The sequence below is a fragment of the Trachypithecus francoisi genome, unplaced genomic scaffold, assembly GCF_009764315.1.
Source record: "Trachypithecus francoisi isolate TF-2019V2 unplaced genomic scaffold, Tfra_2.0 Lachesis_group8, whole genome shotgun sequence".
Taxonomy (NCBI): domain Eukaryota; kingdom Metazoa; phylum Chordata; class Mammalia; order Primates; family Cercopithecidae; genus Trachypithecus; species Trachypithecus francoisi.
In genome coordinates, this window is record NW_022681473.1 from 15,828,687 (window position 1) to 15,967,549 (window position 138,863).

At 49.4% G+C, this 138,863-nt stretch overlaps 5 protein-coding genes and 1 non-coding gene across 17 annotated transcripts; 5 read left to right on the forward strand and 1 right to left on the reverse strand.

Moving 5' to 3' along the window:
• Nucleotides 1-2,091: 2,091 nt before the first annotated feature.
• PRG2 (proteoglycan 2, pro eosinophil major basic protein) lies at nt 2,092-6,631 on the forward strand. Of its 7 annotated transcripts, none has more exons than XM_033203803.1 (7): nt 2,092-3,343; nt 3,731-3,833; nt 3,977-4,046; nt 4,638-4,945; nt 5,287-5,418; nt 6,131-6,242; nt 6,463-6,631. In XM_033203803.1, exons 3-7 carry the CDS (start codon nt 3,989-3,991, stop codon nt 6,519-6,521), a joined length of 669 nt encoding a protein of 222 aa, XP_033059694.1. In that variant the 5' UTR covers nt 2,092-3,343; nt 3,731-3,833; nt 3,977-3,988; the 3' UTR covers nt 6,522-6,631. The 7 variants fall into 7 exon arrangements, with proteins under 7 accessions (XP_033059694.1, XP_033059692.1, XP_033059693.1 ...); XM_033203801.1 differs by having other exon boundaries at nt 3,731-3,791; XM_033203802.1 differs by having other exon boundaries at nt 2,092-3,339; nt 3,731-3,835.
• A 6,552-nt stretch (nt 6,632-13,183) lies between these two features.
• Nucleotides 13,184-17,498, forward strand: PRG3 (proteoglycan 3, pro eosinophil major basic protein 2). Its single transcript, XM_033204640.1, has 6 exons — nt 13,184-13,220; nt 13,553-13,686; nt 14,474-14,787; nt 15,441-15,572; nt 16,416-16,527; nt 17,359-17,498. The coding sequence occupies exons 2-6, from the start codon at nt 13,626-13,628 to the stop codon at nt 17,415-17,417; spliced, it is 678 nt and encodes a 225-aa protein (XP_033060531.1). The 5' UTR covers nt 13,184-13,220; nt 13,553-13,625; the 3' UTR covers nt 17,418-17,498.
• Nucleotides 17,499-22,326: 4,828 nt separating this feature from the next.
• Nucleotides 22,327-55,919, reverse strand: P2RX3 (purinergic receptor P2X 3). Its single transcript, XM_033207523.1, has 12 exons — nt 55,801-55,919; nt 47,810-47,945; nt 47,303-47,374; nt 47,005-47,068; nt 46,220-46,313; nt 45,782-45,859; nt 44,544-44,685; nt 43,526-43,662; nt 26,274-26,367; nt 25,939-26,004; nt 24,940-25,017; nt 22,327-24,497 (listed from the first exon to the last, which is right to left on the reverse strand). Exons 1-12 carry the CDS (start codon nt 55,917-55,919, stop codon nt 24,384-24,386), a joined length of 1,194 nt encoding a protein of 397 aa, XP_033063414.1. The 3' UTR covers nt 22,327-24,383.
• A 2,280-nt stretch (nt 55,920-58,199) lies between these two features.
• Nucleotides 58,200-68,092, forward strand: SSRP1 (structure specific recognition protein 1). Of its 3 annotated transcripts, XM_033207521.1 has the most exons (18): nt 58,200-58,350; nt 58,836-59,008; nt 59,417-59,602; nt 60,535-60,640; nt 60,935-61,125; nt 61,230-61,460; nt 61,595-61,698; nt 61,801-61,929; nt 62,192-62,413; nt 63,147-63,219; nt 63,333-63,341; nt 63,645-63,783; nt 63,937-63,982; nt 65,630-65,759; nt 66,188-66,358; nt 66,559-66,647; nt 67,190-67,376; nt 67,602-68,092. In XM_033207521.1, the coding sequence occupies exons 2-18, from the start codon at nt 58,955-58,957 to the stop codon at nt 67,671-67,673; spliced, it is 2,139 nt and encodes a 712-aa protein (XP_033063412.1). In that variant the 5' UTR covers nt 58,200-58,350; nt 58,836-58,954; the 3' UTR covers nt 67,674-68,092. The 3 variants fall into 3 exon arrangements, with proteins under 3 accessions (XP_033063412.1, XP_033063413.1, XP_033063411.1); XM_033207522.1 differs by lacking the exon at nt 63,333-63,341; XM_033207520.1 differs by lacking the exon at nt 63,333-63,341 and having other exon boundaries at nt 60,535-61,125.
• On the forward strand, nt 65,094-65,196 carry LOC117081893. The gene has a single exon (XR_004436364.1). It is a non-coding gene; the product is annotated as a small nucleolar RNA U13 (small nucleolar RNA).
• A 945-nt stretch (nt 68,093-69,037) lies between the features above and the next one.
• Nucleotides 69,038-94,366, forward strand: TNKS1BP1 (tankyrase 1 binding protein 1). Of its 4 annotated transcripts, XM_033207527.1 has the most exons (13): nt 69,038-69,220; nt 72,127-72,285; nt 73,375-74,008; nt 75,893-75,962; nt 80,163-80,543; nt 81,123-81,524; nt 83,504-85,662; nt 91,180-91,546; nt 91,784-91,934; nt 92,065-92,201; nt 92,966-93,123; nt 93,406-93,478; nt 93,924-94,366. In XM_033207527.1, the coding sequence occupies exons 2-12, from the start codon at nt 72,192-72,194 to the stop codon at nt 93,464-93,466; spliced, it is 4,614 nt and encodes a 1,537-aa protein (XP_033063418.1). In that variant the 5' UTR covers nt 69,038-69,220; nt 72,127-72,191; the 3' UTR covers nt 93,467-93,478; nt 93,924-94,366. The 4 variants fall into 4 exon arrangements, with proteins under 4 accessions (XP_033063418.1, XP_033063415.1, XP_033063417.1 ...); XM_033207524.1 differs by having other exon boundaries at nt 80,163-81,524; XM_033207525.1 differs by lacking the exon at nt 69,038-69,220 and adding an exon at nt 71,701-71,834 and having other exon boundaries at nt 80,163-81,524.
• Nucleotides 94,367-138,863: the final 44,497 nt, after the last annotated feature.

The following is a 138,863-nucleotide window of genomic DNA, read 5'->3' on the forward strand; positions in this document are numbered from 1 at the left end:
ATGAGAGGCCTACCCCCCGCCAAGATCCATAAGAAATGGAATCCCAGAAACCACAGGAAGGGGTGAGGTGGTTGGGCATCTCACAGCATGCATGCTACATGTGAATTATCTCATTCATTTCTCACCCTACCCCATGAGGTAGGTATTGTCATCTCTATTTCATAAATGATGATAATGAAGTACAGAAAGTTTAACGGACTTGTCCAGGGACACGACACACAGCTATTAAGTGCTAGACCCAGTCACTTTGAGTCTGACTTGGACTGTCTAACTCCAGAACCCACCCTCTCAGACACTGCTGTATACTTCCAGTGAATGTTGATGACATGAAATTTTCAGGGTTGCTAAGCTGTGGATTTCAGATCCTGGATTGTGTGACCTAAAAGAGAGACTTCCCTAGGGGTGAGTGTCCCTGAGCAGTCAACTGGCTTCCAAGAATGGGCTCCCTCTCATCACCTTCTGACGGTAATCCTCTGTCCAACTGCCAAAGAGGCCCTGCGGGGAGGGCTTGCAGATGGGAGTGGGCAGAACCCAGCTCGAAGCTCCTGACGAGGCTCTTGTTGAGTCTGTCCTTTTCTGCTTCTGTCTTTTAAATCAATGGAGACAGTGGACGGTTATCTCCATCCTCGGCTCAAGATGAAATGCATCCTTCCTTGTTTTTCTTATTCCTTCCCAATGTGTATACTGTTAACTTTAGTTATGAAGGCAATAACAGTGTCCTGTGCCTATGCCAAGGTTGTCCAACCTCCACACCTTTGCTCAAGCTGTTCCTTCTACTTGAAATGCCTGTTTCCTTTCCTTTTAGTTGCACCTTTCCATCCAGGTAGGAATCAGTTCCTTGGTTCATGGAGCCTTTTCTGCTCTCTTTTACTATGGACGGACTTCCTTCTGAATTAGCAGAGGGTGTTTCCTAGCTTGGTCTTAACCCTTTTCCTTTTGTTTGACCTCGATTTACTCATCTTACACGTTAGGTTGTAAGCAAATTGAATACAGGATCTATGCTTCACTCTGTTTTTATCTCCACCTGGACAGTATCATTTTTGACACATAAGCAGACACACGGGAAGGGAGAGAAGTTTGGTGCCAGAAAGAACTGGATTTGAATTCTAACCCTGTTATTTACCTGACCACGTTACTTAACCATTAATTACTTCAACGTATGTTTATTGAGTACCTACTTTGTGCCCGGCACTATACTAAGCACCAAGGATACAATGGTGAGTAAAGAGATACAGCCTTCACCATCATGAAGGAAGACAGATGTTAATCCATTAACCAAGTAATCTCACAAGAAAAGTAAAATGACTGTGATAAGGACAAGCCCTTGGAGTTACAAGAGGGTGTATACAGGGCATTGATCCAATAAGGGCAGTGTTGCGGGTGGGGGTGGCGGTCAGGAGCCACACAGAGCCTGGGTTTCTCACTTGGAAAATGGGGTATCAACCACCTACCTCACTAGGTTTTTAAAAAGAGGTTAGGCCGGGCGCGGTGGCTCAAGCCTGTAATCCCAGCACTTTGGGAGGCCGAGACGGGCGGATCACGAGGTCAGGAGATCGAGACCATCCTGGCTAATACGGCGAAACCCCGTCTCTACTAAAAAATACAAAAAACTAGCCGGGCGACGAGGCGGGCGCCTGTAGTCCCAGCTACTCGGGAGGCTGAGGCAGGAGAATGGCGTGAACCCGGGAGGCGGAGCTTGCAGTGAGCTGAGAGCCGGCCACTGCACTCCAGCCTGGGCGGCAGAGCAAGACTCCGTCTCAAAAAAAAAAAATAAATAAATAAATAAATAAAAAGAGGTTAAATGAGGTGATACTTGCCATGAATGGCATTTTATTGATTGATTGATGGATTGATTGAAATGGAGTCTCACTCTGTTGCCCAAGCTGGAGTGCAGTGGTGCAATCTCAGCTCACTGCAACCTCCACCTCCTGGGTTCAATTGATTCTCCTGCCTCAGTCTCCCAAGTAGCTGGGATTACAGGCAGGCACCACCATACCAGACTAATTTTTGTATTTTTAGTAGAGACGAGGCTTCGCAATGTTGCCCAGGCTGGTCTCAAACTCCTGACCTCAAATGATGCGCCCACTTCGGCCTCCTAAACTGCTGGGATCACGGGCATGAGCCACTGCATCCAGCCACTTGCCATGCATGGCATTTTAAAATGTTCAATAAATGTTACCATAATGAAGGCTGGTAGGTTGGCCAACTCGGTGGTGTGATTCAGAAAGAAAGCAGTTAGACGTATGTGAACATTTCCTGTACTTGAAGATCCTCAGGACAGTCACTCCTAGACCCATCTTCCATCACGATCAGCTGGGAAACTTTAAGCAAAAATGCAGACATCTGACCTTCACTCTAGACCTGTTAGCCAATCAGAAGTTTCTGGTCAGGGCATCTGCATATTTTTAAAAATACTTACTAAGGCAGCCTCAAAATTACAGCTTCAGCACACATTTGCCATAATCACTGAAGAAATGCAAAGTTATAAAAAGAAGATAAACAACAATCTGCCTCCCACTTTCTTCCCTCTCCTCCCCTGCTTCTGGAGGCAACAAGGTCAACTATTTGGTGTGATTCCTCTTAGCATTCCCTCCATCAATGGTCACATAAGGACGCTCACAGATAAGCACCTATGCGGGTTTGTTTTCCTTGTAAAACTATTCACATACTAAATACTTTCCTCAGTATCTTGCCTTTTTTCACTTCATAATGTCGCGCACACATCTCTTCAGGTTTATAGATACAGGTCCAGCTCTTCTTTTCATAGCCATATAACTTTCTGTAGAAGAGAGAGAACACATTTTATTCAGTGTCCGATTGATGGATCTCAAGATTGCTTTCATTTCTACAAATAGACAAGCAATAACAACTCTTTAAAAGTTTTCTTACTTATAGGTGCTTTTATGTCTAAAGGATGGTCTCCAAAGAGTGAAACTGATCAAATGTGCATTTTTTATTCTAATAGATATGGACAGATTTGCTCTCAAAATGTTTGTGGTAATTCAAAACACCAGTAAAGCAGGGGAGACGTGTATTTTGGAAAAGCACCCAAGGCGATTCTGAAGTGTAGCCCAGGATAAGAACCATTGCCCAGGGCTGTTCCAGATGGTCCCTGGGTTCCTGAAGGAGGTACCAGGAGAGAAATCTTCACTGAATGAGTGGACTCCCCAGGGAAGTGATGAAATGGTCCTTATCAGCCTTGCTATCTCCCTCTGACAGAGGCAAACTCTCTCCCCCGGGGGAAGTCCCTCCAAGGCCTCTATATAAGATGTCTTTGTGAGAGGGAGCCGAGAAGGACCTGGGCTTTGGGAAGATCTAAAGACCCAGGAAGGTCTCTAGGTGGGTGAGTGCTTTCTCTGCTGTGGTGGAGCTGGTGACAGTTTATTCTCCCGGGAGGTCCCTGGCTGTGGATGACGGTTTCTGGAGGGCTGGTAGGGGTCTACCAGTGGCTTTCAGGTTACGAGGTGTTGGCAGGGGCAGCCTTCATCCTCTGCCTTGCACATTCCTTCTGTGGGATGTGAAAGCGCTCCTTGGCTGGGGAAGACGGTGGAGACGTGAAGGACAGCATGGGTGGCTTCTTGAGCTTTGAGGAGGGGACATACCTTCTAAGTCCTGTGTGTTCCTAGGAAAGCCAATAATCATTGCTTCTCCCTCCTCTTTTGTGTCATAGACTCTGAGGGACCCGTTAAGTACAAACAAACAAGTGTAATAGTTTCTTCTTTACTTCCAGGCCTGAAGGAAAGCCAGCCTCAGCCACCCCTCAGGGTTTGCTGCGTTCTGTTTAGAAAGAGGTCCTTGTGTCCTGGATCCTGAAGCATCAGCAGCTGAGCTTGGCGTGAGCTTTTCTGGCCATCCCAATTTCTTTTCAGGCCTTCTTTTTCTCCACCTGACTCCCACCGTCCCCTAATGGTGTGATTGTGATGTGTGTGCGTGTGTGTCTGTGTGTGTCAATGACAAACTATGTTCTCCGTTGCAGGAGAAAGCCAAGATGAAACTCCCCCTACTTCTGGCTCTTCTATTTGGGGCAGTTTCTGCTCTTCATCTGAGTAAGTGTTGTTTGCCTTCAGTCTTTCTTTCTCCATTTTTTTCCTTTCTATAGTAAATGGGGTCAGAGTTACACACCCACCCCCTTCTTTGATTGTCTTCTATTTCTGAATTTCTGTGTGCTTAAAGGGATGGGGACCCTATGGCCAGGAGTTGAAAGAATTTCTCAGGGCATCTGTTATGTCTGTGGTCTTGGTTTTACTGTGACATTCCCAATTTTGTCCTTTCTCCATGATGCTTACTTTGAGCTTACTGGGTACACAGCACTTTCCATGCCTTCTCTCCTTTAACTCTCTTAGCATCTCCATGAAGTAGGTGGTATTGTATACCCATTTCACAGATGAAGAAATAAAGCTAGTGGATGATGGAACCAGTACCCAAGCCCATGACGGCCCAACTCTAAGTCCATGCTCTTAACCACCCTGACCTTGTCGGGCATGTTGGGTTCCCCTCATGGAGACTGGGTTCCAGGTTCCTCTTCCCAGGCAGGGTTGAGCACTCTGATGCCCAGGGCAAGGTGGGAGCTGTCCGTGGCTCTGGGGAGGAACAAGGGGAGATGTGAAGGAAGGACACCTGGCCATCCTCCCTGCCAGGGCCTGAGACTTCCACCTTTGAGAGCACTTTGGGTGCTAAGACCCTGCCTGAGGATGAGGAGATGCCAGAACAGGAGGTGGAGGAGATCCTTTCCAGGGAGCTGGAGGAAGAGGAGGAGGGAGGCTCTGGAAGTGAAGATATCTCCAAGGAAGATGGGGCTGTTGAGTCTATCTCAGTCCCAGATACGGCAGACAAAAACCTTACGTGTCCTGAGGAAGAGGATACAATAAAAGTGGTGGGCATCCCTGGGTGCCAGACCTGCCGCTACCTCCTAGTGAGAAGTCCTCGCACGTTTAACCAAGCTTGGGTGAGTGACCTGTGGCTGAGGCTGAGGCGGGAGCATGGGAGGGATGTGGGACATGTCTCCAGCATTGCTATCACTGGCTCTTTTCCCCATTGAGGGCCCTGGGCTCAGTAGATGTCCCAGAGGCCCTGTCTCAGTAGATGTGAGGGCTCAGTAGAACCTGAGCCTCACAGAGGTGTTGGGGTAAGCGGGGAAGTCCACCTAGACACAGAGGTTGCATTCTGGTCTCCAACCTTTAAAAGGTTGTGGCAGGGGAGTGAGGACATGAATTGTGGGAACTCAAGACCCACATGAGTTCATGTAGGAGGGATGCTCCATTCTTTGTCTTTTCTCCTGCCCTACAGTTTACTTGCCAGAGGTGCTACAGGGGCAACCTGGCTTCCATCCACAACTTCAATACTAATTCTCGAATCCAGTGGTCAGTCAGCGCGCTCAACCAGGGTCAAGTCTGGATTGGAGGCAGGATCACAGGCTCGGTAAGAGAGGTGTGAACACTAAATGGCGTGCACCTGCTGATCTCAGCCAGTACTCAACTTGCGGCAGGTTTGTCTGTTTTTCTCCTCTATAATCTCCAGACGAACCAGGGATAGATAGACACCCACAGACAACACCGAGGGGGCTGTCTGGGCATTCAGGGAAGAGCTAAGAATTTAGAATCAGGAGGTTTGGGTACAAGTTCCTTTCCATCTCTTACTATCTACGTAACTTAAATTATCAGGGCATGGTGGTGCATGCCTGTAATCCTAGGTATTCGGGAGGCTGAGGCAGGAGAATCACTGGAACCTGGGAGGCGGAGGTTGCGGTGAGCCAAGATCGAGCCATTGCACTCCAGCCTGGGCAACAAGAGCGAAACTCCACCTCAAAAAATAAATAAATAAAAATAAATAAATAAAAATAAATAAAAACAAGACCATGAGTTTGTTTCCTCATCTCTAGGATGAGTTGGCAACCCCTGCTCTACCTTTTGTTAGGGCTGCAAGGATAAGCCTGTCACTGGGATGCATAGAATCTGATGGTGATGATTGCCGTGGATCAGCATTTCAGATGACTAGGACAGTTCCCATGATTGTCCAGCAGGGAAAGGCCCATTGCCCGGTGGGCAGCAGGAAGAGCTGGCAGATACAGGGCCAGGTCTGCCTCTCTGCCTTCCCTCTGCCCCATCCGTTCTTCCCCTCTTGCTTTCTCCAGGGTCGCTGCAGACGCTTTCAGTGGGTTGACGGCAGCCGCTGGAACTTTGCGTACTGGGCTGCTCACCAGCCCTGGTCCCGCGGTGGTCACTGTGTGTCCCTGTGTACCCGAGGTGAGGTGGGGCTGGGGATGAACGATGGAAAAGTCTGGGAGGTGAGAAGTGCCCCAAGGAGGAGATGCTACAAAGAGCCTGACCCTCTGAGGGAGAGGTTTCCTGGGTCTTTTGTATACTTGGACTCCACAGTGGTGTGTGGGTGGGAGAAGAGGCCCTCCTGTGGGTTGAATTGGGGTGGACAAGAGGCTGAAAGTCCCTTTCTGTTCTGCCTTCACAGGAGGCCACTGGCGTCGAGCCCACTGCCTCAGAAAACTTCCTTTCGTCTGTTCCTACTGAGCTGGTCCCAGCCAGCAGTTCAGAGCTATCCTCCCCTGGGCAGCTGCCTCCCCTCCTCTGCTTGCCGTTTCTCCCTCCACCTCCCTGCAATAAAATGAGTTTTACTGAAACATTTCTTTTCTCATCTGATCGCTGATCCACTCTACTTAGCCCTCATTGAAACTTCTTCCTTATCATCTCTCCCCACACCACACCTTTCACAGAAGGGTCAGAAGCTAACACTCCTTGAGGAGGAGGATGGAGGGTGGAGTTGGGTCTATGGAGCCTTTTGGAGATGGAGGAATGGGCTCAGCTAGCTCTCTTCATAGAACATCTCATTACTGGGCACCTAAATAGGTGCTGCTAGGGCCTTTCAAGGTTGTAGGTAGACTCCCAATGGCCCACTTTGCATTTCTCTCTCTCTCTCTCTCCAACCCCAGAACTGTGGTTGGTTTGATATGTAAGGAAATTAACATGTCCCTGAGAACAGTCCACAACTCTCAGGAATGAATGTATAAGTGCCCCAGTCCCCGACCCCTCAAGTGGAATAAACCTAACATGTATTGGGCACCGTTTCCCAGTGGCCTGCTGTGGGAGTTGGCCTTATTTCATGCATTTTATGGGTTGCCTTCCCTTCCTCAGCTGCATTCTCTGCTCCTTCCTACTCTCTGCAACTCCCAGTTAAACACTTGTACGCAACTCCCTGTCTCAGGGTCTCCTTCTGGGGAAACCTGATATAAGACAGCTTGCCATGTGTCAGACTCTGAATGAGGCCTGGGAATACAAGACGTAGTTCCCTGGCACTTGGGATATATGGTTGTTTGTAACATAGGCACAAAAACATCTACTAGTTGTTACCGCTTATTGAGTGCCCACAACATACCCCCTGCTGTGGCAGGCATCCTGCCTAGACGACCTCATGTGATCAATAATTATTAACCCTATTTTACAGAACCAGGCTCAGAGGAGTTAGAACCTGTCAAAAGACTTGCCCGAGACTGAACCTCTAAATGCAACCCATACTGAAATTCAACTCTGCTCCAAAGCATGTTCCTTTAACCCTTGTGCTTTTACAGCTGGTTACTCCCGTTAGGATCACACGGGGATGAAGCACAGCGGGAGGAAAGATAGACTGTCTCACTCTTGGGTTCATCTTGGGACACAGGACTCTAGCCCAGCTGGAGGTGAGACAGCTTTAATCAGAGGGGAGGGAGGAAGGCATTCTCAACCCCTTCTCTACTGCAGAGGTCAGCAGAAGAAAATAATTCAAAGTTCTAAAGCCATTTTTTTCTCCAGCTTGCCTCCAGTTCACAGATCTTCATATGGGATTGGAGGCTCAGAGAGGGGTGAAACAAGAACTCTATTTTTTTTGGAGTGTGGCACAGAGAAGGGATGCTACTTGTCTAAGGTCACACAGTAAGTTGAGAAAGAAATCAAACTCAGGTCCATTTCAACTATTGCTCTACGAGAATCTGTTGATTTCAAAGATGGTGGACTATGGGTTCAGCCCTGTGGTGAGTGCTGTGAGGATGCAGCCGAGGTGGAACTTTCACTCCTTGCCCTATTGGACTTTATATTCTGGTATGGGAAGGCATTGCTTCCCTTATTTCAATATTAACAACAAAGGGTAATAATATTTCCCAGTTATTAAGCATTGACTAGGTATCAGGTTCTGTGCTAAATGGTAGGTGAACTTTGGTTCCTCATAAATCTCTGCTGCTGTGAGTGTGTGCTTTGACAGAAGTTTGACTTCCAGTCCACAGAGATCTTCTTTGGGGGAGTAATATCAAGAAGGGGCATGAAGGAGGCTGCAGGGCTCCTAGTCACCTTGTGTATCTCGACCTAGGCATGTTCACATTGGTGCGTTCACCACAAAGACTCCCCCAGCAATCCACTCTACAGTGCGCTTTATAAGAGCACATTGTACATTCATTAAAAAATTTTTCTTGGCCAGGCGCGGTGGCTGATGCCTGCAATGTCAGCACTTTGGGAGGCCGAGACGAGCAGATCACCTGAGGTCAGGAGTTTGAGACCTGCCTGACCAACATGGAGAAACCGCGTCTCTACTAAAAATACAAAAAAATTAGCCGGGCGTGGTGGCGCATGCCTGTAATCCTAGCTACTTGGGAGGCTGAGGCAGGAGAATCACTTGATCGCTTGAACTTGGGAGGCGAAGGTTGCAGTGAGCCGAGATCGTGCCATTGCACTCTAGCCTGGGCAATAAGAGCAAAACTCCATCTCAAAAGAAATAAATAGATTTTTTTTTCTTAAAAAGTAAAAATCATGAAATAAAGGGACTGGACTAATATTCCAAAATATGGGCTTGTGTGTGCGTTTTCCTCTCCTGTAAGATACTAACTAAACTCTGTGAAACAGTTTATCAATGATTCTTTATCATTGACTCCATGGAGTTCCTTACACAGTGCAGAGCACAGAGTAGGGGTTCAATCAACAGTACACTCATTGCTTTTTCATAGACAAGGGGCACCCTTACTCAACCCATGTGCCAGACATATTTCTGAGAGCTTTGCTTAAGCTGATCTCACAGGAGGCAAATCTTGTCATTAGCCTTAGTTTACAGATGAGAAAGCTGAGGCAGAGAGGGGCTGACCCTGGAACTTGTGATTTCATTATACATCATCCTACACTGCCTCTCAAGATGGCAAGGCCTACCCTCTGCATAATGAGGGGATGCACTGAATCTTGGAACAAGAGGCAGAGTTTGAAACCCCTATGAACATAAATGCAAACATTAAGCCAGAGGCTTGGGGTTCCATGGATGCTGAAAACAATGTTGGCATCATTGGCTAGATCATCTGGGAGTAACACATCTGGGTGTGTCAAAAAAAGCAAAGATTTGGCCGGGCGCGGTGGCTCAAGCCTGTAATCCCAGCACTTTGGGAGGCCGAGACGGGCGGATCACGAGGTCAGGAGATCGAGACCATCCTGGCGAACACTGTGAAACCCCGTCTCTACTAAAAAAAAATACAAAAAACTAGCCGGGCGAGGTGGCGGGCGCCTGTAGTCCCAGCTACTCGGGAGGCTGAGGCAGGAGAATGGCGTGAACCCGGGAGGCGGAGCTTGCAGTGAGCTGAGATCCGGCCACTGCACTCCAGCCCCGGCGACAGAGCAAGACTCCGTCTCAAAAAAAAAAAAAAAAAAAAAAGCAAAGATTTGGGAGTCAGACAGGCTAGGATCTGACGGATCATTTGTTACGAGTTGTGCAAACTTGGATAAGTCATTTGACTTCTCTGAGTTTTTGTAGTACATATATAGACTAGAGATGGCAATGCCCAATTTGTAGGATGACTTTTAAGGATTAAGCGGTTGTTAAGTAACAGATGTAAAAACCTTAATGAAGCATAGTGTCTGGTCCATGGAAGACCCTCAAAAAAGTTTTTTCTTGTTTTAAATCAGACAGAAAAGGTCACTGAGGTCATTGGAATATCTTTGCCAAGGGTTTATATACAATGAAAACAGGGTTGACATGAAAGAGGGAATGGTCTGTTCAGGAGGGAGGTTGATGAGAGGAAGCTAGAGAAACATAGCTATTGGTGGATAAGGAGCTGGGAGCCTATGGTTCAAGCCTGTCTCTACTTGCTGTGTGACCTTGGGCAACTTGTTTAAAGTCTCTGAGATGCCATTTCTCCATCTGTAAAATGAAACGAGGCCGGGTGTGGTGGCTCCTGCTTGTAATCCCAGCACTTTAGGAGGCCAAGGCGGGTAGATCACCTAAGGTCAGGAGTTCAAGACCAGCCTGGCCAACATAGTGAAACTCCATCTCTACAAAAACCAAAAAAATTTTCCAGGCATGATGGCAGGTGCCTGTGGTCCCAGCTACTCGGGAGGCTGAGGTGGGAGAATCGCTTGAACCTGGGAGGTGGATGTTGTAGTGAGCCGAGATCATGCCATTGCACTCCAGCCTAGGTGACAGAAAGACTGTCTCAGAAAAAAAAAAAAAAAGAAAAGAAAAGAAAAATGAAAAAAGAAGAAAGAAAAGAAAAGAAAAAAGAAACAATGAGTGAGTGTGAGGCTTATGGTGGCATTGGTTCCTGAGAGCAGCCAACCTTATTAGTGATCCCAATTACCAAGTGAAATGGTACCCCTGGCCTGGGTCAATGGATGAGGAAGAATAATGGCAAATGGGGGTCTATGCCTCTACCCTCCACCACTAGGGAGGTCTCAAGCTCCAAATTCACCAACCAGGTTTTTAGGTCCTGGACCTGGCCCGTCCTCCTACAGTCAAGTAGATAAGTGGAGGGTTTGGTCCGTTGGGCTAAGGAGATAGTGATCAAGGCCGTTACTCTGCAATCAGACTCAGAAGTGGCCTCTCAGTTACTTCTCCATTTGTGGGTCCCTTGGGAGAGCAGAAGAGGGGAGGGAATTTAGGTCTTCTCACCCTCTGGGCTGCCTGTCCCTGCTCCCTGAGCCCTGGAGGGCTGGGGTGAAATATGGGGAATAAACCTGTACCTTTTTTTTTTTTTTGAGACAGAGTCTCACTCTGTCACCCAGGCTGGAGTGCAGTGGTATGATCTCGGCTCACAGCAACTTCTGCCTCCTGGGTTCAAGTGATTCTTCCACGTCAGTCTCCTGAGTAACTGGGATTATAGGCACCCCCCACCATGCCCGGCTACTTTTTGTATTTTTTGTGGAGATGGGGTTTCACCATGTTGAGCAGGCTGGTCTCAAACACCTGACCTCAGGTGATCCATCTGCCCAGGCCTCCCAATGTGCTGGAATTACAGGCATGAGCCACCATGCTCGGTCCTGCAAATCTGCACTTTCTAATTGACAAGGGTCACCCTCCACTCATGTGCCAGGCATACTCATGTTCTGAGAAGCATACCACAAGGATGCCTCTGAGTTCACCCTGACAAGTCCACTAGCTCTTGGCAGAGATATCTGGCAAATTCAAGGTTTGAGACATGCTAGCCTCTCTTTAACATGCAGCAAATTTGGTTAGAGCTTGGTCAGTTAAAATTTTGATGTTTTGTTTTGCATTAATTTCAATTTTTAAGAAATATTTCATTAAAATGTTATTTATCTTGAATAGTGAATTTCTTACCGTCCCCTTAATTTCTTAGTGTCCCTGAGTTGAGAGCCTCCCCTGCCTGATTCTAGTCCAGACCTTGGGGTGACACAAGGCTGGTGGGAGATGGGAGGTGAGGAGGGGAGGGTTGGGTGGAGAGGATGATCTACAGAATGCTGGAGAGACTCCGCGTGGAGCTTTTCATGCTGCCTGCTTGCCAGCCCTGAAGCTACGCCTTGAGGTTGGACAAGGTGGCATATTCTAGATCAGAGATCCTCAACTGGGGCCATTTTTCTCCCCAGAGGACATTTGGAAACATGTGGAGACATTTTTGATCATCTGCGGAGGTGGGGAGAGGTGCTACTGACATCTGGTGGGTAGAGACCAGCGGGGCCATTAAACTTTCTACAACGCTCAGGAGAGTCCCCCACAACAAAGAGTTATTTGATCTCACATATTAATAGCACAAAGGTTGAGGAACCTTGATCTAGATCCACAGCACAGAAGAAAGGATGTAGATTTTTCACACATTAAAGATGAGAAAGCTCACGCTTGTAATCCCAGCGACTCAGGAGGCTGAGGCAGGAGGATTACTTGAGCCCAGGAATTCAGGGTTACAGTGAGCTATCATTGCAGCACTTCACTCCAGCCTGGGTGACAGAGCAAGATTTTGTCTCTCAAAAAAAAAAAAAAGAGGTGGACAGGCGCAGTGGCTCATGCCTGTAATCCTAAGCACTTTGGGAGACCAAAGTGGGTGGATCACGAGGTCAGGAGCTCGAGACCAGCCTGGCCAACATAGTGAAACCCCGTCTCTACTAAAAATAAAAAAAATTAGCCAGGTGTGGTGGGGGGGCCTGTAATCCCAGCTACTCGGGAGGCTGAGGCAGGAGAATCGCTTGAACCCGGGAGGCAGAGGTTGCAGTGAGCCAAGATCATGCCATTGCACTCCAGCCTGGGTGACAGAGCAAGACTCCATCTCAAAAAAAAAAAAAAGATGAGAAAGAGAGAAGAGTGAGAAAGAGGAAGGGAGAGAAAAGAGAGAGAGAGAGGAAAGGAAGAGAGAGAAGGTTTTGGAGTCAAAAAGACTTAGAAATTCCAGTTCTTCCACTTCCCATGGAACCTTGGCAAGTTGCCTTCTCTCTTCTCTCATCTCACATTTTGCCTCTGTGAAGTAGGGGCGGTCATACATGCCTAGTGGCGACGAGGTGGAGATGAGGGTGAGGGGTATGTTGCACACAACACCCCTAGGATGGGTGAGAGCTTGGGAGCACTGAGCCTCCCCTTCCCCTCTTACTGCCTCCACTCATTGTCTCTCACAAGCTCCCTGGGATCTCCACGAACAGGAAGCTACTCCTGGAGTTAAGGTGTGGTGTTCAGACTGGGGAACTTTAGGGGGCATAAATAATAATTATGCCTGGACAATGGACATAACATCCAGGGCCTCCTGAAGCAAACCAGGGCACCCATACATGGCAGTAGGCCCCAGGAGGCAGGTCCCTGCAGTCCCAGCAGAGAACAGGGCACAGGGTTGAGATAACTGAGCAAACTTCGTTATCAGCTTCTTAGTCCCCAACCCTGGCCTAGAGCAATCATTCTGGCCTCTTCCCACTTCCCCAAAAACCCAGTATAAAGGCTGCTTCTGGGTCCTGAAGGCAGAGGCACTGAGAGTGGAGGTCTCAGACTCTTGGAAGGTGAGTTCTCTTCTGGCTGCCCAGGCAGGACCAATGTAGGCCCTGGGAAGAAGCAGCACCTCATAGGGCAAGCACGTAGGAGGCCTGTCCTTAGGAACATCATGGCTAAGCAGACCTGTCTCCGCAGGGGCAGGAGTCTGGGCTGAAGGCGATACTGGAGAGCAGCAACGGAGACTGGAAGATAGATGAACTTTTATACCTGAGTTATCCCTCCCACTATTCCTTTTCTAGACTCTCCAGCTCAGCGTCTGTTCATGGCAAGAAGAGAAAGCAATCTAGTGTTCTCTTTAATCAAACAATTAAACAAACATTCCCTCTATGCTATGTGCCAGGGGCTACACTAGATACACAAAGACAGCCCGCAGAAGGAAGGTGGAGTAGTGTCCTCACTAAAAGACAGTAGATATGCAACGCCTCCTGCTCCTGCCAGTTCTTCTGCTGGGAACAGTTTCTGCTCTTCATCTGGGTAAGTCTCTCCCTTCCCTCCTCATCCATCTTTCTCTTTTTTCCTTTTTCCTACACTCCCCTCCCCCAGCTTTTATTTGCACTCATGAGGTCAGGACCACAGCCTTCCCTCTTTAGCCAATACAGCTCATCTCCGGTAAGATATCACCTGGACTCAGAACTGTAATCTGGAACTTTCTTTTTTGTTTTTTGTTTTGAGAAGGAGTCTCGCTCTGTTGCCCAGGCTGGAGTGCAATGGTGCGATCTCGGCTCACTGCAACCTCCGCCTCCCGGGTTCAAGCAATTCTTCTGCCTCAGCCTCCAGAGTAACTGGGACTACAGGCACATGCCACGACGCCCGGCTAATTTTTGTAATTTTAGTAGAGACGGGGTTTCACCATATTTGCCAGGCTGGTCTTGAACTCCTAACCTCATTATTCGCCCACCTTGGCCTCCCAAAGTGTTGGGATTACAGGCTTGAGCCACCGCGCCCGGCCAACTGTAACCCGCACTTTCAAAAGGAAAAACCACCCACCTGTTAAGATGAAGGGCTGGTGACTGCTCCGGGCTTCTCACACGTGCTTTCTCCCACCTTCAAAACACACACTCATGGTGTCGGCTAGGAGTCAAGTTCTTGTCCATTTGTGAGTGTGACCCGAGAGATTTCTCCTTACCTAACACCAAGGAAATCCTCCAGTCTTGGCTTCAGGTGGAGTTCCTAGGAAAGCTCAGGTGAGGTTGCTGGAGCTGTCCACGGTGCTGGAACAAGGAAGCTCTTGACCTGATGGCAGGTTACCTCTTTTTCCCAGAGAATGATGTCCCCCATCTGGAGAGCCTAGAGACAGAGGAAGACCTAGGCCAGGATCTGGTTAGTTCAAGGGAGCAGGAGAGAGACTTGGCTTTGACCAAAGAGGTGACTCAGGCAAAGGGAGAGGAGGTCAAGGCTTCTGCCTGCCAAGACGCCTCTGAGGATGAGGAAGCCATGGAGTCGGACCCAGCTGCCTTAGACAAGGACTTTCAGTGCCCCAGGGAAGAAGACACAGTTGAAGTGCAGGGAAGTCCAAGGTGCAAGGTCTGCCACTACCGATTGGTGCGGACTCCTACAACGTTTGCAAACGCTCAGGTAAGTAGTAGGGAGGCTACTGCGGAGGACCTGGGGGAGAAGAGAGTACATTCAGTCTTCTGTTCCCTATTCATTTGGGCTAGTGCATCAGAGTCACCTGGAGGTATCGTTAAAACAGATTTATGGGCCTCACTCGCACAACTTCTGATTTAGGAGGGCTGGGGTGGAGCCTGAGAATTTGCATTTACAACAAATCCCCAGGTGATGATGATATTGTTGGTCTTGGGGAGAACCACTGATTTAAACAAAAGGCTTCAGTGTTAGAAACACCTGCGTTAAATTCTGGTTCTGCCTTTTATTGGCTGTGTTACCTGGGCAAGTCGCTTTTCCTTTCAGAGCTTTAGCACCTTCATTTGTAAAACGAAGATAAAACTTCTTAGAGTTGTGGTGAGCATTATATGAGATAATACATGAAAAGTGTTTGGCATAGTCACTGGGTCATAATAAACTCTCAATAAAAGGTGGTTATAATTATTATGAGTATTATTACTTCCTGCAGGATTGTCCTGATAGCTAATTAAAGAGCAAAAGATAGGATTAAGGGAGGCGAGTAGGTTTATTTTTAACCTGAAAAGGGATGCTGGGCTCTTGCCTGGAGACTCAGAAACTTGAAATAAATAAGAGGAAATTCTCTACTTTGTTTCTGTCTGCAGAACATCTGCAGCAAATGCTACGGAGGCAACCTTCTTTCCATCCACAACTTCAACTTCAACTATCGCATTCAGCACTATGCTAGCACAACCAACCAGGCCCAGGTCTGGATTGGAGGCATCCTCAGGGGCTGGGTAAGTCAGGGGCCAACTCTCGGGTGCAGTAAGTTCTTTCTGATTGTGTTAAAGTAGCACCTGATGGTACCAAGCTTCAGGCCAGCAGCTAAAATGTCCTTAATGTGGCAGGCAATGATGTTCTGGAGCTGGCTTGTACTGGCTCAGGAGAACTGATGATGCACATCTCTTTCCAACTCCATGCTCAGTGACTACATGCTTGCAGCTTGACATCAGCCATGGTGGGAGTATTTACACACAGGAAATTGGCAATTGCTACACATCAGGGCTCCTTTCTACTCCCTATCCTTCCACCCACCCCAAGAGCTGGTATAAACATTTACCAGCATACCACTGGAGTCACGAGACAGAGTCCAGGCCCACCCAGCTTAGTCACTTAGAAAGCTAGCTAAATAGGTTCCTTGGAGACTTGTTTTTTTTTTTTTTTTAATCCCTGAAATGAGGACCTTCTTCTCTCAGGGTGGTTCTGGAATTGTGGGTGAATAAGTGGCATTATATTTGGTATTCAAAGTATGGTCCATAGATCAGCAGTACCACCATAACCTGGGAGCTTGTTAGAACTGTAGAATCTTGGACCCCACTGCAGACCTCTCGAATCAGAACCTACGTTTTGACAAGATCCCCGGGAGATAATGTACACACCGTAAAGTTTGAGAAACCTGCTCTGTGTGATGGCTGAGAGAGATGGTTGCTCTTCTTGTCACTGCCTGGAAACTCTTAGGAGTGGGTCTCTAGGGTGTCTGGCTCCTGGCCGGGTAGGCAGTGAGAGAAGTCAACAGGGGGTGTTCTGTGAGGTCCTGGATCTGAACCTCTGCCCTCTGACCTAGCCTGTCACTTCTCTAGTTCCTGTGGAAGCGGTTTTGCTGGACTGATGGGAGCCACTGGAATTTTGCGTACTGGTCCCCAGGGCAACCTGGGAATGGGCGTGGGTGCTGTGTGGCTCTATGCACCAAAGGTGAGGTGGAAGGGCACTAGGGCAGGGAGAAGGGGTAGTAAAGTGGATTCTTAATACTACCCCTTTGAGCTGCCTGAACACACTTCCCCAAACTCAGACCCTTGTGCTGACTCAAGAATCAAAGTCCTGTGTGTGAGGAGGGCTGAGACATAGGGAATCCTCAAAGCAAAACCAGGTGATAGGAGTTCCGGAGAGGGGGTAGGGGGTGGGCTGGATGGTGTGTGTGTGGGAAAATTCTTTGCCTCCTTCGATATGAGGGCAATAGATTCCAACAACAGATGTGACCAATGAGAGTAGCGGAAGTGGATATAAGGTGTGGATGAGAGAAAAGGAAGGATGGGGGAATTAGGGATGGCTGAGAGACAAGATGCCCGCCTCCAACAGCAGATGTGGGCAGCAGCATGGGTGCCAGATGTGAGGGACTTTAGTATAGTGGCTAAGACCATATGTGCTGGAGAAAGACCGCTGCAGTTCACATCCCAGCGCTGCCACTTGCCGACTGAGATATAGGCACGTTGTTTATCTCCACTAAGCCCCCGTTTCCTCATCTGTAAAATGGGGATAATGGGGATAAACAGCACCCACCTCTTGGAGTCATGGTAAGGATTAAATGCAATAGCCCACCTAAGTCCATCTAATGCATTTAGCACACAGCCTAGCTCGCAGTAAGAGTTCAGCAAATGTGAGCCAGTAGGGATGTGGGGCAAGCACACAGCTGGCGGATGACGATGGCCATTGATGGGGACATAGGGGGTCCCTGAGGAGGGAAGGAGATGAAGCCCAGGCCAGACCACGCGGGGCAGTGGACTTCACTGTGCTCTCTGCTGCTAGGAGGTTATTGGCGACGAGCTCAATGCAAGAAGCAACTGCCCTTCCTTTGCTCCTTCTAAGTCAGCGGCACGGAGATCCTGCCAGCAGCCTCCTCCCGCCCCTCAACCACTCCTGCCCATAAATCCAGACTTCTCACAGCATTTCCTGACTCTCGTTTCTTTATTGCCCACTTTGGGGGATTACCCCAGTTCGGGAAAATCCTGGAAGCGTTCACTCTTTCGGGAAAGTGACCGATGGCCTAGTAAGGTTCGGGCTGGCGGCTGCGCTGGGAGGCGGAGCGGGACCTGGGGTGGCGCAGTCCTGAAGGCCTCCTTGGGCGTGGGGTAGGGATGGGGGGATTGGGGCGGGGGTGTGGGTGATGGGAGTAGAGGTGGTGGAGATGGGAGTAGGGGTGGGAGTGGGGAGGTGGGGCGATGGGGTAGGGGTGGAGGTGGGAGGTGGGAGGATGGAGTAGGGATGGGTGTGGTGGAGGTGAGGGGTTGGGAGTAAGTGTGGGGGTGGGAGGTGGGGGATGGGAGTAGGGATGGGTGTGGTGGAGGTGAGGGGTTGGGAGTAAGTGTGGGGGTGGGAGGTGGGGGGATGGGAGTAGGGATGGGTGTGGTGGAGGTGAGGGTTGGGAGTAAGTGTGGGGGTGGGAGTGGGGGGATGGGAGTAGGGATGGGTGTGGTGGAGGTGAGGGGTTGGAAGTAAGTGTGGGGGTGGGAGGTGGGGGGATGGGAGTAGGGATGGGTGTGGTAGAGGTGGGGGATGGGAGTAGGGGTAGGGATTGGGGGTGTAGGGGGTGGGAGTAGAGGTAGTGGAGATGGTGGTGGAAATGGGAGTGGGGAGGTGGGGGGATGGAAGTAGGAGGGTGGGAGGTGGGGAATTGGGAGTAGGGGTAGAGGTGGGAGGTGGGGGGATGGAAGTAGGGGTGGGGGTGGGAGGTGGGGGATGGGAGTAGGGATGGGTGTGGTGGAGGTGAGGGGCTGGGAGTATGGGTAAGGATTGGGGGGGTGGGGGGTGGGAGCTCAGTTGGTATGGGGTGCTTTTCTGGTCCTCTTGCTTTGTTTGGATTCAGTATGGGGTGCAGGTTGGGGTGGCTTTCCAAAATAAAGGCCATGGAGCTGATTCAAGAGTTGGTGTGGAACACTGAGGTCCCACCTAGGGAACACCATGAGGAGGTGGGGAGAAAGCAGTCTTGTCTTGGGGCAGACTGCTCCTCAGGCCCTATGCCTTTCTGGCTTCTGATAATGGCCCCCAATTCCATTCCCAGTCACCTCTGTGAGTGCCCAGCCTCCTCTGAGGCGCGTTCCCCATCCATTGCCAGGAGGGTGATGGTCCTCCCCTTCCTTCCTCCTGGCCTACCTCTGCAGAGGGGCCACATCCTTAGGAGGGAGCGGCTTCTCAGCAGGGCCCTGGGCGCAAAGCCAGGGTGTCTGGTAGTTCCCATTCCCAGTTCTGCAGCCCCAGGCCTCTGTGTCTCCATCACCCACTTTCTCAGACCCTGGGGACAGTGAGAGAGATTATTGTTGTTGCTCTTAACTTTGTCACGGATGAGGTACTGGGCTCCAGGAAGGATGTAGAGTTGCTGAAGCAGGAAGCTCACATCTGAGACTGGGTATCAAGAGGGTAGAGAGCCCTGGATTGTGGGGGGTGGAGGCAGAGGGGAGAGAGAGACTTCTTGGGAGTGTATTTCTACATGGAGCTCAGGGAGAATACAGAAGTATTTCTGTGTGTGCACAGGTACATGTGTGCGTATATGGTGTGTACATGAGTCCGTGTTTGTGTACGTGTATACCTGTATATGTGTGAATTTATATATGTAAACGTGCACAAATCTGTCAGTATGAATTTGCATGTTGAGTGTGCATGTATTTATATATCTCTGTGTATTTATGGATATGTCTGTGTGTGTACACCTGTGAATGCATAGTCTGCAAAGCTTTGCAGCCTTATGTTCCTGAATCTCTCTGTGTATGCATATGTGTCTTCCTGTCTTTGACTGGTGTGTATGTGGGTGGGTATATGTCTCAGTGTGTGTCTGAGCATACCTGCATACAGGACTGTGTTTGTGTGTATGTGTATACCTGTACCAGCATCTGATGGGATGTGGTTTCAGGAGCGAAAAGAAGTTTTCCTGGATGTGCTGTGTTTCTAAGGGTGCTAAAGTTGAGGGGACAGGATCAGAGAGGCCTGGGGAAACTGGGTGATGGAGAGAGCACAGAGATGAGGCCCTTAAACATAGGCAGGCCTCTGGCAACAGGAGAATGGGTGCTGGCATTGCCAGGGACTTTACCCATGCCGGGCCCCAGGGACTGTCTCTACATGAAAAGGCCTGTCCTCAGTAGAGGGGTCTGTCCAACTTCCATGGATGGAAATTGGGTCAGGCAGCTCCTAATCACAGCATATCAGGTGGTCCTTCTCCCCAAGGGCATGGAAGGGGAGCTACCTGGGAGTAGGGCCCCATACAAGTCTGCGCACTACACACTACAATAGTCCATTCTTTTTTTTTTTTTTTTAACTTTATTTGAGGTTCATGGGTACTTGTGCAGGTTTGTTACATAGGTAAACTCGTTACGGTGGTTTGTTTGCTGTTCAGATTATTTCATCACCCAGGTACTAAGCCTACCACCCAATTTTTTTTTTGAGATGGAGTCTTGTTCTGTTGCCCAGGCTGGAGTGCAGTGGCGCGATCTCGGCTTGCTGCAAGCTCCGCCTCCTGGGTTCACGCCATTCTCCTGCCTCAGCCTTCCGAGTAGCTGGGACTACAGGCGCCCGCCACCACCCAGGCTAATTTTTTGTATTTTTAGTAGAGACGGGGTTTTACCGTGTTAGCCAGGATGGTCTCTATCTCCTGACCTCGTGATTCACCTGCCTCGGCCTCCCAAAGTGCTGAGATTACAGGTGTGAGCCACTGCGCCCGGCCATACCCAATATTTTTCTACCCACCCTCAAGGAGACCCTAGTGTCTGTTGTTCATGAGTTCTCATCCTTCAGCTCCTACTTATAAGTGAAAACATGAGGTATTTGGTTTTCTGTTCCTGCTTTAGTTTGTTACGGATAATGGTCTTTAGCGCCACCCATGTTCCCAAAAAAGACATGATCTTGTTCTTTTTATGACTGCATCAATTCCATGGTGTATATGTACCACACTGTCTTTTTCCAGTTTGTCATTGATGGGCATTTAGGCTGATTCCATGTCTTTGCTATTGTGAATAATGCTGCAGTAAACATTCTCATGCCTGTGTCTTCATGGTACAATGATTTATGTTCCTCCGGGGATATACCCAGTAACGGGATTGCTGGGTCCAGTGGTAGTTCTGCTCTTAGCTCTTTGAGGAATCGCCATGCTGCTTTCCACAATGGCTGAACTAATTTACACCCCTACCAAGGGAGTACGTGTTCCCCTTTCTCCACAACCTCACCAGCATCTGTTATTTTTTGACTTTTTAGTAATAGCCATTCTGACTGGTGAGATGGTATCTCATTGTAGTTTTGATTTGCATTTCTCTAATGATCAGTGATACTGAGCTTTTTTTTATATGAATAAACCCATTCTTTTATTTTTTTTTCCTATTGGAGAGTCATGCTTTAAAATAAGCCCGTTTTTGATGCTGTGCTTCTAGAACAGTGTCGTCTGTCTGTGGGAGTGGGAAGGACAGGCGACAAAGGAAGTTCTGTGCATGTGGTCTGGAGACCGGTATTTCAGCTGAATGCCAAGCCCCTTATATCAACCTCTACTTATCTCCCTGATGGAGAATGGACTTTAGCCAAATCCAGCCAAATTGCAGCCCAACATCTTGCCAGTCAAAACCAGGGGGAGAGGTGGGGGGGGAAGAAGAGGGGCTAAGACCCCTCCAGACTGAAGCTTAGTTGAGGCAGGGCCAGGGTAGATAAGATGCCCCTCAAATCTCCAGCATGATCTAGCATTAGGCCTCAACGTCAACTCTTATACTTTCATTCCTTTGGCTGATTAAGGCCTTCCAGTCTTGAATAACCCCTGATTAAAAAGGAAATACTCTTGAGAGAAGAAATTCCCCAGAATGTTATCTATTAATACCCCTGGAAGGCTGATTGGCAGCTTGCTGAGAACAAGATTTTGTGAGAAGGAACACAGAAGGAAAGGATGTGTGGAACTATCAGTGGAAATGGTGGGAGTGGGGTGGGAGGGGGAGAAGAGAAGCTATTAAAATGGAGATAACGAAGCAGAGACAGGGCTGTGCTCACTATTTTCTCTTCCTACAAACACAAGAGGACTAGGACTTTCCCAGTATCCTTGCAGTAAAGCTGGGCTCTGCAGCACGCTGCTGAATCCTGCCAATGGAAAGTGCCTGGAGATGAAGTAAGCCCACTCCAGGCCTGGTCTTCGGATTACCCGCTGTGATCCTCCAGTTTTCACTTTCCCTGCGACAGTGACCTGGGAGTCCATGTGTCTCAGATGGCACAGCTACCAGATGGAGGGGGCTGTCTGACCTACTTTGCTGTATTAAACCTTGTGATTTTACTTGTTACTGCAGCAAAATCTGTATTACATGAGCGAGCACACATAGGAAAAAAAAAAAAGGTACTAACAAGTTTCTGGATTTTCCCCAGATAGAGCATAGAAGTCAGGATCTCAGACTCCAGAGTCATAAAGTTCTAGGTTCAAATCCCAGTTCTTCTATTTCAGTTTCTTTATTTTAGTATGTGTCAGTTTCCTCTTCTGTAAAGTGGGGGTTGACTTAGACAATCCCTGTCACTCATTTGGTCCATTGCCTGCCAATGGTAAGTAATCAATGTTGGCTTTTATGCTGAATGATTAAAGAGGCAATTTAGTGTTAGGAATGGGCATGGGTTCCAGATCTTATTTCCATGTACTTTAAATTTCTTTTTCTATCAAATAGGATTAATAACAAACCATAGCAGACTCACCAGGGTTGGTGTGAGGATCCATGTGATTATGTTGGTGATTGTGTTGAGTAAACCATAATGCAACAGAGACAAGGTAGCTGTTTTTATCACGACTGATATTAACCCTACATCTAGCACACAGAAGCGGTAACTTAGTCCAGATATGGGGAGGACAACCTCAGGCTCACACACACTTGCTGGCCGGCTCCAGAGGGGCTGAGGCACCTGCAGGAGGACCACCTCCATCTGGGTAAAGGGGAAGGGCTGGGGGGAGGGTCCCTTCAGGACACCACTGTCTCCATCTTCCCATTAGAGAGCATCCCTATGACCCCAGCCTTCCAAGAACTGGATTCCCCAGGAATGACTGGGGACTCCCAGGTGGAGAATGTAGTGCTGGCTTCACTGATGTCTCTGCTGGAGAAGCATAGTCTGGTCAGGTCTCCAGGCACTGCCCAATTCCCAAGGCTGACCCTGGGGAGATATGCCCCACCATCCTGGGCATGAGGCTGTGGGTTAGGGCAGAGTGAGGGAAGGCGTGCTGAGCCTTATGTGGAGATGGTCTTACCCCTTCTCCCCCTGGGGTGGGGGGTCATTGGGCAAGGCCTTTGCAAGTACCCACCATTTGAGCCTCCTGAACTACTCCTGAAGCTGTCCCCTTCCCCACTTCCTGTGCCTTGTGTTGAGGGGCCGCCCTCCATCTACAGCTGAGCTGGTGCTGCTAAGACCTCATGATCATGCCTACTCTGACCGCCAGATGCAGATTTATCGTGAAGTTATCAAAACATTCTTTAGGCTCATTCACTAGCATGAGCCCCTTCTAACACCTAATTTTGTATTCTTTCTAAAGAGATGCCCCCAAATTGTATATGCTTAGGATTCACAAAACCTAGGTCTGCCCCAGAGCCCTGCCCTGGGGCAATCTCTGGGCCTCTCACTGTAAGAGAGGCCAGAAAAGGGGATAGAGGATGTCAATGGACCCAGCTTCCTGTTCTTGCCTCCTTCCCTGAAGGGCAGAACACGTGGGTTCCTTTTTGACCATGAACTGTGGCACTGAACCAGTCATTTTCCCTTTCTGGCCTCAGTTTCCTCATCTGTAAGCAAGAGGGTTAGATAAGATGGTTTCTAAGGCCCCCTTAGCTTCTAACCTTAGAAAATGGGGCACCTTATTAAGACCCTATGGGGACAGGCCTGGCCGACCCAGCTGAGCAGCTCACAAGGCACCAGGCCTCATTGGAGCCTTTTCACCAATGTTGTAAATGAGGACAGCTGAACTCCTGGAACAGGGTCCCAGCCTATGACAGGACCCCGGGTCTGGGAATCAAATGCCCAGGGCTCGGGGCCAGATGTGTGTGGGTGTGGGGTCCCAGAGAAGAACAAGAATGACCCCTTCCCTGGTTTGGGGAGAGCTGTGGGGTGTGATGAGGAAAAATTCACCGACAGCCATGCCTTCGGTTTCTTTCTAAATTTGGGACACACCCAAGTCAGAGACGGGGTCCCTCACCACTGTCTAACCAGTCTCCCTAAAATGCAGCCTTTGTTGCTGGGAAAGGCACGGGGCTCACTCTTTACTAACCGAATCATGGTCAGGGCAGAGGTGGCTGAAGCAGCAGGGCTGAGGCCCTCGGGAGTTTATTCTTCCCTCATGGGGTGTGGGTGATGGAGTTAGTCAGACGGAGGTTCACATCCCAGCTCTCTCACATCCTGACTGTCTGGCCTGGGGCAAATGACTCAGTCTCTCTGAGCCCTGGTTTATCTTCAAAACAAGGGAAACTAATATGTACCTCATAGGATTAGTCTAAGGATTAAATGAGATAACGTGTGTGAAAGTGCCTGGCACCTGGTAGGCCCTTGTGGCCATCTGTTCTACATTATCATCTCTACGCTTTGGGAAAGGGATGGCTCAGGTGCTCCTGCCCCAGGGGTCCTAGGAAGCAGATGGGGTCAGGCAAGGAGTGAAGGTGAGACTGGGGTCTCAGCAGGGGGCACTGCCTGTCCACTGGAGCAGTGGGAGGCCCAGACACCTGAGTCCCAGCTGTGCTCATGGAGTGAGCAGCAGAAATGAGAGCCCCTCTTCCCTCCCATGCCCCCTTGCTCAGGCAGGGTCCCCTGTGGGGAGGCCTGGAGCCTTTGTGAGTGTGGGTCCCTGGAAAGAGGCCCTAGTGGCCTATGGAGAAGGCCCCCGAATCGGTGGACTGCTTCTCCGCCGTGGTCTGGTCGCTGGGGTACACTGGGTTGGTCAAGGCAGCGATTTTCAGCGTAGTCTCATTCACCTGCAGGCAGAAGAGCTGGTGTTGCTGAGTTCTGACTATGGGCAATGTCCTCCTATGTGACCCCATTTGCCAGACTCAGCAGTGGGTGCCCATGACCCGGTCATGAGGGGAGCCAGGATGTCTGTGTGATCCCAAGGCCCCTCCTATGTACCCCAAGGGCAAACAGAGCCCCCATTCATCCCATGGCCTCCCCTAGTCCTGCCCCAGAAATGGAGAGGGGAGGTGACGGGGTGGGCATCTTGACAGAGATGACCCACAGAACCCCCAAGATTCTCTGCAGAGCCAAGTCTTGGCCAAGTCTTCCCTTGTCTGGACCCCAAATATTCATTGAGGCCTGGTGAACTCCCCTTCAGAAAGCCTCAGAAGGGGAGCCACTGAGAGTCTGCCCCGGCTGCCCTGCCCGCTCTCCCTTTCATCCAAGGGTGTCCCTCCCCCAACTCACCTCCTCAAACTTCTTGGCCTTGTATTGATCGGCCCCCTTGAGGAAGTTGAGCAGGATGATGTCACAGAGGACAGTCCCCTGGAGGAGGAGAGGCAGGGCGGGCTCTAAGGGGTGCCCTGGGGTGGGTGGGATCAGGGTGGCAGGAAGTGCTGGGCTCGGGCAGCACCCCCAAGCTGCCTAAACAGTGAGCAGGACATTTCCCCCTTGCAACACACTTTTGGGATAGTGCTATGGTTTGAATGTCCATCCAAACTCATGCTGAAACTTAATCCCCAATGTGGCAGTATTGACAGGTGGGGCCTTTAAGAGGCGATTGGACCCTGCGGGCTCTGCCCTCATGGATGGATTAATCCGTTCATGGATTCATGGATTCGTGGATTAATGGGCTATCATGGGAGGGGAGCTGGTGGCTTCATAAGAAGAGGCAGAGACATCCGAGCTAGCACATTAGCAGACTGCAGGCCAGGGTGGGGACCAGTCCTCCAGGGAGGCCTGACTGATGTTCCCTCTTAAAAAAATGCCCAGGGACTTTGCAGGATGTTTCAGGTATGCCTTCCCAGCTCCTAGGGGTGACCCAGACCACAGCTGCATAGAGAGAGGACTGCGTGGGGTGGAAGGGTGGAAGTCCCTGAAGGCAGGCTATGTGCCCACCCTGCCACGTGGGCTCTGTCCTCATTAAGGCATCTCAGGTCTGCAGAAACCCAGAGCCTCCTCCCCCAGCTACACGGTGAGAAACAGGAACTCTGTAACAGGTGGAGCCTCCTGAAAATGGGAAGGCTGCTTCCGGAGGTAATGAGCTCTCCATGACTGGAGACGTTCCAGCCAGTGCCGACGCAGCAGGGTGGTGGCCAAGGAGACTGAAGCACCTGGCAAGTGCGGGGGGCGGGGACTTTACGTTCCAGGCAGAGGCAGAGCTGCCCCCGTCACTCCCCTGCCTGCTGGTGCCAGTCTGGGCCCCACTCTGGCTGGCCCGTCAGAGCCTGGAGGGGCTGAACTCACCACTCCCACAGAAGTAAAGGCCGCCACAGAGCTGATGATGGTGGGGATGATGTTGAACTTGCCAGCCTGTGTGCACAAAGACCAAGGCAAGTGGGCAGAGGGCCCACGGGATGCGGGTGAGGCCTGAGGCTGCTAGTGGAGCCAGAAGGGTGCTTCATGGATCAGTAGGTCCCTCCCCTTCACGGCACAGGTGAATCGATGGGAGAGTGACCTGCTGAGGATGTCAAAGCTGGCCAGCAGCAGATCCCTGCCCCCCAGAGGAGCTTCTTCAGAACCCGAGAGGTGGTCCGGGCTGCCTCCCCTGTCCACCCCATCTGCCTGGCCCATGGACTCACATTCCCGTACACCAGCACGTCGAAGCGGATGCCAAAAGCCTTCAGGAGGGTGCGGTACTCACTGCCGTTCTCCATTTTGTAGTACTTGGCAAACCTGGAGGTCAGAGGCAGAGATGGGTCCCTCTGTGGGCTCCTTTCTCTCCCGCCTGAATCTTCTGGGTCCTCCAGAGCCCTGTGTCTTCGCTCACTGAGCAACCCTTACCGACGGTTTCTGAGACACCTGCCACGCCCCTCCCTGTGTGGTTAGCTGATCCCTCACACAAGCATCATCTTGGGGGCTTCTTATAAAAGCAGATTCCTGAGCTCCACCCGGAACCCACAGAATCAGCATCTCTGTGGGTGCAGCCCAGGAACTTGCCTTTTATTTATTTTTATATTTTTGAGACAGAATCTCACTCTGTCGCCCAGGCTGCAGTGCAGCGGTGTGATCTCGGCTCACTGAAACCTCTGCCTTCTGGGTTTAAGCGATTCTCCTGCCTCAGCTTCCCAAGTAGCTAGGATTACAGGCATGCGCCACCATCCCTGGCTAATTATTGTATTTTTAGTAGAGATGGGGTTTCACCGTGTTGGCCAGTCTGGTCTTGAACTCCTGACCTCAAATGATCCACCTGCCTTGGCCTGTGCTGGGATTACAGGCGTGAGCCATCATGCCCGGCCAGAACTTGCCTTTTAAATAATTTCCATCAGTGATTCTGATGTGTTAGAAAGTTTGAGCCACTGCTGGACTCCAAGCTTCTTCAGTTCCATTTGTCTGGGTCTCCCAGAGCCCAGCTCACTCTGCTTATTTGGGCTCAAAGCCTGGCTCTGCCGCTTACTGACTGTGCAGCATTGGGCCAGTTACTTAACATCTCTGAGACTCAATTTCCTCATTTGCAGGTGGGAATAATACACAAAAGTCCTGCTTCATAAGGCTGCCATGAGAACTGAGTGAAACCACACACGTCAGGGGTGTAGACAGTGCGTGGAACACAGTAAGTACTCAGGAAACACTCGCTGATGTTGGCCATTGTTATTGTTAACATTTATAGAGCAGTTTTAAAAAGCGCTTTCAGACTTCTTGTCTCATTTCACCCTTGCAACAAACCTTTGGGATAGTGCTATGGTTTGAATGTCCTCATCCAAAACTCACGTTGAAACTTAATCTCCAATGTGGCAGTATTGACAGGTGGGGGCTTTAAGAGGCGATTGGACCCTGCGGGCTCTGCCCTCGTGGATGGATTAATCCATTCATGGATTAATGGATTAATGCACTATCACGGGAGGGGAACTGGTGGGTGTGTAAGAAGAGGAAGAGATATCTGAGCTATCACATTAGTACACTCAGCCCTGCTCCACGTGACACCCTGCGCCCGAGACTGCAGTCCCCACCAGTAGGAAGACTCACCAGATGCGGCTGGCTCCACAGCTTTGGACTTCTCAGCCTCTATACATGAAGAAATAAATTCCTTTTCTTTATAAATTACCCAGATTCAGGTATTTTGTTAGAAGCAATGGAAAGCGGATGATTATAGATAGGCATGTGATGCTCTGTTTTTCAAACAAGGCTCTGAGGGGTCTGGGGTCACCCAGAGCTGGTGCTGAGTTCACCAGCTGGTGAGCTCAGCACTAGATTTGCCCAAGTCCAGGACTTTGACCCCTGCACCTTCTCTGCCTTGGCTTCTGGGTGCCATGAACTGTGCTGGGGACTTCGGAAAATGATCCCATTTCATTCTCACCACAAACAGGGGTTAGTGTTCAACACAGAGGTGAGTGTTCAGACCCCCATTTTGCAGATGCCTATGGTAGGGAGGAGATCTGCCTGTAGTTTCACAGTTAGTGAAGTGTTGGATTTGGGATTCAAATCGCATCAGTCTTTTGACTTCTAAAGCCAGTGCACTTTCTGCTGTGTGGCTCTGCCCGTCATGGGCCAAACTCTAACATTAGGAAAGTGTCATCTCTTTGGGCTACTGTCCCCCATTTGTAAAATGGGTTTCCGATGCCAGTAACCTTGGAAAGTGGTGAGGATTAAGTGACATCAAGGGAACGAAAGGGCCCAGAAGCTCCTTAGCCTTGTAGGGTCGACATTGTTCTCTCTCAGTGTCTCCAGTCCCCACAGATTCCCAGGCCTCTCCCACCAGGGGTCTGAGAAACTGATTCCCTGAAAGTGTTCAGTGATTGATGTGATGCTCCTGACAGGGGTATTTGCATTTGAACCTGTACAGCAGAGACAAGGAAATGCTCAATCCAAGTGAATCAATCATGGAGGGATTACAGGCATGGGAGGAAGATAACTTGTGATGGGGAAGGAAAACGTCTGCCGCTATCTGCTCTGGCTGCCATCTGGCAGTGGGGCACTCTGGAATCAGGCAGAAATGAATCTAAATTCTGGCTCTGCCACTTGTTAATGTGGCTTCTGGGGTTCCTTTAGCCTTCAGGGTGTCTGTTTCCATGTCTATAAGCACAGGTGTGCTCATGCCCCACTAGAAGGTCTGTTGGTGAGACAGGGTAAACGTGGACATCATTGAGATTCTTGTGTTAGAGACTCTGTCTGCTCCTCCACACCCATTCTCTGTCCCTTCTGTGCCCAGTTCTGGGCCCTGAGAGCCTGGTCTGCAAAGACTGCTTTGGCCTCCATTTCCAGGTGGGTTCAGCCAATGGAAGGCACTGACAGGAGATCAGAGGGCAGGGAAAAAGAAAGACCAGGGCACTGAGGTGGCTGGGCAGCCTCGGCATTTTTTCAGGTCCTGGGAATTGCTCCTCTCCTTACTCCCGCCAGCCTAGGTGGTAGCAGCTTGGCCTCATTGCCAGCACAGAGGCCCTTCACTGGCCTGGTTAGTTCCCTTCCCTTTACCTCGAATGCACCTTTGTGTATAGTCTCTTTATTCAATCACCCCTGTGGGACCACCCACTGTTTCCTCTCAGGACACCTACCCTGACCACTCCCACTTTACAGAGGAGCAAGTTCAGTCCTAGAGAGCTTTATCTGGGTCAGGAGGGAGCACAGGAGAATGGGTGACACATTTTCTCTCTGCCTGTGCGTGGGCATGAGCAGAGCTGGTGTGCCTGAGTGATGTACCTGTTGCTCGAGTAAGGCTGAGAACGACTCAGTGAAAAAATGGTTTCCAGGGGAGCCTGACCTGGGAAGGTGTTTTCTTTTGGGCTGTGCAGCTGAGGGAGAGGCAGGGGAGGCAAGAGGATCCCAAGAAAGAGTAAGACCCAGAGTAAGAATGAGAGTGACCCTGAGAAGGCAGCAGAAAGAAGTGCAACCACTTAGCTGGAAGAGGGCTTGGAGGTCAGGGAAAGAGGGGAGGGGCTAAACCAGCTTTAAAATGATGCTAAGTTCAAGTCTAGGTGGTGGAGGAAGACAGCGTCACAACCAAGGCAAAACAGAATGAATTCAAGGTGCAGCAAAAGGAGAATAATAGGATGGACACAAGAGAGGACGTCGTTTCTATAAAGACGACAGGGTCTAGGAACATAAATTCTTCAGGGAGGACTCTCAGGATATTTTAAAGAAGTTTGCAAAAGAAGTATCTGGAGTGGGCAGAAGTATCTGGAGTGGGCAGAGGCTCCAGGAAGTCCTTACTGTGGCTTTCAGATTGTCCTGAAGTTAAGTACAGACCGTCACTGTCTCCATGCCCACTGTTTATAGAGCACCAGCAATATAGGTGGTTCCTTAATATAAGCATCTCCACTAATCTCATGAAGACTACACTGTTGTTGACCCATTGTACAGATGAGGAGACAGGTGAGAAGGTAACTTGCCAGAGCTGGGATTCTAATCCATACTGATGCCTCCAAAGTTCATGCTCATGCCCCTTGAACCGTCCTGCCTCTGAGCTCTTGGAGGCTGTTAAGGATAACGCAGCCCTTGTGCGAGATCTCAAAGCCTTCTAAATACTGTGTTCTGTCTCACATCACTGGAGAATTCAAGGCCCTTGTCTCAGAGATTTGGCTTCTCATGCCCATGGGTAGTGGGCAGGGGCGAGAGGCTGGGTCACAGATGTTTGGCTAGGGCAGAGGCTGGGCCTGTGATCCTGAAATCTTCACTGCTGGCCGAAAGCTGCAACCATGAAAACGGCTCTGACAGTGACATCGACTTGGAGAACAAAAAGTCGTATCCTGGGCACTGCCGTTCAAAGTGAGGGCTGGCTAAATTTATCCTGGGAAGGAATGTGAAGGGAACAGGGAGAAAAATCAAAGCGGACTTGGTTTTTCTCCAGCACCTGCCTTCCAAGAGGCAATAAGCATGGTAAGATCATTATCTCACCAACCACCCACCCTCTGAGGAGGGTTGGCAGGGACTGGTTCTCTTCCCGGGTGGAGGGAGGAGGAACAGAGCTCAGGGAGTGTGGGCCCAGGCTGCAGACAGGAGGGGTAACCCAGGAGTCCCAGCTTCTGCACTCTTCTGTGGCTGATGGGGATCACAGAATCTGCCCACCCCTGTGGCAGAGATGGCTCATTGGTCACCAGGGTCTGGTTATCTCCTCTCTTTGCGGATGATCAGACCACATTTCCCAGTCCCCTGCATTTAGCTGCGGCCCCATCACTAGTTTTTGCCAGTGAAATGTGAATGGCAGTGAGGTCTGTTCCCTCTGGACTGAGGTGGTTTAGAGCAGTGTACCTTCTACGTCTTCCCTTTCCTCACCTGACGGCCAGTTGCTCAGGAGTCAGGAGAGGACTCTGAGACTCTAGAGAGGCTGAGTCAAGATGGCAGGAGCCTAGAGCCCTGAATGACTATGTGGAGCTCCCCACCCCCACTGGCCCTCAGTGCACTGTGCCATAGGCAAGAAATCGACCTTCACATTAAGTCACTGAAATGAGGGGTTTGTTTGTTATAACAACTAGCAATACTAACCCTGACTGTTACAAACTCCCAGAATTTCATGGGCGAGAGATGTAATTTGCCAAGGGACAAAGAAAGAGCTGAAGTTGGAGAGTTACTCAGGATTAGACAGAGGGCACAGTCCCTTGATGCTACATCCCAGGAGTAAACCCTCTAAGGAGGCCCTAGGGGATCTGGGCGTGGTGCTATGGCTGTTGTGAATTAGCTTCTTGATCTTGGGAAAATCACTCGACTTCTCTGAGTTTTTTACTTCAACTGAAAAATGGGAGGAAAAAGAGCTCTGAGGAGGATGAGTTGAGAGAGTGTCCATATATAGCCAGTGCTTAAAACACATCCCTTTCTTATCCTAGCATAAAGATAAAATGAAACAATATCTACACTGACTTTGATCATTACACTCTCCTGGCTCCTGTAGATAATGATATTAGTAATGACAGCCAGCATCTACTGAGTGCTCCTCTGTGACCAGACACTGTGCTACGTGCTTTATGCTTATTAGCTCATTTAATGCTCACAACCACCCCACTGCATTTAAGTACTGTTGCTATACCCATGTCACAGCTGAGGAATCAGATCAGAGAGGTGAAGCAACTTGTCTAAGGTCACAAAACCAACAGTGAGTGAAGCCGGGATTCGAACCCAAGCAGTCCAGTTGTCGGACCCACACTCTTAGCCAGCATTCTACACTGTTCTTTTGTTGCCTGGTTTCTGTTAGGTCATAACTAATTTTGTTCTCCAGCTGGGGCATCTTTTTGCATTTGCTAGGTGGGTCTCCATACCCAGAATCCCTGGCTGGGAGCAGAACAGGAAGCCTGGGGGGCCATGCGGTGTCAGGACAGAAGGACCCTGCAGCCTCCTCATCTAAAAAGGGGAATGGCTCAGCTACATACACCATGCCCAAGGCTTATTTCCCCCAAGTCCTCTGGTTCTTACCAGATCACTTTTTTTTTTCTTGGTTAGGATTGGGGTTGGTGAGAATGACAGCACTATTTGATACCTTGGCCCCTCCCAACCTGGCCCAGTCCACCTGTATTATCTGCAGGCTCTTCTTCCTGCCACACACTCAAGTTCCAGCCACACCAGACTACCTGCCTTCCTGCATTTCCTGAACACATCCCACAGACACAGACATCCAGGCTTTTCCCCATGCTGTTCCTCTTGCCTCCCTTTTTCACCGTGCAGACTCCAATTCATCCATTAGGGCCCAGCTCAGATGGCCTCTCGTTCTTTTAGCATTCAACAAATATTTGGAGCACACCTACTCTGTGCCAGATACTGTTTCAGGTACTGCTGATACCTTGCCAAGCTCTGCTGTCACGAGAGGGAGAGAAATACTAATTAACCACACAAGCCCATAAGTAGCTAAAATCAGATATAAGGAAGGGCTGGGAAGGAGAGGAGTGCCATTCTATGAGCATGGTTAGATGTCTGACCTAGGCTGGGGGTTAGGCAAGGCTTCATGTGAAAAGGACCCTGAAACCAGAAATATCATTTAATCCAGCAATCCCATTACTGGGCATATAACCAAAGGAATATAAATCATTCTATTATAAAGATACAAGCATGCATGTTTATTGCAGAACTGTTCACAATAGCAAAGACATGGAATCAACCCAAATGCCCATCAATGATAGACTGGATAAAGAAAATGTGGTACGTATACACCATGGAATACTATGCAGCCATGAGAAGGAATGAGATCATGACCTTTGCAGGGACATGGATGAAGCTGGAAGCCATCATCCTCAGCAAACTAACACAAGAACAGAAAACCAAATACCGCATGTTCTCATTCATAAGTGGGAGCTGAACAATGAGAACACATGGACACAGGGAGGGGAACATCACACACTGGGGCCTGTTGGGAGTGTGAGGGGAGGGAGAGCATCAGGATAAATAGCTAATGCACGCGGGACTTAATACCTAGGTGATGGGTTGATAGATGCAACAAGCCACCATGGCACACGTTTACCTATGTAACAAACCTGCACATCCTGCACATGTATCTCAGAGCTTAAAATTAAAAAAAAAAAAAAGAAAGTGACCCTCAAGTTGGGGCTTGAAGGATGGAGAGTTAAAAGGGCAAGAAGGCCAGAAGTGGGGGCCGCTTTCCTGGCTGAGGGAACTGCAGGCCCTCTCATGGGAAAGAACGTGGTGTTTCTGAAGCAGCTGGAAGAGGGTTGGTGGGCTGGTGGGTAGAGGCAGATGGAAGTGGCAGTGGCTGGGTCCACACGCCCCAGTTGGCAGCCAATTGTGTGCATCTCTTCCCAATTCCACGTTTAGTGACTTCACCCTGGTAGCTTGAAATTGACCATCCTGGAGTATTTACCTCACAGAAATCCAGCAAATGCTACAAACCAGGGCTATGAGCTGAGACTGGGACATCCCCCGGGGCTGCCTTTTCTGTCTCTATTAGGATTCAGGCCTCTACTACAGTATCTGCCACACCAGACTATAGCCAATAATTTGGACTATGGACTGTGGACTATTAGCCATATCTCACTGTTTCTTTCTTTTTTTTTTTTTTTGAGACAGAGTCTCGCTCTGTCGCCAGGCTGGAGGGTGCAGTGGCACGATCTCAGCTCACTGCAACCGCTACCTGCCAGGCTCAAGTGATTCTCCTGCCTCAGCCTCCTGAGTCACTGAGATTGCAAGTGTGCACCACCATGCCCAGCTAATTTTTTGTATATATATATATATATATATATTTTTTTTTTTTTTTTTTTTAGCAGAGACAGGGTTTCACCATGTTGGCCAGGATGGTCTCCATCTCCTGACCTCGTGATCCGCTCACCTTGGCCTCCCAAAGTGCTGGGATTACAGGCATGAGCCACCGCGCCTGACCTCATATCTCACTGTCTCTGTTTGCCCAAAGGCCTAATGCCCACAGTAGGGGGGTTGAGTAAATTCTTGCTAGAAGAATAAATGAACTTCTGGGATTCTTGACATCTCAAAGACTGAGTTTACCTGGGTTGTCCTCAGGGCTCCCTCCTCCTGTCGCTGATTTCCCCAAATGCTCCTAATTCTGCAGGTGGAGCTAGTATAAGGTGGTAACAACAGGCTATTTCTCTCCCCAGCAGAACACGGTTAGATTTGGCAGCGAGCTAGGTGGGAAAGTGGGTGCCACTGGTGGGAGCCAGCCTCTCGATAGGGACAATGGGGGAAACAGTAGGAAAATATATGCAGGACAGTTACTCCTGCTAGGCACTAGGCTAGAGGCTTCTACACCTGTTGTTTCATTCAGGACTCACAGCAACTGAACGAGGTAGCTGGCGGCTTAGGGACTTTGAAACGAGATAGTCCTGGGCCTGAATCCTGGCTATGCCACCTAGTTTATACGACCTTGGGTGAATTACCTCTCTGAGTCTGTTTTTCCATCTGTAAAATGGAGATGAGAGCAGTAGCTGTAGGGTTGCCTAGAGGATAAAATGACTCTGGAATGTGAAGGTTGAGCACAGTACCCAGCACACAGCTTTCTATTAATATTGTGTACTGGTCATCAGGCAACATTCCTGATTTTACAGGCTGGGGAAAGGCACAGACATGCTCCATTGGCTACTCTGCCCGCAAAGGGCACAGCTAGGATCTGAAATCTGGCTGCTTGACTCCAAAACCCTTGCCTACCCCTACGGCCCCCCTAAGAGAGGAGCCAAAAGGAGTTCATTGCAGCCTCAGTGGGCAAGGAGCTTGTTAAGCTGGTGTCTGTGAAAACACTCAGCTGTGGAGAAAGCACAGCACGGCTGTGACTGTGATGATACCATAGGCATCAGAGGAAAGAACAGAGCCCGAACAGCTTCCAACGTCGAGCTGGAAAAGGGGAAAGCAGCCCCAGAGGCACAGGCAGGGCTGGAGTTGTCAGGGTCGGCGGCTCCTCTGACAGGCGCGGCTGGAAGGGCCGCTGGAGCCCAGACACTTGAAGGGAAGCGGGAATGGTTGCCTGGTGGGCCGAAAACTCTGCACTTGCCCCAGGAGCCAGTCTCTGGTCTGGGGAGCCCTGCAGGTGGACCTCTGCAGCGCACATTCCCTGGCTTCCTCCCCGCTGGTTTCTGGGGAATTTGGTCAATGGGCAGCACTGGCAGGGGACCCAAGGGTGGGAAGAAGGGGATGCGGTATGTATCCTCTTGCCGCTTCCCTGCTCTGCCTTGATTTTGCCTGTGGCTGTGTCACTTTGACCGTTGCTCCTGTCAGGTACCCCAGCTCAAAACCAGGCTCCCATTCCCCCCCGCGCGGGGGCGGCAGGTCTACAGTGGTGACGGCTTCCCTGAGTGCCTCGACTCCCATGCTGGTCCCTGTTGCGTAAATTCCTTCACAAACCCCAGCTGAATGTGCTTTCCCTCCGGGGCCTTCACTGAGACACCCCTAGCTGTGACCAGACAGGACACCTCTCACGCAGGACTCAGTCGAATGATTTTGAGGCCTAATAGTGCTGGGATGTTGTGCGTGCATGTGTGTGTGTGTGTGCTCCCTTGTGGCATTACCAGCAATAGATAAAGAATGAGTAAGTACAAACGTCAATTACCATAATAAATCATTTGTCAGATGCGCTTCTGCAGGGCAGGGCTGGAGCTCCATTCCAACGTGATTGTGATAGGTCTATAAATAATAGTGCATGCTTCAGCAGCCCAAATTTCCACAGCCCTTCCTCACACACCCACACACGTTTGATTCAGACTTTTAGAGCTTGAAGGAGCCTAAAAGATCATCATCTTTAACCAGCCCATTTTATAGAGGCGGAAACTGAGGCCCACAGAGGCGATGAGATGTGGTTTACATCACATCCAGGATTTACAGCAAGGCCTGAACTGTAGCCCACAGCCTGGGCCCTATGCTTTACCTCTGCTTCATCTTGACTATCCTCAGCTTGCCCCAGCACAAAATATTTTTTTTTTTTGTATAAGCATTTTTGTTATTTGGATTCAAGTTTATCATCACTATATTAAAACTTGCTTGATTCTAGGAACTGGTCTGGTTCATCTCTGCGTTCACCACAAAGCCCAGCATGTGATATAATCTGGAAGTTGAAAGAGACCTTCAAAGTTCTCCCTGCATTATCTACAAAGGGTTTCCCTGCCGATGCCTGAATACATTCAGTGCAAGGAAACTTACTACCTGTAGAAGCAGCCCAAATTTAGCTTTGGATAGCTCTAACTGTTAGAAGTACTTCCCCATGCTGAGCTGACATTTGCAGTCGTCAGCAGTCAATAAACGTTTGCTGAATGGAGAAGGGTTTTTTTATCACGATGTACAAATCCCTTGGAAGCTCTCAGACATCTGTTTAGAAATGATCCATCCTCTCATGGAGTGGTGGAAATTCCTTCTTAAAACAGGGACACGTAACTGTCACAGCAGCAGGAAAAACAGCAACAAACTTGCGGGAGCCGGGTTTGACTTGCAAGGGAAAACTTGGGCCTGGGATTTGGGTTTCTAAGTGAAAGTGGTGGTGTTCTCAGCAAAGCTTTGCCTGGTGGGAAGTAATTTTGCCAGCTGAAATACACTTTTACAGTTGATTTCATACTGATAGGAAAATATCTCCTGGCAGACTCTTTGCTTCAGGGTGGGGCAACATCCTTAGAACAGGCTGGAACTCTTTGCCTTAGAGAAGGGCCCAAAGCCATACTTATTTATTCATATTCCAGGCACTAAATCAACCTCAAAGGCAGACATTAAAAAAAATGCTTCTTGTTGATCTTTTAAAAATGCATTACTATTAATTTATCTTTAATTAATAAGGTAGGGAAAGATCAATGGGCCCGGAGCCAGAAGATGTACCTGAGAGCCAGGTTACTCGCTGTCTGTCCCTGAGAGGGATCTTTTTGGCCTCAGTTTCCTCATCTGTAGAATGGGAGTTACCATACTGGTCCTACTTGTGGTTGCAAGCACAGGCTCTGGAGCCAGGCTGCTAGGGTTTGAATTCTGGCACCAGCAGTAGGAGCTGTGTGGCCTTGGGCAGGTAGATGAAACCCCTGAGCTCAGGTATCCAGTTCTAAAATGTCCTCTTGAGCTGTTACATCTTTTTTTATTTCTGACAGAGTCTCACTCTGTCACCCAGGCTGGAGTGCAGTGGTGACATCTCAGCACACTGCAACCTCTGTCTCTGGGTTCAAGAGATTCTCCTGCCTCAGCCTCCTGAGTAGCTGGGATTACAGGTGCGTGCCACTACGCCTGGTTAAATTTTTTTTTTTAGTAGAGACGGGGTTTCACTATGTTGGCCAGCATGGCCTCAAACTCCTGAACTCGTGATCCGTCCACCTTGGCCTCCCAAAGTGCTCAGATTATTACAGGTGTGAGCCACCACTCCTGGCTTCAAAATGTTCCCTCTTCAGGGTCAACAAGATAATCCACACAGAGCATCTGCTAATTCTCTAGCTCACTGGTAAGTGTTCAATGAGTGTTAGCTAGTATTTTCTATGAATAATACTGGTTGCTGTGAGAATAGGGTAGGCATGAACATGATAAAGGGCTGTTTAAATCCAGGATCACTCTAATTGCATCACTTCCACTGAAACCTAAAAAAGATGAAGAAGAAAATGGATTATGGAGAATTCAAGCAAGTACACTTCCCATGGAAGAGGGCCTTCAAGTGTTTCTGTGGAAATGATGGTGCCGGCTGCTTTTAACACATAGTCTATGGCTTTTGGAAAGAGAAAAATCCAGATTGTAGAGAGAATGATCAAAGCCAAGGGTGCACTTCGATTCTGTCTCTGTCAATTGGCCTAAGATCTTGCTGATCCACACGTTTTTGCCTGGAAGCAGGACAGGCGCCAAATCTCCGAGCTTCATGAAAGCTGCTGTGGGTACATTTCCAACATGAAACCATCACTAGAAACACCTACCGCACCAGGAACATCTAGCAGCTGAACAAGTGTTTTTTTGTCCCAGACACCAAGAGAGGAAATCCAAAACTGCGTTGCCTTTTAGTAGCAAAGCTGTCTTACGAGCTCTCAGAGGAGAAACAAGAAATCAGGCATTTTGAAATGCACTGTTTCGATTCTCTCCCGTCAGTCACACCAGCCATCACCACCGGGTATATCTCTTACGGCGATTTTATTTTCCTTTTTTGCAAGCCATGTGATGGCGCAAGGTATGCTGGAAGCAATGGATATAGATCAAATCCCTGGGTTTGAGGTCTGATGTGCCTCTTAATTAGGCTGTATAATCTCAGGCAAGTTTCAAAATCTTTCTGAGCCTACCTTAGGGGGTGGGGAAAGATGGTGAGCTGTGAATTCTGTCAAAAATAGGTGTGAAAGGGCTTTGCAAACTTAACTCTAGGGCTCTTAATCTGAGGTGCAGGGATAGGCTTTCATTTATTATTTATTTTTTAGAATTTTAAATCTTATTTTTATAGAGAAGGAGTCTTGCTATTGCTGCCGAGGCTGGTCTCTAACTCCTGGCTTCAAGGGATCCTCCCGCCTCAGCCTCCCAAAGTGCTGGGATTACAGGCGGGAGCCTCCACACCTGGCTACGGGATAGGCTTTTAGAGAGCCTCAAAGTCTTGGAATTTTATGCTGTATAAATATCAACGCACAGAATAAGAACTGGAAGGAAACTCATTAAACTGTCCCAGATGTTAACTCCCTGCAAAGGGTGCAGGCCTAGGGAATGAAGGGGACTTCCCATGTCATTACTCTGTATATAACAGTATTGCTTGGATTTATTTCTCCGAGAATGTATTTATATCTTATTTGTAGAAATGAAATAACTTGACTAGGCGTGGTAGCTCACGCCTATAATCCCAGCACTTTGGGAGGCCAAGGTGGGTGGATCACTTGAGGTCAGGAGACCAGCCTGGCCAACATGGTGAAATCCCGTGTCTACTAAAAACACAAAAAATAGCTGGGCGTGGTGGTGGGCGCCTGTAATCCCAGCTACTGGGGAGGCTGAGGCAGGGGAATTGCATCAACCTGGGAGGTGGAGGCTGCAGTGAGCAGAGACTGCGTTACTGCACACACTAGCCTGGGCAAGAGAACAAGACTCTGTCTCAAAAAAAAAAAAAAAAAAAAGAAAGAAGAAATAAAATATGCTTTAAGAAGATAACTTGCCTGTGAATTTTCTCATGTCTATGAATACGTGCATCTTCCTTTGATGCATTTTCCCCACTTTCCTCGGGGACATAAAGAGACCTCTGAAAGTTAAGGAAGGGCTGTGATTTCACAGATGAAAGTCGTTAGGACTTGTCCTGGACATCTCTGCAGTTGCCCCTCTGGTCCACGCTCCTCCCTTCCTCACCCTGCCCTGGACTGCCTCAGTGTGCCGCTTTGCCTCAGCTCTGGCTTCCGGTGAGGCTCTCCCGAGTCACAGCCACATGTCAGGCTGTCCTCTGCTCACAGCTCTGTCCGTCTCCATGTTCCTGTCACTGCTTCCTCTCCTCGCCTCTTCAGACCTGGGTGGTAACTGGTGTCCTGTTTCTGGCCCTGGTACTGCACTATCCTGTGTGGTTTCCGTACACCCTGCCCACACCTTTGAAGAAGTCCCTTTATTAAACTCTCCTCAGATTACCCAGTTAGAATGTGCCATCTGTTTCCTGCGGGGACCCTGACGGATACAGTATTTTTAATCTGTCATTGCACCATCAATGCCTATACACTCACGCACACACACACACAGACACACTCACTCTCAGCCTCACACATTCACCCACTAACAAATACACCCACTCTCACGAACTCACATGTGCACACACACACACACACACACCATCACCTGCTCCCAGGACTTTGGGAAACATAGTACCCTGGTTAAAGTCCTGTTCCTGTGGATCGAGGGTCTACCCGGGCCTCAGAAATCTCGCCAACAGAGAAGACAGCCTCCTGAAGAGCTGCAGGGCTCTGCTGAGAGCGCCTTTCACTTGTGCACCACTGAACTGGCGACTTTCAACAGTTCTTATTTTTAGAAATTGCTGCACTTTGTCTGCTAGAAATCCAGATGACCCCACTGACTGCAATCTCAATATGCTTGGAAAGAGGCTTCATAAAAATACTAAGTTAAAGCAGCCCACAGAGTCTTTAGCCACGCAGAACAGACCAAGGAGTAAAAATAAAATCTCTTCACTAAATTTCAGGTAGGGGAAGAACAGAATCTTTAGGTGATCACAGAAATAAAGATGAATTTGCATGGACAGCACCAGGTACACTGGGGAGGAGTTGAAGGGAGAACATTTTGGCTCAATTTGAGGTCACCTTTCCAATGACTGGAGCAGGCCACTTTGCTTGCCACGGATATCAGATATCCCCCAATGTCAGGGTGATTACATGGGCCCTCTATAAACTCTTTTAAATCACAGGGGTCAAATTTGGAGTTGAGATCCAATGACCTCTGAGGCTACTCTAAGATGCCCCCTTTGGAACTTCTGCTTTCTCATCTGTAAAGTGACCCGTCTTACTTTGGGGGACTGCAAGGCAACTTCAACATCTATAAATTCTCAATATCTCGGATTCTGCAGGCAAAGAGCTACACAAAGTAGGGGCGGGGGGAGTGACATTTGGAAGAGAGTTGCGAATGTAATTAGTGATGGAAATATGAATCTCTAGCTGCCTCTGGATGTCTTAGTTAGCAGATTCAAACAAGGCCGAATCTTGGCTGAATAATTCCATTCCCTCCAGAGCAAACGGCAACAGTAGGGGTGTTGAAAAATCTGCCTCTGTTGGAGGGAGTGGCAAATGAATTTGTTTGGGAGACAAAAGGCCAGGCTAAGAATTGCACCGCCAGCATCTGCTAGTCTTTAAATCTCCCTGGAACTTGGATGCTTTGTTTTTAAGCAGGGATGAAAGTGTCGACCACATGGACATGCTTTTTTCCTGAGGATTAACAAGTACAAATGTCCCTAGTCTTCCTGGCTGGGGTGGAGATCATCCAAAGAAATATGTTTTGAATCCAGGCTCCCCCTCTTGCTTGCTTTGTGACTTTGAGAACCTTATCTAACAGTGAGGCTCCATCTTCTCCTCTGTAAAGTTGCAGGGGATATTGTAGCACCTACTTTGTAGGGCGGGCAAGGAACGCTGAGCTGAAGCACACAAAGCATTTTGCATACAGGGTGACTAGTATGGTTTCTACCGATAAGTAGCTTGGTGAGATTCTAAAAAACAGTGCAAATTTTACCATATCATAGAAAGTGCACTGTGAGCCACACTGAACCTGGCTTTGTGACCCTTTCTCTCCTATTCGAGGATTCAGAAAGACGGCTTTGCAGCCTCCCACACGTGCACGGGCTCTTAGCTTAGCCTTGGGTGCCAGTAGTTTGAGGGTCACATGAGGGTGGTGGGTGGGCACCCAGGTGAAGGGACTGGAGGGGCTTGGGCAGAGCCCTCTGCTTGCCACGGATATCAGATATCCCCCAATGTCAGGGCAACTACTTTGGCCCTCTGGAAACTTTTAAATCAAAAGGGTCAAACTAAGCAGCTTTGCCTCCTTCTCTGGCCTGAAGGGCTTTGTTGGAGGAGTCAGTTATCTGAGATCCTAAGAGGGGGTGGTTTCTCTTAGGCCTCTGGGTATTACGTAGGCAGGGTCTTTGGAGATACTCTGTCCTGCCTCCCCAAATACCCTCCAAGCTTATTTAGGGCCAGGTCTATCTCACATCCTTCTGTGCTCAGGTGGGGAGGGAGGGAAGGCAGCTGCAGTGCAATAAATTGGAGATAAAGCACTCCAGACCAATTTTTCTTTAGATGAGAGATGCTGTTCTAAAACTGTATATCAGTAGTTGGGGGTCTTTATAATATCCACATTCTTCATAAGCTTTCCTGCCAAATGAGTTATTTGGAGGATTAAAGAATTCCCAATGGCCAAAGGGAAGTTATGTAGATGAAAGCTTGCATTTTAGACCATGAGAATTTTATTAATATGTTACTATTTTAAGCCACCATACAAATATCCTTTGTATTGATCTCAGTGTGATATACCAACTGAATAAATATGCCAATTTCTGCCAGTGAGCCGAACAGTATTTTTAACCTACTTTAAAATATGTGTTGTTTCCTATGGTTTTTTTAAAGTTTGGAGTTGATTATGAAAGTACTTTCAATTTTTAAAGATTCTTCTTTCCAGAGAATATACATGTATATTTTAAACTATTAAATATAAAGCTTAATGGGGTGGGCAATTATTTTTTAAGTTATAAATTAACATTTTAAAAAGGTGAAATGATTATTTTTGGCTTATATATGCTATTGTATCAGAGAATACCACCTCAACAAAGGAAATTTGAGTAACAATTATTTGAATATATTCAAATGCATATTCTTACGTTCAAATGTAACTGAAATATATTCTTATGTATTTTTGCCCCTGGTCACAGCCTATTTAGTCTATTTAAGCTGTTTAGTGTATAATGTTGTATACTTAAACAGGGCCCGGCCAGAAACTTCAGGATCTTCAAAAATTGGGGGGAATCTACAATGTATACATATATCAAAACATCACATTGTATCCCATATATATACACAATTGTTATTTATCAATTAAAAAGAAAATAAAACTTTTAATAAGTAGTGTTGACCTTGTAGTCTACACTTTGAGAACTGCTAACCTAAGATAACTGAGTGCAGCCCTTAGCATGTTGTAGACAATTGGTACATGTTTAATGGATTAATCGATAAATGAATGATTCAGAAAAAAAGTAAGAGAGAAACAAAACAGAAAGCTGAAGCTTTTCACACATTGGTTAATTGAATCCTGAAGATCACAGCGGTACTATCACCATTTCAGAGATGGGGAAATTAGGATGGGAAAAGGCCAATGGCTTGTTCAAGCGCTTTCAGTTGCTTCCAGTTTATTCTCTGATTCCTCTCTCCCTTTCTTCAAAATGGAGAAACAAAACAAAACAAAACCGGAAAAGATCCCTGAAGTCTCAAAGCCATTGGGATGATATTTAAAGACTGGTCTGAGTTCTTGTTTGCAGAGGCATTGAAGAAGAGCCAATGACAATTATAATTTGCTATTGGTGACACATGTTGGTGGACAGAAACGCAAAAGTACCATCTTGTAAAATGTAAAATGATACCAAGTTATCACCCTTACTTTGTAGAACGAGAAACCTTAGAAAATCCAGGCCCAGGGCAGGGAACGCGCCTATCTGGAAGGCACTTAAGCACGTTACAGTTTCAGGCCAGCGTTAGGAACAGGCAAAGGAGCGCAGAATCCCAGCATTTCAAGAGACCTTGGCCGTCTCTTCTAACTACTGACCTGCAGCAGGAATCCTTGGCGTGGTCCCCTCCAGTGATAAGGAGACACTGTCTCCCAGGACACCCAACTAGATCCTAGTGGCTGTTAGAGAGTCCTTCCTGATTTGAAATGAAACCTGAGGTGGGACTTGGGGCGTGGGGTGGGTGGATGGATGTGGGATCTTGTCTCTCTGATAAACATTGCTGCTTGAAATAAAGTTCTTTAGAACAGCCCGCACCTTCTTCTCCTGACGTCCCAGGAGATAGGGGATTACCTGAAGTTGTAGCCTGGGGACACGCTGCTCTTCTCAGAAACGCTGTCAAGCCTGGTGAAGGAGTATTTGGGGATGCACTGGTCCCAGGCCTTGTCCAAGTCGCACACCCAGCCAATCTTAATGCCCAGAACTCCTCCCTGAAGAAAGGGATCGGGTATGAGTTTTCCTCTCGCCCTCCGACTCCCTGCGCTGGGCCAGGGTGGGGGTGGGGTGGAAGTCGTGACAAATGATTTCCTCCCATCCTCCAGGTGGGAGACGGAGGCAGGGAGAAAGGAAAGTGATGTGTCACATGCTGCTCAGTAAAGAAGTGCTGCGGTGGCCGGGCGCGGTAGCTCAGGCCTGTAATCCCAGCACTTTGGGAGGCCGAGGAGGGCGGATCACGAGGTTAGGAGATGGAGACCATCCTGGCTAACACGGTGAAACCCCGTCTCTACTAAAAATACCAAAAATTAGTCGGGCGAGGTGGCGGGCGCCTGCAGTCCCAGCTACTTGGGAGGCTGAGGCAGAAGAATGGCGTGAACCCGGGAGGCGGAGCTTGCAGTGAGCCTAGATCGCGCCACTGCACTCCAGCCTGGGCGACAGAGCGAGACTCCGTCTCAAAAAAAAAAAAAAAAAAAGCTGTGGCTCGGCTGCGGACGCTGGAGCCTCTGAGTCCTATTTTTGGGATCTTGAGTCCTTTAGCTACAACACCGGAGAAAGTGGCCACAGGTCTACTTTCCCATCGTTTAGGGATTACCACAGATCTAAGGCCTTTCCCTGAGGCGAAGTGTGAAGATAGGAGTGGGAAACTGAGGCTTGAGGAAGGTGGGCTCAGCGGGAGCGGAGGCGGGCAAGACAGCTCTGCTTGGGGAGAGGAGAAAGGATTCAGGCACAAAGCCAGTGGCAGGCCCGGGATGCTTCCACCAGGTGGCGCTGTCTCGCTGCGGCTCCTGGCCAGTGCCGGCCAAAGGGCCCTGACATCTGGGAAAGGGCTGAAGTTGGGGAGTTTGGGGTCGCGGAAGAATGGCTAGGTCCTCACCGTGCGCGCCAGTTTGGCAAAATCCTGCCCCGCAAACTTGACCACGTCCCCTACCCGCAAGATGGGGCAGAAAGGGTCCTTGTCCGGGTGGAAGCGGCAGGTCTTCAGGTCCCTGGCTGTCAGGTTGGGAAGGAGGTTTCCCCTGGGGAGGAGCGGAGAGAGAGGTCGGCCCAGGGTTCATGGGAAGATCGTCTTATGCAATCTCCCCGCCCCCGCCCCCGGCCTTCCGGAGCCTCAGGGCCCTCCACGCCTAGCGGGGATCTGAGCCCTCCACGCCTAGGGGGGATCTGAGCCCTCAGCCTTCATCTGGACCTCGCCATCTCCCTCCCCTCTTTCCTTTCCCTGCATCTTTCTGGTGCCCCATCACCCCCTTCCCTGTATCAGGGTGATGTACATCGGTGACTAATCTCCAGTGGCCAGGCTGGGAGTTCGGGAGGGCAGGAATCATTCCTGGGTACTTTGTGCATTTTTTTTTTATTTTTTTGAGATGGATTCTGTCTGTCGCCCAGGCTGGAGTGCAGTGGCGTAATCTAGGCTCACTGCAACCTCCGCCTCCCACGTTCAAACGATTCTCTTGCCTCAGTCTCCTAAGTAGCTGGGATTACAGGCGTGCGCCACCGTGCCTGGCTAATTTTTTTTTTTGTATTTTCAGTAGAGACGAGGTTTCACCATGTTGGCCAGGCTGGTCTCAAACTCCTGACCTCGTGATACACCAATCTCGGCCTCCCAAAGTGCAGGGATTACAGGCGTTTGCCACTGCGCCTGGCCTAGTGCACTTCTGTAGTGCCTGGCGTTGCCCTCTGCACATGGCCAATGTCCACCCAGTAGCTGCGGAATTAATGAGTCAATGAAGGGGGACTGAACTGACTAAGAGAAAAGGGATATCCACACATGGGCTAGATGTGGGGAAAAAGGAATGGGACGAGACCGAAAGGGTTTCAACCGTTGAAGGCATCCTCGACCCAGGACTAGGCCTAAGTTGTCCCTCTCCTGCCCCAAGCAAAACTTCCATTTGGATCTGAGCCCCAAGGCAGGGAGGCTGGCAGAGAAACTGACCCCAAAGTTCACCTGATCCTCAGTGGCCAAGGCCCGCTGGGAGATTGGGAATGGAAGCCCCGGGAGATGGGTCAGTGGAAGTGGGAAGAACTGTGGCGAGGGGGATCTCCACTTCCCTGAAAACCAGGTGGCAGGGCTGGGGGCGCCTGCATCTTGGCTTTAGAGAAGAAGTGGGGACTCACTTCTCAAAGTTGAAGAGGGGGAAACGGATGCTGTTCTTGATGAAAATAGTGAAGTTCTCAGCTTCCATCATGATGGGCCTGTGGGTGAGCACAGGAGGCCTTAGCTTTCCAGGAGGAAGAGGGGGAAATGAAGTCTTTCACCCCCGGGCGACCTTTCCTGGTGGATGCCTCCAAAGGGAGAGCTCTTATAAAGGGCACCTTGAGAGCGGGCTATAGGAAGGGATTGTCTGTGCCTGAGGGTCAGAGCGGGAGGAGGAGGCAAGTGAGTGGGCTGGGGAAGATGATACCCTGGGCCTGAGTCCACCCCCTCACACCAGGAAGGGACAATACTGGGGAGAGTCACAGACTCTCCTCAAGTTCAGAGATGCACAGCTCCCACATGGGCAAAGGGGAGCTGAGGTGGGGGCCTGTCTCCTTCCATCTGTCTTGGAGCCTTACGTTTCCACCGTGTCCACCTCCGTGGGGCACCAGCCCTGGATCTCACAGGTCCGGAGCACAGAGCTGTAGTTCACGCAGCGGCCAGTGAGGATCCCTAAAGTGGAAGCCACAGCTGCTGGGTGGCTGCCTGCCCTTTGCTCCTCTCCCTTCCCTTCCTCCCCCATCCTTTCCTTCCCCCCAACAGGGACCCTGGCAAGTGGGGGGAAAGAATGGGCAGGGAAAAGGGAGCTGACTTCTTTCCTGCTTCTTCTCCTGAGCCCCAGACCCAGACAAAAGGAGGTGACAGCCTTCCTTTCATGCGCTCCCAGGCTCAGCCACCCTGAGGACCTCTCTTCTTCTCGCTCTTCCTTCCTTGCTTCTGAGTCTGTGCGGCAGCTCTTCCTTCTGTCTGGAATGCACTTTTTGAAGCGCCCTCTATCCTGCCAAATCCTATTCATCTTCAGAGACCTTCCCAAATGTCACCACCTCAAGGAAGCCTTTTGGTACCACCCACCCAGAAGCACTCTCCCCCGCCCCCAGGCTCCACAGTCCTTTGTACCTCCTGGACAACACATGCCACTTCAAGCATCCCTGTCTGTCACCACCATCCTAGACTAGCAACTCCTCTGGGCAAGGGCCATGCCAACCTTAGAGCACCTGCTGGGTGTGGCACCCAGAGAGCATCTGTAAATGCCAGCAGAATGACATGGAACAGGCTGGTTCCCACTCCCTCTCCAACGACGGGCTCTCCCCCATGGGTCCTGCTAACACTTGGGATTGTGGGGTGGGGAAGGGGCCCGACTCACCCCCGCCTGGGAAGCGCTCAGGCCCGCACTGGCTATCTGATACACAGCGGTATTTCTCCTCACTCTGTGGGCAGACAGGTCACAGGTTCGTGAAGGACCCCGTCCTGGCCTAGTGAGCCCCTCAGCTCCCATGACCTCCCCACAGCCAGCAGCCTCAGGAGGGTGGAGGTCCCGGGAACCAGCTGCAAGGCCAGACTTAGGGCCTCTGCTTATACTCCACCCCTCCCTGCCACCAGTCCTACTCCCACCAACATTTTCAGCCTCAACCTGAACCAACCTCTCTGTCTCCTCCCCTCACCTCTGGGCAGAATCCTTGCATCTGGTTTTCAGTAACGATCATCTTGGTGATGATGACAAAGACCGAGGTGCCCTTGGGAGGAGAAGAAGGGAGAGAAAAACACACAACAGTCCCAGTCTGGGAGACAGGGACTATAACTGATATCCCCTCTCTGCAGAAGAGGAAAGCGAGGCTTGTGTTTAGTGACTTGGCCAAGGTCACAGGGCTAGTAAGGGGCAGAGCTGGCTCTTTGCAACCACCCACATGCCCGCCTTCCCCCGTGTGTGTTGTCCTTGATTGCACTACAAGTTGTGGCAGAGCCTGGAGAGGAACCCAGCTTTCGTGGTGCCTAGCACCGCGGGCCCAAGCTCCCGCACCGCTCTCAGCTGCTGGGTGAGAGATCCTCTGGATCCGTGACATCATGGATTCTGCTTTAGGAATCCCACTGGCGCTCTTTGCTCTGCTTTCTCCCCTCCAACCTGCCCAGTGCCTGGGCATCCGCATGCCTCTCTGGGTAGGGGACCATACCTGAGGTGGCGTCACATAATCAGACACATCCATGACTCTGTTGGCGTAGAGTCCGAAGCCCTTCACCTTGGTTACCACCGAGGACTCAATGGCTGTGTCCCGTACCTGGTATGCCTTCTCGTGCAAGAAAACCCACCTGGGGCAGGAGAGCATAAATGAAGAGAAAGAGAGGAGTCCACAGACCCAGCAGACAGAAACTGGGAGAGGTCACCTTCCTGCCAACACTTGGCCATGCCTGGCAGGGTGTGCGGATGGTTCCTTCTGGAGGCGTGAGACCTAGAGTGAGCCCTTGGTTGACTTAGAATAGCGTTTCTCCACCTTTGGTCCCATTACCGCCCCTCAGGTGCCTTTCTAGACAGTTCCCCCGCAGTGGTCCCCCCTCCATGACACTTTGATATCACAGATATCTGTTTATGTACTGTATGCAAATTTGTGCTTTATGCATAAAAAGAGTGAGAACCAATTTTCACCTCCTTGGGGGCCATATGGCCCCACTGAGAATGCCTGGCTCAAAGTCATTCCATGCTGCTGATGGGGCCACTTCTCTGGCAGGCACCCAGGAGACAGGAGGACAGAGGACCCCGGGCCTCTGCTCCCGTGCGTTCCAGCCTTGGCCCACGGCTGTACCCTAAGTGCCCAACACAAAGTAGCTCAGTAAACAAATCAATGAAGGTCCTTGGGAGCTGGGTGCTTGGAAGAATCCATCTGCCCAGGTGTCAGATGAGAACGGAGAAGGAAGCAGGGGCAGCGGCTGAGCTTTCACCTGGCAGATAAAGGAGTTGGGTAGAAGGTGGGAGGCTGGGGGAGGAGGGAGGGGAGACGCTTCTGATCTTATTCCTTGGATTGTGCTGCCACCCAGTGGTCATTTACCTGTACTGGCTCCTTCCTGCAGCTTTAAGTCATTATGGGACCATGTGGATGAGGCCTTCCCTTCTTCCTTCCCTACCTTCCTTCTCAGACTTTCCCCGCCTTCAGCAAGTAGGGCCTGCAGATACTTGCTGTCAACTCGTGCCTCTGCTTTCCCATAAAGTGCCTGCCTTTCCATTTGAAATCGCCAATCACAGCCCTCAAGGCTCAAGTCCCCGCTCAGCCTCACTTAATCCCACACTTCCAGCCTTTGGCAAGATTGCGTTTGTTCCTGATGGCACACTGGGAGGTAGATGCTGCCAGCGTCCCCATTTGACAGATGAGAAAACCTCATCAAACACGTTTAGAAAATGCCATGCAACCCTCCTCCCTCCCTGAGAAACATACAATGTAAACAAACAAATGCATCTGTTACATTTTGTTAACCTCAATGTCTCCCAATCTTATTTGACCACAGAAGCCAGTCTTGGAGAAATACTGGTGACCTCTCGTGCAACTGAGGAGCACACTTTTGGAAATGCTGGGTCAGGGCATTTTCTGCATCTAACCAGGGTGGCACGAGGTTGGAAAGCCACACCAGATGAAGGTGAGTGGAAGGAAGTTGAGACTGGGTAGCCCAGAGAAGACAAAGCTGTAGGAGTTAAAGGCTGGGAAGCTGCAGAGGCAGCAGCTGGGCTGACCTGAGGATTCTATAAGGAGGTGGGTGAGGACTTCAATGCCAGAACCGGCTGCTGCGGGAAGTCACCCCATGTGTGCCACACGTCTGGGAAAACTCCAGGACAGCGTGATGCTCACCTGGCAGGTGTGCTGAGAGGAGGCTCCTTCCTCAGGTGGAGGTTGGACTGAATGATCTCTGGGGTCACCTACTGTTGGGACATGCAAAGAGCAGCAGCTCCCAGAACGTACCGGGGGTCCCAGTCACTTGTAGTTTGGACACCACAATCCTATTTACTGCAAACACCAGCGGGTATTTGCAAGTGGCTCTTTGCTCAGTTTTCAGTGAGAGGGTTTGGTATTATCTCCATCATGGAGCTTCCTTTGCTCACTTGAATCTTTTTTTCTTTTTATTCTAATTTAAGTTTAAATGTTTGATAAATAAATACCATTTATTATTATGATTTGAGTCAGAGTGTCACTCTATTACCCAGGCACTGGCACGATCTCGGTTGCACCTCTGCCTCCCGAGCTCAAGCGATTCTCATGCCTCAGCCTCCTGAGTAGCTGGGACTACAGGCATGCACCACCACGCCCGGTAACTCTTTTGTGTTTGGTAGAAGTGGGGTTTTTCCATGTTGGCCAGGCTGGTCTCAAACTCCTGGCCTCAAGTGATCTGCCTGCCTTAGCCTCCCAAAGTGCTGGGATTACAGGCGTGAGCCACCACGCCCAGCCCTATTTATTATTGATAATAGCTGTATGTATGCACGGGGGACAGTGTGAGTGTTTTGATATGCCTGTACCTTGTGGAATGATCACGTCATGCTAGTGATCATATCTACTACCTCACATAGTTATCATGTTTTGGGTGGTATTACTGGCTTGAATTCTGAATGATTTCTTGAGCGGGAGAAAAAGGGTGTAGTCACAGCACCGGCAAATGGCTTCAAACGCGTTACCTGTTTTCCTATTGCTGCTTCATAGCAGGCGGGCGGCATCCTGATTAACGCACCACTTAGAGTGACTTGCGTGCTTGTAAAATGCTCTCATGAACACCGCCTTTGATGGGGCTTTGCGGTGCTGCTTTATCTCCCAGCACTTTTCTTTTCTTCTTTTTTTGGAAGGGGAGGAGTTTCATTCAGATTTCACAAGGAAGTAAGCCTCACGTAGAAATCCCATCTGCCAAATTACGTACTAGCAGAAGAGAAGGGAGCCTCCCTGTCACAGGAAACCCAAATGTGCATTATTAGCTCACGGCCTGGGGCCCTGCAGAGTGAAGGGAGTGAAGTCTGGGGCCCAGGCTCTCTGCTTCCAGCTAAGATGGCTGCTGGCCGCAGCTGTACATTCGCAGAGTGCAAACTGTGGTCTAAACACACCCTTCTGGAACCGAGCCTCAACGTGCCTAGCCACAGAATAGACACATTTCTCCGTGTCGACCTCAGGAAATGGTTTTCTGAGGCCCCTGCCCTGCATCCTTAAAGTCCAGGAACATTTGGAGATGCAGAGTTCAGATTACTATTATATAACCAGTGCGGCAATCGCACTGGATCTTTCACTACGTTCTTACTGAGACAGCTTTGTTATTACCTCCATGTCATGAATGAGGAAACTGAGGCTCAGAGTGGGTGCTAAGTTGACCAGGATTACACAGCTGGCATGTCGGCTCTAACCAGACAACCTGCTCCAGACCACTCACAGCCCCTTCACTCGAAGGTCTCTAGCTGTGTCCCAGCTCAAGGCCAGGCCATGCTGGCCCCCTGAACCGGACCCTGTGCTTTTCCTACCAGCTCCTGCTCCATCACCAGTGAAAGCATCTCCTGGCTTAGGAAAGTCTCAGGAGGAAAAGGCTGAGGACTCCAAGGAACAATCAACCAATATCCTACCTCCTCCTCCTCCTCCTTCAAGGCTTCTTCTTGTGCCCGGTGGGGCGGAGAGGCTGCATTAGAATTCTCTCTTTGACTTAAATAACAAGTGGAAGAATTTCAATGGCCTCGTGGGGCCTGAGGATGTCGTCAAGGCGGCTAGAAAGAAGGGGATGCTTCATTTCCAGAACAGAGGGGCTGAGTCTGTCTCTGGAGGCCAGGGCTCAGGCGCTAGGGCAGACCTGAGCCTTCAGTTCTTGGCATTTACTCTGCTGCTCTATTTTCTTCTCGCATTCATGGTTTATTATTTATAGAGCGGAAGGCGTGTGGCAGCTCCTTGGCAGGTGGGAAGTGCAGGAGAGAGGCCAGAGCCGCGCCCCAGCACCCTCCCATCCGCCCCCAGGGAGTCAAGGAGGAGGCTGAGGAGTGGGTGTGAAGAGTGCACGCTGTGTGTGTGGGAAGAGGAGAGGGGTCTCTTAGGAAGGTGTGAGCTGGGCAGAGGGAAAGGGGGAAGGGGTTAAGGGGGGGGGTCTTTGTGAAGTAGTCACCGTTGCCATCTATTACTGAGTCACCATCTCTGCAAGGCATTTGACATATGTTACCTCCCTTCCCTATAACTCCCAGGGAGGAGGTATTCCTAAATCCATTTTCCAGATATGGGGACTGAGACTTAGAGATGTGAAATCCTTCTTAGGAGGCCCTCTCCTAGTTGGTGTCAGAGCCAGGCTTCTAACCATACTGGGGGAGAGGGCAGGCAGGAATGAGAGTCACTCCTCTCTCTGGACCAGGATGACTGGTCCAGATGGGGCATCCGGCCAGGCATGATGGCTCATGCTGTAATCCCTGCACTTTGGGAGGCCGAGGCAGGTAGATCACTTGAGGTCAGGAGTTAGAGACCAGCCTGGCCAACATGGTGAAACCCCATCTCTACTAAAAATACAAAAAAATTAGGCGTCGTGGCACACGCCTGTAATCCCAGCTACTGGGGAGGCTGAGGCAGGAGAATTGCTTGGACCCAGGAGGTGGAGGTTGCAGTGAGCCAAGATTGCACCACTGCACTCTGGCCTGAGGGACAGAGCAAAGCTCTGTCTCAAAACAAAACAAAACAAAACAACAACAACAACAACAAACAAGATGGTGCAGCCCAACAGCTCTTCCCACAATATCTGTCGCTTAATTGTGCTGACAAGGTGCCTCACAGTGCTACCTTGGGCTGAGAGGATGGAGTGGAGAGCTGAGAAGGCGGGATTCCAGACCCTTCTCTTTGAACCAGAGCAGCTCCTCGCTTTATGTATTGAACTCCCGCCTAAGATCTGAAGTTGAATAATGAGGCTGAATATTATGAACCAAAGCATGGGGCCATACAGATGGTGAGTTTGTGAACTGGGCCTTGTATGGGGGAGGAACAGAGCAGGCAGGGCAGGGCTGCGACGGGGTCAGAGGCTCCAGCGGCCACCAGTGACCCTTCAGTGCAATGGGGCATCAAAGGCCTGGGAAGTCCCTGGACTGCTAGTTTGCAAGGAGGCAGCTTCCTCCAGGAAGGCCCTGGAAATCAACCTCAGGTCAAGCACAGGCTATTGCTTCCAGGGACTCAGATCCCAGGGATTTCTTTCAGCTTCTCAGGTCCCCACAAGATCCAGAACAGGGATGGGCTCTTGGGAAGTCCCACTCCACAGAGGTGAGTGGGGATGACCACCTGGGCCCAGGAAAGATGTGAGAAACCTCAGGTTTCTGTGTGCCCTGGAGTGGGTAAAGGAATACAGTGACGAAATGGAGTCAACCACAGACAAGCAGCTGAGGCCAGAGGCGGGGGTGAGAGCGTATGTAAGATGACCAGGTGGTGTGTTTCTGAGAAGTTCTCAGAGAAATGATGGGCTCATGTTAGGCAGAGTCTAGGTGGTTGACCTGGTTGGGATGATGGGGAAGAGATTGAAGTATCAGTGAAATATTAACGCTATAGCCTTTAAAATCCCTTCAAATTCAGTTGGGTCCAAGCCACTGTCACCTCTCTCCATAAACCGCCTCTTAGTAGGTTCTCCTGCACCCACTCCTACTCCCTCCACTTCCAGGCGCATCAGCCCGGGTGCTCTTCCCAACTCAGATCTCATCGTGTCTGTCTCTCTCTCTCAAACTCACGTGCGTGCACACACAAAAGTGCCCACAGACACATGGGTTAAAATGCTTCCGTGGCTTCTGTTTATTCATCTCCTGTAAAAACAAAAGCTCTCTAAGGGTGTCTGAGGTCCAGCCTCTGTGTGTGTTCCCATCCACCGTACACCACCCTCACTCACCTCTGCTCCCTCGGCTCCAGCCACAAAGACCTTCTTTTCTTTCCCCTGTTTGCCAGGCTCCTTCCCTTTGCAGAGGTGGGTTTCTCTGCCCTGAACTCTCTTCCTTCCCTCTTTCACCAGGGGTGCTCCTACTCATCCTTCGGGTCTTGGCTAAAATGTCACCTCTCCAGAAAACCTTCCCTTACTCCCTGACCAGGCCAAACACCTTCACAGAAGTGGCTCTCCTGTAACTGTTCACCTCCAAGCCACAGTTGACATTTCACATTTGTGGACATCATCAGATGAATGCCCATCTCTTGCCTTCTGCTGTAAGCCCCATGAGGGCAAGGACCCTGTCTGCTTTTGCCCACCATTCCGTCCTCAGTCCACAGTGCATGGCATGCAGAGACGCTGGTACATTTTTGCTAAATTAATGACGGTGGACTCATGAAGTCACAACGTGCATGGGTTCGCATACACGGAGATGGGACTCAGGTCAAGGGACTGGGCTGCAGAGGGCGCTGATGTAACTGGAAGGCAGTGTCTCGTGGGGAGCTGTCAGGCTGGGAGATGGATGGCGTTGGAAATTAAGATGCCAAAGAGCTTCTCATGCTCGCTCCAGCAGGCTGGGCTCCAGCCCTGAGACCTGGAGGATTCCATCTGATCATGATGAGAGAGAGACAAGGGCAGTGGGGGCTGAGAGGGCTGGTCGAGGAGCCCACTCTCTATCCCCCATCAATTTCTGCCTGGAGCCAATGGAGCCAGGCCAGATGGGGAATGTGCTGAGCCAGCTTTTGCACTCACCTGGGCCAACATACCATCTTGTGGCTATAAACAACCACAGCATTGAATATACACGTGAACACAGAACATTTAAGAACCAACTTTGAGCCAAGCTCTGGAGATGCAGACAGCGAACATTTGCAAACCTTGTATCTCACAAAACCTCAACATTGGAAGGGAACTTCATGGCCATTTAATGCTATTCCAAAGCTTGAATCCCTTTTCTAAAATCTCCCAAAGGAGCACTGGATGGTGCAGCCTTTTTACAATACCTGCCCACTGAAGCCTACCAGCGTTTGCCCAGCACACAGAGCAAAAAATCACCTAAAAAGTCACATCTAGCCAACATTCCCTCCACACCCTCACATAAACTTCAACTTTTCGGGCAAGCAGGCTTACATGCAGCTTCAGCCAACAGTCACACAGGATCCTCCTTTGACCCGCTTGAACTAACTCCTAACAGTCAGTGGCTTGCTGCCTCGAATGCACAGACCCATTGTCTCAAAGAACGGCGTAAGATTGGAGACCCACACCCCAGGAAAGAAAACCTTCGCGGTTTCTGCCTGTATTTCCTGGTGCCCACCAGTGCGTGGAAATGACCACAAGAAGGATAGGACCTGCATTCTTCCCCAGCCATTGTCTGCTCCACAGCCCTTTGTGTGTGCGTGTGCGCGTGCCTGTGTGTGTGTGTGTGTGTAGGTGTGTGCTTCCAGGCGGTGGGGGCTGAGAGGGGATGCTTGCACCTTCCTGGCTCTTAAGCAACTGCTAGGATGGGTTACATGGCACAGGGTCAGGGAGAGGTGGGGAACTTATGCTTTTTGACAAAGGAGAGCATTTCTGGATTCCTGGAGAGGAAGCTGCACTGTGTTCAGAAAAGCTCCTTTTCTCCTTGGCCACTGTTCCCTTGGGCCTGTGTTTGCTTCCTCATCAAGGGGCAGTTAGTTCCCTCCTTGTCCTCCCCTTCAAGAGCACAGGGCTTCTCCCTTGCCCTTCTCTCTCTCACCATCTCACCCATCCATGCCAGAAGGAAATTCCTCACGCTGAAATGGGCCCAGTTCTCTCTTTCCCTCCCTGCCACCAACTTGATCAACCTGCCACCACCCCCTTGTCTTAGTACCTTCCCTTCCCCTATTTCTTTGCTGTCTTGTCTTTTTGAGACCCCCGAAGAGTTGAGTAAGGGGAATTTGAAGATGTGGGAGGGGGTCTGCCTGTTCTCTGGTTGGAGAGATGAGAGCAGGGAGGGTGGAGATGGAGCTCCTGAGCCCTCCCTCGGTGGAGGGCAGTGCCAGGGCAGGGACCCTACTCCTCCGAGTGTGTGTCTTGAAACCACTCTCAACCCTGGAGGATGAACTGGGAAAAGAATTCATCTGGGTGAATTCAGGTCCTAGGCGGGGGGTGGCAGAGGCCAGTCTTTAGGACTCGGCTCCACAGAAGAAAGTGTTTCCCCGGGAGGGGAGGAGCTCAGGAAGCTGGATGCAGGTTTCTGAGGCAGGAGGGTGAAGACGGGATGCCAGGCAGCCCACCCCGCCAGGGACCTGAAGGGCCACAGACTCACCCCACAAAGTAGGAGATGATCAGAAGCTGAACTACTCGGTTGATGATCCCGATGGTCCAGCTCTTCACAACCACCGACTTGGTGGTCTCATAGGTGAAGAAGTCGGATATGCAGTTCATACTGAGAGAGTGCTCAGTGGACACTCAGAAGGGGGCCCAGTGGTGGCCTCAGGAGAGGGAGGTCCTACAGGACAGGGAGACAGGATCACGACCTGGAGGGGGCAGCTTAGAGGGGTCGGAGGAATGGGGAGCCTGTCCCTTTAAGCCAGGCAACCCTAGTCAGGTTCTGTCTTCTCTTGATACTCTGGCTTCCAAGAGACCAGGGCGGGGGACCCCCTTTTTGTTCGTCTCCACCCCACTCCCCTGTGATGTCACAGCAGGGGTGGGGTCTCCAATCCTGGGCTCCTGATTGCCTGGGATGTAGCTGGCTGGAGCCCTCTGGGACTAATGTTTTATCTGCACTCTGTCTACTGTTTCTGTTCTGTTCTCTTCTGCAGCATCCTCATCCCAGCTCACCAGCTGCTCACGCTCTCCCTAAAGCCCTTTGCAATTTCCCTTCCCCTAGTCACCTAACAGCCTGCCTGAACTGAGGACCCCCTTCATTCCTGAGTGCCAGCCAAATTCCCCCCAGTTCTGCAGCCGTCCCCTCCTTTCCTGAGTTGCCCCCAGTGGCATGGGTCGGGGGAGAGGGTATCGTGAAAGTTTTTCTGGGTCTTCTGGGGTATGATGAGTAAAGACTCACATATTTCTAACTCCAGTTGGTAATGAGTTTCACTCTACCTGTAGCATAGCAGTTAGCACTTCTTTTTTTTTTTTTTTTGTCAGTTTATTTATCAGAATCATTTGTTAGATTATGTTTTCCCGAAAGGTTGGGGCTGGGTCTTTCTTTCTTTCTTTCTTTCTTTCTTTCTTTCTTTCCTTTCTCTCTTTCTCTCTTTTTCTCTTTCTTTTCTTCCTTCCTTCCTTCCTTTTTTTTTCTTTTTTTCTTTTTTTTTTTTTTTGGCAGAGACTCACTCTGTTGCCCAGACTGGAGTGCAGTGGCGCGATCCCAGCTCACTGCAACCTCTGTCTCCTGGGTTCAAGCAATTCTTGTGCCTCAGCCTCCCAAGTAGCTGGGATTATAGGCACCCACCACCATGCCTGGTTAATTTTTGTATTTTTAATAGAGACGGGGCTTCCACGTTGGCCAGGTTGGTCTTGAACTCCTGACCTCAAGTGGTCTGCCTACCTCGGCCTCCCCAAGTGCTGGGATTACAGGTGTGAGCCACTGCGCCCAGCCAGGGATGTTTTCGTCTTGTTCAAGTTTCCTCAAATCCGAGAAGTGTGCTAAATTAGTAATAGGCCCTCAATATCTATTTATTAAACCCAGTTGGATTTATATTGCTAGATAATGCTGGAATAGCCACTACTCAGAGGTTAAAGCTATGAATTCAGGGGAGAAGGGTGCATTCCTGTTGTCTCTTACCTCAGGACTGAGTTAGCAAGCTGGTGTACTGATTGTCAGGGAAATCTTGAGTTTACATATTCTGTACTAATGTCTTCATGTAGGACACATATCATCATTCATTCTGAACATACAGTCACTGTGATTATGACAGAAGATATCTGGACTGGTGGTGGTAAGGAGGTCTGGGTCCTAGCCTTGTTGCTAACGCACTGAGACCCTGGGCAACTCACTCCCCTTTGGGTCTCAGTATTCCCATCAGTAAAAGGAGGCTGGGGTAGAAAAACTAAAATATATTTTCTAGGTCTGGTCTCTGATGTTGCAAAAATGCACTCTGGGACTATACGAGGGAGACCTGGCTTCCGCAACCTCAGGATGACGTGGTTTCAAATCAGTTCTGGCTCCAAAGTGAATCTGATACCAGGACTTGAACTGGATACGGCCATTTGCCAGCCTCTTGGGGGGACCTATACATTTCGGTTAGGGATGTGAAAATTTGGGGTGTAGACAGTGAACTTGACAGGTCAGCCAGAAAGCAGTGCACCCACGGTGACACCAACACCCGCATTCTCTCCGCAGCCAGTGCGAGAGGTCGTTTCTTCCCGCAACTGTTCAAATACTTTCCTTCGTGTTCCATCGACCGACTCCTTTCCATGACACAGAAACTACTTTGCAGAGAAACGGGCACGCATCATTCCAATACACACCCCCACCCCATCCATGTACTAATCTAAGTCTGATACAATAAAACTACACAATTTTTCTTCAGTATCTAGTCTCCACTGAAGAAGTGTCTGTAGTTTCTAAAGAGCCCTACACAAAATTTCTAGGCAGATTCCACTCGGGTGAGAGAGACTTCACGGCAACTACTCTTCCCTCAGGTCCTCCAGAGTCGCTCTATGCGACTATCTCGCAGGCGGGCCGGGCTCGCGTCTCTCTAGCCAACTCGTCGTCTCTGTGGCCTGTGCACGGCTTCCGGTGGCGGGACGCGGGGCCGCGCACGCGGGAAAAGCTTCCCCGGTGTCCCCCCCATCCCCCGCCCCCCCGCGTCCCCCCAGTGCGCCCACCTCCTGCGCCGGGGCCCTAGCGAGGCTGCAGCCTGAGGAGGTAGGTTGTGGTGGTCCCTCGGTCCCAGGAAGGCAGGGGCGCCCCTCCCCCAAGGGACGTTCGACATGGACCATTCCGCGTTCGAAACCGCGGGGAGCGGGCGAATCCATCCTGTGGGGCGGGGGTGAACCGGCGGCCCGCGGGCTGGTGGGAGCGCTGCGAGGGAAACCCTGCACTCTGAGCTGGATTGGGGCGCGTGCGAGGTGCGGGCTCCGGGCCGACCCTGGGGTTCCGCTGCTCGTTGCCATGGCTCCCGCCAGAGCTGCTAGAGAGGGCGTCGGGTTGGGTGTCAGCGGTATTCCAGGCCCCGTTCTCCACCTGGGCTTAGGCCTGGACCCTCGAGCACTGCAGCGTTCGTCTGTAGGTTTCCAGGCAGAGGAAATCCTGAGACATCCCAGGCACAGTTGGGAGTTGCTGCTTGGCTCCATCCGTGAGCACAGCGAGGTGCTATCTTTCATGCTTACCTGTCTTCCTCTTGAATTCAGATTCCCAACCTGCTGAGCATCCGCCCACCCACTCAGGAGTTGGGGCCCAGCCCCCAGTTTACTCGGTTTCCCTTGTGCAGCCTGGGGCTCTGCCCAGGCCACCACGGGCAGGGGTCGACATGGCAGAGACACTGGAGTTCAACGACATCTATCAGGAGGTGAAAGGCTCCATGGTGAGAATGGCTTGGACAGTTGATACAAGTAGAGAGAAGGAAGGAGGGTAGAGTTTCTGTCCATTAATGAGAGCTTGCTTTGGTAATGTTATTTTGGAAAAAGAGGACTCAGTATAATGTGTACCTAGTGTCTCCCCCAACACGAGGCAGTGCTGAGAGATAGTCTCAGAGTTATAGGGACCGTATATGCTCTCCAGTTCCCAATTCCTGTTTTACAAATGAGGAAACTGAGAATCTGTTAAGGGTTACCAGAGCCTGGTTTGGAATCTAGACTCCTTGCACCTCAGCTGTTGCTCCTGCATTGATAATCTGGCTAGCCCACTCGCAGCCGGAAAGTGTGTTGGGTAGAACTGTACCCAGGACATGCTGTGTACTGTCCCCATGCATCTGGGCCTGCTTTTCTTACAGAATGATGGTCGACTGAGGTTGAGCCGCCAGGGCATCATCTTCAAGAACAGCAAGACGGGCAAAGTGGACAACATCCAGGCTGGGGAGTTAACAGAAGGCATCTGGCGCCGTGTTGCTCTGGGCCATGGACTTAAACTGCTTACAAAGAATGGCCATGTCTACAAGTATGATGGCTTCCGAGAATCGGTGAGCTGTCCCATAGCTATAAACCCCCTTTGTGCTGCATCATCTTGTTTTAATCTTCTAGAGACTCGAGGTTCCTTCCTCATGTAACCCTGTGATTGCTGGTTTGGGCTCCTCAGAGCAGGACTGTGAGGCCATGAGGCAATCAGTGTTCGGCTTTGAGTGTTGGAAGTCTTGTGAATTGCTGTGTGCCTTGACTCCAGAAGATTTTCTTGTCTTGATTTAGATAGTAGTTTCTACCTGTGACTTTTATCAAGGTTCAGATTCTTAGCTTGATGTCTTTTTGTGTGGTTTTTTTTTTTTTTTTTTTTTTTAGACCGGCCCTCGCTCTGTCACCCAGGCTGCAGTGCAGTGGCGCAATCTCGGCTCACTGCAGCCTCTGCCTCCTGGGTTCAAGTAATCCTTCCACCTCAGCCTCCTGAATATCTGGTACCACAGGCACATGCCACCATGCCCAGCTGATTTTTCATAATTTTTGGTAGAAACGGGGTTTCGCCATGTTACCCAGTCTGATCTTGAGCTCTCAGACTCAAGGGATCGCCCACCTTGGCCTCCCAAAGCATTGAGATTACAGGTGTGAGCCATTGCGCCTGGCTAGCTTGATGTCTTAAAGTGTGGGTTTTGTTTTCCATTTTGAACTGCTTGATAAAAGGCTTTATTTGATTTTGATTTCCACCTTCATTAAAATAATACCTATCTAAAGTTTATAAAGTCAGATGGCCCATAACCAGGAATGTCAGATCCAGTGGCTAGAAGCAACCTCTCTCAACAATCTTTTAAACAATGTTAGAGCTCGGTTGCTAAGTCAGCATGGGTTTCTTATAAAGCCTGTTTGGAGGTGGTTTCTCAGAAATAGATAATCCCAGGACATTCAAGTAGATAAGGCCACCAGGGTTTACTGGGATTGTGCTTTCTTTTCTTCCCTCCACCCACAGGAGTTTGAGAAACTCTCTGATTTCTTCAAAACTCACTATCGCCTTGAGCTAATGGAGAAGGACCTTTGTGTGAAGGGCTGGAACTGGGGGACGGTGAAATTTGGTGGTGAGTCCTGGGGAAGACTGAGGTTTGGGGAGGAAGATAGGGTGAAGGGTTTCAGCCTTTTACTTGTTTTGCTCTTTTCCTTCTGCCACTGTCTCTGGTTTCCTATATGTTTGCATGTTCATCATGTGTTTATTGAGTACCTACAGTATACTGGGCACTGTGCCTGGGGTTGGGGTTACAGTGTAAAGAGACTAACCCCAGTATCCTGTCTCTGTGGAACTCAGTTTGGTGGGAATGTTGCTTATGCAGACTTAAGGGGAGGAGCTTGTGGCTTGATAAGCGCTTTCCTCACAGGGCAGCTGCTTTCCTTTGACATTGGTGAGCAGCCAGTCTTTGAGATACCCCTCAGCAATGTGTCCCAGTGCACCACTGGCAAGAATGAGGTGACACTGGAATTCCACCAAAATGATGACGCAGAGGTGTCTCTCATGGAGGTGCGCTTCTACGTCCCTCCCACCCAGGAGGATGGTGTGGACCCTGTTGAGGTGAGGCGTCCCCTAGTTGCCTTGGCAGCAGATGGTGCTGAGCAGGCACTGGCCGGCCTGGGAGCAGGGCCTGCTGCTTGGTTACCAGTGTGTGCTTTTTGCAGGCCTTTGCCCAGAATGTGTTGTCGAAGGCGGATGTAATCCAGGCCACGGGGGATGCCATCTGCATCTTCCGGGAGTTGCAGTGTCTGACTCCTCGCGGTCGCTATGACATTCGGATCTACCCCACCTTTCTGCACCTGCATGGCAAGACCTTTGACTACAAGATCCCCTACACCACAGTACTGCGTCTGTTTTTGTTACCCCACAAGGACCAGCGACAGATGTTCTTTGTGGTAAGCAGAAACCCCTATGGCTGGATAGTCGTGGTTTTTGCGTAAGTGTTAAGTAGACCTCACTGGTGTGCAGAATTCTATGTTAGTGAATCGCAAGTTGTTGTAGAGTATCAATTGGTGCTCTTCCTTACTAGATCAGCCTGGACCCCCCAATCAAGCAAGGCCAGACTCGCTACCACTTCCTCATCCTCCTCTTCTCCAAGGACGAGGACATTTCGTTGACTCTGAACATGAATGAGTGAGTGTCTCCCTGGACTCGTTTCCTGCCACTGTCCAGGCAGGAGACAGGTGCGCCATTAGAAGGCGGTAGTGTTGTGACCTCACCTTGCTGTCTTTGTAGGGAAGAAGTGGAGAAGCGCTTTGAGGGGCGCCTCACCAAGAACATGTCAGGATCCCTCTATGAGATGGTCAGCCGGGTCATGAAAGCGCTGGTGAACCGCAAGATCACAGTGCCAGGCAACTTCCAAGGGTGAGAATGTGGGCCTGGGATCCTGCCCTGCCTGGGTATGGGAAACGCTGTGTCTCCTTGGTAAACCCCTCCTGAGATGGGAATGCAGCCTGTTAGAGGCCTGGATGGGACCTTGTGCCACAACAGGTGTCAGCGCCTCTGTCAGAACAGCTCAGTGAGGTTTACTTAGTCGAGGACATGAGCACACGTGTCGCTGCTGCTAGATGTGCCCTTTGCCTCTGCTGAGGTTGGCACTAACCAGGCTCCCTGCACCCTCTGTCAGGCACTCAGGGGCCCAGTGCATTACCTGTTCCTACAAGGCGAGCTCAGGACTGCTCTACCCGCTGGAGCGGGGCTTCATCTACGTCCACAAGCCACCTGTACACATCCGCTTCGACGAGATCTCCTTTGTCAACTTTGCTCGTGGTACCACTACGACTCGTTCTTTTGACTTTGAAATTGAGACCAAGCAGGGCACTCAGTATACCTTCAGCAGCATTGAGAGGTGAGAACCTCCACCCGTCACTTTCTGGGCATCTTGGTCCTGAGCCAGCTTTGTCCAGGAAGGCCAGCATGGCCTGCGGCACTCTCCAACCCTAGAGCAGAATTTTTCTTCTGCTACATCAGGATTTGGTCATTGTCCCTGGAGTGCTCAGACTTTAGAAACCTCTCCATTGCTTGCTTTCTGGTCTTTAAAAAAAAACAAACAAACAACTTTTTCTGTATTTTGAAGGCTCTATGTCTTCACTACTGACCTTTTTTCTCCTCCACTCCCCACCATGATGGAAATGCTATCTCTTTCTTTCCTGGGATGAGCTTTGTGCCTGAGAACGTAGCAGCTAATGCTTATTGAGTGCTCACTGTGAGCTAGACGTTTTATAAGCCTTTTCACGTGTAACCCTCATACCAACCTTGTGAAGTATGAAGACAGATGACCACATCCCCTGCCCCACACTTACTCCGCCCTGAGCTTATTTGGTAAACAGGTGCGCACCCCTCCCTGCCTTTTCTTTCCCAGAGCTCTTCACAGCCATGCAGGTTCCTCTTTCAGGACTAATGTCAGACTCTGGCTCTGCCTTACTGCTGTCCTGTGGGGGTCTCTAAGCTGTTGGGTTGGGTAGCATGGTCAAGAACTCCAGGCTCCACAGTCTACCCCAGCTCATGGAATCAGAACGTTGTTTAGTCCGCCCCTGTGTCAGCACTACCTCTCCGGTAACATGGTGCACGTCCCCTCGCAGGGAGGAGTATGGGAAACTGTTTGATTTTGTCAACGCGAAAAAACTCAACATCAAAAACCGAGGATTGAAAGAGGTACTTCTGTGTGGGGAGGATGAGACCCTCTCCTGGTCTTTCTGTAGGGGAGAAAGGGGTGGAGATTTTTTCCGGCTTCTTTTTCACTTTTTCTTCTCTTCTTACCCTTATAGAAAAAAGAGGTGCGTGTGACCCTTTCCCCCTCCTGGTGCAGGTTTCCTCTGCATGACCTTAGACCAGTCTATGCAGCCCCTCAGGCGCCCCCAGTGGGGCTGGGAGAGGGAGGGGCTTGGGGCTTGGACTAACCCAGTTGGCAGGAAGTACTTGGGCGTAGGCCCTGCACGTTGGCTGTGTGTGGACAATCCAGCCCCAGGTCTTCTGGGAGCTGCTGCTCTGACTTGACAGGCATGGGGGTGTGCTTTTGAGTGTGCAGGGATTCTGGCTCAAGGGTGAGTTGGCCCCACTGTGAACTCTTCCCTGGCTAGGGCATGAACCCAAGCTACGATGAATATGCCGACTCTGATGAGGACCAGCATGATGCCTACTTGGAGAGGATGAAGGAGGAAGGCAAGATCCGGGAGGAGAATGCCAATGACAGCAGCGATGACTCGGGAGAAGAAACCGGTGGGTTAGCCTCCGTGCTGAGCACGAGGATGGTCAGACGTTCCTTGCTGTGGCCCGGGCTGGACTCACCCTTGGGCCAGAGCTGGGTGTCTGGGTGAGGGGGTGGGGATTTCCATTGGGGCAGAAGCTGATGCATCCTGTGCCCTTTTTCAGATGAGTCATTCAACCCAGGTGAAGAGGAGGAAGATGTGGCAGAGGAGTGAGTTTTGGTGGTACCTTGTGGGGATAAGATGGTGACCCATAAGCTTAAAGGACCAGAAGATTTCTGGACATTTCTCATGTCCCAGCATTAGCTACTGACCCAGAATGGGAGACTGACCTCCAATGAGGTGATACACAAAATGTTTTGGAAATTGTCAAGGGCTTCGTAAGTGCAAGGCACATTTTGAAGTCAGAAAAGTATAGTGGGGTCTGTGGCCATACCACCCTGAATATGCCAGTCGGGGCTGGTTCGTAGTTGGATGAGGAGAGAATGGGAATGAGAGCTGGTGCTTGTCACTTACTTCCTGGAGGTTGTCGAGTAAGTCATTGAATCTCAGTTTCCTCATCGGTAGAAATGCAGTAGTACCGACTTTTTATTAGCAGTGTCAGAAATGTGACTCACTCTCACTTTAAAAGGAAACATATAAAAGGGAATTTCATAAGTTCATGTTACTGCAGAGTCTGAGGATTTAATTGACTTCAGACACTACTGGATTCAGGCACTCAAATCTATTTCCTCTGATTTCCGTAATTCAAAATAGGTTTGCCCCATGGGGTGCCCAGTGACTCTCAGAAGCTCAGGGCAGGCTTAATCTTACTGATTTAAAACACCACCAGAAGCGCCTCTTTTGGTGAACAGCGTAGCGAACAGAGTGGTTACCTGCCCCTTCCTAGCCTGAGTTGTTAGGATGGGCCAGGGTCTGATGGGCCAGAAATAGGCCAGGTGCCCACCCTTAGAGCCTGTGGTTGGGGTGAGCCCTTCCTGAGTGGGGGCAAGGTGGTTCCCAACAGGAAATTGGGACTCTGCTCTCTTAATCCAGAAGGATTGTAAAAGATGTCAGGCAGCAAAAAAACATCCGACAGGAGTCCACTAGTTAGCCTGCCAGTTTATGAAGGTGTATGAAAGCTTAATGAGCAAATACTTGTGAAAGTGCCTTGTAAACTGTCCAGCAGCATACAGGTGTAGGGTAGTTCCATTTTTTGAGGAGTTTCACATATATCAGATAAGACTGTCAATTACAGGGGTAGGTACTGGGTTGGACTTCAGTTGGTTTTCTTCTTTTTGTAGTAACTGATTATCTTTTCATCAGAAAAGACTGTAGGGGCCGATCCTTTTGTAGTTCATAAACATGATGGTTGGGTGTTACGTGCGTGTGTGCAACGTGCCACCCTCCAGCCTTGTTACGATGTTGACACATTACCCATCTGACACGAAAAAAAAAAAAAAAGACAAAAAAGACTATAGGGTAGATTGAGGTGATTACTCCGAAGGAAGTGGTGAAGTGGATTTGGGCCATGTTCCAGGCATGAATGAGGCAGTGTTTCTGCCCATGGTGTCTTGGGAATGGACTAGGACCTGGTTTGGCCATGCCCAGGGAGATCAGCTGAAGCTCATGGATTGTTTTTCATTCATTCATTCTGATCAAGTAACCCATTGCTGTGGCTGGGTCTGGAGAGGGCATGGCCGAAGCCACCTCAGTGAATGGGAGGAAGCAGTGTTGGGGATTGGTGGTGGATACTGTCCTCTGGTCTTCCTCCCTTGACCCTTTTGGGTGGGTATCTTTGGATTTGTTTTCCTCCTGCCTTGAGGCCATAGGGTCCTGTCTTCCCTCCTCAAGTCTAAGCCTGGCTTGCTCTCTGGCAGGTTTGACAGCAATGCCTCTGCCAGCTCCTCCAGTAATGAGGGCGACAGTGACCGGGATGAGAAGAAGCGGAAACAGCTCAAAAAGGCCAAGATGGCCAAGGACCGCAAGAGCCGCAAGAAGCCTGTGGAGGTGCAGACTAGAGATGGGAGGGGCTGTGTGTGGTGCAGTGGGCGGGGGTGGGGGAGGGTGGGAGGCATTCTCTTTACCTTCTCCTGTCCACCACCAGTAGGACCTGTTCATTGGTCTTCCTTGGGGCTGTTTTTTGTAGCCAATGATTATAGCCTTGAGGAGTGTCTTCTTAGAAATTGTTCTCACTAGCCCTGAGATGAATAAGCTTCTGGAAGGTCTGAATTAGGAGATGGGCTTCTGTCCTGGTAAGCTAGGCACTGAATTGCAGAGGGGAAGGAGATACTATCCTTGCCCTTAGGGAGCACTCGTCTCGCCTGATGCTATTTAGTCCTCCACTTTTTCTCCAAGTTAAGTGATCTAAATAATTTATTTGGGAAAATGTATGGGTTCTATGGGAAATAGCCGAAGGCATTTGGGTTCTCATGTAGGTGAAGAGGGGCAAAGACCCCAATGCCCCCAAGAGGCCCATGTCTGCATACATGCTATGGCTCAATGCCAGCCGAGAGAAGATCAAGTCAGACCATCCTGGCATCAGCATCACAGATCTTTCCAAGAAGGCAGGCGAGATCTGGAAGGGAATGTCCAAAGAGAAGAAAGAGGTGAGTAGCAGCAGAGGAGGGGTGATGCCTCTCATGGGCTGGCGAGAGGTGCTCTCTTGGCGTGGTGAGTGTATGAGACTGATAGGGGAGCAGTATGAGCCATTGGTGGGACTTTCTGTATCGATTTTGCCTGCATCAGGGGAGAGGGGAGACGGGAGAGGTCTTATTCTTCACTGTTTTTTTCTGTGTGTGTGAGACAGGAGTGGGATCGCAAGGCTGAGGATGCCAGGAGGGAATATGAAAAAGCCATGAAAGAATATGAAGGGGGCCGAGGCGAGTCTTCTAAGAGGTGAGTGTCGAGAACGTGGCCCAGTCACTGATTTTTGTGGCAGGTTTTTTTTGTTTGTTTTTTGTTTTTTATACAGGCCGAAGTTGAGCATTGGAAAGTTAAAGACAGCAGATATGCTTCTGACTGCAGTAGGGTAGTGCTTCTCAAACCTGGGTAGGCCATTGCCCAAGTGTGGGTGATACGATAGGGCATTCAAGTCACTGGGGAAATATGGCCCATTTTCGTGGACTATTTGAAGGTATGGGGGAACGAAAAAACTATTATGGAGTGCAGTGCACAATTCACATGAACTCTAAAAGATACAGCAAGAAATGTCAAGTAGGTTTTGCATATGGGGCTGCTTTAGCCTATGCCCTCTGATTCTTCTGGTGTACTCATGATACTCTCCCTTGGTGCCCTTCAGGCTGACATGGCTGTTTACATTCAGAGTGAAATGGGCTGTGTGGCTGGGATTGAGAAAGGCCTTGTTAAAGGTGGGAGAGGTTTGGTCATGGTGATAGGGGACCTGAAGGCCTAGCTCCTCTTCCCTCTTGCCAATACAGGGACAAGTCAAAGAAGAAGAAGAAAGTAAAGGTGAAGATGGAAAAGAAATCCACGCCCTCCAGGGGCTCATCATCCAAGTCATCCTCAAGGCAGCTAAGCGAGAGCTTCAAGAGCAAAGAGTTTGTGTCTAGTGATGAGAGCTCTTCGGGAGAGAACAAGAGCAAAAAGAAGAGGAGGAGGAGCGAGGTGCGGCAGGAGTGTGGGGGCTGTGGGCTGGGCAGGGTGAGGGGCACGTGTGTCTGTGTGGGGTTGGTCTGTAAGAGTAATGAGTTGGAGTGGATGGTGGAATTCTGAGGTTCTGAAGGTGGGTGCTGTAGTTGGGGGGCGGTAGGAAATTGCGGGCCCTTCACTGAAGACTGGGTGGGGTACCCAGGACTCCACCTTTTCCCTTAAGACACCTTTGGTTTTCAGGACTCTGAAGAAGAAGAACTAGCCAGTACTCCCCCCAGCTCAGAGGACTCAGCGTCAGCATCCGATGAGTAGAAACGGAGGAAGGTTCTCTTTGCGCTTGCCTTCTCACACCCCCAGACTCCCCACATTTTGGTACCAGTTTCTCCTCATGAAATGTAGTCCCTGGATTCTGTGTCATCTGAACATGCTCTCCTGCTGGTGTGTATGTCACTAGGGCCATGGGGAGACTTCTTAACTCTGCTGCTTCCCAAGGATGGCTGTTTATAATTTGGGGAGAGATAGGGTGGGAGGCAGGGCAATGCAGGATCAAAATCCTCATCTTACTTTCCCGACCTTAATTAAGGATGTAGCTGCTGCTGGTCCTGTTCAAGTTGCTGGAGCAGGGGTCATGTGAGGCCAGGCCTATAGCTCCTACCTGGGGCCTATTTCTACTTTTATTTTGTATTTCTGGTCTGTGAAAATGATTTAATAAAGGGAACTGACTTTGGAAACCATGTCGTTATGCTTTCTTTGTAGCCCTGGTTTGTTGCTCCTACTTTTATTGGTGGTGGTTACTGCCCTGGTCAGACTGGGCAGAGCCTGGCCAGCCGGGAAGCAAGTCTCGAGGCACATCCTGTTCTGTTCCCGGCTGGAGAAGCATTGGTTTTCACCCACCTCTGCCTGGATGGGCCACCTGAGAGTCTAGAAATGAGAGCTGATCTGATTAGGAAGTCTCTCCCGGTTCCACTCCATTAGCCAACCAAGCTAGGGGGAGGCAGCTCTTGGCCACATCCTTACCTATGAGTCAAGGGTCTTCCAAGGCTTTAGATAATGAAATCAGGATTGACTGTCCTTCTCGCAGCCGGGGGAGTGGAAACGTGAGCCTGGAGAGTCGGGGAGGATGAGCGTGTGTGTAGGGTGGTGGTTGCAGCCTGGTGGGGGGGTGCAAGAAAAGTACGGAGTATATGTGAAGCTTTTGTTCTTACGGGAAGGAGGAGGGGGATGCAAACTTCAGTGTAGGGAGGAACCCATGTCTGAGAAGGGGCCTGAAAGGAGATAAAGGTCACTACCAAGGAAAGCAGAGCTGCCAGACTTCCTCACCGTGGCTCTAGGTCTGAATTGACACAGGAGGGGTGGCCACGTTGCGCGCGTTCTCAGCACTCAGGTGGCTGTACCAGGAAGCCGCTCCAGTCCGCCGGCGGCTACCTTCTTGCCGGCGTAGCTCGATGGTACTGCACTCCATGCAGGCGGCGGGGCCCAGGAGGGGCCGCCAAGGCAGTCTCTCTAGGCAGTCGTCTCGGTGTCCATTTTACCCGAGCGCCCCCGGCTGAATTGCGTCAGTTTCGCCCCGGTCTGAGCCTGGGGCGGGCCCCTCATCTGCAAGCCTCATGAATAATTGAGTACTGGGCCGCGCCTGTTTGCCGACGGTGGGACGAATTCTGCACGGGCTTCCAACTCCCGGGTTCCACCGGCTCATGCATATTCATGAAGCGCCCTGGGGGCGTGGGTCTGGGCGGAGCTAGGGGCGGGGCCCCGCCGGGGCTCACAGTGGCTTCGTCCCGCGTTGACGGCGGCGGCGGCGGCGGCGGGGACTGGCGTCGGGGCGCCGAGCCGAGCGGAGCCGGATCCCGGGCGAGCGCGTGAGTGCGCGGGGGCGGGCGGGCGAAGGAGGGGGCGGGGTCCGGGATGGGGCGGGGGAGGGGCATGGAAGGAGTGGGCGCTTTCCAGCCGATACCTCGGGTTGAGGTGGTGGTGGTGAGGGGGTCACCAGGAAAGTTTGCAGGGGCCGGGGGCGCTGGGGACGCTGGAGGCCCGGGGGAAGCTGGAGGCCCGGGGGAAGCTGGCGCGTGTGCGCGGGGGCGAAGGGCGCATGGTCTGGAGCTCGTGCTGGCGGAGCCAGAAGAAAGGGGGGAGGGGGCGAGGGTTGGGGCGGGGCCGGGGGCGGGCAGAGCCGCTGGAGGGACCCTTGCCTACCCTTCCCCTGGGCCGCGCTAGCCCCCTCCCCCGGCTCCTTCGGCACGCCCCCAGCCACCCCAGTCCGCCCCCACCTGATCGACGTCTGCAGCCCACCGTCTGTTCGCCGGCTGCTTCACAGCCCGCTCACGGGTCCTCTGCTTCTGCCGCCACCGCCGTCCCCTCCTCCTCCTCCATCCTCTTCTCCTCCTCCTCTTCGGCTGCCGCCGTCCCTTCTGTGTCCAGAGCTCCCCACTGGGCCCCTCCAGACAGCCCATTGCCCGGGGCTGTTCCATCTTCCCGTTGGCCCTCCCTCTTTCCACCAGTTTACGTGCTGTCCCTGCCGACCTCTCTAGCCTCCGATCCGGCTGGAGATCCTGCGGTCCATAGGGGCGACCCCGCCTGCGCCGAGTCCCCTCCGGGGCTGGAGCTGCTCAGCCCTTCGGGAGGCCTTATCTGCCAGGGGTCAGCTCGTCTCTACCCCGCTACCCGCTACCTCCTGGTCTCTTGGGGGTGGGGAGTGCTCAGATCCGCTGCGATTTTGCAGCTTCTGGCCGCAACCTTGGTGGCCTTGGTCACCTGGGGCTCCTGGCTGGGGTCTCTGAGTTGCTGTGGCCACCTCCGCACCTGGGGACTCTGAGCCCGCCTTCATTGCTGCAGCCCCTCATACCGCAGAGGGGCCCATCAGAACCCCAGGTGAAAGGATTTTTTTGATTCTGAGCGAATTCATTTCCATGTCCAACCACCCACACTATGTCCCTAGTAATAATGTTCAAGGACAAGGAAACAATCTTGTGTTTTAATTTTATTTTTTCTATCATGTGCCCTTCCCCCCACCACACTTGGCCTGGCTCTGCACAGTTATTCACCCACCCACAGTGGGCAGTCTTCCGTGGTGGTTGACTGACCAGTGGGTTGACAGTACTGGGTTTCTCTACTGTCTTCATACCCTTTCCCATCTTTGAAACCCCTGGGGCAGGGTTAGCGTTAGGGGAGAGGAGTTGGATTTTGCAGAGGTTGAGCACTGGGATTTGGTGCTGTCTTCCCAGACCAGCTGGAGTGGGTGATTTTAAGTGAGGCAATGCCCCTTGCAGGTTGGAGAGGGTTGGGTTGTCCTCAGGGCTCTGCATACCGGGTGAGGGAAACTTTCCCCTTGCATGAGAGGTGCAGGGCCTTATTCCCCAGGGTCTCCATGTTTTTGTGGGTGGGAGAGTGCTTCAGGAGCCAGGATGGGAACTGAGGAGGTGGTGGAGTATCTGAAGAACAGGTGACAGGACTAGGGCCTGGGAGAGTGAAGGAATGGTCTGGGAATGCTGGTAGCCTGGGGTCAGGGAAGAGGAGGAGGTGGTTACCAGGATGTTAGCTCATTGGTGACACTGAATGGAATCACAGTAATAATAGGCAACATTTATTGAATCCTTATTATGTACTAGTCATTGTGCTAAGCAGTTTTCATGTACTGTATCACGTAAGCCCCCTCAGAGTCTCAATAATCCCATTTTTCAGTTAGAGACACTGAGGCTTAGAGAAGTCACACGGCTGGAAAGTGGTAACCCACCCAGCCTTGAATCTTGGTGTATCAGACCCTGAAGCTCCTGTGGCAGGCTTCTACCACAGGGCTGTGCCACTTGGTTTAATTTCTTCTGTTCTCCTTAGAACTCCTTAAAGCCAACGCTAGGCTGGTGAGTGAAGCCCACATAGCCCCTTTTCATAGGCTGTGGCGGCTCTACCCTGACTCTCTTGGAAGGTGGAGCCCCAGGGAATTTTCCCCCAAGCCACTCCACCCCCCGGATATTCTCAAGCCCTGTCCCGTTCTCCCAGCCCAGGCCTGGTCCGGCTCCTCCTTCCTCTTGGCTAGGCTCTGGAAATCCAGTGGGAGGCCATTGCTATGGCAACAGGACTAGGCCCTGGCTTTACCTCATCAAATTCCAAGCTGAAGCCAAGCGATTGAGAAATTAAAGAAAAAAATATATTCCAGATGTTTACTTTTTATTCCTTATTTTTCCGTGTTTGGATGAGACAGCTCTGAGGGAGGGGAGAGTGGGGCAGGGATGTGGAGGGAGAACAGGGAGAGGGGGGAGAAGGAACCACTCCCAGCTGCGGGAGGGAGGGAGAGAGGGAAGGGGGGTGAGCGGGAAGGGGGAGGCAGGCAATGGGGCGGAGCCCAGGTTGGGGAGGAGCGGGTTTTTCCCGTCTCCCGTGAGGTGATTCACAGAGACTTCATACTTTGCAACTCTCTAGCTCTGCTTTGAGTAGACGCCTCCAGCAGGGCCATCCTACCCAAGGGGCACTCTGGGGACTGTAAGTGGGGTGTCTTGGAGAGTTTGTCAGAGGAGGGAGCAGTGAGTGACTCCCTGAAGCGCTAGGACTTTGGGGTTAGAAGATAAGAATGGGGAGGATCTGGGAAGAGTTGAGGATATGGCTGCTGGGAACCTCCCTAGACCCCCTCCAACCCCCCCCACTCCCCACCCCCGCCCCAAGTTCTCTCTTCTGTCCCACACTCTGCCTCTGCTAGAAATAGGAGACTTCTCTCTGCTAAACCTACTGGCAATGCCCAACTCTTCTTTTCGTTCTCTTCTCTCTCTTTTCCTAGGTCTGCAGCCACCCCGGCTCATACCTCTCTGCCTCCCAACTCTCAAGGAGGGTCTGCCGCATGTGATGAAAGTGTCTACTCTCAGGGAAAGCTCAGCCATGGCTTCCCCACTGCCCCGGGAGATGGAGGAGGAGCTGGTGCCTGCTGGCTCTGAGCCAGGTACCAATGGGTGCAGGGTGGAGCTGGGTGGCTGGGAGGGGGTGGGAAGGGCAGAGGCTGCCCCCTGTTTCTGTCTTGGGGGGTGGTTGAGTGATGATTCTGTTGAGATAGGGGAGGAGTACCAAGGCAGTGCAGGATGAGTTTGAAAGGTTCTCAGCTTCTCTTGAGACTCTTCAGAACTGTTTGGGATCATAACTTTCCAACAGATGTAAGAGTAGACAGGGACCTTTGAGATGATACGGATCAAGCTGCATGCTTTGCAGAGGGGGAAACTGAGGCCCACAGGGACAAATGGAGTGTACAAGTGGGAGTTTGAACCCAGACCTCCTGGCTCCTTGCACAGATTCTTTTCTTATATTTAGCCAAATGTGTAGGAGGTAAAGGATTCCATCAGGAGGTTGGTGGACGAGGTTACTTGCAAGGTCATTTTAGCTTTATATAGAAGGTAGGTTTCTGGTCCTGTTTTTTTTTTTTTGTCTCCCTGTGGCAGATTTACTTTTGTTTGACTTAGGTCAATAGTAAGTTTGCATTCCCAGTCACACACCAGATGACAGTGGGGAGGTGGCCTGGGAGTGTGCTATGACTGGGGGTGGAGGCAGCCTGGAGGCAGGATAGAGAAGCTCAGCTGAGATTGAAAGTTTACTATGGATGATAGAGAAGAGTGTCACATAAGTTGAAAAAACTAGATTGGGAATATGGGGGCTGACTGCTTGATAGGGGCAGGCAGGCATTTGTTTGTGGTCTCTTTTGTTCATTTATTCTTTTGTTTGATTATAACTTATAATTAAACTTGTGTTAGCTGCAAAATACAGTACAGGAAGAAATACGGTGCCAGGTGGGTCCTTACATAGCTTCAGCTTAAAAGGGGAATTGGCCAAAACATTTTGGGAATTTGAAGAAGGGAGAAGATGCTTCTGGGATGTGTGTAGAAAATCAAGGAAGGCTTCGTGGAAGAGGTGGCATATGACTTGTGCCTAGAAAGATGTGAATATTCTTAAATTGGAGGGTGGGAGATGAGGTGGAAAAGGAAACACGCTCTGCTTCCTGGTTCTTCTGACAGCTCCCCTGCCAACCCTTTCCTTTTGGTAGGTGACACTCGGGCCAAACCCCCTGTCAAGCCCAAACCCCGGGCCCTGCCTGCCAAGCCAGCCCTGCCTGCCAAACCCAGCCTGCTGGTGCCTGTTGGGCCTCGGCCTCCCCGGGGTCCCCTGGCTGAGTTGCCTTCTGCCAGGAAGATGAACATGCTGGCAGGACCCCAGCCCTATGGTGGCAGCAAGCGCCCCCTTCCCTTTGCACCAAGGCCTGTGGTTGAGGCCTCCACTGGAGGAGAAGCCATCCAAGAGACTGGGAAAGAGGAGCCTGGGAAAGAGGAGCCACCCCCTTTGACACCCCCAGCTCGATGTGCCGCCTCAGGGGGCGTACGGAAGGCCCCTGCCCCTTTCCGCCCAGCCTCAGAGCGCTTCGCGGCCACCACGGTGGAAGAGATCCTGGCCAAGATGGAGCAGCCTCGGAAGGAGGTCCCTGCCAGCCCTGACCGCCTGTGGGGTTCCCGCCTCACCTTTAACCATGATGGCAGCTCGCGGTATGGCCCCAGGACCTATGGCACGACCACTGCTCCCAGGGATGAGGATGGCAGCACCCTCTCCAGGGGACGGTCCCAGGAGGAGCCAGTAAAGCCTGCAGCCGAGTGCCAGGAAGAGCACAGCAGGACCGCTGAGGAGAGGTGAAGGGTGGGAGGTTGTATGTTTTGTGGCAGCCTGGAGGTCAGGTGGGGTGGGATTGGGTGGGGGCTAGGGACCAAGTGCATGGCCCCGAATAGGGTTGTGACTTTTACCTGTAGATTGCTTGTGTGCCATGAATACAGGCAGATCCCGATCTAAGTCACAAATCATTCCCCAGCAGATGGATGGTGTTATCATTACTGTATGTTTTTAAAGTTGTAGTTTTCGTTACAGAGTTGATGTAGGTTTACGTTAAGAGAGTTCAAATGTACAGTACAGAAGTTTAATAGACAATAGCCTTTTTTTTTTTTTTTTGAGATGGTGTTTTGCTCTTGTCGCCCAGGCAGGAGTACAGTGGTGCAGTCTCGGCTCACTGCAACCTCTGCCTCCCAGGTTCAAGTGATTCTCCTTCCTCAGCCTCCCAAGTAGCTGGGATTACAGGCGTGTGCCACCACACCCAGCTAATACTTTTTTTGTATGTTTAGTAGAGATGGGATTTCATCCTGTTGGCCAGGCTGGTCTTGAACTCCTGACCTCAGGTGATCCGCCTGCCTCGGCCTCCCAAAGTGCTGGGATTACAGACGTGAGCCACCGCGCCCAGCCAAGAAGTTTATTTTTAGTTTCTATATACTGAGAGCTGGCCCTCAAACTTTGCTTCATTGGCATCCTGTTTGTTCAAGGGAGTGTTAGATCCATTGTAGAGATGAGGAAACTGAGGCTCCAAAATGACTTCCATAGTCTCAGCAAGTTAAGAGGCAGAGACGGACATCTTGTTTGATTCCAAAGCCTCTGCTCTTAACTGCTAGCTCTTACAGTGGGCAGAGCGGTGTGCCTGTCCTGGGGTGGGCTGCGTGTGTCAGGAGGAGTAGGGCACAGCCTCTGCCTATGAGGCGGAATCTGATGGGAGAGATAAGACAAGAACACGTCTTGATCCCAGGCCAGCTAGTGTCTGCATAGAGATTTTGGCTGGTTGGAGACATTTGCATATGATAACGCTTCTCCAGTGTTGCCACTAGTGTAAAGCAAGGCTGGCCAGGAGGTGCTTCTTGGGGTTGTGGGCACGGGACATTGGAGGAAGAGGCTGAGGCATCTCAGGAGCCATCAGCTGCACAGAGGCTGTCCTCAGTGCTGGGAGAGCCAGCTTGAGGCATGGCTGGCTCCTTGGGTCTTTGGCCGCTCTGCTGGGCTCAGAGGCTCCCTTTCTCCTCCTACTGCTATGAGAAGCAAAGGCTGGTGTGTCTGGGCTGAGCGGGAAACTGAGAGTCCCTGCCCTGCCCTGCCCTGCCCTCTGGCCTTGCCCTTCTCTCACCTGAAAGTGTCTGGAGCGGTGGCCCCAGAGCTAGTCCTTTGCCTGTCCCAGACCAGGGTGCTGTGAGGTCACACTCTTGCCCAGGCTGGGTTCCACCCGCCATCTTCCTTGCCTCCCTCACTCCAAGTAGAACAACTTCAACCCTGGAAAATCACTCTTTCCTCTTCCCCTCCCCCACTGCAGTTCTTCAAGAAGTATTGGCAAGGCAGTGGGACCAGCTGCACTCTTCCTGGCTAGAGGAGAACTTTAACTCCTTATGGGTTAAGGGAAAGAGGAGTTATGTTTTTAGGAACCATTGAGAGGTCTGGGCATCCAGGATGCTTTTCCTAAAGGAGCTGGGGAATTTAACCCTTCATGCTCAGGTAGGGAATAAGCACTGTCTTCCGGGGCACTTGCCAAATGGAAAATGGACAGATTCTGTGTCCCTAATGGTTCCAGGCAGGGCTCAAGAGTAAATGGCTAGGAGGGTTTAACCTTTGGGTGCTGTTAAAGTTGCACTGGGAGACTCCCCCACATTCTCATTCTGTGACAGACTCTAACATTCCGTGCTTCCATTTCCTATGCTCGTCCCTCACAGGAGCCTTCCTTCCGACCTGGCCTTCAATGGGGACCTGGCTAAGGCAGCCAGCTCAGAGCTACCTGCTGATGTGAGTTACCCTCCGGTTATGAATCAGAATCATGTATTTTAGAGCTGGGAGGGTCATCTGAGATCATCTTTTCTACTGTCCTTGTAGTTCAGATGGGGAAACTGAGGCCCATGGAGAGAGTGACTCACTGGAGGACTGACCCTGGGATTTTTCGACTCCCAGGCCAGTGCTTTTGATCACCAAAGTGGCTAAGTGTGGTTCAGGCCATGAGGCCATTCATCATAAACAGTAATGATAGTATCAACAGCAACTGCCATTGATTGAGTCCCTACTATGTGCTGGGCCTGTCCCGGGAACGTTAACTGACTCAATCCTTGTGATAACTTTGGCTAGTAGACCCGGTTAGTCCCATGTGAGAGATGAGAGCGCAAGTAACTTAGGCTGAGGCAGGAGCTGCCGTGTCTGCCTCCCGTGCTTTCCCTGGCTGGGCTGCCTTTTCTGGGGTCAGAAGAGGGCTGAGTCTTTTTGCTGAGATTTTCTCATTATGCTCCCGTTCTTGAAGATGGTCAGCCTGCTTTCTTGAGTAAACAAGGTACAGGATGGCCCTTTTTGCTCATACAGCCCTTGCTAGCTGGAGACCTGACTTGGTTATTTGTCCATCCAGCAAGCAGTGACTGAGCGCCTGTTAGGAACTGGGTGCTGGGGATAGCTGTGACGGTAGAGAGTGCAGGGATGACTGTGGTCGGGGAAGGTGTCACTGTGAAGGGCAGAGGCTGAGCTGTGTGCATGTCTGGGGAGCAGCATTCTTGGTAGAGTGCACAGCAAGTACAAAGGCATTGATGCCTTCCTGGCAAGGAGACCAGGATGTCTGCCTCGCAGTGAGAGAGGAGTTGGGTGGTAGTGAGGACCGACAGAGGGTGGGGTTGGATTGTGTCAAGTCTTGAAGGCCTCTGGAAAGACTTTGGCTTGAGTGAGGGCAGCAGGCCATTTGAAGGGTTTGCAGGAAAGGCTTGGGATGCTGCTGTCTTAGTTGTAAAGAGTCACCTGGCCCACTGGATTAAGAATCAGTTACAGGGAGGTAAGATCAGCAGCATGGACCAGTCAGAGGGCTGCTGGAATCGTCCAGGTGAGAGATGATGATGGCTTGGACCCTGGAGGTAGCTTACAGTGAAGATGGGGAGAAGTGGTTGGTTCTGGATAGAATTTGAAGGCATGGTGGAAAGGACTTTCAGATAGATAGAGAGCACAGAATCAAGGGTGACCCCAAGGCTTTTGGCCTGAGCAACGGGAAGGATGAGTTTATGGTTGCCGAGATGGGGACTTCTAAGGGTGAAGCAAGATCGGGGGAGATGGGAGGAGTTTGCTTGTGGATTTGTTGAATTTCAGATGGCTTTCAGACATCCATGTGGAAACGTCAAGTGGATGGTTGGGTAGTTGAGTCTGGCCTTTGTGGGAAGTGAGCAAATTTGAAAGGAACACTTGGGAATTGTCAGAGTAGGGATGCTTGTGACGACTGGTTGAGATTACCGAGAGTGGGGATGGTGCAGGAGGGGAGGGCCCGGAGACACAGCCAAGGGGACTGGGAGGATAGTGAGAGAGTCCACCAGGTAGAGACAGCCTCCAGGACTGGGGGAGGGCGCCATCAGCTGTCAGATGCCGCTGACAGGTCAAGTAAGGTGAGCACAGAGAATTGGATTGAGCTCCAGGGAGGTCATCCGTGACCTTGACGAGAGTAGTTAGGTGGTTTGGAGTGGGTTCAAGAGAGAAGGGGACAAGAAGAACTGTGGATATTAATAGTGAATGTAGACAGGGCTTTCAAGAAAATGGGTGGTAGCTAGTGAGTGATGTGGGGTCAAGAGTGGTTTTTTGGTTTGCTTTTTTGGTTTTTCAAGACAGAAGAAATTAGAGCAGTTTGCGTACTGATGGAAATGATCCAGTAGAGAGGGAAAAAAAATCAATGATGCAGGAGAGAGGAAGGATTGGCCTCAGCCCCAAGCGAGGACAGTGCCTGATAGCAGAAGGGGAGGCAGAGTGCTTGGGCTCCCATGCAGGAAGTGGGTGGTGTGCCAGTGGGGGGTTGTCGGGGTGGGAAGGGGTTCTCTGCTGGTGGCCTCTGTGTTCTCAGGGAACAGGAAGCAAGGCCATCAGCTGAGAGAGGATTGGGGGAGGTGCGGAGGTCTGACGGGAGAAGATGCTAAAACATTGCCTGGGAGAGTCATGGACTGAATGGGAGGGGGAGTGCTGTGGGATTCCAGGCAGCTCTGGGACCGGCTTGAGGTCAGTGGTGAATCTGGAGTGAGACCAGCTGTCACGATTGTGTTTTTCTCCAGCCACATGCAGCTACTCAGGTGCTGGGCTAGGATTGGCCCAGCTGTATTGGAGAGCTGTATTTAAACAGGTTAAACAGTGTGATGAAGCAGATGAAGGAGTTGAGCGTTGGGTAAAAAGTGACGTTAATGGTGATAAGAAGAGAGGTGAGGGTATGAGGGGAGTAGGGGACGGTGAGAAAGAATGAGGGTTAAGGGGCTGTGCTACCAGAGGAGCTGAAAATGAGGGCGTTGGGGAAATAGAGTGAACCTTCAGATAAACGGTGGGGGTGGGCGAGCGGGATACTTGGGATTGAGGTGATGCAGAGGGTGCAGCCACTGGTAAGGCTGAGGTGTAAGGTGTGACCTTGAGAGGATGGGTCGCACCGTCACTGGGGCAGAGGAGGCCAGCGAACCAGAGGCTGGAAGGCTCGCATCTGGCTATGGAGATCACTGTAAGCTATCACAGCAGTGCTGGAGAGGGTTGCAGTGATCCAGCGGTTATGGTTTTCAAGAAATGATGGGTGTGTAAGGGTTGATAACAAGAAGGAAGGCCGGGCGTGGTGGCTCAAGCCTGTAATCCCAGCACTTTGGGAGGCTGAGACGGGCGGATCACGAGGTCGGGAGATTGAGACCATCCTGGCTAACATGGTGAAACCCCGTCTCTACTAAAAAATACAAAAAAACTAGCCGGGCGAGGTGGCGGGCGCTTGTAGTCCCAGCTACTTGGGAGGCTGAGCCAGGAGAATGGCGTAAACCCGGGAGGCAGAGCTTGCAATGAGCTGAGATCCGGCCACTGCACTCCAGCCTGTGCGACAGAGCCAGACTCCGTCTCAAAAAAAAAAAAAAAAAAAAACAAGAAGGAATTGTGGGTGCTGTAGTTTAAGGGCACGAGCTTTGAAATTAGAACGTTGTAGAGGGGAGTAAGCATGAAGGGAACAAAAGGGACCTTGAGAAGCAAGCAGGACCCTTTATTTTGCCGGGACCTAGTAGGTGATGATGTGGGAGAAATAACTGCATGGGAGAAGGCGGCCAGGGAAGCGTGACCTCTGTAGAGGGCAAAGGTCAGATGGAGCCAGACTCGCTTCATTGTCTAGGGACAGGTGGAGTGCCAGGTGCTTGGTGCCTCGTTTGTCCCCCTGTTCGCTCCACGTCCTCCCCACTCTCTGCCCCCATCATCCCATGAGTCCTATGCCGAGGGGCCAGTGTACACATTTCCCTTCACCCTCACCTAACTGGGAGACGGGCATTGTTGCCGCCAGCCCTAATGTACAGATGGGGAAGCTGAGACTCAGAGAGACCAAGTGTCTGCCATACGTGAGGGAGGGCACATACCGGTAAGAGGCAGTGCTGGGACGGCTCAAGCTAGGCACTGTCACGTCCCCCAGTGCCTTTTGCCTGGGTCCCATGGCCTTCCTGCTTCCTTGGCACCTCTGGAGTGGCACGAGGAGCACCCCCTGCGTGCTGTAGCCACTCCTGCAACTGCTCTGTAGCTGCACTGCACCTCGAGTCCTGCTCTGAGGCGAAACCCTCTCTCCCCTCCCGACTCCCACATGCCGAGATGCCCCAAGAGCCAGATTCTCAATGTTCCTTTTCCTTTATAAAGCGGGTGTTCTGGACCCCGAACTGTGGCCTCTGAGGAGATCCTCAGATGAGCTTTGGGTTGAGTGGATGAGGGGTTCCAACCACCTGAAATGGTAGGAATTATGAATTCCTACCATTTGTGAATAAGGCTAGGTACATTCTGGGGGAGAAGGTCTAAAGAGGGCTCTGTGAGAAGTCCTGCCTTGAGTCGTCTATGGGGTCTCTCCCATCTGTCCCGAGAGGACGCCCTTGAGTTCCAGTTTCCTCCTCCCAGCCTGGGAGAAGCTGACCTAGGGTCTGTGTGGGGTTGGAGGGGACCCTCCCCGCCCCACTGAGAGGTGAGTGATGGCTCTTGACCTTTCTCTTGCAGATTTCCAAGCCCTGGATTCCCTCAAGTCCAGCCCCCTCCTCAGAGAATGGAGGCCCTGCCAGCCCAGGCCTCCCCGCAGAAGCCTCAGGTTCAGGCCCTGGCTCTCCCCATCTTCACTCACCCGATAAGAGTTCTCCCTGCCACTCGCAGCTTCTGGAAGCCCAGAGTCCTGATGCTTCCCAGGCTTCTCCCTGCCCTGCTGTGACTCCATCAGCTCCAAGTGCAGCCCTGCCTGAGGAGGGCTCCCGCCACACCCCCAGCCCGGGGCTCCCTGCTGAGGGGGCTCCAGAGGCCCCCAGACCCAGCAGCCCTCCCCCTGAGGTCTTGGAGCCCCACAGCCTGGATCAGCCCCCTGCCACCTCACCCCGGCCCCTGATCGAGGTGGGTGAGTTGCTAGATCTCACTCGGACGTTTCCATCTGGCGGGGAGGAGGAGGCCAAGGGTGACGCACACCTCCGCCCCACCAGCCTGGTTCAGCGCCGATTCTCTGAAGGTGTGCTCCAGTCACCCAGCCAGGACCAGGAGAAGCTGGGGGGCTCGCTGGCCGCCCTGCCCCAAGGCCAGGGGAGCCAGTTGGCCCTGGATCGTCCCTTTGGAGCAGAGTCCAACTGGAGCTTATCACAGTCCTTCGAATGGACCTTCCCCACGCGGCCCTCGGGTCTGGGCGTGTGGCGGCTGGACTCCCCGCCTCCCTCCCCCATCACTGAAGCCAGTGAGGCCGCTGAGGCTGCTGAGGCTGGCAACTTGGCCCTTTCCAGCAGGGAAGAAGGAGTGTCTCAGCAGGGGCAAGGGGCCGAGTCAGCTCCAAGTGGGTCAGGAAGGCCTAGTTCCTGGGTGCAAGGGGATGATCCAAGCATGTCCCTCCCCCAGAAGGGTGACGGGGAGAGTCAACCTCAATTCCCAGCTATTCCCCTTGAGCCCCTACCTACAACTGAGGGCACACCTGGATTACCTTTGCAGCAGGCAGAGGAGAGATACGAGTCGCAGGAGCCCTTGGCTGGACAGGAGTCCCCTCTCCGCCTGGCTACCAGGGAGGCAGCCCTGCCCATCCTGGAGCCGGTCCTGGGGCAGGAGCAGCCAGCACCCCCTGACCAGCCCTGTGTTCTCTTTGCTGATACCCCTGAGCCTGGGCAGGCACTGCCTATTGAGGAGGAGGCCGTGACCCTAGCCCGGGCCGAGACCACCCAACCCAGGACAGAGGCTCAAGACTTGTGTAGGGCGTCCCCTGAGCCTCCGGGCCCTGAAAGCAGCTCCCGCTGGCTGGACGACCTCCTGGCTTCACCACCACCTAGTGGTGGCGGTGCAAGACGGGGAGCTGGATCTGAGCTGAAGGACACACAGTCCCCAAGTCCCTGCTCTGAGGTGAGAATGGGCATAGGGAGAGTGGGACTTCTGGGGAGAGAGGCCAGGGCTTGGGTGGGCTTCATTCTTTGAACATGGATTTTACGTGTTGAGAGCTTGGGCTGTGGTAGCGAGCAAGGCAGCTGTGGACCTGCAGATCGTAGCTCTGTGTGTGGGGTTTCGTGTGAGGCTGTGTCCCAGCTTCAGCATTCGCTAGCTGATTGGTCTTGGGAAGAATGTGCCGTAACTGCTAAGCTTCAGAGTGCTTTCATGGTAGTAGCACTGGCCTCTTCGAGTTATATTGTGGGTAAATAAGAGGTGGAAAGCTCTCGGTACAGTGTGTGGCAGGTGCTGAGTATTCAGTCTCTCATTATGGGAATATTGTTCAAGGCAAAATAGTGTAGCCATTTAGAGCGTGGGCTCCTGGGCTCGTCTCCTGGCTCTGCTTTCCTTTGCCTACCCTTTTCAGGTGTGACCTTGAAAGGGTGACTTTTCTGCCCTCTGCCTCAGTTTCCACATCTGTAAAATGCGGATAAGATGAGCTCTACCTCCGAGGGTGTTGGCAAGGGTTCAATGAGCTGTAATGTCTAAAGTGCTAAGAATAGTGCCTGGCTCATCCTAAGTGCTTAATACGTGTTGGCTTTTACAAACGTTATTAACATTGAGCTCCAGACCTGCTTTGTAGACAGGCAGCTGGGCCTCAGAGGAGGCGAGCCTTGTGCAGTTACCTAGCAAGTTGGTGGCTGGGCCCGGGCCAGCGCCGTTTCCCGGCCCAGTGCCCTTTCTCCTACCAAGCTGCCTCTGAATTTAAGGGCCGGGGGCCAGGTGGCTTTTGAAATTTATTTCTCAAGCCGGGCCTGGGCTGTAAGGGGCGGGGCTGCAGGAAAGGAGGAGCCAGGGGGCCTCTGGAGGCTGGGGGGCAGGGAGGAGGAGGAGCAGGAAGGGGTTAAGCTGACTCCTGCAGTAGGTGTGTCTGTCCCGGGATGTGGGTGACTCAACTGGCTCCTGGGCGGGGCTGCCCAAGCTGCAGCTGCTCCGAAGGGAGCAGGGCCAGGGTGAGGGAGAGCCAGCGCCGGAGCCGTCGGACAGGTCCCAGCGTGGGGAGCAGCCCAGCCCTATCCCTGCGCCCGGCTGGCCGCACCCAGCAGCCCCGAGGCGGGCGGGGGGCGGAGGGCCATGGCCCAGCCCGGGGACGGGGAGGCCAGCATGTCTGTCCTGGAGCGGCTGCTGGCCAACGCTGCACTGAGGGATGAGGCTGGCCGGCTCCGAAGCCCTGAGCCCAGGGCTCTCCCGCCCACGAGGGTGAGTCAGGGAGCGTGAGGTGGGGGGTGGGGTGCAAGAAGCCCTGGCTGAGATTTTCCCCTGTGCTAGAAGCTGCCCCTCCTGTCTTTCCTGGGCCGAGGTGAGGGCTGAGAGGTCTTCCTGGGGAGGATTGAGCAGACCGCACTTTGGTTGGGGAAGAAGGGGCTGGGTACTTATAGGAGGATGAGGGTCAGGTGGGCTTATAGGAGGATGGGGGTCAGGTGGGGCGTGGGGGAGGACGAGCTGGAAAAGCTCTCATTGGTGTTGGAACCTTGCCTTGCAAGGGAGGTTGCAGAGAGGCTTTGAATCTTGACCTCTCCTAATCAAAAGGAAAGTACATTGCCTGCCATTCCTGTGTGAAGACCACTCCTCTCCTGGCTGTTAGCCAAGTATTGCCCAAGAGTTGTAAACATGACCGTGGGACCATCGATTGAGTGCCCACTGCATGCCAGGCATTATGCTGAGTGCTTGGTCTAAATGATTTCGTTTAATCCTCTCACACCGGCCCCATGCAGTAGGACTTACCTTCATTTAAGGATGAGGACGCTGAGGCCCCGAGTGGTTAAGTTATTTGCTCAAGGTCACACAGCTTTCTGTTGCCAAAGTGGGGCTTTCAGGCACTAGGCAGTGCTGACTCTGCTGGATTGAGTCCCACCCCAATCGTTGTTTCTTTGTCTGTTTTTTTTTCTTATTCCCAGGGACTCCTTGGCTGGTCCCAGAAAGATCTGCAGAGTGAATTTGGGATCACAGGAGACCCACAGCCCAGCAGTTTCAGTCCTTCCAGCTGGTGTCAAGGTGCTTCTCAGGACTATGGCCTTGGGGGTGCAAGCCCTAGAGGAGACCCAGGTCTCGGAGAGAGGGACTGGACCAGCAAGTATGGGCAAGGAGCTGGGGAAGGGAGCACCAGGGAGTGGGCCAGCAGGTGTGGCATCGGCCAGGAGGAGATGGAGGCCAGCAGCAGCCAAGACCAGAGTGAATTGTCTGCCCCAGGGGTGCTCACAGCCCAGGACCGGGTAGTTGGAAAGCCAGCCCAGCTTGGCACTCAGCGGAGCCAGGAGGCAGATGTTCAGGACTGGGAGTTCAGAAAGAGGAATTCCCAGGGCACTTACTCCAGCCGGGATGCGGAGCTCCAGGACCAGGAATTTGGGAAGAGAGATTCACTGGGTACTTACAGTAGTCGAGATGTAAGCCTTGGGGACTGGGAATTTGGGAAGAGAGATTCTCTGGGTGCTTATGCCAGCCAAGATGCCAACGAGCAGGGCCAAAATTTGGGGAAGAGGGACCACCATGGCAGGTACAGCAGCCAGGATGCCGACGAGCAGGACTGGGAGTTTCAGAAGAGAGATGTGTCACTTGGCACCTATGGCAGCCGGGATGCAGAGCCGCAGGAACAGGAGTTTGGGAAGAGCGCTTGGATAAGGGACTACAGCAGTGGTGGCAGCTCCAGGACCCTTGACGCCCAGGAAAGAGGCTTTGGAACGAGACCCTTGAGCTCCGGGTTCAGCCCCGAGGAAGCCCAGCAACAGGATGAGGAATTTGAGAAGAAGATTCCAAGTGTGGAAGACAGCCTTGGGAAGGGCAGCAGGGATACTGGCCGGCCAGGACAGAGAGAGTCAGGGGGCTTGTTCAGTCCTAGCACTGCCCACGTGCCGGATGGGGCCCTCGGGCAGAGAGACCAGAGCAGCTGGCAAAACAGTGATGCTAGCCGGGAGGTGGGAGGGCATCAGGAGCGACAGCAGGCAGGGGCTCAGGGCCCTGGCAGTGCTGACCTGGAAGATGGGGAGATGGGGAGGCGAGGCTGGGTCGGTGAGTTTAGCCTCAGTGTTGGCCCCCGGAGAGAGGCAGCATTTACCCCAGGGCAGCAGGACTGGAGTCCGGACTTCTGCGTTGAGGCCAGTGAGAGGAGCTATCAGTTTGGCATCATTGGCAATGACAGAGTGAGTGGTGCTGGCTTTAGCCCTTCTAGCAAGATGGGAGGTGGTCACTTTGTGCCTCCTGGGAAGACCACAACTGGCTCGGTGGACTGGACTGACCAGCTGGGTCTCAGGAACTTGGAAGTGTCCAGCTGTGTGGGTTCCGGGGGCTCGAGCGAGGCCAGGGAGGATGCCGTGGGACAGATGGGCTGGTCAGGCGGCCTGAGCTTGAGAGACATGAACCTGGCCGGCTGTTTGGAAAGTGGAGGGTCTGAAGAACCCGGGGGAATTGGAGTTGGGGAGAAGGATTGGACTTCTGATGTTAATGTGAAGAGCAAAGATTTGACTGAGGTCGGGAAAGGAGGCCACAGCCAGGCCAGAGAGAGTGGCGTGGGGCAGACCGACTGGTCAGGTGTGGAGGCCGGAGAGTTCCTTAAATCAAGGGAGCGTGGAGTTGGACAGGCAGACTGGACACCTGACCTCGGGCTGAGAAACATGGCCCCAGGGGCAGTCTGCAGTCCTGGAGAGCACAAAGAGCTTGGGGTGGGCCAGATGGACTGGGGTAACAATCTGGGCCTGAGGGATTTGGAGGTGTCCTGTGACCCAGAGTCTGGAGGTTCTCAGGGGCTACGGGAATGTGGGGTGGGGCAGATGGACTGGACCCAGGACTTGGCACCCCGGAATGTGGAGCTCTTTGGGACTCCCAGTGAAGCCAGGGAGCATGGGGTGGGTGGGGTCAGCCAGTGCCCAGAGCCCGGCCTGAGGCACAATGGCAGCTTGTCCCCTGGCCTGGAGGCCAAAGACCCCTTGGAGGCCAGGGAGCTGGGGGTTGGTGAGACAAGTGGGCCAGAGACCCAGGGTGAAGATGACTCCTCGTCTTCCTTGGAGCCACACCCTGCAGACCCTGGAATGGAGACAGGAGACGCCCTCAGCTTCGGAGCCAGGTAACGAACGGAGCCCCCTCCCCAGTGTGGGAGGGAACATGTGAGGGTTATCCAAGAAATTGGAACGTTTCTGAGGAGGGAAGAAACAGTTTTTCCTGAGGACTTTTAGTATTTGGAAAATTGAGACATTTTAGACTAAGAATTTTTAATTCTACTGAAAAAAAATTGAAATACGATACACATACAGGTGAGTTCTTTTTTGGAAGGATGACTAATGTGTTACTTTTGCAAGCTATGTTTGAGCTTTCTTGGTGATTTAGAATTGTGACTGTGACCGGGGAAATGGTGCGTGTCATAGCTTGGATGGTTTCTGGTGGGTTCTACTCTTGTACGCAGTAGCCGTTCCGCAGGCCTCTCAGCCCTGAAGCCACAGGTGGTTTCATAGGCGTAGGGCAGAGAATTCTGTGTCTTCTTGGCTGGGGCCACCACAGCCAGGTGTGGAGTGGACAGTGGCACCCACAGGTTCTCAAAGAGGTTAGGGACTTGGTGCTTCTTGCCTGTCATGAAGCCTGGAATAGCAAGTTCAAGAACCTGAAGGGTATGGGGACCTGGCCCCATGACCTTGGCCTCTATGTGCAAAGTTGCTGAAAGAACTTTCCAAAGGCTTTGCAAGCCAACCACAATCTGTTTCATGGATGTTTTAAAACCAGCTGAGATGATTTTGCAGCTGAAAAAGGTGCTAAAAAGGCATTGCATCCGTTTTGTTAACATTTGCATCCATTGAGATTCACTTTTATTCCCTTTAGTGAGTAGCAAATGTTTCCTTTTCCAGCCCACAGTGGGAGCTTCTCACTGGGTATGTGGGGAAGGCAAGGGAAGTGTGGGGGTGGGGGCCTTTATAAGTGGAAGGGGCTGGTGATGGGAGGAGAGGAGCAGAAAGGGGCTAGAGAGCATCATGGTGGTCTTGGGGAGTCAGGAGAGGCATTTGGGATGGAGGAGAAGGAGGGAGAGAGGAAGGTGGGCCCAGGGAGATTCCCCGGGGGGTTTGAGGAAGGGGAGCTTCCTGACGACTCAGGCTGTTGAGGGGGTGGTGATGGAGCACAGGGAACCACTGAGGCTGCATTGAGGACTGCAAGGAAGAGGGGAGGGCGCAGGACTAGGAGTCAGGAGGCCCTTGTCCTGGGCAGGTTGCTGGGCTCTAAGCCTCAGTTTCTCAGGGTTTGACTCAGAAAGTGCAGAGTTCCAACTTTAATGTTCCTGGTGCAGGGGAGAGTCCAGGCTTGGCGTGGTTATTCCTGATTTCTCTTCCTGGGAGTCATAGAACTTTGCACGCCCCATGCTTAACCACACATCTTACCTCATTGATCTTCCCAGCTGCTCTGTGAAGCAGGAAGGGGATTTTTATCCTCTCCGCTGGCAGGTGGAAAGGTGGTGTAACACCTTAGGGGCAGAGTCGGGAGTACCTCTTTCTCGCTTGCTTATGTTAACTGCTTTCAGGTGTGGCTGCTGTGGGACCCCCCCACAGCTCTCTGCCTTTCCCTTCTGTGTGGGGTGGCTCTTGAGAAGTGGAAAGTGATCATCTTGTTCCCTTAGTTTAGGATGGAGGGAGGTGGGGCGGGAATTGTGGTGGGACTAGGTTAGGGGAAGAGGAGGGTAGCGTCAGAGACGCAGGGAAGCACTCAGCTCTCCGAGCTTTGGTCTCATTGTGCCTTTAAAGCACCCAGGCTTTTGTGGTTGTGTTACCATAATCTGGTCAGTGTTGACTTTAACCCGAGTTCAGGGGTTAGCCGTGGTGCCATACAGGTGAGCCTCATTGTATGCAACAGAAAGCGTGGCTCCTCAAAAGCCGAATGGAAACAGTTGCTTTAAAGAGGAGTTCCAGGGGCTTATTTGAATTTTATGCTTTCGGGCAGCCTTTTCTAAAATGTGTCCTAAAGAATACCAGTCTGTGAATATGTTTGGAAAATGCTGGGTACTCTATGGCCATACAGAAGACTTAGTTTGTATATTAGCGTATATTAGTACCTTAAAGACAAGTCATGCACTATTTTCCAAACTAATTTGGCTAATATCCAAGAGCCTAGTGTTCTGAGCAGGGAAATTCTACACTATGGGCACTTTCTCTTTTTTTTTTTTTTTTGTTTTGTTTTTTGAGACAGAGTCACGGTCTGTCGTTGCCCAGGCTCCCAGCCTGAAGTGCAACGGTGCGATCTTGGCTCACTGCAACCTATGCCATCTGGGTTTGATCCTCCTGCCTCAGCCTCCTGAGTAGCTGGGATTACAGGCATACATCACCACGCCTGGCTAATTTTTGTATTTTTAGCAGAGACAGGGTTTCACCATGTTGGCCAGGCTGGTCTTGAACTCTAGACCTCAGGTGATCTGCCCATCTCGGCCTCCCAAAGTGCTGGGATTACAGAAATGAGCCACCATGCCTGGCCCACAATGGGCACTTTGTCTTTAAAGAAAATTTTGGAGGTTCCCTTTGTAACGAGAAGTCCATCTGCCAGGCTTGCGTTCTGATTCTGTCACCACCTCTGTGACCTTGGGCAAGTTTGTTCTCTTCTGCAGGCCTCTGATTCCTCATATGTAAGTTAGGAGTAACTTACACCCAGTACTCACAGGGTTTTGTTAATTAGTCCTCACAAAAACTAGGGAAACTGAGACGCAGAGAGACAGTGTGACTTGCACCAGTTCCCGCGGCTGGTGGCTGTGGGTTTTTCTTGTCCCCCTGGGCCCAAGCCTTGCAGTCTTCTGTGGCCACCCTCCCTGTCTCTCTGGGGTCAAAGTCAGCTGCTGTTTCTCTAGACACATCTTTCCAGCTTCACTCCTCCCTCATTTCAGGTTTCAAAACACTGGGATACTCACGTTTTGTAGTTCCAGCACCACGTTTGCCTCTGGAGCGGTGGTGGAGGGTGGGGTGGGATACAGTCTTGGTCCTCAGGGTACTCTAAAGTTTCGATCAGGTGAAGGGTGTAGGTGCGACAAGATGAGGCACATCCTTTCTGGCCAGGGACCTGTGTTGATGATAATGACTATCCTAACTGTTGTATTTGTCAAGTGCTAACTATGTGTTAGGCACGTATTTCTGCCAACAAACTAGAACAGTTTATGTACTTTTATTATCCCCATTTTACAGATAAAGAAACTGAGGTTCAGAGTGGGACAAGTAACTTGTGGTCAAAGCCACAGGCATAGGAGGAGACAGAGCCTAGCTGTGTCCTGGAGTGGCAGGACTCAGCCTCTGTGTTCCTAACTCCCCTCTTTCCTGCTCCCATGCCGGGAGGGGCTCAGCTTGTATGTGATCTGGGCGCTTAGGGGTAGAAAAGCTGCTTCTAAGATGAAGTGAAGGGCGAGTGGGGTTTAGTCCGGCTGGGCGGACGTAGCTGTACTTCCTTGGGTTCTCCCCACTCGCCACTCTCTACTCCTCAAGGCTACCTCCGGAGCCCACTGACCTCTGCCTGAATGGCTTGGGCCGGCTCTCGGTTTAGAAGTGGATTTTTTTTTTGTTGTTTTTGAGACGGAGTTTTGCTCTCATTGCCCAGGCTGGAGTGCAATGGCGTGGTCTTGGCTCACTGCAACCTCCACCTCCTGGGTTCAAGCGATTCTCCTGCCTCGGCCTCCTAAGTAGCTGGGATTACAGGTGCCTGCCACCACGCCCGGCTAATTTTTGTATTTTTAGTAGAAATGGGGTTTTACCATGTTGACCAGGCTGGTCTGGAACTCCTGACCTTAAGTGATCTGCCTGTCTTGGCCTCTCAAAGTGCTGGGATTACAGGCATGAGCCACTGTGCCTGGCTGGAATAGATCTTTTTAGCTACCTGAGCGTTTTACCTCTCTTTAGCTCCTGGGGCCTGCCCTCAGCCTTCTTTTGCCCCACCCCAGGGAGAGGCTTTGGGCCTGGCCTCTGTAGGCTGGGTGGGGTGCTGTTGCTGCCCCCTCCCTCCAAATCCTCCCTGATTTTAAGCCGGCTGTCAGGGTGAGCTGGCTTTGGCCCCCAGCCAGGACTGCTCCCAATTCTGCTGCCTTGCTGTACTTCTGCTGCCGCCACTGCCTCCTCCCCTAGTCTCTCCCCAGACCGCTTTAATTTCCATCTGTCAGCAGCTTGTGGAAGGACAGACTGCCACTCATGCTGTCTCTCCCTGCCCCCTCTTCCTGCTTGGTATTGACTCACCTGCCCCACTCTCCTGCTTTAATCCCAGTGGGAACCTGGGGCCTGGCTTCCAGGCACTGCCGTGCCAGCCTTTCCCATACCTCTGTGCATGGTATGAGTGTGTGTGGGGGCGGGGGCGCGGGGGTGCGCATGTTTGTGTCAGGTGTGGCTCTGTGCCGTGCCTGTAGACATGGTGGGTGCGGGGTGCATCTTGAGGAGTGACAAACAGCGTACAAGCTATCTGCCTGAGTGTGTGTGATGAATGTGAATATGTCTGTCATTTTGGGGAGTGGCCGCTGGACAGGGTGGGTAATGTGAGTTAGAGAGTGTGTGGTGTGCTTGTGCCATATTTGTTTTTTGTTTTTAGATGGGGTCTTGCTATGTTGCCCAGGCTGGTCTTGAACTCTTGGGCTCCCAAGATCCTCCTGCCCTGGCCTCCCAAGTAGCTGGGATTACAGGTGTGAGCCGTGCATCCCGTGCCCAGCTGTATTGTGTTTTGAGGAAGCAGCAGACAGAAGATGCATATGCTGCATGGAGGTCCAAGGTGACCCAGCCCCTCATTTGCTTGGCAAACATTTGCTTAGTGCAGTGCATAGCCAGGCTCTGGGTCAGGTGCCGGGTGCATAAAGGCAGAAAGGGCCCTGTTTTTGCCCTTGAGGAGCTCACAGTCTAGGGGGACAAAGAACCATAGGACAGAAGCAGGAACTACACGGGTTGGAGCCCAGGGCTGGTAGGGCTGAGGCAGCCATGGTGGCTGGGAGGGCGCAGGGCAGCTTCAGAAGTGGAATTGAACCAAGGGGACAGTACCGCAAGGGACAGTGTGGTGTGGGGAGCTTTCCAGAAGAGGGAGCAGCTCATTCGAAGCCACCAGCATGTGAGGGCCGAGTGTGTTCTGATGGGCCCCGGTTGCTCTGTGAGCTTGGGGAATGAAGAGGCATGACATGGGGACTGAAGACAACAGGAGTCCAGAGAGGCAGGTGGGCCAGAACCCGGCTCACCCCAAGGAGTGTGACTGCCCGAGCAGATGGCCCTGGGAGGGAACACATTGCCAGCATCCAACAACAACAAGCAGGAATAATGGCTGCTCCTTCTGGGGTGCGTACTCCCCAGGACTGCGCCAAGTGCTTTAGATTCTTCTTCCATCCCTGCAGTGACTCCGTGCAGTTAGAGGAGCCTGAGCTGTTTCCAGGGGAGGGGGCTCACCCAAGGTCTCAGGGATTTGAACCCACCAGACTGGCTCAGCTCTTCCCCGTGTGCTATGTTGCTCAAGGCCCTGACCATGTCCTTCTTGAAGGAGTCTGGAAAAAGCATGGGAAGGAGGGCAAGGGAGAGTTTGGGGGCTGGGGGAAGGAGCTTGTGAAGGGGGCTTCGGGGCAGGGAGATGGGCCTCATGGTGATCTCGTTCTCTCTGTGTCCCCTTTCAGCCCTGGCAGATGCTCAGCCCGCCCCCGGCCCTCCGGCTCCCAGGGCCTGCTGGAGGAGATGCTGGTAGTCAGCAGCTCCAAGGCCGTGGCTCGGAGGGAGTCAGCGGCCTTGGGCCTTGGGAGCCTGTTGGAGGAGGAAGGAGCCGGGGCAGGTGCTGCCCAGGAGGAGGTGCTGGAGCCTGGCAGGGACTCTCCACCCTCCTGGAGGCCCCAGCCTGATGGTGAGGCCAGCCAGACAGAAGACGTGGATGGCACGTGGGGCTCTTCAGCAGCCAGGCGGAGCGATCAGGGGCCAGCACAGACTTCTCGGCGGCCCTCCCAAGGCCCTCCCATCAGATCCCCCAGTCAGGACTTCTCCTTCATTGAGGTCAGTGGAGGGTGAGCCCAAGACAGTGGGTAGGTGAGGGCGATGCAGCCAGAGCCCCATTCCTGGAGCTTCCCTGAGCAGTCCCAGTCCAGAAGGCAGAAAGCGGGTTGTAGGTGCGTCACGTGAACGTGAAGCTCCGGCTGCAGGAGGGGTCCAGCTCCTCCTGGTCAGTTGCTGTTGAGGGGCTTCCGTGGGATGAGGCAGCAATGGCAGTGGTGTCGCCATTGTCCCGAGCAGGACACCGAGATCCTCGACAGTGCCATGTATCGGAGCCGTGCCAACTTGGGGCGCAAGCGTGGGCACCGGGCCCCAGCCATTCGGCCTGGGGGTACCTTGGGCCTGTCGGAGGCAGCAGACTCGGATGCACGCCTGTTCCAGGACTCTACGGGTAGGGCTGATGTATTATTTGGTGATGTCTCTTGATCTCTGGGGCATTAGGCCAAGCTTGTGCAGGGACTGCGGGTTGGGGGAGTCTGGATGTGCTACCTTTTCTGAGCCCGTTCCCTGGGCCTTTGCAGAGCCACGGGCATCTCGGGTGCCGTCTTCAGATGAAGAGGTAGTGGAGGAACCTCAGAGCCGCCGGACGCGGATGTCCTTGGGCACCAAGGGGCTGAAAGTCAACCTTTTTCCTGGCCTGAGCCCTTCAGCCCTGAAGGTACCATCTGATCATTAAGCAAACATGTCCAGCCATCTGGCCAGGTGGCCACCTTGCATGCTGTCTTTCTTCTTTCCATCCATCAATTAATTCCCCTCTCCCCCCTCTCCCATTCCTCCTCTCATTCTCGTCTCCATTGAGGGCTCCAGAAGATCCCTTTGTGCCCCTCTGGGCCCTGTGCTGTGTGCCAAATGGGATGGAAAGAAGAACAAGACGTGTTCTTGTCCTGGAAGCTCAGGGGCAGTGGGAGACATGACGCCCGTGATTAGCCTGGATGAGGGAAGTTCAGGTGTCCCTGAGGAGAGGCACAGATAAGGGCTGGGCCTGTTCAGAGAGAGAGGAGTTATTTCCTAACAACAGGGTGGAGGGGAAGGGGAAGGGAGGGTGGATTGGGGAAGGCCTCCTGTAAGTATTTGATCTTAGCCAGAGGCAGGCACAGGAGTTGGCTCCTGGAGCCAGGGTGGTGGGGTGGCATTGCAGGCAGAGGGAACAGGGGTGGGAAGTCACCACTGGCTTTGTCCCACCCAGTTTGTCTGAATTCAGTCCTGCCGTATCTTTCCGAGGACAGAAAGGTGTGCAAGGCATAGCTCAGTTCTGCCGGAAGTGCATCTCTCAGTGACTTCCCGTCCTTTGGGGGTGAAAGGACTGCAGAGGGGTCTCTGCTTGATTCTGGGGACTGCACACTGTTGGGATAAGGTCTCCCCACCTGAGAATCCTACTGCCTGTCCCTCTACTATGTGTCTGCATCTGGACTTGTTTCTCAGGCCAAGCTGCGCCCCCGGAATCGCTCAGCTGAGGAGGGGGAGCCAGCCGAGAGCAAGTCGAGCCAGAAGGAGTCTGCGGTCCAGCGTTCGAAATCCTGCAAGGTCCCAGGGCTGGGGAAGCCCCTCACGTTACCTCCCAAGCCAGAGAAGTCCTCAGGGTAGGTGACCTAAGCTCTGGGCATCCACTGACCTCACTGCATTACCCCGATGAAAAGGGAAACTCCCACTTCACAGACGAGGCAAACGAGACTCAAAGAGGCACCTCAGTTGGACGTGCCCCAGATGAACGGTATGGAGATGGTGTCAGAATTTGGGTCCCTGCAGCCAGGCCCCAGACTGCCTCTTCTGGTTGGAGGGTGGTTTCTGTCCCTGTCACGTCTCCTTGTTTTGTTCAGTTTCCTCAAAGTTTGCATTCTGAACCTTTGCCCTCTGCCTCTTAGGTCAGAAGGATCGTCGCCCAACTGGCTTCAAGCCCTGAAACTGAAGAAGAAGAAGGTCTGAGAAGTCACTGAGGTGAGGACAGGTTCCTGGGCTTGGATCCAGTCTGAGGAGGGCCTGCCCTGGAGGCTTGGGAGGCCTTGTGCCCCTTCTGTCCCTTAGTTCCCACCCCTTTCTGTGGGAGGTTAGAAACAGCAGGTGCAACCAAGCTCCAGAGACTCGGTAGGCCCTTGGCTCCTCTAGATTTTGTCCACAGGGAGGTCAGGGTGTTGTCTGGCCTGGTATGGAAGAGGAGGAGGGCTACCATCCTACCTGCCTCTCTTTGCTCAGGGACAGTCCCCCCATGCTCCCTGGCTGGACGGAGAGTAGTCAGCCAGCCCTTCTGGTCTGGGGCCCTGCAGGCACGTACCAGGCTTCATGACCAGGCTTAGCAGGGGGAACCAAGATGGGTGTGGGGGAGAGGAAACTGAAGCCTCCACAGTGTCCTTCCCTGACGTCTTTTCCTCCCTTCCCATTGCAGGTTCTTCCCACCTGGCAGTCTCAGGCAGTGCCCATTCCTGTGGGGTCCCTGGGTGAGGAGATGGCTGGAGCCCCACCATGCCCCAGGCTGCAGCCTCTGTCCCCCTCCACCTCTGAGGAGCATCTGGGGAGGCACATTTATGCACTTTGTATCACCTTCCCAACTCCCCCCACACCTTCCCTTCCCTGGATTTCGTCACTAGTGGTTGAAGGTTTTATCCCTTCCTTTCCTTCCCTCTCCCTCTCTGCTTCCTCCTCCAGCCTCCCTTGGGTTTTCTTTTGATACCAATTTATAGCATTTTTTATAAAAGCCTTTGATTTTTATAATGGGTGGGACTGTACCCCTGCCTCACCCCAGGTCTCCCTCTGCCCCGCCAGGTACCCCACAGAGACCAATGACATTTTGCCACTTGAAACAATAAATAAAGTTTTTTGGGAATTGGTGCTGTCCAGGTGGTGGTGCGTGGTCATGGCTGCCCATCTCCTCTTCCAAGGCTGTAGTTGGAAAATGCTGATTCCCAATCTGCCCCACCAGGGCCTTACTCTGACATTGAATGTGTCACTTCCCTTTTACTTACATCACTGAGAAGGGTGTATTGTCTACAATAGGCTGATCAAGAATTCAGACACCCCCTAAATCTTAGTTTAACACAAAAAGGTTTATATTTCATCCATGACACAGTCCAGGGTGGGCTGGTGATAGGGGCACTCTGCACCTTGAAGTCATTCAGAGCCCAGGCTCTTTCCCCGTTGTGGCTCGGCCATCTTCAGGGCTTGGAGTCTTCTGCCACATCTAATGGAGAAAGGGTGAATCTTTTGTGGGAGACACTCTTGAGTCCATTCAGGCTGCTGTAACAAAATACTGTACACTTGGATGGCTTTTAAACAACAGACACTTGTTTCTCACAGTTTTGGAGGCCAGGAAGCTGAAGAACAAAGCACTGACAGATTCAGTGTCTGGTGAGTACCTGTTTTCTGGTGCAGAGAGAGTGCCTTCTTACTGCATCCTCACATGGTAGAAGGGACAAGGGAGCTCTCTGGGACCTCTCTTATAAGAGCACTAATCCTATTTGTGAGACCTCCAACCTCATGAACTAAAAATCTCCCTTTGTTGTTGTTGTTGTTGTTGTTTGAGACAGAGTTGCTCTGTCACCGAGGCCGGAGTGCGGTGGTGTGATCTTCGCTCAGTGCAACCTCCACTTCCCAGGTTCAAGTGATTTTCCTGCCTCAGCCTCCCCAGTAGCTGGGATGACAGGCACCCACCACCACACCTGGCTGATTTTTTTTTTTTTTTTGAAATGGAGTCTCGCTGTGTTGCCCAAGCTGGAGTGCAGTAGCGCGATCTCTGCTCACTGCAACCTCCACCTCCCGGGTTCATGCCGTTCTCCTGCCTCAGCCTCCTGAGCAGCTGGGACTACAGGCACCTGCCACCATGCCTAGCTAATTTTTTTTGTAGTTTTAGTAGAGACGAGGTTTCACTGTGTTAGCCAGGACGGTCTCGATCTCCTGACCTCGTTATCTGCCTGCCTCAGCCTCCCAAAGTGCTGGGATTACGGGCGTGAGCCACTGTGCGCGGCCACACCTAGTTTTTGTATTTTTAGTAGATACCGTGTTTCACCATCTTGGCCAGGTTCATCTTGAACTCCTGACCTCAAGTGATCTGCCCACCTTGGCCTCCCAAAGTGCTGGGATTATAGGCCTGAGCCACTGTGCTCGGAAAAGGCCTCTCTTCCTAATAGCACCTTAGAGGTTAGGAATTTAACAACATTTAACAAATGTTAGGCACATTCAGACCTTGGCTTTCTACCCATTTGAAGTCTCATGTTTATATTATTTAATGCTGGGTGTGGTGGCTCGCACCTGTAATCCTAGCACTTTTGGGAAGGGGGGGGTGGATCACTTGAGGTCAGTAGTTCAAGGCCAGCCTGGCCAACATGGTAAGACCCCATGTCTACTAAAAATACAAAAAAAAAAAAAAAAATATGGTGGTGTGTGCCTGTAGTCCCAGCTACTCAGAAGGCTTGAGGCACAAGAATCACTTGAACCTTGGAGGTGGAGGTTAGAGTGAGCTGAGATTGTGCTACTGCACTATAGCCTGAGTGACAGACTCTGTCTCAAAAAAAAAAAAAAAGGGCGGATATGGATGAGACTCAAAGTGTAATTCATCCTGAGGCAAAATGTTCTCCAGCTGTGAACATGTGAAATATGTGCTTCCAAAATACACTGGTGGGGTAGGTAGGCAGAGGATAGACATTCTTATTCCAAAAGGAAGAAATAGGCAAGAAGGAAGGGGTAACTGATCCCTAGCAAGTGCAAAACTTTAAGGCTGGAGAATAGTCATCTTTGACTTGAGGTTCTGCCCTCAAAATCCACAGGGGTAGAGAGGTCCTGTCTTCTGGTCCCACTGGGGTGGTGGTCCTGCCTCCATGGCAGTTCTGTCTTGTGGTCCCATTTTCTGTGGAGGCTCTGTGCCTGGGTTGTGCAGCTGTAGCTATCTTGGGCTGGGATCACACACTGGGGGCCCCACTGGTCTGGGTTGTAAGGTAGCCCTACCTCTGTGGCTCCGCTGGGCATTGCCCTCATGGAGGCTTTCTACAGTGGCCCTGCCCCTGCGGTGGTTCTTTGCCTGGCCCCTTAGGCTCTCTGGGGCATCCTTTGAAATCTAGGTGAAGGTAACCATGTCCGCACAGCACATATACTCTATACTGGCTGAGATGGCGCCATGCGGATGCCACCAAAATTTACCACCTGTGTCCTTTACGGGTGGGAGGAGGGTGGCCACTGGAGCTGAACTTGGGATGGTGAGGAGGGCTACACTGGAATCCAGGGAGCAGAGCCTTGAGGTGATGCTGGACAGTGAGCACTGAGGGCCTGTGGAGGAGGCCTGTGGCTCCTCCTTTGAAATCATTCTCTCCCTTAGGCCCTGGCATTCTAGGCCTGTGATGAAAGGGGCAGCCCCTCTAATCTCTGAAATGCCTTTGGGTCCATTTTTCTATTGTCTTGATGACTAGCACATGTCTGATTCATCCTAGTATCTGTAGCAAATGCCTGAACACACTTTCTCATTTTTTACAATATGAATAGGCTGAGACATTTCCTAATCTTTAAGTTCTGCTTCTCTTTTGACGAAAAATTCCATCTTTAGAGTTTGTTTTCTTGCATTTTACTACAAGCATTTAAGAAGAGCCAAGTTGTACCTTTAACACTTTGCTTAGAAATTTTTTCAGCCAAATATCCTATTTCATTGCTCACAAGTTCTGCCTTCCACAAAACAGTAGGACATGAACAAAAGCCAAATGTCTTTGCCGCTTTTTAACAAGGGTCATCTCTCCTCCAGTTTTCAATAAGATGTTCCTCATTTTCATCTGAGACCTCTTCAGAACAGCCTTTACCATCTGTATTTCTAGCAACATTCTGATCATGACCCCTTGGGTGATCTCTAAGAAGATTGAGGCTCTCTCTGTAGCACCCCTTTTCTGAGCCCTTACCAGAATCATCTTTAATAGTCTGTTTATGGCAATGTAGATTTTGTTTTTCTAGCATTCATCTCAAAATTCTTCCAGCTTCTACTCATTACCCAATTCCAAAGCCTCTTCCACATTTTAGGTATTTGTTATAGCAGCACCCTACTTCTTGGTACACATTTTCTGTTGTTAGTCCATTTGGGCTGCTGTAACAAAATACCTTTAGCTGGGTGGCTTACAAACAACAAACATTTATTTCCCATAGTTCTGGAGGCTTGGAGGTCCAAAATCAAGGCACTGGCAGATTTGATGTCTGGTGAGGGCCTTTTCATGTGAACCCATTGTGTTAGTCCGTTTTCACACTGCTGATAAAGACATACCTGAGACTGGGCCATTTACAAAAGAAAGGTTTATTGGACTTATAGTTCCGTGTGGCTGCGGAGACTTCACAATCATGGCAGAAGGTGAAAGGCACGTCTCACATGGTAGCAGACAAGAGAAGAGAATGAGAATCAAGCAAAACGGGTTTCTCCTTATCAAACCATCAGATCTCGTGAGACTTATTCACTACCCCGAGAACGGTATGGGAGAAACTGCCTCCGTGATGCAATTACTTCCCACTGAGTCCCGTTCACAACACGTGGGAATTATGGGAGTACAATTCAAGATGAGATTTGGGTGAGGACACAGAGCCAAACCATATGACCCATCTGGTTCATAGTGCCTTCTCACTGTCCTCATATGGTGGAAAGGGCAAAGGAGCTCTCTGGGGTCTCTTGGAAGGACACTAATCCCATTCATGAGGGTTCTACCTTCATGAGCTCATTACCTCCCAAAAGGCTCCATTTCCTACACCTATCACCTTAGGGGCTAGGACTTAAATATATGAATTTTGGGGAGATACAAACATCCAGACCGTAGCAGAGATCCACATTCCATTGGGCAGAATTCAACTCATTACCTCCGCCAACTGCAGGGGAGTGAGAAATGTAGTTTAGCTCTGTGGCCAGAGAGTGAGGACCTGATATTGGTAACAGTTTACCCCTCTTGCCAGGGGTTTGCCTTCATTGATATCTAAGGGTCCTTTCATCCCAGGTATTCTAGAATTTCCCCTGAGCTGTGTCATCCTACCCAGGCCCATGGCCCATTGCCATTCTATTGTCCCTCAGCATAGTTCTATGTCATCCTGGTCTCCCCAGACTTGCCAGCCTTTTTCAAGGCCAGCCTCGTCTTTCCCTGAGGTTTGGTAAAAGGAGAGTGTCCTGGGGGCTTGCCCTGATGGGTGGCCTGAACAGGGTCACCAAGTTGTAGCAGGTCATAGCTACAACTGAACTTAGGAATCATCTCATTTACTAGTGCTTCTTAGCCTTTTGTTTTAATTTTTTTTTAGAGATGGCATCTTGCTCTGTCATCCAGGCTGGAGTACTGTGGCATGATCATGGCTCACTGCAGCCTCAAGCTCCTAGGTTCAAGTGATCCTCAGGCCTCAGCCTCTTGAGTAGCTGGGACTACAGGTGTGTGTTACCATGCCTAGCTAAGTTATTGTTATTTTAAAGAATTATCTGTAGAGATGGGGTCTTGCTATGTTGCCCAAGCTGGTCTTGAACTTCTGACCTCAAGCTATCCTCCTGCTTCTATCTCCCAAAGTGCTGGGATTATAGGCTGTGAGCTACCACATTGGGCTTGCTTTTAAAAAACTTTTAAAGGGTTATGGGGACTATTGACCTGATTTGAGAATTTGACAAGTGTGGACTGTAGAAAAATGCGCATATACACAATTTTACAAACCAGGCCGAATCCCTGTCGTTGACTTTCTGGAACAATGGTTTTTAATCTTCATTATGCATCACAATCTCCTGAGGTGCTTATTAAAAATGCACATTCCTGAGCCCCGCCCCAGGATTCCAACCCAGGAAGTATGTCCAGGAGTCTGCACTGTGGGAAGCCCCTGAAGTGGAAGGTAAAGAAAGGCTGTGGGCCTCAAATGGGTGCCTGGCTGCACCCCTGGGTGGGTTTGGGCCGGGCAGCCCCTGTGCCAGTCCGCCCAGGGCCCAGCAGAACTGAGCTGGCACGAGCTTTGTCCCATTCTTCCCACTCCCTCCTCTCTGTAGGAGTAGGACTGGCAGGAGCCCAAGCCAAACACTTAAGACTCATTAGAGGAACAAATGGAGCCTGGGCTGATCCCAGCACAGGGGCTCTGTGCTGGGAGGGAGAAGAGGCAGGGGGCCACACTTCTGGGGAAGTCAGAGGAGGATGTCCCACACTCCGCCACCATCTGGGGAATGGTTCAGAGCCTTTGTTGGGAGTCAGGGAGAGAGGAAGCCAACACACGCAAGCTTTGGCCCTAAAGGCAGGTGTGCGACAAATAACTGAGAAAGTAACGATATGTCTGCCATGAAGCCGTTTCTCAGGCTATGCCCAGGGTTCTCGGGAGCGGCCTCAGAGGGGCAGGTCTTGATCTTTTGAACCTGGATTTGGATTCTGGAAATAGCTGAAAGTTCTTTGGCTACCCGTATTGGGGAATACTTTGGACAGTCAAGCAGGCTGACCAATTTTGGTCAAAGGTCACCCTGAAGGCAATTTCTGAAGAGTTGAATGAGCTCTGGAGAAGTCACTAGAATAAGGTCTGCCTTTCAGGGGACCACGTTGAAGCCAACATCTCAGTGTTTGTATTAAAAAAAAAAAAAAGCCTTTTAGAGAGGCTACCTGTGGCCGGGCACAGTGACTCAAGCCTGTAATCCCAGCACTTCGGGAGGCCAAGGTGGGTGGATCACTTGAGGTCAGGAGTTCGAGACCAGTCTGCCCAATGTGATGAAACCCCGTGTCTACCAAAAATACAAATATTAGCTGGGCGTGGTAATGTGCGCCTGTAATCCAAGCCACTCCAGAGGCTGAGGTGAGAGAATCGCTTGAGGCAGTGGTTGCAGTGAGCCAAGATCACGCTATTGAGCTCCAGGTTGGGTGACAGAGCAAGACTCCATCTCAAAAAAAAAAAAAAAAAAAAAAAAAAAAGAAGGCTATCTGTTAGAAAGCTGAGTTGTTGTTCCTTCCGGGGTTCTTATTGCTTACTCTCAGAGAGAGAAAGAGTCTGGTCCCAATGCAATTACGGTGAGAAATGTCTCAGCACCATCTTTCTCCTGGCCCCTGCTTCAGAGGTCCTCAGCAAGGGGAGGGCCTGTCCGCCTAGGAATGGATACTAGGACAATGGAGGATGCCCTTGGGAATGGAACAGGAGTGGAGCCCAGGGAGCAGTCGCTGGTCCTCTCCCACTTTTCCCAGGATCCAGGAGCTGCAACTGGTGTTTGGGCCCAAGAACGAGCTGGCCTTTGTCCATGGAGCCCTCAATATTGGGGTGGTAGTGCTTGGTGTCAGGGGAGGTCTGAAGGGTGGTGCCCACTGCTTGACACTTCCTCTCTCCAGCATCCTGTCTCCTAAACGTAGTCTAGCCATCTGCTGTGGTCATGGCACATTCCCGAGATGGGCAGAGACAGGTGTCCTTCTCGTGGGCAGCTCTGGAGTGACTAGATCAGAGTTTATATCCTGCTTCTGACTCTTGTGAGATGGGGACTCTCTGAGACTGAGCTTTAAAAGCAGTGCAAAAATAATCAGCTTTATGGGACTGCTTGAGGTCTGGATGCAGGACAAAGTGCCTGGGACAAACCACACATTCCTGGCGAGTCTCGTCTTGTCTTCTGTTCGTATGGTGAGAACTGAGGACCCTTTGCAGTCCTCCTGCCTCCCAGACTGATGACCCAGAGCAGGCTGAGGCTTGGCCTAGAAGCTGATGGACGAGATTTTCCTGGGGCTGATTTGCCTTGGGCCTCTCGAGCCAGCAGTGTAGGCTCACCCAGGATAGCCCTTTGACCTCTGCCAGCAAGTGCATCATAGACAGAAAAAATGCTGGCAGGTTCAGAAGCACACCACCCTCCCTCGAGGAGAGTGCCAGGCCCTGGTGGCCAGAAACGCCTGGGCACAGAGTGATAAAGTGTTTTTTTTTTGCTTTTTTGTTTTTTGTTTTTTTTTTTTTTGAGACAGAGTCTCGCTCTGTCACCCAGTGCAGTGGTGGAGTGCAGTGGTGCGATCTCTGCTCACTGCAAGCTCCACCTCTCGGGTTCGCACCATTCTCCTGCCTCAGCCTCCCGAGTAGCTGGGACTACAGGCACCTGCCATCACACCCAGCTAATTTTTTTGTATTTCTATTAGAGATGGGGTTTCACTGCATTAGCCAATATGGTCTCGATCTCCTGACCTCGTGATCCTCCCACCTCGCCCTCCCAAAGTGCTGGGATTACAGGCATGAACCACAGTGCCTGGCCTTTTTTTTAAATTTTTTTTTGAAACATGGTTTCACTCCTTTTGCCCAGGCTGGAGTGCAATGGCACGATCTCGGCTCACTGTAACCTCCGCCTCCCGGGGTTCAAGAGATTCTCCTGCCTCAGCCTCCTGAGTAGCTGGGATTACAGGCACCTGCCACCATGCCCAGCTAATTTTTGTATTTTTAGTAGAGATGGGGTTTCACCATGTTGGCCAGGCTGGTCTTGAACTTCTGACCTCAAGTGATCCACCTGCCTCAGCCTCCCAAAGTGCTGGGAATACAGGTGTGAGCCACTACGCCCGGCCGATAAAATGTGTTTTAGTCGCTGTCGAAGGACGGCTCTAGTTATACTTTCATGTATATAGTACTGTCTCCAAAGAGCCCAACATCCATTCACTTTTTTAAAAAAGTAATGTTGATTGATTTTTTTTTTCTGATGTCAAAAGCTGTGCATATTCCTCATAGACCATTTGAAAAATACAGACCCAGCTACAGGCTCAGTTTACTTGCTTGAGCCCAGGAGTTGGAGGCTGTAGTATGCTATGATGGAGCCTGTGCATAGCCACTGCACTCCAGCCTTGGCAACACAGACAGACCCTGTCTCTAAAAGAAGAAAAATTAAAAATATACAGACAAATAAAACGAAGAAAAGAAATTGCCTGTAATCTCACCACCAGATCGACCGCTAGCATTTTGAAAGTGAATACGCTTTTTTAGAATAGATTTAGATGTACAGAAAAGCTGAAATGATGGTACAGAGAGTTCTCCTGTGCTTCGCCCCCAGTTTCCCCTAATGTTAACAGCTTACATTAGTATGGTACATTTGTCACAACGACTGAAGCAATGTAGATAACAGTATTGTTGACCACAGTCCATACTTTATCCACATTTCCTTACTTTCTACCTAATGTCCTATTTCTGCTCCAGGATCCTATTCAGGATACTGCAATACATTTACTCATCATATCTCCTTAGGTCCCTTTAGATCGGGACAGTTTCTCAGGCTTATTTTTTGAAGACCTTGATAGTTTTTGAGACGTTTTGGTCAGGTATTTTGTAGCATGTCCTTCCATTTGAGCCCCGTCTGATACTTTTCTCATGATTAGACTGGGTATATGAGTTTTTGGAAGTTAGAGGTAAAGTGCCATCTATCTATGATATGTCTGTCATATCAAAGGTACATGCTATCAGCGTGATTTATCACTGGTAACTTTAACCTTGGCCAGCTGGCTGGGGTAGCGCTTGTTGAATTTCTCCACTGCAAAGTTATTCTTTCCCTCCCTTTCCATACCATACTCTTCGGAAGGAATCACTAATTACTCGAATTTTCGTATATTTACTTCAGTCTAAATCCATCCCTTTGTCTATACCATCTTGAAAGCAAAATTTCACTAGGCACTCTTTCTTTCTCTTTCTTTTCCTTCCTTCCTTCCTTCCTTCCTTTTCCCTCCCTCCTTTCCTTTCCTTTCCTTTCCTTTTTCCTTTCCTTTCCTTTCTTTCATCTCTTGCAGTTTGAAAGTCAACTTGTGAATTCTTTTTTTTTTTTTTTTGAGACATAGACTTACTCTATCACCCAGGCTGGAAGGAGTACAGTGGTGTGATCTTGGCTCACTGCAACCTCCATCTCCCGGGTGTGATTCTCATGACTCAGCCTCCCTTGTAGCTGGGATTACAGGCGCCAGCCACCATGCCCGGTCAATTTTTGTATTTTTAGTAGAGACAGGGTTTCACCATGTTGGCCAGGCCTGTCTCGAACTCCTGACCTCAAGTGATCTGCCTGCCTTGGCCTTGCAAAGTGCTGGGATTATAGGCATGAGCCACAACGTCCAGCCTCAACTTGTTAATTCTTGACACCCTTCAATTTTGCCAGAAGCTGGGATCTGGATTCCAGCCTGGTTACTTTAATTTTCTTATTTTTGGAAATTTTAGCACAGAGACACATATCACCATTCTAAATGGGTCTATGCCTTGGTCTTGTCATCCATTAAAAACAAAATTATCTAGCAATACTATGTACTGGGCACTGTGCTATGTGCTTTACTTGATTTATTAATCTACATAGGACCCTGTGGTGGACGTGATACTACTGTCTTCATGTTATGGATGAAAACTGTGATTTGCAGTAGTGAAATCAGTTGCCCAGAGTCACCATCTTGCAAGTGGCCAGAACCGGAATTCAGTCCTTGCTTTCTGATCCCAGAGCTCAGCACTAAACGAGCGCTAGACTGCTTCAGAGCAGTTGTAGAGAAGAGAGGTTCAGAGTGCAAGCTCTGGGGTTTGAGTCATTCATAGCTCTTCCTCTTACTGACTCTGTAGCCTTGTCTAAGTCACTTGACAACTTTATATCTCAGTTTTCTTATCTGTCCAATGGAGACAATAATACTATCTTTCTCACAGGGCTGTTGTGAGAATTAAATAGTTTAAAATAATGCCTGGCTCAGGGTAAGCAGTCCATGAGGGTTATTATTGCTATTACTGTCCTGTTTTTTTCATTTGCATTTGTATCCATTAATGTATTCACCATCTGTGCACTCACCATCTATCCATCCATCCATCCATCCATGCATCCAGAAGAAGCACTACCTGTCTTGGACCTTGGTTTCTCCATCTACAGTGAGGGTTAAAGCCCAGTAGGAATTCTTAATCCTTTCTGTGTCGTGGACACTTTTGAAGGCTGGTAATATAAAATACATAGAATGACAAAGTTAACTAATGATTCCAAAATACAGTTGTCAAAATAAAAAAAACAAATTTGTGCTATAGCAATAAAATGCTTATTTATTAATGCATTAAGCAAGATCTAGTGGTGGCCCCAATCATTACTACAATTTTGAGGTAGTATTAATGAACAATGTTTTGAGAATTCTGGAATGCCTGTACTCAGCTATAAAAATGCCTGTCATGTCTCTTGGTGACAAAGTCTTAGGTTCTCCGAATTCTACTGTAGTTTGTTGCTTAGGTTCATGATAGAAAGAAATGCTAAGTTTTGGTTATAGATTAGTGAGCCTTTTCCCCCCAACCTATCCTAGTTCATAGATGGATGAATTCTTAACATAGACCCCAGATAAAAAAACTGCATTGGAGAATGCTTGGGGTCCTTTCTAGCTCTGTGATTCTGTGAGACTCTGAGTCTGATCCTGGAGGGTGCTGGGGGTGAGGAGAGGGACCCTGTGCTCTGAGGATATTGACCCCAGGACAGGCCTACCTAAGGGCCTTTCAAGCCTCAACCTTGCTCTCCCGGATGGCACTATTCTAGAGTTTCAGAGAAACTGGCTGGCCACTCCCCGCGGAAGCCTTTGCCCTCACTGATCAATGGCTGCCGCGGCAGATTTATTGACCCAGCCCTTTGTTTTCGGGAACCAGCTGCCTTTCTCTTGTTAACCCCAGCCAGCCCGGCCCGAACAGGATGACTTCTGTGCTTTGGGCTCAGCACTAGGGGAAGATGGACATCAGGAGAAGAGTAGCATCCTATGGATAAAGGACGTGCTCCAAAGGCCAGGAGCTATGCTGGGCCCTTTCATCTGGCTCCTTTATCAGCTGACAGCAAAGGAGTGTGGCTTCTAACCAGGACTGTCTGAAAGTCAAAGGCTGTGCCCTCTCTAGGGTTCTAGAAACCTCCCAGCCCTGCTTCACCACACAAGTGAGTTTAGGGATTTTTCCACCTCAGGATGCACATATACATCCCTCCCCCGGGTCCTCTCCAACACACACACACACACTTCCTCTGATTCACGGACAGCTCAGAGCTGATTTCACCTAGCGTGGGAAGGAGCTATTAATTCAAACTTTGGGGTGCTGGATAGGTGAGAAGGGACCTCCCCTCCCCTCAAGTTTGCTGTGTTCAGCCCCTGGCATCCAACATCGTTATCTTGAGCAATCCACGTCTCCAAGTTAAACATTGCCCTCCCCCCCCAGTCTTTGTTTTATAATACAGTTGCTCCTTGACTTACGATGTGGGGTTAGTGCCCAATAAACCAACCCATTGTAAGTTGAAAATATCATAAGTTGAAAATGCATTTAATACACCTAACCTACTTCACATCATAACTTAGCCTAGCCTACTTTAAACGTGCTCAGACACTGGCATTAGCCTACAGTTGGGCAAAATCGTCTGGCAACACACTATACTGTACAGTACCAGTCGTTTGCTCTTGTGATAGCATGGCTCAGTGGGAGCTGCAGCTCATTCCTGCTGCCCAGCATCACAGGAGAGCACATTTCCACTTATTGCTAGCCTGGACAAAGATCAAAATTCAAAATTTGAAGAATGGCTTCTAATGAATGTGTATTGCTTTTACACCATCTTAAAGTCAGAAGATTGTACGCTGAACCATTGTAAGTTCGGGACCATCTGGACCACCTCTATACAATTTCTAAGACAGTGCTAATTCTTTTGACCTTAAAGCCTTTCTTGGCATTTGTGCAGGGTACAGGGTGGATGCAGTGAAGGGGAAGTGTGGGATCTGAGGGCCAGAGACCCTGCCAGGGGATGCTGAAACACAGCAAATTCTCCAGTCAGTTCAATCCAGCAGACATTTTATCAAACCATTTGTTATTCAGGTTGGGGATGCGGAGATGAGTAAGGAATAGCCCCTGTCTCCAGGGTCAAGATCTGGCAAGAAAAAGTATGGTGTCATAGAGATGATAATGGTTACATGTGTACAATGCAAGACCATGTAGCACAATTCACTGACTCAGGACTTGAAGAGACATGTCATGGAGCAACTGGCAAGGAAGGACTGGAAGGTGGTGTTTTTCAGAGGGTCAGGGGAGGAGGGAGAGAAAGGCACCCCAGGCAGGTGTAAAAATGTGTGACATTTAGGAAATGGGAGTTGTATAGTTTGCTAGGGCTGCTGTAACAAAATGCCACAGACATAAACAACAGAAATTAATTTTCTTATGGTTCTGGAAGCTGGACGTCCAAGAGCAAGGTATCAGCAGGTCTGGTTTCCTCTGAGGTCTCTTTCCTTGGCTTACAGATGGCTGACTTCTTGACCTGCCCTCCTCTGCACATTCCTGGCGTGTCTGTGTATCCAAATTTCCTCTTCTTATAAGGACACCAGTCATACTGGATTAGGGATCGTCGTAAGGGCTTAATTTTTTTTTTTTTGAGATGGAGTCTTGCTCTGTCACCCAGGCTGGAGTGCAGTGGTGCGATCTTGGTTCACTGCAAGCTCTGCCTCCTGGGTTCACACCATTCTCCTGCCTCAGCCTCCCGAGTAGCTGGGACTACAGGTGCCTGCCACCATGCCTGGCTAATTTTTTGTAATTTTAGTAGAGATGGGGTTTTACCGTCTCTATCATCCTATAGCCAGGATAATCTCGATCTCCTGACCTCGTGATCTGCCCGCCTCGGCCTCCCAAAGTGTTGGGATTACAGGCATGAGCCACCGCGCCTGGCCTATAAGGGCCTCACTTTAACTTAACTTCTTTAATGACCCTATCTCCAAATATAGTCACATTCTGAGGCACTGGGGGTCAGGACTTTAACATATGAATTTTGGGGGAACACCAGTCCATAATAGAAGCTGACTGCGAAAGACGGGATGGTAGGGGGATGGACAAAGCCAGATCAGGATAGGCCTTGATTGTTAGGGTTTCCCATTTTAGGACTTAAAATGCTGGCTTCTGGTTCCAGCCTTGGGAGGTTCATTGGAAAGCGAAAGCATCTCAGCCTCCCATCCCCAGTTTCTGGTAATTCTGGGAGGGGTGAAATCTTTCAGGCCCACAGCCACGCCCCAAGGAGTGGCTAGCATTATCCCTCTGCCTGGGCCCTGTGGAAAATCCCCACCCAGCTGGGTGGGTCCAGGAAGCTTATCAAGTGAGAAACCTTCCTGCCTTCCAGAAACTCCCATTTGGATAGACATGGATGCACAGAGCCCACGCTAAGCAGTCTTACGGGCGGTGGAAGGCTCTGCCTCACTGAGAGGAGAGAAAGACCCTAAGACTGTAGTTCTGCCTTGGCCGTCAGAGGAGTCTGGGCCTCACCTGCCTCTCTGGCTGCACATTCGGTTCCCTCCACCACTCCCCTTCCTGCTTTCCTCCTCCATAAAATGAGGGTATGAAATGAAACCACGATAGTCCTGGCACCTTCCAGCACTTTTGGATTCTAAAACAGAGAAGGAAGTTGGAGCAGAAGGGCAGAGGAGGAACTGAAAACACTTCCCACAAAGAGCTGCATCCACACTCCATTGATTAGCCAGAGCTGGGAGGCCTGGGAATCTGCTTTTCTAGGGCATGTAAATCTGGCTAGGCGAAGGGATGGAGAGTGAGGTGCTCTGACTGGACAGGATAATTCTTTTGTTCTCTCTCTCCTCTCCTTCTGAGGATAATTCCTTTACAAAATTTTCATTGAAGTAGAAAATGCATAGTGTGGTCAGTGCATGACTTTTAAGTGTATAAGTTGATTAATTTTTTACATATGAATACATTTGTGTAACAAATGTATTCATATAAAGAACATGCCAGAAGCCTAGAAGGCTCCCTCCCTTGTGCCCCTTTGCACCCCACCTGCAGGTAACTGCTCTTCTGAACTTCGTTTTTTCTTTCCTTGAATGCTGCATAAATGGAAACACATAGTTAGCAGTCTTTCGTACCTGTCTTCTTTTACTTATCATTATGCCTGGGAGATTCTGCCATTGGATTCTGCAGGAAATTTCCCGGATAGGGGAAGATCCTCTGCAGTCTCTTTTGCATATGCCCTTGAGCTTGGCTCCTTCCTGGAAGACAGGGTGTGAAGGCTTTAAAACATGGCCTCCAAATTCCTTGACGTTCCTCTGCCTTAGTAGCTGGAATACTAGCCCTGGGCCACTATGTAGGAAGTCTCAGAACTCCAAGGCCACCATGCATTGAGGAAACCAAGCTGTGGGGAGAGACCACATGTAGGTGCTCTGTTGTTAATCTCAGCCTTTTGAGTCTCCCATCATATGCGAAAAATGATCCCAGATAACAACAGCCCTAGCCATCAAATCGTTCCTTGCCTTCGGGTCTTTCTGGTTGAGGCCCCAGATTATGGAACAGAGACAAGTCATCCCTCTGGTCATGCTGTTCACCCCATGCCCTGCCTAAGTTCCTGACCCACAGAATAAAGGTGCTTAATAAAAATGGTTATTTTAAGATGCTAAATTGTGGGGTGATTTGTTATGTAGCAGTAGTAACTGGAACACAGGGTAAGAAGTGGCTGGACTTGGGGAGGGTAAATTTAGCCTTCTCACAGGGTGGCTTTTCCACAGTAAGTCCACTGGCTGATGTACAGCCCTGCCTTGGCCTCATCCTCTGGTCCTGTCTTCGGAGCTTCTCTTACTCACTTTAGGCCAGTTGTAAATTGTCTGCCCCATTTCCCTCTAAAGCAAAAGGCATCTTCTGGTAAGGGTATGATTTTTCCTGTAGACTTTTGCCTTCCTATCAGAGTCTCCTGAAGAGGTGGGTACATGGAATATTTGGGCAGGACAGATAGTTTCTGGCATGTGCAAGTAAATTGCTTAACACAGTCCCAAGCAAATAGTGCTCAAGAGATGTGCCTACCAAAGGCATTATCCTTCCCTTCCATATAGTCTGTTCTTTCATCACTAAAAAGAAATACCTGAGGCTAGGTAATTTATGAAGAAAAGAGGTTTAATTGGCTCATGGTTCTGTAGGCTGCAGAGGAAGCACGGCACTGGCATCTGCTCCTGGTGAGGGCCTCAGGAAGCTTACAATCATGGAGGAAAGCAAAGGGGGAGCAGGTGCGTCACTGAGCAAAAGCAAGAGCAAGAGTGAGAGAAGAGGGAGGTCTCAGACTCTTTTAAACAATAAACAATCAGATCTGGCAGGGCATGGTGGCTCACGCCTGTAATCCTAGCACTTTGGGAGGCTGAGATGGGTGGATCATGAGGTCAGGAGCTCAAGACCAGCTTCGCCAAGATGGTGAAATCCTGTCTCTACTAAAAATACAAAAATTAGCTGAGTGTGGTGGTGGCCACCTGTAATCCCAGCTACTCGGGAAGCTGGGCAGAGAATTGCTTGAACCCAGGAGGCAGAGGTTGCAGTGAGCTGAGATTGTGCCATTGCACTCCAGTCTGGGCAACAGAGCAAGACTCTGTCTCAAAAAAAAAAAAAAAAAAAAAAAAAAATCTCACAAGAACTAATGGAGAGAGGACTCACTTATTGCCAAGGGGATAATGTTAAATCATTCATGAGGAATTCGTGCCCATAATCCAACTGCCTCCCACCAGGCACCATCTCCAACATTGGAGGTCACATTTCAACATGAGATTTGGAAGGGACAAACATCCAAACCATATCATTCCGCCCTGGCCCTCTAAATCTCATGTTCTTCTCACATTGCAGGATACAATCATTCCTTCGCAACAGTCTTCCAAAGTGTTAACTCGTTACAGCATCAAGTCCAAAGTTTTAAGTTTTATCTGAGACTCACTCCTTCTACCTATCAGCCTGTAAAATCAAAACAAGTTGTTTACTTTCAAGATACAATGGTGGTACCAGCATTGCATAAATATTCTCATTCCAAAAGGGAGAAATCAGCTAGAAGAAAGGGGCAGTAGGCCCCACACAAGTCTGAAACCCAGCAGGTTAGTTATGAAATCTTAAAGCTCCAAAATCGTCTCCTTTGATACCATGTCCCACATCCAGAGCACACTTACGGAAGAGTGGGACTCTAAGGCCTTTGGAAGTTCTGCTCTTGTGACTTTGCAGGATGCAGCCTCCATGGCCACTCTCACGGATTGGAGTTGAGTGCCTGAGGCTTTTCCAGGCTCAGGATAGAAGCTGCTGTTGGCTGTACCATTGTGGGGATCTGAAGAGTGGTGGTCCCCTTCTTACAGCTCCACTAGGTTGTACTCTAGTGGGGACTTTGTGTGGAGGCTCTAACCCCATACTTTCCTTTTGCACTGTCCTAGTAAAACATCTCTGTCAGTGGGGTCCACCCCTGCAGGAGGCTTCTGCCTGGGTTCCTAAGCCTTTCCATGCGTTCTCTGAAATATAGGTGGAAGCTACCAAGCCTCCTTCATTTTTGCATTCTGCACACCTACAGGCTTAACATTATGTGGAAGTCACTAAGGCTTACAGCTTGAACCCTCTAGAGTGGCAGGCTGAGCTGTACCTGCGCCCCTTTGAGCCAAGGCTGTAGCCAGAGTAGGCCTGAATCAGGAAACAGTGTCCTGAGGCTGTGCAGGGCAGTGGGTGCCCTAGGAGTGGCTCCTGAAACTGTTCTTTCCTCCTAGGCTTCTGGGCCTGTGATGGGAGGGGCTACCTAGAAGATTTCTAAAATGCCTTCAAGGCCCTTTTTCCCATTGTCTTGGTTATTAGCACTTGGCTCCTTTGTTAGTCACACTAATCTCTTTAGCAAGTGAAGTGGTTGCTTTGCAGCCTGCTTGTATTCCTCTCCTGAAAATGTTTTTTCTTTCTTTACCACATGGCTAGTCTGCAAATTTTCCAATTTTTTATGCTCTGCTTCCCTTTTAATTACAAGTTCCAATCTTAAGTCATTTCTTTGTCTCCATATTTGATTGTAGGTTGTTAGAAGCAGCCATACCACATCTGGAATGCTTTGCTGCTTAGAAATTTCTTCTGCCAGATACCCTAAGTCATCACTCTGAAGTTCAAACTCCCACAGATCCCTAGGGCCTGAACACAAAGCAGCCAACCTCTTTGCTATGGTATAACATGGGTGACCTTTGTTGACCTCCAGTCTCCAATAAGTTCTTCATTTTTATCTGAGACCTCATCAGCCTGGACTTCATTGTCCATATTTCTATTAGCATTTTGGTCACAACCCTTTAACCAGTTTCTAAGAAATTTCAAACTTTCCCTCATCTTCCTGTCTTCTGAATTCTCCAAACTCTTCTAACCTCTAACTGTTACCCAGTTCAAAATCCACTTCCGCATCTTTAGGTAACTTTATAGCAATGCCCTACTCCTTGGTACCAATTTTTTTGTATTAGTCTGTTTTTGCATTGCTATCAAAGAATAAGTATTCCTTAGGCTGGTTAATTTATAAAGACAAGACATTTAGTTGGCTCACAGTTCTGCAGACTGTACAGGAAGCGTGGCACTGGCATCTGCTCCTGGTGAGGGCCTCAGGAAGCTTACAATCATGGAGGAAGGCAAAGGGGGCACAGATGTGTCACATGGTGAGAGTGGGAGAGAGAAGAGGGAGGTCTCAGACTCTTAAACAATCATATCTCACACGAACTAACAGAGAGAATTCACTCATCACCAAGGGATGGCACTAAGCCGTTCATGAGGGATTCATCCCCATGTTCCAGTGCCTCCCATTAGGCTCTACCTCCAACATTGGAGGTCACATTTCTTTTTTGTTTGTTTTGTTTTAGTCTTATTACTTGTATAATTGCAGAATGGAGGTCACATTTCAACATGAGATTTGGGTGGAATAAACATCCAAACTAGGTCACCTTCTCATGCCAGGTGTCCTGTCTGTGGCCTCTGGAGAGGGACACCACTCAGGGGGAATGCTTTTGGTACCCTGGTGATATGGTTTGGCTGTGCCTCCACCAAAATCTCATCTTGAATTGTAATCCCCATGTGTCTAGGGAGAGAGCTGGTGGGAGGTGATTGGATCACGGGGGTGGTTTCACCCATACTATTCTTGTGATAGTGAGTTCTCACGAGATCTGATAGTTTTATAAGGGGTTCTTCCCCCTATGCTCACACTGTCTCCTGCCTGCATGTGAAGAAGTTCTTTGCTTTCCCTTCACCTTCTGCTTTCCCTTCTGATTGTAAGTTTCCTGAGGTCTCCCTAGTCATGCAGAATTGTGAGTCAATTAAACTTCTTTCCTTTATAAATTACCCAGTCTTGGGTATTTCTTTATAGCAGCGTGGGGAGAGACTGATACACCTGGCTCTCAGGACTCTTTTCTGAGGGCCCAACTCTGTGTCAAGCTCTTTATCTTCTTATGAAATGTCACTCTTGCTATATGGATAGAATATAGTATGACACTTAAAATGATGACTTGGGCGTAGTGGCTTTGCCACTTGCTAGCTTTGTGGCAATGGAGAAGTTGTCTGACTTCTCTGAACCTCAGTGCCTTCATATCTAAAAATGGCATAATAAGAAATCATTCTGGATTTGTCCAGGGCTGCAGTAAAGACTAACAGAGATATTAATCCCTGTACAGCATTTGCGTATAACCTAGTAAGCCTTCAATAAGTGTTAGCCCAACAAAAGAAAACAAACTGGGGAGGGGGAGAGTGAGGGCAGTTTACTTGATAGGCATTATTATTGAATTTTCTAAAAGATGAGTATAGGCCTGAGGTCATAGAACTGATAGACAGAAGGGATGTGGTGCCAATTTGAGTCTGTCTGTTGCCACAGCTCATGTTGTTTCTGTTCTGTCTCTGTCTTTAGAGCAGGTGTCTGTGGGTCTGGAGCCCATGTGTGACCTGGCAGAGTTTATGCCACACCCGGCCTTACAGCCATACCTGCTGCTAGTAGAGCTGTGTTACATTCCTTGGTACATGGTGTCAGCCTGTTACAGTGTATCCTCCAGCTTCAATGGGCCTGGCCATGCTGGCCACTGGCAATGAGCTGCTGCCAGGACTGAAGAGCCCTCTGGGCACTGAGGGTCACAGTACAACACAACTCTCCTGCCTCCAGCCTCCAGAGGTCCTGATTTTCCTTCTGTGAGTCATACTGTTGGGAACACAGGGGCTTGGAAACTGCCCTTGCCTCAAGCAGGTGTACAAAGAAGAGCTTGATTTATTTTGTTTTTTAACAGATTTATTGATAAATAATTTACCTGCCATATAAGTCACCCATTTAAAGTGTACAATTCAATGGCATTTAGTATATTCAGAGTTGTGCAACCATCATCACAAGTAATTTAAGAACATTTTCATCACCCAGTAGAGACACATTGTACCCCTTAGCCATAATCATTTACCCCTACCCTCAGCCTCATACCTGCACCAGCCCTAGGCAACCGCAAATCTGCTTTCTGTCTCTATAGACTTGCCTATTCTGAACATTTCATTTCATATAAGAAAATTATGCAGTATGCGCTTCTTTGTGACTGTTTCTTTCACTTAACGTAATGTTTTCAAGGTTCCTCCATGTTATAACATGTGTTGGTTCTTCATTCCTTTTTATTGCCAAATAACATTCCATTGTATGACTATAGACATTCTTCTTCTTTTTTTTTTTTTTTTGTTGAGACAGACCAGGCTGGAGTGCAATGGTGCAATGTCAGCTCACTGCAGCCTCCGGTTCATGGGTTCAATTGATTCTCCTGCCTCAGCCTCCTGAGTAGCTGGGATTACAGGCTTGCGCTACCACGCCTGGTTAATTTTTTGTATTTTTAGTAGAGACGAGTTTCACCGTGTTGGCCAGGCTGGTCTTGAAATCCTGACCTCAAGTGACTTGCCCGCCTCCGCTTCCCAAAGTGCTGGGATTACAGGCGTCAGCCACTGCACCCTGCCGACTATACACATCTTATTTGGTGCGTATTTGGGTTGTTTTCACCTCTTGGCTGTTATGAATAATGCTTTTGTGGGAACTTGTGTGCATGTTTTTATGTGGATATATGTTTTCATCTCTTGGATATATATAACTAGGAGTGGAATTGTTGAGTCATACTGTAACTCTATAACCTTTTGGGAAGCCTCCAGGCTATTTTTCAAGAAGTTGCATCCATTTTCCATTCTCCCAACCACCCCCTGGAAGTGTGTGAGGGTTCTGGTTTCTTCACATTCTCACCAACACCTGTCTTTTTGATTTTAGCTCACCTTGTGGGTGTGAGGTCACGTCTCTGTCATTTTGCTTCGCATGTCCCTGATGGCTGATCATGCTGAACACCTTTCCGTGTGCTTATTGACTTTTAAAAAAAATATCTATTTGGACCTGATACGGTTTGGATCTGTGCTCCCACCAAATCGCATATCGAATTGTAATCCCCAGTGTTGGAGGTGGGGCCTGGTGGGAGGTACTTGAATCATGGGTCCAAATTCTCATGAATGGGTTAGCACTATTCCCTCAGTGCTGTTCTGATAGTGAGTGAGTTATCGTGAGATCTTGTTTAAATGTGTGTAGCATCTCCTTGCTGTCTCTCTTCCTCCTGCTCTGGCCCTATGAGTTGTTTGCTCCTCCTTTGCCTTTTGCCATCATTGAAAGCTCCCTGAGGCTTCCCCAGAAGCTGCTATGCTTCCTGTGTGGCCTGGAGAACCATGAGCCAATTAAACCTCTTTTCTTTAGAAATTACCCAGTCTCAGGTATTTCTTTATAGCAATGTGAGAACAGACTAATACAAAATCCTTTGCTGATTTTTTTTTTGTGTGTGTGGCGATGAGGTCTCACTATGTTGCCCAGGTGGATCTTGAATTCCTGGGCTCAAGTGATCCTCCCACCTTGGCCTCCCAAAGTACTGAGGTTACAGGCATGAGCCACCATGCTCTGCCAGGTTGCAAGGGTTCTTTACATATTCTCCATACAAGTCCCTTAGGCTGGTGTATTTTTAAGGATCTTTAGAAAGGTCATGCCATAACTTCCTTGTTCCTGTGTTTACTGGCTGAAGAATTGCATCAGAAACAAATCACTGGCTCTCATTCCACGAGGTGGAGCTGACACCCCTTGGGAGCACCAGCTGGCATACATTCCTGGTGCTGGTGAAGACAGACAGGATCCTTTTGGCTCCCTTTCCCCTTTTCTCTCTTTTCAGCTTCACCGAAATCAGACAACCTCAAGTGCACAGAGTGGAGGGCACGCCAGGGTCCCCCACAGGATTCTTTCAACCCCCACAGTCTCGCCTGCCTGCAAGAGCTGGATATGTTTTCCTTTTCCTCCCCCACCCCCACGTCCTACTTTCTTTTGAAAACCACTATCCCAAGGAATACTTTGGAGAGTCCTCCTGGCATGGCATGAAATGTCCTCTGGGTGGCAGCAAATCTGAGACAAAGACCTGGGATTGGCGGCAGTGACCAGTGCCGAATCTCAGACAAAGAGAACATTCTCTTCTCGCGGGCAGTTGCACGTGAAGCCGGGTTAGGTGGTCAGTTTGTTCTCCAGCTGAAGCCAAGAGTATCACGTAGTGAGACACGATCATGCTCTGTGGGAGGAAGGAAGGAATAGTGGCATCTTTTTGTCTCCAAGAAAGATCTTGGCAGCATCATTCAGTGTTTATTAAGTTCTAATGTTGAGCTAGGCATTGTGCTAAGCATTTTATATTCCTTGTCTCATTAATCCTCACCATAATCTTATGGGTTAGGTACAGTGGAGCCTTATTTTCCAAATGAGGAAAGTGAGCCCAAGTAGATTAACTTGCCAGCTATCACCCAGCTAGCAGGTGGCAGAACTGGGATTAAAACCCAGGCCATCTGACTTCAACACCTGCACACTTAAACAACTCCTTCTTGGTGCACAGAGAACCCAAGCTTTTGAATTCAAATCCTATGGATGTTCATTTTCACATTGCCGATTTCCATAGAAATTTGCATGAGATACAGCTGAACTGTGGAAGAAAGAGCCCCTAGCACATATTAGAAAACTGGCACTGAGATGTATTCCAGCACGCACAGGTTTTGAGCAACTTCGGTCAATTACATCATCCTTCTCTACATTTCCTTATCGCACAATAGAGGTAGAGATAGCATACCCACGTCATAGGGTTATTGTGAGGGTCAAATGAGATGATTGCTGTATAATTTGGAAACTCTAAAGTTTGAAAAGTCAGGGATTGTTATTCTTATTGCATTGTTCACTTAATTCAGGTCAAATCCTGTAATTAACAGCCATAAACTTAGATAACAAGAGTTCTGAGTCTTAGCCAAGAAGCTTAGGGTTGGCTCACTGGTGAGCAATATTCAAGACAATAGACATGGGGTACCACCCAAGTGTTGGGTGCTTTGTAACTGGTTAATTCCAGAATCCTAGCCATCTCTCCCCACTCCCCAGCCACCAGCTTGAACCTTGGCTCTTTTGTCCTCTCTCACCCTCCCAATTTGTACTGACTGGGCTGGCTGAGCCTTTATCTTCTGCTTGACCTTGGCGGGAGTGTATGGCTCTTTGTGGCAGAGATGGGATGTGTTCGCCAAATGTCCACACACTAATTGGTTGGGTCAGTGAAATGTGAGCAAGAGTGACATGTGTTCCCTTTAGGCTGAGGCAGCAAAGAGCCAGTGCTCCTCTTCCACCTCTCCCTTCCTCTGTTGGAGGCCTCCTATCAGATGCAGAAGGGCCACTTGCCCCAAATTAGTCCATGACATGAGCAGGACATAAATCTTTGTTGTGATAAGCCACTGAAATTTGAGGGTTTATTTGTTCAGAGTGTAGCTTAGTGTTACTTTGATGAATGTATTCCTTGATATGAGTCTACAAAGAGGTGAGGAGGAAGACCTTATTCAAGGCACTGCACCATGAATAAAGATATGACATGTTCAAGGGAGAAGGATAAAATTGGTGTAGACAGGACTGAGGTTTGTGTTCATAGGGACCTAGAAGATAGTGGCTAAGGTCAAACACTTTGAGTTGTGGCTCTGCCATTGACTGGCTGTGCGCCTTGGACAAGTTCCTGTCTCTGAGCCTTGGTTTCCTTCACTGTAAACTGTAGATGATAACAGCACCCAGACCATGGAATTGTGAAGATTGAATGAGTACTTAGCTCAGGGTAAGTGCTGGATAAGAATTAACCATGTTAAATATCAGTCATTGTTATCATAAGAGAGGGCTAGTAAACTGATTTCAGGACAAGAAAAAGGGCTTTCTATATTTACAGTAATCTGGAGCCTAGGGTGGTAAATATGAGAAGATGAGGAGATAGAGTGTTCTGAGGGCACCCAGAACCAATTCATCCACCTTTCATTGCATTCCTCTATCTGTCCATCCATCCATCCATCCATCCATCCGCCCATCTGTCCATCCATCCATCCATCAAACAAAACAATAAATTGTTAATTTATTAATCTATTAGGGAGTCTAGCCAACAGGGAGACAGAGCCTGAAACACTAGGTTATGAGAGAAATCTTTTATGGTCTTGTTGCCTCTTTAACAGGAGCTGGAAAAAAATAGAAAAGTCAGGAAGGGAGCCAAGGCCAATGACGTCTCAATAGGAAGGGCAGCGACAGGAAACCAGCATCAAGGCTAAGTGCTTTTTCTTGGTGTGGGTTCTCTCTGTAGGAGGAGCTTGGTCAGGAGGGGTGAGGGGATTCTCCATCCCAGGGTACCTTAGTCATGGAGTCTCTGGCTTTCACACTACCAGGCTTCTGGGCTGGTGGGAGGAGAGCAGGATGATGGAAAGTCAGGTTCTGCTCCGCTCAAGTAAATCTTAGAGCCACAGTGAGTGGGAAATGTCACTATGTGCAGCCTGTCATGGCCTCTGCAGCAACACCCCTTGCAGACCCTTCGGTGTGTTTGGAGCTCCAGTGAACAGAGCTGTAAAGTCTGGGCAGAGCGAATGTGGTGGACTTTATGTGCTCAGTGTCCATTGCCCTGTCTCCTGATTGCTGAGCCCACTTTATTTTTATTTATTTATTTTTTTTGAGACGGAGTCTCGCTCTGCCGCCCAGGCTGGAGTGCAGTGGCCGGCTCTCAGCTCACTGCAAGCTCCGCCTCCCGGGTTTACGCCATTCTCCTGTCTCAGCCTCCCGAGTAGCTGGGACTACAGGCGCCCGCCTCGTCGCCCGGCTAGTTTTTTGTATTTTTTTAGTAGAGACGGGTTTTCACCGTATTAGCCAGGATGGTCTCGATCTCCTGACCTCGTGATCCGCCCGTCTCGGCCTCCCAAAGTGCTGGGATTACAGGCTTGAGCCACCGCGCCCGGCCGCTGAGCCCACTTTAAACCCATAGGTTCGGTGGGACTGATTCTATCTCCAGCTCCAGGAATGGGCAAGTGATGTATGTTTGATAAATTACAGTGTTGATTCTTCTAGGCCACAGTGATTGGCCCAGGGGTGGGCATGTGACCAAACTGGTCCCATGAGATTGTATTGGTAAGCTTTTTTTTTTTTTCTGTAATAATTTTGGCATATATTAGTGAACTTTTGTTTGAACTATTGGGGAACAGAATCTCTCTTTTTAATAATAGACTTATAGTTAGAAGGATATAACCTAGAGCTTTTGGAAGTTAGTAAGTATAGATAAAGCCTGCTTGAGAGTGAGGCTAACACAGCAAAACATAGTGTTGAGAGAAAGACAGAGGCCACATCCTAAAGCCATTGCATGTGAGACCCTGGGTCCCACCACACCTGAAGGCTGCTGACTTTTTCAGTTATTTGAGAGTCCTGACTGGTACACTGGCATGGTTTTCTAAAGAACATCTTTGGTTTTCTGAACACGATGAGATGGGGAATCTCGCCACTAGCATGCATATCCACCTTCCATCTTTCCTAGCTTCTACATTTTACAATGGACAAATTAGTCTGCACCAGTTTCAGAGCTGTGCTCCTGGGATAGATAAACAAATAGGACCTGGGCCTTATCACAGTCACAGTTTAGAAGGGGTGACAAACATAACTACAACAGTTAAGCATAAGATGTACAGAGATAAAAACTAAGTGTTCTGGGAACTAAGAAGAGAAAGAAAGCCTGAATCTCAGAGGGAGAGGAGTGTCAATTAAAGCTATTTAGAGGAGATAATACTTATTTTTTCATTCAGTAAGTATTTACTGAGTATCTACTGTGTGCCATAAACTGTTCTAGGCACTGGAGATATAGGGGAGGCCACAGACAGATATGGTCCCTGACCTAAAGGAGCTGATAGTCTATGGGACCTAAAGGAGCGTCGTATTTCTCAGAATAACCCTGGGGGCAAGGCAGGAACATGGTGCTATGAGAATAAATAACAAGGGAACCAGACTTGACTTTGGGATCTATGGGAGGCTTCTCTGAAGATGAAATGCTTCAGCTGATAGTTGAAGGAGGAGCAGGAATTAACTAGGCCAAGTGGAATGAGTGTGGAGGTGGGGAAGCATCCTTAGCAGAGGAAATAACACCTCCAAAGATTCTGTACAGGGGAGGAGCAAAAAGTGCAAGGGAAGGAGCAAAAGGTGCAAAGAACTATTATAATAAGACCCATGTATTTGGAGCACAGAGAGAGGAGAGGGTAAGAGATGAAGATGGAGAAACAGACAGGAGTCAGACTCTAAGGGCCTTAAAACCCATTGCCTTCCTATGGGTTTTTGGTCTGTCTTTGAACTGGATCTGGAAGGGTAAGTGGGCAAATGGCACACCAGGAGGAAGAAATGGCATGTGCAAAGGCAAAGCTGTATGAGGCTTAGAGATCATCCCATAGTTATGTGTGCCTGAAGTGCCAGGGAGTATCCTGGGGCCAGACTGTAGAAGACCTTGTCTGCCCAGCTAAGGCTCATGAATTCTCTTGCTGGTTCTTGTCTTGACCTGCCCTCCCCACTCCCTGCCTGTTGATGACATATCTTTTTTCTAACACACCTCCAAAACTCTTCCCCCTCTGAGTAGTATTTCAACTAACTCTTGATGCAAAATAAGCTATCCCCAAACTTAATGGCTTAAAACAACAATGATATATGCTTTCTCATTATTCTATGGGTCAGGAATTTGGGCAGGGTTCAGCTGGGTGGTTCTTCTGCTCTAGTCACTCACTCAGTTGCAAGCTGGGGCTGGGATGGAAAGCCTAAGAAAGCTTCATGCACGTATCTGTCACCTTGGTACTCTTCCACTTGGCTGTCCTCTCTCTCCATGTGTCCCTGTCCATAGCTACCTTGGGCTTCCATGCAGCATGGTGGACCCAAGGTAACTAGACTTTTACTTGGTGGCTAGCTTTCAAGAAGGAGGTAGCAGAGCTGCTAGTCCTCTTTGGTCTGGGTTCAGAATGGGCACAGTGTCATTTCTGTCATATTTCAGTCACTAGGGAAAATCACAAGGCCAATGCAAGTTGAAGGAGAGAAAAAAAAGACCTAACTTCTTGATGTGAGGAGTTGTGAGCAAGAGCAGGGAGGGAAGGAATCTATGGCACCATTTTTATATACTACTGACCACACCCAGAACCTTTCAAACTCCATCTCTACACCCACCAACAGGGTGACTACTGAGCCTACTCATTCCAGAACTCTGTTCTAAGATCTCTAGGTTAGTGGGATCTTTTTCCAGTTACCCCTCCTGCATGCTAATGTTGAGAAAACATGGATGAATCAGCGCCAGCTTTGCCATATGCTAGGTGGTGACTTTTGATGAGTTACTTAATTTAACTTTGCATAGGTTCAGCATGAATGAAATACCCTTTTGTGTGTGTGTGTGTGTGTGTATGTGTCAGAGACTTTTTTGGGTATAGCAATAGTTTTTGTTTATTTTCATACTCAGAGTAAAGCTTTGTTATTAATTTTACATAACCACCAAACAAGTAGAATGAATTATCTGGCTTTTTTTTTTTTTTTTTTTTTTTTTAGATGTGGCCTTGCTCTGTCACCCAGGCTGGAGTGCAGTGGCACTATCTGGGCTCACTGCAACCTCTGCCTCTTGGGTTCAAGCAATTATCCTGCCTCAGCCTCCCTAGAAGCTGGGACTACAGTTGTGCACCACCACACCCAGCTAACTTTTTGTATTTTTAGTAGAGACAGGGTTTCATCATGTTGGCCAGGCTGGTCTCAAACTCCTCACCTCAAGTGATCTATCTGCCTTGGCCTCCCAAAGTGCTGGAATTACAGGCGTAAGCCACTGTGCCCGGCCTGATCTGGCTCTTAACCTGAGAAGTTAGGACTCATGATCCTTAGCTCCATGGCTTCCTCAACCCATATGTTTTAAAAATCACTCTGAGTATCATTTTTCTTAACTATAAATGGGATAATAACACCAACTTGGTATCACAGGCCTGTCGTGGGGATGAAATGAGAAGGTAGTCAGTACATTTCAGTGAATTAAAAAAAATCTTTAGAGACAGGGTCTAGCTCTGTTGCCCAGGCTGGAGTGCAGTGGCACAATCATAGATCACTGTAAACTCAAATTCCGGGGCTCAAGGTATCCTCCTGCCTCAGCCTTCTGACTAGCTAGGACTGCAGGCACATGCCACCACACCCGGCAATTTTTATTTTTATTTTTATAGAGACAGGATCTTGCTATGTTGCCCAGGCTAATTGCAATGATTAATAATGCTTTCCTTCCCCACAGGCCCATCCCCATCATCTCAGTGGACAGTGGTTTAGGTTGTCATTTGGTATCCAGAATTTCCATTTCCATCAACACTCCTTTCCACTCATCAGCTCCTCACACTTCTGCCCCCAGAACCTCGCTCCCGCTGACATCTCCAGGTGGCCAAGAAATGACTTGAGCAAGAGGGATGGAGGCAGACAGAGGGTGTTATGGGATGAACTGTTCCCTATGCTCCCCAATTCACATATTGAGGTTCTAACTCCCAGTACCTCACACTGAGATTATATTTAGAGATAGAGTCTTTAAAGAGGTCATTGAATTAAAATGATATTAATAGGGTGGGCCCTGATCCAGTACTATTGGGGTCCTCCTAAGATGAGATTTGGGTATAGACCTGTACAGAGGGAAGAGGATGTGAAGACATGGAAAGACTGAGGCCATCTACAAGCCAAAAAAAGGGGTCTGGGACAGATCTTTCCCTTATGGCCCTCAGAAAGAACCAATTTTGCTGACACCTTGATCTGGGACTTCTGGCCTCCAGAACTGTGAGAAAATAAATGTATGTTGTTGAAGCCCTCTGTTCTGTGTTGCTTTGTTATGGCAGCACTAGCGAAGGAATACAGGGTGATAGCAAGAGGCACAGAAAGGCACCTGTGTCCCCCAGCAGTTCCTTGAGGCTGGGAGAGGGGCCTGTACTCTCCTGTCCTTGGACACAGGTGAGAGAGGGAGAGAAATAGGCCCTGGGAACAAAGAGTTCAGTCCTCCTGCTTCCTGCACCTGTCCTGGGATGTGGGCAGGTGAATGGTGACATTTCTCAAGCCAGGCTGGAGTCAGACTTCCTGGGCTCTGATGTCCTGACTCTAACACCTCCTGGCTGTGTGAGTCTGGGAAAGTTACTTACCCTCTGTGTGTTTTACCTTTGGCATCACTACAATGGGAATCGTACGTGTACCTACCCTACTGAGTTGTGGAGATTACAGGACAGCGCCTGGCATACAGGTAAGACCAAAGAGGACTGGCAGCTTCACCACCTCTTTCTTGGAAGCCAGCCATCATGTAAAAGTCTACTTATGCTGGGTCCACCACGCTGTAAGGAAGCCCAAGGTAGCAATGGACAAGGAACATGGAGAGGGAGGGAGGCCAACTGGAAGATCATCAAGGGCCGTGCTATGTAAGGGCTAGTGAGTGCTGGGATTACTCCCATCCCAGAACCTCACTCTTAACATGGGAGGCACATTCCTGGCCTCATGAGATTATGCTAAAGCTGGAATAGGACATGAGGTGTAAAGGAGTCTATAAATGTTAGTTCTTAAATCATTCACTTAGTTCAAGTCCTAGTTTTGCCACCTTTTCGAGCAGTCAGGTAACCTCTGGATTTTAGTTTGCCTTCTTGTATTTATTAAGGGCTCAGCCAACTCCTTGTGCCCCTGCCAGCCTTATGGAGCCCTTGTGAAATGCAAATGAGAGAGTCATTTTGAAATTGCTTCACAGAACTGTAAAGCCCTATAATAGAATGAATTTATACATACTCCCCAAAATACATTACTAAGAGCTAATATTTATAGTGTGCTTACCATTATTTGGCATTCTTCTAAGTGTCTTACACACATTTCTCATTTAGTGTTTACAACAGCTCTGGGCTGGATCCTATTATTTCCCATTTTATAGATGAGAAAACTGAGGATGAGGAGGTTCAGTAACTTGCCCAGGGTTACCAGTAAGCAGGGGAGCTGGGATTGCCTCCTTGAGTCGAATCAGAGTTCACACCCTCAATCACACGGCCAGTGCTGTCCCGTGGAACGTACTGTGATGATGGAGATGCTCTGTAGCTGCCCTGTCCAATACAGTAGCCTTGCTGAGCACTTGAAATTGCCTAGTGTGACATAGAAATGGAATTTTAAATCTAATTTAATTTTAATTGATTGAAATTGAAATTTAAACTACTCCATGTGGCTTGTAGCTACTGTATTGGATAAGCACAGCATTAGGTACCCTGCCTCCATATTTATGTGCAAAAGCTAAATTTCAGAGAGCATGCAGGTGAGAAAACAGAAGATTGTCCAGGTCCTCACAGCTACCAGCCACAAAGCTGGGACCCCAACTTTGCTCTTGGCATCGATTCCAGGCTTCAAGCCAGACCTGACTCTTCCTTGATGAACCAGTAAAGAAGAGGCTATAACTCCCCATACCTGAGAAGCCACAAAAGTCAGGGGATTTTTCCCATGGCAAGGATCAGAACTTCTGGGTTCCCGAGGGGAAGTGGCCACAGTGGTTGAGGGCCCCTCCCTTGTTCTGCTGCTCTCCTCGCTCCCTCTATCCCCAGGCCCTGAGCTCTGCAAGGCAGACAGAGGATGGAAGGAAGCTGAGGCCACGTATGCCTGCATTTCCTCTCTGAGCTGGAAGCTGAGCTGGCAGGCATTCAAGGTTTAATTAACTGAAATAACTGCACATAATAATCTTTAAAATGATAGTGGTTAGAGCTCAGGCCTCACTGCTTCTGATTATTCAGCTGCCCTGCATGAGTGTCCTGTTGCCAGCTCAGCCGTGCCAATGAAGCTGCCAGGCTGAGTGGGATGATTCTGGCATGCCCTGTTGAAGCAATCCTCCTGCCATTCATTTGTTGTGTGATGGGAGAGGTGAGGCTCAGTGTCTTTGGGGCTCAGCTCTGCATCTGTGTGGTGGAGATTGTACCCATCAAGCAGAAGGGTACAATCAGAAGTCAGCTAGAGGCTTCACAAAGCCATCAAATACTCCCAAATAACAACCAGCGGTGTGAATGTCACAGATAAGGGGACACTGGCTTTCGCTGCTCAGTGACCGTGAGCACGACATGTCATGTCTGTAAGCCTGTTTCCTTCTCTGGAAAATGGGAAGCGCTCACTTTTCAAGGTTGTCCTGGAGAATATATATATATATATATATATATAAAACACTTAGTCTAAGGGCCTGGCATATAGTAAATGCTCAACAATTAGTGCCTTCTTCTCTTTTGGTTTTCTCTGCTTTTTCTGCTGTATCTTTGTAAACTTTCCTACTGCAGAATGAGAGGGAAGGACTTTGTCAGCAGGTTGAAAGGGGCTGATACCCCAGAAACAGTTCTTTCCCCAATGCCTGCCAACGCTTTCTCTAAGGGACACAGATTTTAGCAAGTGTTGGGGCCTGTGGGGTAGAGGCAGTGGGGTGGGACCCCTGTGAGGACAAGTTGTGTGTGTTCTTCCCTAGAAACCCCTAGCAAGGGAGAGGCCTCCAAAGCTAACAGATTACTTTTTGTAGTACAATTACTAGGTTGAACCATAGGAAATCACCTTTTCTTCCACCATTTTATTTATTTATTTTTTAACATTTATTTTACGTTCAGGGGAACGTGTGTAGGATGTACAGGTTTGTGACATATGCAAACTTGTGTCATGGGGGTTGTTGTACAGAGCATTTCATCACCCAGGTATGAAGCCTAGTGTCCATTAGTTATTTTTCCTAGTCCTCTCCCTCCTCTTACCCTCCATCCTCTGAAAGGTCACAGTGTGCATTGTTCCCCTCTATGTGTCCACGGGTTTTCATCATCTACTTCCCACTTACAAGTGAGAACATGCGATATTTGGTTTTCTGTTCCTACATTAGTTTGCTAAGGATAATGGCTGCCAGCTCCATCCATGTTCCTGCAAAGAACATGATCTCATTCTTTTTTATGGCTGCATAGTATTCCATGATGTATATGTACTACATTTTCTTTATCCAGTCTATCATTGATGGGCAGGTAGGTTGATTCCATGTCTTTGCTATTGTGAATAGTGCTGCAATGAACGTACACATGCATGTCTCTTTATAATAGAACCATTTATATTTCTTTGAGTATATACCCAGTAATTGGATTGCTGGGTCGAATTGTTGTTGGTGGAATTTGGGAGCAGGCCCAAGCAAGTGGCTCAAGGGCCCCAGTTACAGAATTTTCTGGGGTTTCAATACCCTCTAGAGGTTTCCCACTGGTTACTTGGTGCATGCCCTATGTAAATGAAGAGGATGAAGTTAAATTACAAAGTCATTTACTGGGTGTATGTCCTATATAAATGAAGACAATATTTCTTGTCATAGCTCAAGTGTTTCCATTTGATTTAGTTCTAGGAAGTCCTTAGGTTCCCTGCCTCCAGGCCCTATTCTGTTACCTCATTTCCCCTCTGAAAGATGTGATCCCCATAAATCTTTATGGGAGGTGGAGGGATTGATGGTTTTTCTTCTGTAACTGCTTCATGTTGGCTTGGGGTGTAGTCCCTACCTATTGGAAATCACAGAACTCTCGCCCTACTCTGTCTAGTGGAAACAGGGTAGATTCTTGATGGCGGGGGGTAATGTCTTCACTTGGAACTTGCTGGAAACCTTGTCACATGATTATCTGAAGCTTGGTGGTCTCTAGGCAAGAGGATGTGAATTTGGTTAAAAGATTGAATGGGAATATCGGGGGTGGATACTGATGCGGTCAAGAATATTTGTTATAGAGATGAAACATTCTGCTTAATTACTACAAAGGAAGTAATTCCATCTGTTTGGAAGGGGGCAATATAAAAATGGCCACTATTATCCAGAGCAGGTGATCTCTCCTTCCATGTTTTAACAAGTACCTTATCTCCTGGCCTGATTTTGGGTTGCTGGGATTGGGCAAGACTCAGCTGTTGTTTCATGTGCATATTCCTAAGTTAGGTTACAGTTTGTTCACAAGTTCTCAAATATAGAAGTACAGAGTCCTTCTCAGGCCGTGGAATGCAGAACCTTTAATCACAAAAGCTTTTAGGACTCAGGAAGGACAAGGCAGCCATTCTGGTTCTCCGTGAGTCCATGCTTAACACTGAATTTACGTCCTCTTGAATACCAATTGTTTCTCCAGGTTAGGTGCATAGCACTGATAACTAATGGGTTATTATAGGTAGTTTGACTTAGCCCATGGAGTTCATTCAAATTGTATATCTAAACAATTTCAGTATCAGCTGATTTTGCATGCAAATCTGGCAATGTATTTTCTCGGGATTCATTTAATTTTGGGTTAGTAGTTTTATCCAAGGAAACTTGATGATTTCTGTGGTCTACAGTAACTTAACATAATAAGCATTATAACTGATAGTATATACTCAGACATATTTAGAATTTTAGAAATCCCATACAATTTTGTAACATATATTAATATTCACTAAAATATAACTTGAAAAAGATTAAACTTTTTTTTTTTTTTGACGATGCTTCCCATGTAACTAAACATGTCAAATAATCCTGTTTACCTCCCTTTCGGATGCTTCAGGGGCCCTCTGTAGCATCCCAAAGTTAGATTTCAGAAATGACAATTTTAAAGCTGAAGTTTGATTTTAGGAAGTCTATTAAATATATTAAAGGTTTACAAAATTTACATTCCTATTTCTTCTTATAATCTTTTACCATTCATTCAACCAGTTTGCAGAGAGATGGGGCAGAAGTCTGACTGGTAAGAAATTCTTACCTTATTGGTGGCTTGTCAGGTTCTGGGTTCTCTTTCCCTGAGTGGCCCTAGCAACCCTGCTCAACTGTATGCAAACAAATGCATTCCCATGAATTTAGAATATTCACAAATAATTTACAAATTTTGGAGAAATCAGGCAGAGAGAGAAATATGACTCAAATGCTATTTACAAATGTATGCTCAACACACTTAAAGTATCAGGAAGCCTAATATCCAAAAAGTTAGTTTAAGGTTTAAGAAAAAGCTACTATGCTCCATCAGTTCTTGCAGGCCAGACAAAGATAGCTTAGGAATTCCAGATAAATGAAACAAATGATTACTTGCTAGAAATGCATGGGAAACAAAGTACCTATTCACATAACCAAATAAAATCCTTTCGCTAGAAACTAAAAAAGCATCATGGCTAGCTGGGCACAGTAGCTCATGCCAGTAATCCTAGCACTTTGGGAGGCTGAGGTGGGTGGGTCACCTGAGGTCAGGAGTTCGAGATCAGCCTGGGCAACATAGTGAAACCCCGTCTTTACTAAAAGTACAAAAAATTAGCTGGGCGTGGTGGCAGATGCCTGTAATTCCAGCTACTAGGGAGGCTGAGGCAGGAGAATCACTTGAACCTGGGAGGCAGAGGTTGTAGTGAGCCAAGATTGTGCTATTGCACTCCAGCCTGGGCAATAAGAGCAAAACTCTGTCTTAAAAAAAAAAAAAAAAAAAAGGGCATCATGGCTTTATATATCTCCATACATAAGCAAAGCCCAGAGGAGGATAAATAGCAAACAAAAGAAAATTAGCAGCAAAAACAAGTAAACAGAAAACCAACCATAAATTTTTCCTACTCAATCTACCCTGGAAGTTATATTGTTACCCAGATTCCCTAAAAACCCACATAATGCATATTTTATTCCTGATACACAATTTAATATCCTTAAGTCCACTAATATCAACATATATCCTGTGCAATCAAGAAATTCACTCTAGGTACATGACTAGTAAGTACTCCAGTGCCAGCACTATCCAGGAAAAACAGTAAACATAGTGTGAAGCAGGCAGGTATGTGAAATTTGCCTCCATGCTAAATCCAGCTCCATGCTTAATTATATCAAAAAAAGAATTGCCAAACGGCCGATTTATTTCTTTACAATATTTCTTATTTTTCTTTAATCAAGACTAAGAGCTTAAACTATGAAAATGTTAATTAGTCAAATATCTCCAATTCTCTATGAGATTTTAAGGAATATTTTATTATCTAAACTTTTCCCCCAAGTTTAGAAACATATTGCCCCATATCACAACCCCTTCTTAATTAGAAATAACCCAGATATTCCATGAGCGTCAAAAATAATTTTAAGATTTTAATTTACATAAAAATTCACCTAAAATATTTATCTTATTTACTGTACTCAATTCTTTCATTTTTAACAGTTCATCTAGATTACTTCTGTAAGCTGAGCTATTAGACAGTATCACTGTTTTGAATAGCCAGGGAACATCAGGTGCTCCCCTAAACCTAAATAAGGGCCTCAAAGTTAAATACATAGGTATTTTTGCCAATAACTCAGAAGATTTAGCTACCAACATTAAATTACTCTCATTTGTCAGAAAAAGGCATGCAAACCAAGAACATTTTGTTTTGGCTGGGTTATAGCTTTATAACCTTCTATGCCAAATCCTGACACCTCAAAATATCTAGCAGAGACAAATATAAAATCCAGACAAAAATGTATGCTGACAATTCTTTTTTTTTTTTTTTTTTTTAGATGAAATTTCGCTCTTGTTGCCTAGGCTGGAGTACAATGGCACAATTTGGCTCACTGCAACCTCCACCTCCTGAGTTCAAGTGATTCTCCTGCCTCAGCCTCCCATGTAGTTGGGATTACAGGCATGTGCCACCACAGCTGGCTAATTTTGTATTTTTAGTAGAGATGGGGTTTCTCCATTTTGGTCAGGCTGGCATTGAACTCCTGACCTCAGGTGATCTGCCTGCCTTGGCCTCCCAAAGTGCTGGGATTACAGGTATGAGCCACTGCACTTGGCCATGTGCTGACAATTCTGAAGGCATTTCTATTTTTATTTTACCAATAATTTTAAAACCATCTTGTTTAGTAAAGTTATACTTAAGTCACGTGCACTAGAAATTGCTTAGACTTACTTAATTTATAAGCCCTCTTTTACTTGTAAGCCAATTTAGTAGACACAATATGCAACAATAAGTGTACATACAAATAAACACATCTAGACATATGTACACACACATAAATGAAGATCCAGTAGCTTTTATTTTGGAACCCTAGCCATGAGATAGCAATACAAACTCACCAGTTATACTTTATTTGCTCCAGTAGGTAATCCAATGAAGGCTGTGAAGCAAAATTTTGGGTACAGCAGTTTCCATGGCCGTTTGATTTTTAAAGGCCAAACGTCCCCAGACTCCAAAGAACACTGGAGTCAAATAGCACCACAGGAGAGCATTACGTACTAACCAGGCCTGACCCTGCTTAGAACAGCAGCACAAAAGCCTAGCTATTGTGACTCCAACCTACTTTCCCCATTCAGCAGCAGACTCCAGATTCCAAACATCGTTGGGGCCAATATTGCGAGAGAAAATTCTAAGGGGGGCTTAGTACTAGGCTTCAGAAACCTCTGCTGAGGGCATCCCCTTTGGAGAGTTTGAGATCCAGGGGATCCCCTGGGGTGTTCCCTGTTTGGTGTCCAATCTTAGAGTTTCAGACATCTCTGACCTTAGGTGGGCGCTGGTGCCACTTTGCAGATTTTCCCTCCAGAGGCGATGACCTACTGTGAACTTTCCTTTTGTCCCTGGATGAAGACCTTGACTTCCAGCATTCTTATAATTTGATATGGCCACATTTTCCCATGCTTCCTGTTCCATGAACTTTCATGTTCATGAAACCCACCCGCTGGACGCTGGGTAGGTTTCTCTTGTCCTTAGCCAAATGAGTAGAGGAAGGGAAGAATTTAGCATAAGAAAAGGTTTAAGTCGCCTGAAATGTATGTGAATTTCCCCGAATGAGCGGAGCCATGTGTAGGGATCAGGGACCACAACCAAAAAAGATAGAAAATAGTCCTTCCCTCTCCAATCAGGGCAACTATCCCCATTTACTCCTTGGTCTTTAGGCAACACCGGAGAGTGGCCCTGGCCAGTCACCCTCAATTGCCAAGGAGCTGCTAGGAAGTGACCACTGAAAGATTGAAAAAGAAAGAGAAAAAAAGGGAAAAAGACCCAGGTCTCTTACCTGAACCAAGTGGTGGCAGTTAGGCGCCTCCGCACGGAAACTCCTTAGTTTCACCGGACAGTGGCCACAGCCAGAAACCTACAGTTGCCTCTGTGTTTAGGAACTGTCCACCAAGGGTCCCGAGTTGGAAAGAAAAAGAGAGAGAGACAGAGAGAAAAAAAAGACAGATTCCCCTGTATGGAGTAGAAAGGAAAAGGGAAAGGAGAAAAATAAATCCCATGCTTTGGGCTTACTTCCTGGCTGGCTGGCCAAAATATGTTACCGGTGGATGGTGTCCAGATTCTTGGCGTTTTGAACAAAGAATTGGACAAAACCCACAAACAAAGCAAGGAAAGAATGAAGTAACAAAGGCAGAGATTTATTACAAATGAAAGCACACTCCACAGGGAGGGAGCGGGCCTGAGCAAGTGGCTCAAGGGTCCCAGTTACAAAGTTTTCTGGGGTTTCAATACCCTGTAGAGGTTTCCCATTGGTTACTTGGTGTATACCTGATGTAAATAAAAAAGGATGAAGTAGGCTGGGCACGGCAGTTCACGCCTGTAATCCCAGCACTTTGGGAGGCTGAGGCGGGTGGATCACAAGGTCAAGAGATTGAGACCATCCTGGCCAATATGGTGAAACCCTGTCTCTACTAAAAATACAAAAATTAGCTGGGCATGGTGGCGTGTACCTGTAGTCCCAGCTACTCGGGAGGCTGAGGCAGGAGAATTGCTTGAACCTGGGAGGCGGAGGTTTCAATGAGCAGAGATCATGCCACTGCACTCCAGCCTGACGAAAGAGCAAGACTTCATCTCAAAAACAAAACAAAACCAAACCAAAAGAGGATGAAGTGAAGTTACAAAGTCATGTGTACACCTTATATAAATGAAAAGCATAAAGTTACAAAGTCATTTACTGGGTGTATGCCCTACGTAAATGAAGAGAATATTTTCTGTCATAGCCAAATGGGTCTCTGATTAGTTCTAGGAAGCTCTTAGGTATTCTGGCTCCAGGTCCTATGCTCCTGCCTCAGAGTGGCATGTGTCTCTTTAGGTCTTTGAGGAATCACCTCACTGTCTTCCACAATGGCCGAACTAATTTACACTCCCACCAACAGCATGAAAGAGTTCCTTTTCTCCGCAACCTTCCAGCATCTGTTATTTTTTGACTTTTTAATCATCACCATTCTGACTGATGTGACATGGTGTTTCATTGTGGTTTTGATTTGCATTTCTCGGTTGAGGAGTGATGTTGAGTTTTTATTCATATGATTGTTGGGAAAGTGCCATTTTTCTAGGTCAAAGTTGGATGAATGTAGACAAGTCTTCTAATGTAAATATGTGTGTTACACTTGGTTTTAATTAGTTCAGTCTGCACTAGGGGATGTGCTGCTTCTATGGACCTATTTAACAACATGAGAAAAAGGTATACATATTTTAATAATGAGATTTCAATAGCCATTCAAAACACAATAGGAGAGAGACTATCAGGCAGGATGTAACTAATTGCCATGTAATCAATAAGAAAATGATTGGTGTAGGAGTTGAGAGGAAGGAGAGGATGTGCCAAAGTAAGTGGGGTGATGGGTTAGTGGATGGAGGCGCGCTTTGAGTTGTGTGTAGAAGGAGGGTTAGCAGCTTAGACAGGCAGAGAGGAGTCAGAACAATGCTCTTGGCAGAGAGAAACAGCAAGACCAAGGTCTGGGGACTAAATCACCAGGGCAGGGAGACCACGTCTGTGTAAACATTTCTGCATCACACACACTTCCTGTCATGGAGCAGGCACCAGTACATATTGGATAAAAGAGTACATGAATGAATGAATGAACACATGAAAAGGGTATGGAGGTGAGTGAGCAAATCGGTCATTTGTGGGGTAGTGGGAGGCAAGGCTGAAATGACTGGCCATGGAGGGTTGTGAGTGCAGACGAAAGAGTTTGGATCTGACTCAGAGGGAATAGGAGTTCCCCTCTATGAATTCAAGAAATACATATTCTGTGTAAAGCCAGATTCTAGAGGTTAGAGAAGGGCCATCTAGGATCTCATAATTTGCTGATTTTAAGTTGATGTGATCCTGGAAAATGAGGCCATTCTGTATAAGTTGGGATAAGTTAGATTATGTTACAATCAGAAATGACTCTTGAATTCCAGTGGCTTAAAGCAACCAAATGTATCTCTTGCTCCCTCTACATCTCTACCCAGGTCAGCTGTAGCACTACCCCATGACATCTTGGCTGATCAGTTGCCTGTATGTGGGGCATTACTGGGTTTTGTTTTGTTTTGAGACAATATCTTGCTCTCTTGTCCAAGCTGGAGAGCAGTGGCACCATCATGGCACTGCAACTTTGTCCTCCAGGCTCAAGTGATCCTCCCACCTCAGCCTCCCAACTAGCTGGGGCTACAGGTGCACACCACCATGCCTAGATAATTTTGTATTTTTTATAAACACAGGGTCTCACTATGTTGCCTAGGCTGGTCTTGAATTCCTGGGCTCAAGCAATCCTGGCTTTGGCCTCCCAAAGTGCTGGGATTACAGACATGAGCCACTGCACCCGGCCTATTTCTTAACTTTTATTTTAGGCTCAGGGATACAGGTGCAGGTTTGTTATACAGATAAACTGCATGTCATGGGGGTTTGGTGTACAGATAATTTCATCACCTGGGTAATAAGCGTAGTACCCGATAGGTGTTTTTTTCTGATCCTCTCCCTCCTCCCACCCAATGTCTGTCATTCTCCCCCGAGTATCCATGTGTTCTCTCTGTTTAGCTCCCACTTACAAGTGAGAACATGTGGTATTTGGTTTTCTGTTCCTGTGGTAGTTTGCTTAGGAATAGTGACCTTCAGCTCCATCCATCTTGCTGCAAAGGACATGATCTCATTCTTATTTATGGTTGCATAGTATTCCATGGTATAGATGTACCACATGTTCTTTTTCCAGACTACTGTTGGGGGGCATTTGGGTTTATTCCATGTCTTTGCTATTGTGAGTAGCTCCAATGAATATATGCATGTATGTATTTTTATGGTAGAAGGATTTATATTCTTTTTTTTTTTTTTTTTTTGAGACGGAGTCTCGCTCTGTCGCCCAGGCTGGAGTGCAGTGGCCGGATCTCAGCTCACTGCAAGCTCCGCCTCCCGGGTTCACGCCATTCTCCTGCCTCAGCCTCCGAGTAGCTGGGACTACAGGCGCCCGCCACCTCGCCCGGCTAGTTTTTTGTATTTTTTTTTAGTAGAGACGGGGTTTCACAGTGTTAGCCAGGATGGTCTCGATCTCCTGACCTCGTGATCCGCCCGCCTCGGCCTCCCAAAGTGCTGGGATTACAGGCTTGAGCCACCGCGCCCGGCCAGGATTTATATTCTTTTGGGTACATACCCAATAATTCTGTTTTAAATTTTTTGAGAAGTCACCACACTACTTTTCACAATGGCTGAAAAAATGCTCAGCATCACTAGTCATTAAGGAAATACAAATCAAAACCACATTGAGATATCATCTCATACCAGTCAGAATTAAAAAGTAAAAAACTGGCAGATGCTGGGAAGATGGCTGAGAAAAGGGAATGCTTATACACTGTTGGTGGGAGTGTAAAGTGTACAATTCAGTTTTTTTTAAAGAATACTCAGAGGTAGCCAGACGTGGTAGCTCACACCTGTAATCCTAGCATTTCAGGAGGCCAAGGCGGGCGATCACAAGGTCAGGAAATCGAGACCATCCTGCCTAACACGGTGAAACCCTGTCTCTATTAAAAATACAAAAAATTAGCTGGACGCGGTAGCGGGCGCCTGTAGTCCCAGCTACTCGGGAGACTGAGGCAGGAGAATGGCGTGAACCTGGGAGGTGGAGCTTGCAGCGAGCCGAGATTGCACCACTGCAGTCTGGCCTGGGCGAAAGAGCGAGACTCCATCAAAAAAAAAAAAAAAAGAATAAAAGGGCTACTCAGAGGTATGCACTCATCACTATAATAAATTTTAGAGCATTTTTATCACCCTGTAAAAATAACCCCATGCCCATTAGCAGTAACTGCCCTTTTCACCTCCCCTTCTTCCTGCCCAGCCCTAGGCAACCACTAATATGCTTTTTAAAAATAGATTTGTCTATTTTGGACATTTCCTATAAATTGAATCATACAGCATGTGGTTCTTTGTGACTGGCTTATTTCACCTAGCACAGTATTTTCAAGGATCATCCATGTTGTAGCAGGTATTAGTACTTCATTCCTTGTTATTGTCAAATAATATTTCATTGTGTGGATGTACCACATTTTTGTTGATAGGCCTTTGAGCTGTTTCCCCCTTTTGGCTACTATGAATAATGCTTCTATGAACATGTATGTATACATTTTTGTCTGAACACGTGTTTTCATTTTTCTTGGTGTTGTAGTCTGTTGGGCTGCTATAACAAAAATACTATAGGCTAGGTGGCTTATAAGCAGAAAATATTTATTTACCACAGTTCTGGTGGCTTGAAAGTCGAGGATCAAGGGCACTGACAGATTTGGTGTCTGCTAAGGGCTTGTTCCTCATAGATGGGGTCACTTGCTATGTCCTTGCACAGTGGAAGGGGCAAGGCAGCTCTCTGGGGGTTATTTTGTAAAAGTCCTAATCCCATTAACAGGAGCTCCTACCTCATGATCTGATCACCTCCCAAAGGCCCCACCTCCTAATACTATCATCTCGGGGATTAGGGTTTCAGCATATGAATTTTGAGGGGACATAAACATCCAGATAATAGAAGCTGGGTATACAGCTAGGAGTGAAATTGCTGGGTCATACGGTAACTCATGTGGGGGAACTGCCAGATAGTTTTCCATAGCAACTGTACCATTTTACGTTTCCACTAGCAGTGTTATGAGGGTTCCTTTTTCTCCATCTTCACCAACACTTCTTATTGTCTGTCGTTCTGATTAGAGTCATCCCACCAGGCATAAAATAGTATCTCACTGTGGTTTTGCTTTGCGTTTTCCTGATAGCTAATGATGTTGAGCCTCTTTTCACATGCTTATTGGCCATTTGTATATCTTCTTTGGATAAAAGTCTTTTCAGATTCTTTGCCCATTTAAAAGTTGGCTTGTTAGTCTTTTTTTACTGTTTTTGCTGGATATAGGATTCTTAGTTGACCATTTTTTTTTTCCTTTTAGCACTTTGTATGTAATCCTACTGCATTCTGGTACCTATCGTGTCTGATAGTTGACTGTTAATGTTATTCGGGTTGTCTTCTAGCGGACTGTTTCACGTGTCTGTGTGAAGAGATCACCAACAGGCTTTGTGTGAGCAACATGGCTGTTTATTTCACCTGGGTGCAGGCCGGTTAAGTCCGAAAAAGGAGTCAGCAAAGGTGGTGGGATTATCATGAGTTCTTATAGGTTTTGGGATAGGTGGTGGAGTTAAGAGCAATGTTTTGGGGACAGGGGGTGGATCTCACAAAGTACATTCTCAAGGGTGGGGAGAATTACAAAGAAACTTCTTAAGGGTGGGGGAGATTATAAAGCACATTGATCAGTTAGGGTGGGACAGGAACAAATCCCAATGGTGGAATGTCATCAGTTAAGGCTATTTTCACTTTTTTTGTGGTTCTTCCGTCGCTTCAGGCCATCTGCATGTCTACGTGCAGGTCACTGGGGATATGATGGCTTAGCTTGGGCTCAGAGGCCTAACACTGACAAGTCATTTTTCTTTTGCTGCTTTCAAATTTTATCTTTATCTCTGGCTTTCAGCATTTTTACCATGATGTGTTTGGATGTGGATTGTTGTATATTTATCTTACTTGGAGTTAATTAAGCTTTTCAGATGGTATTTTTTCATTAAATTTAAAAACATTTTGCTGGGAGTGGTGGCTCATGTCTGTAATTCCAGTGACCCAGGAGGCTGAAACAGGAGGATAGCCTGAGGCCACACACTCAAGACCAGTCTGGGCAGGATAGTGAGACCTCATCTTGAAAAAAATAAAAAAAAATCAGTTGGACATGGTGGTGCACATCTACTTGGAAGGCTGAGGGGGAAGATCACTTGAACCCAGATTTCAAGGCTTTCTCAAAAATAAATAAATAAGAACTTTCCCACCATTTTTTTGAGTATTTTTTCTGCTCATTTCTTTTTGTCATTTCTTTCTAGTAATCTCATTATGCATAGTTTCGTGTGTTTAATGGTATCCCACGTTTCTGTGCTCTATTTTGTTCATTTTCTCACTTTTTTCCCCCATCTTTGTCTTCTGTATTTCATCACCGTTCCTGACCCATCTTCAAACTCGTTGATTTTTTTTCTTCTGTCAGGTAAAATCTATTTTTGAGTTCCTTCAGTGAGTTTTTCATATATATTCTTAACTTCAGGATTTCCATTCGGTTCTTTTTAAAATAATCACTGTCTCTTTATTTTTATTCTCATTTTGATAAGACATGGTCATCATACCTTCTTTTACTTCTTTAAATATGATTCCTTTAGTTTCTTGAAAGCATGTATCATGGCTGCTTTGACATCTTTAAAATCTACATCTAGGGCCGGGCGTGGTGGCTCAAGCCTGTAATCCCAGCACTTTGGGAGGCTGAGATGGGCGGACCACAAGGTCAGGAGATCGAGACCATCCTGGCTAACACGGTCTCCACTAAAAAATACAAAAAACTAGCTGGGCGAGGTGGCGGGCGCCTGTAGTCCCAGCTACTTGGGAGGCTGAGGCAGGAGAATGGTGTGAACCCGAAAGGCAGAGCTTGCAGTGAACCGAGATCTGGCCACTGCACTCCAGTTTGGGCGACAGAGTGAGACTCCATCTCAAAAAAAAAAAAAAAATCTACATCTGTGCCATCTCACAGGCATTTTCTGTTGTCTACTACCCCTCCATGTCTGGGGCATATTTTCCCATTTCTTTGCATGTCTTTGCATTTTGTTGTTGTTGAAACTCAGACATTTTAGGTGATATATTTTAGGAATGCTGAAGACTGAGTCTCTCTTCCCTCCATGGTTTGTTCTTGCTGTTCTTTGTGTGTTTATTTGTCTAGGGACTTGGCTGAACTATTTTAGTGAAGCCTATTTCCCCTTTAATATGAAGCCTCTAATGTCACGCCTCAGAGAGTGTAGCCATGGGCATGCATGCAGTCATCCTGGATGACTAGTCTCAGCAGGACTGTCTCAGACTGTCTCTTTCTTGCATCTCTTTGTTAAACTGTCTGACTCTGCGAGTATAACATTGAGATTTTACCCTTCACTAATTTTCATCTGATTTCTCTATTGTTTTTAACAATGCACTGTAACATAAATTGCTTTGCAGTCTGATCAAATTAAATGTGGGACTTTTGCTGAGGTAGTTTTAAAGGCAAGACTTTGAGGTTTGTTCTGACTCCAGGAAGGCTCTTCTTAGTTGACTCTTACATTGCTTATCTTTGGTAAATGATCTGGACTTTGGTTTATCTTGCTGCCCTAATGGAGCTACCAGCTTCCACTTATTGCTTACTACCAAAATCTCCACTGTTGTTGAGGGCACCGTTAGGCTTGAACTTCCCTACACTCTATTTCAAATAAAGTCAGTTCATCTTGGGAGAGCTTTGGAGCTCTTTGTTCTTATTAACTACCTCTCCTACTGGCCAAAATCTTTGAACCTCTTCTCTGGATCTGGGAACAGGGATAGTGACCCACTTCTCTTAGAGTGATACGTAGATACCAGAGCAGAGCACTGAATGATAATGATAATGGTTAACTCTTTCTCTTCTCAGCTTGCCTCCTCCAGCATGGAACCCCTGCCCCAAAACTAAAGGTAATCAAGACCCCCATATTCTCAGTCTGCTGTGCCTGGGGTGAGTCTCTGCTCCATGAGTGAGGACTAGCTGGAGAAAGTGAGCTCCCACAATTCCCAGGAATTTATCCTCTGCATTTGGAGTTTGGGGAAATGAGAAATGCTGGTGGTCTGTCTTTCCCGGTGAAATATTACGTCCCTTGTCTGGGAACTTAAGGAAGAAGGAGTCACATTTTTTTGACCACACCCATTCAGATTGAGGCCTCTATTGTCTGTCTGGAGCAAGAATGTGGGATTGGGGGAAAAGAAAGAGAGAAAGAGAGAGAGTGAGTGAGAGAGTGAGCATACCTGTCATCGCTCAAGTTCCACAGACTCTTGCTGTTGTATTGAACTTTAGTTTTTGAATAAATATTTCACTGGCTATATACCCTTAGGATATTTTCTAGAGACTTTAAAAGGTGGGGTTTTCCAGGGCTATCAGTTCTGAGATATTGACTTATGTCCTAAGGTCACCAGAGACTTCTGCATCTCAATGTCCATCAAGTATTCTTCTCTCATCTTATTTGATCTGTCAGCAGCATCTCAGCAGTGTTGACTATGCCCTCCTTATTGACCAGTCCTCTTCTCTTGGATTCTGTGACTTGGTGCTATGATTTGGATGCTTGTCCCCTCC

Bases quoted from the DNA above. Each gene is read 5' to 3' on its own strand.
- PRG2 (XM_033203803.1), top strand. From the start codon at position 3,989: ATGAAACTCCCCCTACTTCTGGCTCTTCTATTTGGGGCAGTTTCTGCT. The intron at 4,946-5,286 runs GTGAGTGACCTG...CCTGCCCTACAG, and splicing joins GCACGTTTAACCAAGCTTGG to TTTACTTGCCAGAGGTGCTA. The intron at 5,419-6,130 runs GTAAGAGAGGTG...TGCTTTCTCCAG, and splicing joins GAGGCAGGATCACAGGCTCG to GGTCGCTGCAGACGCTTTCA.
- SSRP1 (XM_033207520.1), top strand. From the start codon at position 58,955: ATGGCAGAGACACTGGAGTTCAACGACATCTATCAGGAGGTGAAAGGC. The intron at 61,461-61,594 runs GTAAGCAGAAAC...CTTCCTTACTAG, and splicing joins AGCGACAGATGTTCTTTGTG to ATCAGCCTGGACCCCCCAAT. The intron at 61,930-62,191 runs GTGAGAATGTGG...ACCCTCTGTCAG, and splicing joins GTGCCAGGCAACTTCCAAGG to GCACTCAGGGGCCCAGTGCA.
- TNKS1BP1 (XM_033207524.1), top strand. From the start codon at position 72,192: ATGAAAGTGTCTACTCTCAGGGAAAGCTCAGCCATGGCTTCCCCACTG. The intron at 75,963-80,162 runs GTGAGTTACCCT...TTTCTCTTGCAG, and splicing joins GCTCAGAGCTACCTGCTGAT to ATTTCCAAGCCCTGGATTCC. The intron at 91,935-92,064 runs GTAGGGCTGATG...GGGCCTTTGCAG, and splicing joins CCTGTTCCAGGACTCTACGG to AGCCACGGGCATCTCGGGTG.
- PRG3 (XM_033204640.1), top strand. From the start codon at position 13,626: ATGCAACGCCTCCTGCTCCTGCCAGTTCTTCTGCTGGGAACAGTTTCT. The intron at 15,573-16,415 runs GTAAGTCAGGGG...TCACTTCTCTAG, and splicing joins GAGGCATCCTCAGGGGCTGG to TTCCTGTGGAAGCGGTTTTG. The intron at 16,528-17,358 runs GTGAGGTGGAAG...CTCTGCTGCTAG, and splicing joins TGTGGCTCTATGCACCAAAG to GAGGTTATTGGCGACGAGCT.
- P2RX3 (XM_033207523.1), bottom strand. From the start codon at position 55,919: ATGAACTGCATATCCGACTTCTTCACCTATGAGACCACCAAGTCGGTG. The intron at 47,946-55,800 runs GTGAGTCTGTGG...CTCCTGCCCCAG, and splicing joins ATCATCTCCTACTTTGTGGG to GTGGGTTTTCTTGCACGAGA. The intron at 25,018-25,938 runs GTGAGTTCAGCC...CTCCTCCTCCAG, and splicing joins CCTTTACTTCTGTGGGAGTG to GGGACTGTCCTCTGTGACAT.